At 38.6% G+C, this 129,046-nt stretch overlaps 14 protein-coding genes and 2 long non-coding RNA genes across 29 annotated transcripts; 7 read left to right on the top strand and 9 right to left on the bottom strand.

The window, feature by feature from the left end:
• The first annotated feature begins 1,052 nt into the window (after positions 1-1,052).
• On the top strand, positions 1,053-4,352 carry LOC131331070 (hydroquinone glucosyltransferase-like). Its single transcript, XM_058364893.1, has 2 exons — positions 1,053-1,683; positions 3,315-4,352. Exons 1-2 carry the CDS (start codon positions 1,120-1,122, stop codon positions 4,191-4,193), a joined length of 1,443 nt encoding a protein of 480 aa, XP_058220876.1. The 5' UTR covers positions 1,053-1,119; the 3' UTR covers positions 4,194-4,352.
• Positions 4,353-9,502: 5,150 nt separating this feature from the next.
• LOC131331069 (uncharacterized) lies at positions 9,503-10,832 on the bottom strand. The gene is made up of 3 exons (XR_009201307.1): positions 10,762-10,832; positions 10,425-10,730; positions 9,503-9,981 (listed from the first exon to the last, which is right to left on the bottom strand). It is a non-coding gene; the product is annotated as an uncharacterized LOC131331069 (long non-coding RNA).
• A 4,049-nt stretch (positions 10,833-14,881) lies between these two features.
• Positions 14,882-17,262, bottom strand: LOC131331067 (uncharacterized). Its single transcript, XR_009201306.1, has 2 exons — positions 17,092-17,262; positions 14,882-15,568 (listed from the first exon to the last, which is right to left on the bottom strand). It is a non-coding gene; the product is annotated as an uncharacterized LOC131331067 (long non-coding RNA).
• A 1,433-nt stretch (positions 17,263-18,695) lies between these two features.
• On the top strand, positions 18,696-21,924 carry LOC131328285 (protein FAR1-RELATED SEQUENCE 5-like). Its single transcript, XM_058361250.1, has 6 exons — positions 18,696-18,835; positions 19,308-21,044; positions 21,153-21,462; positions 21,564-21,623; positions 21,705-21,806; positions 21,910-21,924. Exons 1-6 carry the CDS (start codon positions 18,696-18,698, stop codon positions 21,922-21,924), a joined length of 2,364 nt encoding a protein of 787 aa, XP_058217233.1.
• Positions 21,925-23,283: 1,359 nt separating this feature from the next.
• Positions 23,284-25,556, top strand: LOC131331066 (peroxisomal membrane protein 11A). 2 transcript variants are annotated; one of them, XM_058364892.1, is made up of 2 exons: positions 23,284-24,129; positions 25,035-25,556. In XM_058364892.1, the coding sequence occupies exon 1, from the start codon at positions 23,330-23,332 to the stop codon at positions 24,113-24,115; it is 786 nt and encodes a 261-aa protein (XP_058220875.1). In that variant the 5' UTR covers positions 23,284-23,329; the 3' UTR covers positions 24,116-24,129; positions 25,035-25,556. The 2 variants fall into 2 exon arrangements, with proteins under 2 accessions (XP_058220875.1, XP_058220874.1); XM_058364891.1 differs by lacking the exon at positions 25,035-25,556 and adding an exon at positions 24,571-25,021.
• Positions 25,557-27,059: 1,503 nt separating this feature from the next.
• On the top strand, positions 27,060-34,877 carry LOC131331064 (lysophospholipid acyltransferase LPEAT1). Of its 3 annotated transcripts, none has more exons than XM_058364888.1 (9): positions 27,060-27,782; positions 29,567-29,686; positions 29,837-29,874; positions 30,282-30,346; positions 31,313-31,381; positions 32,274-32,407; positions 32,651-32,791; positions 33,936-33,999; positions 34,361-34,877. In XM_058364888.1, exons 1-9 carry the CDS (start codon positions 27,279-27,281, stop codon positions 34,378-34,380), a joined length of 1,155 nt encoding a protein of 384 aa, XP_058220871.1. In that variant the 5' UTR covers positions 27,060-27,278; the 3' UTR covers positions 34,381-34,877. The 3 variants fall into 3 exon arrangements, with proteins under 3 accessions (XP_058220871.1, XP_058220869.1, XP_058220870.1); XM_058364887.1 differs by having other exon boundaries at positions 27,070-27,782; positions 34,548-34,877; XM_058364886.1 differs by lacking the exon at positions 34,361-34,877 and having other exon boundaries at positions 33,936-34,245.
• LOC131331065 (deSI-like protein At4g17486) lies at positions 33,757-40,670 on the bottom strand. 2 transcript variants are annotated; one of them, XM_058364889.1, is made up of 6 exons: positions 40,391-40,670; positions 38,427-38,560; positions 37,073-37,291; positions 36,462-36,749; positions 35,260-35,503; positions 33,757-33,781 (listed from the first exon to the last, which is right to left on the bottom strand). In XM_058364889.1, exons 3-6 carry the CDS (start codon positions 37,242-37,244, stop codon positions 33,772-33,774), a joined length of 714 nt encoding a protein of 237 aa, XP_058220872.1. In that variant the 5' UTR covers positions 37,245-37,291; positions 38,427-38,560; positions 40,391-40,670; the 3' UTR covers positions 33,757-33,771. The 2 variants fall into 2 exon arrangements, with proteins under 2 accessions (XP_058220872.1, XP_058220873.1); XM_058364890.1 differs by having other exon boundaries at positions 38,427-38,542.
• Positions 40,671-44,925: 4,255 nt separating this feature from the next.
• LOC131331063 (J domain-containing protein required for chloroplast accumulation response 1) lies at positions 44,926-53,118 on the bottom strand. 4 transcript variants are annotated; one of them, XM_058364883.1, is made up of 9 exons: positions 52,260-53,118; positions 50,484-51,217; positions 49,986-50,407; positions 49,619-49,730; positions 47,133-47,200; positions 46,685-46,738; positions 46,518-46,595; positions 46,073-46,249; positions 44,926-45,287 (listed from the first exon to the last, which is right to left on the bottom strand). In XM_058364883.1, exons 1-9 carry the CDS (start codon positions 52,697-52,699, stop codon positions 45,249-45,251), a joined length of 2,124 nt encoding a protein of 707 aa, XP_058220866.1. In that variant the 5' UTR covers positions 52,700-53,118; the 3' UTR covers positions 44,926-45,248. The 4 variants fall into 4 exon arrangements, 2 of the variants coding, with proteins under 2 accessions (XP_058220866.1, XP_058220867.1); XM_058364884.1 differs by lacking the exon at positions 46,685-46,738; XR_009201304.1 differs by lacking the exons at positions 44,926-45,287; positions 46,073-46,249 and adding an exon at positions 46,921-47,037.
• A 1,488-nt stretch (positions 53,119-54,606) lies between these two features.
• LOC131331062 (arabinosyltransferase RRA2-like) lies at positions 54,607-58,639 on the bottom strand. The gene is made up of 3 exons (XM_058364882.1): positions 58,269-58,639; positions 57,821-58,049; positions 54,607-55,948 (listed from the first exon to the last, which is right to left on the bottom strand). Exons 2-3 carry the CDS (start codon positions 58,010-58,012, stop codon positions 54,830-54,832), a joined length of 1,311 nt encoding a protein of 436 aa, XP_058220865.1. The 5' UTR covers positions 58,013-58,049; positions 58,269-58,639; the 3' UTR covers positions 54,607-54,829.
• A 3,982-nt stretch (positions 58,640-62,621) lies between these two features.
• On the bottom strand, positions 62,622-69,532 carry LOC131331060 (probable protein phosphatase 2C 55). Of its 2 annotated transcripts, none has more exons than XM_058364880.1 (6): positions 69,250-69,532; positions 66,686-67,575; positions 65,712-66,036; positions 64,897-65,046; positions 63,736-64,026; positions 62,622-63,040 (listed from the first exon to the last, which is right to left on the bottom strand). In XM_058364880.1, the coding sequence occupies exons 2-6, from the start codon at positions 67,423-67,425 to the stop codon at positions 63,005-63,007; spliced, it is 1,542 nt and encodes a 513-aa protein (XP_058220863.1). In that variant the 5' UTR covers positions 67,426-67,575; positions 69,250-69,532; the 3' UTR covers positions 62,622-63,004. The 2 variants fall into 2 exon arrangements, with proteins under 2 accessions (XP_058220863.1, XP_058220864.1); XM_058364881.1 differs by lacking the exon at positions 69,250-69,532 and adding an exon at positions 68,585-68,771.
• A 3,353-nt stretch (positions 69,533-72,885) lies between these two features.
• Positions 72,886-86,107, bottom strand: LOC131331059 (uncharacterized). Of its 2 annotated transcripts, XM_058364878.1 has the most exons (16): positions 85,841-86,107; positions 84,358-84,575; positions 82,673-82,809; positions 82,474-82,584; positions 82,277-82,378; positions 81,986-82,094; positions 81,642-81,842; positions 80,552-80,720; positions 80,316-80,397; positions 80,125-80,218; positions 79,890-79,986; positions 77,649-77,742; positions 76,504-76,576; positions 73,833-74,006; positions 73,622-73,744; positions 72,886-73,249 (listed from the first exon to the last, which is right to left on the bottom strand). In XM_058364878.1, the coding sequence occupies exons 1-16, from the start codon at positions 85,851-85,853 to the stop codon at positions 73,088-73,090; spliced, it is 1,959 nt and encodes a 652-aa protein (XP_058220861.1). In that variant the 5' UTR covers positions 85,854-86,107; the 3' UTR covers positions 72,886-73,087. The 2 variants fall into 2 exon arrangements, with proteins under 2 accessions (XP_058220861.1, XP_058220862.1); XM_058364879.1 differs by lacking the exon at positions 85,841-86,107 and having other exon boundaries at positions 82,673-82,882; positions 84,358-84,495.
• A 2,669-nt stretch (positions 86,108-88,776) lies between these two features.
• Positions 88,777-94,118, top strand: LOC131331058 (uncharacterized). Of its 4 annotated transcripts, none has more exons than XM_058364876.1 (5): positions 88,777-89,056; positions 91,132-91,450; positions 92,920-92,999; positions 93,080-93,138; positions 93,502-94,118. In XM_058364876.1, the coding sequence occupies exons 2-5, from the start codon at positions 91,142-91,144 to the stop codon at positions 93,801-93,803; spliced, it is 750 nt and encodes a 249-aa protein (XP_058220859.1). In that variant the 5' UTR covers positions 88,777-89,056; positions 91,132-91,141; the 3' UTR covers positions 93,804-94,118. The 4 variants fall into 4 exon arrangements, with proteins under 4 accessions (XP_058220859.1, XP_058220857.1, XP_058220860.1 ...); XM_058364874.1 differs by having other exon boundaries at positions 88,890-89,056; positions 91,141-91,450; XM_058364877.1 differs by having other exon boundaries at positions 88,890-89,056; positions 91,056-91,450.
• Positions 94,119-97,285: 3,167 nt separating this feature from the next.
• On the top strand, positions 97,286-101,226 carry LOC131328284 (uncharacterized). The gene is made up of 4 exons (XM_058361249.1): positions 97,286-98,375; positions 98,819-99,655; positions 100,978-101,107; positions 101,160-101,226. The coding sequence occupies exons 1-4, from the start codon at positions 97,286-97,288 to the stop codon at positions 101,224-101,226; spliced, it is 2,124 nt and encodes a 707-aa protein (XP_058217232.1).
• A 354-nt stretch (positions 101,227-101,580) lies between these two features.
• On the bottom strand, positions 101,581-107,080 carry LOC131328283 (uncharacterized). The gene is made up of 14 exons (XM_058361248.1): positions 107,011-107,080; positions 106,726-106,733; positions 106,400-106,492; positions 105,623-106,311; positions 104,741-105,371; positions 103,846-104,514; positions 103,319-103,671; positions 103,067-103,157; positions 102,929-102,981; positions 102,696-102,843; positions 102,485-102,577; positions 102,121-102,387; positions 101,884-102,038; positions 101,581-101,776 (listed from the first exon to the last, which is right to left on the bottom strand). Exons 1-14 carry the CDS (start codon positions 107,078-107,080, stop codon positions 101,581-101,583), a joined length of 3,516 nt encoding a protein of 1,171 aa, XP_058217231.1.
• Positions 107,081-107,724: 644 nt separating this feature from the next.
• Positions 107,725-114,567, top strand: LOC131331057 (COP9 signalosome complex subunit 4). Its single transcript, XM_058364873.1, has 14 exons — positions 107,725-107,973; positions 108,079-108,230; positions 108,902-109,005; positions 109,111-109,171; positions 109,934-110,026; positions 110,113-110,213; positions 111,415-111,523; positions 112,153-112,197; positions 112,340-112,408; positions 112,536-112,627; positions 112,708-112,750; positions 113,226-113,285; positions 113,723-113,782; positions 114,169-114,567. Exons 1-14 carry the CDS (start codon positions 107,844-107,846, stop codon positions 114,241-114,243), a joined length of 1,194 nt encoding a protein of 397 aa, XP_058220856.1. The 5' UTR covers positions 107,725-107,843; the 3' UTR covers positions 114,244-114,567.
• Positions 114,568-115,098: 531 nt separating this feature from the next.
• Positions 115,099-128,298, bottom strand: LOC131331056 (probable serine/threonine protein kinase IRE4). Of its 2 annotated transcripts, none has more exons than XM_058364870.1 (17): positions 127,747-128,298; positions 125,821-125,915; positions 125,493-125,705; positions 124,133-125,341; positions 123,087-123,259; positions 122,753-122,999; positions 122,360-122,452; positions 121,811-121,951; positions 121,640-121,732; positions 120,638-120,830; positions 120,469-120,554; positions 119,726-119,814; positions 118,481-118,532; positions 118,287-118,343; positions 118,051-118,197; positions 116,397-116,471; positions 115,099-115,664 (listed from the first exon to the last, which is right to left on the bottom strand). In XM_058364870.1, exons 1-17 carry the CDS (start codon positions 127,976-127,978, stop codon positions 115,566-115,568), a joined length of 3,294 nt encoding a protein of 1,097 aa, XP_058220853.1. In that variant the 5' UTR covers positions 127,979-128,298; the 3' UTR covers positions 115,099-115,565. The 2 variants fall into 2 exon arrangements, with proteins under 2 accessions (XP_058220853.1, XP_058220854.1); XM_058364871.1 differs by having other exon boundaries at positions 125,493-125,700; positions 127,747-127,888.
• Positions 128,299-129,046: the final 748 nt, after the last annotated feature.

Here is a 129,046-nt window from a genome sequence, read left to right as displayed (position 1 = left end):
TTTTCATCGGTTCGGGTCCGTCGGGTCCGTCGATTAAAGGCAGAACGAAATGCAGAATCGAAGAAAAAAATGCAGATCAAAGGATAGAGTCAAGAAAATGCAGAAAATATACGGATTGCGAGGTGGGAGTAGTCGTGGACGCCTGGAGTAGTATGGACTCTGGACGATGACTTCCGGCCTCGATCTCTTCCGTCTCACTGGTTGTGGAAGCTGGGTGAGATGTGAGAGAGAGGGAGTCTGAGTTTGAGAGAGTAAGGTTTTTTGGCTGTTGATTATCGCCGTCATCGGATAGAAATTACAGAGGAGAAGAACGAGAAGGAGAGAGAAGGAGTCATTTGCACCGTTTGACTTGTTTCAAACTCGAATTGCAGAGGAGAGAGGGAGAGAGAGAGAGAGAGAGAGAGAGAAGTAAGTATCCCAAACCCAGATCCACTTTTCACGCTGCAACAATCTGAAAAGGCATGTGATATGAGAGAGAATTGATAATTAAGGTGTGTCATCCTTTGGGATTATGCCACGTGTAGATCCTTTTAATCGGATGGTTCGGGTCCGACGGGTAGAGATTCTCTACATCTGAAGGCCGAACCGAAAATCAAAGATTTTACATCTAGCAAACCGAGGGCCGACCGATTCCTTGATCAGAACCGCCCGCATGGCTTCGGGTCGGTTCGGGTCAGCTGATTTTTTGCACAGGCCTAATATACACACACACACACACAAGGACGATGTCTCCATCTTCGTAAGTTACTTATTTTTTGAATTAAAAGTGATGTATTATGAGAGAATAAGTTGTCTCGTAAAACGAAAAATATTTAAAAAATAGTAAGAACTTCAGCGGAACGGACTTCAACCTTGCAAGATAATGATAAATAATTTTACAACCACAAACAAACACACAAACACTTACACATACACACTCACAAAGAGAGGGACCCCACATACACTGCACACATTTAGTGTGTGGGGCCCACCCCGTCTAGGACCCACATCTTTTATGAATGTGCGTGGTTGTAGCATTGTTGGGATAGTAATTGCACCGTCTATCCCTTCCTATATATACAGACAAGAGTGGAGTGAAGTGATTTCAAAATTCAAATCCTTCGTCACAAAAGGAAAACCATGGAAGTCGGCCAACCCACAGAACCCCACATCGCCATCCTCCCAAGCCCGGGCATGGGCCACATAATCCCCCTCTTCCAGCTCGCGAAACGCCTCGTCACCCACCATCGCATCCGTGTCACCTTCCTCGTCATCACCACCACCAACCCCGCACCCACTGCCCAAAACAACCTCCTCCGCTCCGACGCCGTCCCATCCGGCCTCCGCGTCGTCGACCTCCCTCCCGTCGACGTGTACGAGCTCCTCTCTGGCGTCCCGCCTGGACTCACGCCCCTCTGTGTCATGGTCGAACTTTCGCTCCGGAGCCACCTCCGACCAGTTCTCCTCGAGCTGGACGGAGTCACTGCCGTCATTATTGACCTGTTTTGTACTCAGGCTTTCGAAATCTGTGGTGAGCTTTCGATTCCGGTTTACACATTTTTCACGGGGTCCACGGCATTGTTGGCGTTTTCTCTGTATCTTCCGACGTTGGACCGGGAAACGGAGGGCGAGTTCGTGGATCTGCCCGAACCAATTCAAATACCTGGTTGCAGGCCCGTACGCACTGAAGATTTGTTGGATCAGGTTTGATTTGGCCGAGGCTATAAAGTGTGTGATTTCCACACTTCACTTCCTAAATTGCATAGTAATTTATGGAGTGCGAAAATTATTTAATTTTTTAAATTATTTTTTTAGAAAATGAATTTTACACTTCTTTGTTATCCACATTCTATCTATTTTTGTCTTTATTTATATGAAATTATATACCTATAATTTTAATTGATCTCTTCACTCATGAAAAAATGAATAGTGCATGTGGACAAATGTGAGGTATGAAAATCACTTTCTTGGTGACCACATTTGAGTACGTATCATGTGATGTGCATGTCATCAATGCATAGGTAGAATGTGCTTTATTTATCATGTATTAAAACTTATTTTACAAATACATCGGTGACACATCACATGATACCCTAAATATGATACTTAAATGTGGTCACAATAACATTGCTCTTCTTTTAAGTACTCCTTCTATCTCCATTTTTTAGTCCAAGTTAACGCTTTTTGTTGTTCCGAAAATATTGTCCAAAACTTCAGAACCAAAACGGTAATAGGTAATAGAGTTTTTATTTTACTCTTCTACGGAGTACTTTCAAAGTATTAGTACTAAAAAATTTAAAAAAACGCAAAAGGACAAATAGTACATGCAATGATTGAAAGGCGAAATGGAAAAATATGTTAATCAAATAGAGTTGTGCTACCTCCACACACACTTGCATACCCATATACACACCCATACACACAAGTGTGTGAGCCCCACACACACTGCAGTGTATTAGTACTAAAAAATTTAAAAAAACGCATAAGGACAAATAGTACATGCAATGATTGAAAGGCGAAATGGAAAAATATGTTAATCAAATAGAGTTGTGCTACCTCCACACACACTTGCACACTCATATACACACCCACACACACAAGTGTGTGAGCCCCACACACACTGCACACTGCAGTGTGTGTGGGGCTCACACACTTGTGTGTGTGGGTGTGTATATGGGTGTGCAAGTGTGTGTGGTCCTAGAATTTCCGAATCAAATATGCAATGATTTTGTTCTTTTATTAGAACAAAAAAGAAGCCCATTCCAGAACAACTTCTTAAAAAATAAGTACTTATTTCATATTTTTAAACTCAAAAATAATACAAACAAAAAATAATTTTAAATTTTTTTTTCACCATATTAAAAATCTCAATAAAATCTTTTAAACAATATTCATATTGCATATTTTTAAATTTCAATAAATCCATCATTTTTAAGCTTCAAATTGCCTTCTTAAAAAATAAGTACTTATTTAGCGTTGCGTAACGGGCTAAAAAAAATGGGAACTGGGGAGTATCCTCCAAAAGTAAAGTGAAATGACTTATCCCTTGAAATTTTTAGTTTGCAGTTTCTAAAGTTGAGAGCATTAAATCAATTATCTAAAGTTTTTAAATAATAAAACTCGTCGAGATAAGTAGCAAAATTAGTACTCCAAAATAGCAAGTACTTACTGAAAGTATGAGAATTAATTTTCATACTTCCTTTTTTAATATTCACATTCTTTTTTTTTTTTGTCTTTTAACCAAAAAAAAATGTGAATATCAAAAAAGAAGCCTAGATATCAATCTTTTTATTTTCAGACTAATAAGTTTTATTTTCTCATTCTTTTTACAACAGGTTCGGGTTCGAAAAAGCGACGAGTACAAGTGGTTCTTTCTCCACGTGAGCCGCTTGCACAAGGCTGCCGGTATCTTCGCAAATACCTGGAACGATCTTGAACCGATCTCGCTTCTCGCTTTGAAAGAAAACCCTTTCTTCCTGAACATACCCACCCCGCCGGTTCACCCGATCGGCCCGATGGTCAAGGAGGAAGAACCGTACACTGAATCAGACAAAGAGGTATTAACATGGCTAGACAAGCAAAAACCCGATTCAGTGCTATTTGTTGCTCTGGGGAGTGGAGGAACCTTGTCAAGCAAGCAACTCACTGAGTTGGCTTTCGGGTTGGAACTCAGCCAGCAATGCTTCATCTTGGTGGCACGTACGCCGAACGACGCGACTGCCATGGGGGCGTTTTACAGCGCGGGTGGCAGCGAGGACGACCCGATAGCCTATTTGCCGGAAGGGTTTGTGAAGAGGACGGAAGGGGTTGGCCTGGTGGTGAAGTTTTGGGCCCCGCAGGTGGCGGTGCTCCGGCACGCGTCCACGGGGGGTTTGCTGTCGCACTGTGGGTGGAACTCGACGCTGGAGAGCATCCTCCACGGGGTGCCGATGATCACGTGGCCGTTGTACGCCGAGCAGAGGATGAACGCGACGCAGCTTGCGGCGGAAGCGAAGGTGGCGGCGAAGCCGACTGTGGAGCCATGGAGGGAGGTGGTGGGGAGGGAGGAGATCGAGAGGGTGGTGAGGGCGGTGATGGAAGGCGAAGAAGGCAAGGTTATCAGGCAAAGGGCCAAGGAGCTCCGAGATGGTGCACGGGTTGCTTTGGATTCGGGCGGGTCGCCTTGTGATTCACTTGCCCGTGTCGTGAAGGCTTGGAAATTAAATTCAGCATAACGCCACATAGGAATTATCATGATACTTCCAACGTGTTGTTTCCTGGTAATAAAATTCCTGGCTCTGTTACTGCCCAATGTATTGCCCCTGCATTTGCCAGGCTTTGAGCCCTTCATGTATTCAAACATTAAGCCGTTTTATGAATTTTCAATAATCCCCCCTCTCCCTCCCTCCCTATTTTGGGTCTCGGACTAGACATAAGAAAATTCTTTGAATATGATGTTGTCTCTTTATTTCTATTAATCTTTGCAACAATTTCAAAAATTAATAAAATAAAACTATTTTTGCCGTTCGATGGAGAGATTGATTACAAGAATTTTGATTTGTAATTGAGTTGGTGGTGTTTTGTCTTGGACACGAGAAACAGAGAAATAATTGCTTATGAGGAATAATTCTGGCCCAATAAGAACCGAATAATAATCTAGTGGTCAACAGAAAAAGTTAATTGTTTTTTTTTTTTCAGGAAGAACCTTGAGAAAGTTTTCTTTTTGATTTGGATTCCTCCATTTATTGTTATGTATTAATGTATAGCTTCACTAATTAACTATCCGGATAATTACCGTAGTCTGTGGATGATTTCTTTCTATTTTAATAACAGAAGATGAAATCATCATCCAACGGATTAGAAAAAAGCTGGAAGTTTTTTTTTTTTTTTTATGTTCGGGCTTTAGACGACTCTTTTTTTTTCAAATTGGGTTTTTTTTTTTTTACCATTTGTTAATCCTAATCTAAACTATCCTAGGGGAATTGGGGGAGGGGATGGGGCTTACGGAGATCGAACCTTACCCATGTGAATGCGAGTATGTAAGGGAAGCCAATTGCACTCTACCCCACTTGCAAATTGGGTTTATTTCCTATTTCCATTCTTTTCAGTGATGCATATCGAAAAAGTTGAACAATTTGACCAGAAGATGAAACAACAGTCACCAAAGATGCCGATCAAAAAAAAAAAAAGTCACCAAAGATGAAAAAATACGGAATTTTTTTTCCTGAGTTTTTTGCTCCAGCTCTGAATGTAGGACGTGTTCTCATTGAATCGGATGCAAAGTCGATTGTCCGAAGCTGTTCCATGTCAAAAGATCCACCCTCTGATATCGCAATTTTGGTACAAGATTGTATAGCATTGAATGCTTCGTTTCAGTTGTGTGAATTTAATTTTGTCAAACATGATTGAAATAGAACTGCACATACTTGTGCAAAGAAAGGTCTTTCTTGTAGTTTGTCCGCTCTGTGGACAACTACCTTGCCCCCATTTTTTGCTTCTCAGATTAATAAAATCTTCACTCTTTTGCAAAAAAAACTACAGCCTTGGTAGATACCAGTTCAAGTAAATTGTTGCAGCCTAAAATAAATATCATGGGAGAACCTAATTCTTCTACCTGTTCCATATTTTCATTCCATTAAATCACCAATATGTATCAAATTATTTATTGGTCAAGAAAAATGATATACAATTAAGTCGGGCAACATATATAATTAGAAAACCATTTTGAAATTTTCCTCCAAACCACGAGGACCACGTTATATATTACTATATTTTTGTTTGAGGATGATGTTATATTAATTCGTTCTTGCTATTGTCAGCCCACTGAACTGATGATAATCACACTAAAAGACAAGAAAATCACGTATTTCTGTGCACTTTTTACATCCTTTAATATACATTCACACACCTACTATCGTCAGCCCAATGGGCTGATTTTAGAATTTTCCAATTAATTATCCAACAAGCAAGTTTCAGTCAACTCTTAATTAATTTCCTCACCAAACTCGCTTATATAATATAACTAATTACAAGTGAAAGTGTCGTGCGCAAGGCACGTAAAATTAGGCCCAGTACACTCTAAATTTAATTTTGAGGTGCAAAATAAAAATATTAAAAAATTAAAGTATTTGGCATCTCATATAAAAAAATTTGCATCATAACACGAAAAACTAATGCTCTGTTTGATAAAGTTGCCAGTTTTTTGTTTTTCGTTTATGAAAAACAAGAAATAAGTTTTTGTTTATTTATTAAAAAATAAAAATAAAAAGCATGTTCGGTGACCATAACAGTTTTAGGATATTTATTTTTTGGGCTGCCGAAAGTGTTTTCAAAACATTTAACAATGCAATTTTTGTGTTTTTAAAATTTTCGTAAATTAGTGGAATTGATTATGTATTTTGTAAACAAAAATAACAAACAGATATGTTTATGGAGCCTGTTTCAAAAAACATCGAAAACAAAACAAAAAAATTGAAAAAATAAAAACTTTTCCGACCAGAGCCTAAAAAAACGTGGTTATAAAAATGAGTTGCGCGAGAATATAGTCCTTTCCAACATTTTAGGTATTTTTGTTCAATGTTTTTGGAGTTTTTAGTTTGGGAGACATCATTTTTGGTCTGTAGCGTAACTTACCTTTTGGATTTTACATAAAGACAAATACTAGAAGATATACTTGGGCCCTATTATTGTCTTGCTAGCTTGCAACCATACCATCTTCCAGACCCTACAATCGGGAATAGCTCCAAGTCTATTTTTTCGTTTTGGAGGTCGGCTTTTTCCTCGTCCAAGCAGATGGAGTTCACGACTATTGTCGGTCCCGGTCTTTATCGAGCGAAGAATTAATCTAGAAAATTAAATTAAAATATAGTATTTATTTAGATAAAATCTTGAAAAATAGTGATCCTTTTTTTTTGGTCACTTGATGGATGTCTAGCCTACTTCTAAGGAGATAGGGAAGGAATACTATAAGCGGCATACAGGTGGAGCAAGCCCAAATGACATCAACCATCACAATAAGCACTCGTGCTCTTGGTGAGAATCGAACCCTCACCTTCTATGTGAAAGAGGCAAGAAAGTGTCATTAGACTACAAGTCCGTTGGCCAAAGTAGTGATCATTACAAGGAGGCTTGGGTTCCGATTTAGGAAAACAAAATATGGAAGGATTTGTTATTTGGAGAGGTGCTGATCATGGAGGATTGGGGTTTCCATACCAGGGTTAGGGCTTAGTCAGCAAGAGAAGAGAGAAGGGAAAGTGAGAAAAATAAAAAAAGGAAAGTAGAATCACAAAAAAATATTTTCAGTGTATTCTGATTTTGAATTTTTTTTTTAAAGCAGTTAATTAAAACCTTCCATTATGAACTGTATGAGTGAAAAAGACACTAGTAGCTTATGACGAAATGCAGATGGGCAAACTGACTGATTGCAATAGAATCAAAAGAAATCGACCCAACCAAGGATCAACTAACCGACTGAATTGTGCTTCCATTAATTCAAAAGAGAACCAAGATTGAGGCTGGACATGCTCTTGAACCAAAGTTTGTGTATGCAATTTTTTTTGGTTATTATAACTGGATGTTTGAACCAGGTTGCGTGCGAGCTAGAGATTTACGTCTCCTAGAGCAACTATCATGATTATATAAACCAAGTGGTGTATGCGATTTTTTTTGTTTTGTTATTATAACTGGATGTCTGGATCACGTTGCATGCATTTCGATTAATTTCGGGGGTTAGCGATTGGACAACTCTTGCAATAACCAAGGTTAATTTGGAAGGTTTCGCCTTCATGGGAATCGGACAAGTGTACAACCTTATGAAAAGCAAACAAGAATACTTCTGACCCCAAAGAATTGCTCTTGGCGGCAAAGAATTACTCATGACCGCAAGTAATTCTTTGCGGCCAAGAGTAATTCTTCGCGGCTAGGAGTAATTCTTTGCGGCCATGAGTAATTCTTCGCGACTAGGAGTAATTCTTTTGCGGCCATGAATAATCTTCGCGGCCAAGAGTAATTCCTTGCTACCATGATATTAGAGTTTGGCCTCGTTGAATGTCTTGGTTTACTTCGAAAGCATGAGCCTATTAAATTTAGGGTCCATGAAAGTGTAATGGACGGTCTGGATTCACTTGGACGGTACAAGTGAAATCGGACCGTCCATTACACTTTTTCGAACACTTTCATGTTTTGTTTTCATTGACTCCACCGAATCCCGAGCCTACTCATAAAAAGTTTTTCCGTATACCTCTTATGGAACTCTTCAGAATTCGAAAACTCAACAGTTTGTAACAAAGAAATTTAGAGATTCAAAGCTCAGTCTCACTTGACTCTTCTCATTTTGATTTCTCACATGCATGAAATTTTGATAGTTATAATCAAATTTTACTATTTTGACCCCACAAAATTTTCTTAAACTGCTCAACCTGCTTCCATCTCTGCCTCCTACAAGCATCACATCACGTGCATTACACGGGGGTTCCACTTATACGTGTGTGTAATCCTTTACGTCAATTCTCTCCCTCCTCCCTAGCCATCTCCTCTTTTCGCTCCACTATATTTGTCTCCCTGTTTCTCGAGAATTTTTTTGGTGCCAAGTGGGTACCCGTCGGCAATTCCAGCAGACACGTTTGGACGGTCCGGATTTTAGAAAGAGAAAAAGAGGAGGGAGATCGAGAGAGTGGTCTGGTGAGGGGAGAGAAGGGATCGCTGACGGGGTATCACGTGTGTTGTACTGCCCAGCACCCAAAAACTTCTCCAAGATCATGTATTTTAAAAAAGAAAAGAAAAGAAAAGAAAAGCAATTAAAATTTTCAAAGAAAAATGTCAAGAGATGTACACGTATTCCATTATTGTCACACAACATACACCTTTTCCATCCAAGAGAAAAGAGCGTGTTGATTTTTCGGAAACAAAATGCAGAAGGCGAAAGAAAGTGACATGCCGGGAGCTTAGGCCCGTTCTGCTAAGGTTTCTATTTTTAAGTATTTACTTTCCGTTTTGTCAGACATATCATTCTCTCACAATACGTTACCTTTAATTTTAAAAATAAGTACTTATTTTAGTTAGTAAAAAACACTAGTCAAACGCAATATTCATCAATTTGAATTATTCGCAGCTTAAAAAACGCACTCCAGCAACCTCAACAAATTTCCTCTCTGATAATGAATAACACCCGCAAGTGGTTAAGAAGTTTACAACAATCGCACAAGCCAAGACTCTGATTTTGGACCTAACGATCCCTTTGATTAATTCCACAAGCCAAGAAATTTAATCTATAGGATTTCTCTTTCAAGCCTTCTATCCTTCCATGGCTGATTTTCATGAACAAACTTACTGTACAAACTGGCCCCGAAGAGAAAATAAGATGGTCCAATCCTCACGCAATAATCTCATGTGATCTTTATACACGAGGAGATAAATAAGACACGGATGGTCACATTATCATGATCGAAAGTATTTGTGAAATTTCAATTCGTAAGTCGTCCATGCGAAAAAATTAAAGGTGATTAGATAGCAGAAAGTATCTAATTGCATCAAATTTGTGTCAAGAGTCAAGAGAAAAGAACGAAAATGTACATTGACAAATCCTAACCGTCCTCCTTTCTCGAGAGTCAAGATCAATATGACTTGTTGAGTCCAGTTAATTAACTTGATTTAATTTTCACTAAATGTTCTACACATCAATTCCTTCAAAATAAACAACTCAAAAAAAAAAAAAAAAAAAGAAGAAGAAGAAGAAGACCATAACCTGTTTCATTCTACTGTTATAATGACCACATCCACATGAGAGGTTCAGACGATGGATCAATGACAAGTCCAATCTCAAAGCCGAAGACAAGCTCATCATAGTGATCAGAATGAGCCTCTCTCTCCATCAGCCCAAAAGAGAATCTGGCCGTCAATCTTGCAGACGTGAAAACCTCCACTGCATCGCGAAAGAAGTCCAGAATCCCCTTGTTCTCCATTGCTTCGCTAGACGACTTTACAAGAGAGAAGTCTAGGATCCCCCCCTTGTTCTCCATTGCTTCGCTAGATGTAAGAGAGAGAGAGAGAGAGAGAGAGAGAGAGAGAGAGAGAGAGAGAAGAGAGAGATGAGGATGAGATCAGAGCTGAAAGTTTTGAACCGAATATCGAAACATGTACAAAACTGAGAGAAATAGAACAAGAAATTGGAAGCTTAAAAACAAAGTCCCTCGAGGTTATGATTTGGATGGAGGGTTTTCATGAGAAAAGAAAGAAAAAAGTTATGGTCTCTTGTGAAATATCTCATTTGAATTGATCATTTTAGTGATAAATGAAAAAAAAAAAAAAACAAAAAAAAATATTTTAATTGACTTTTCCCCTTCCTTATATCTACCTTTCTCACAATCCAAACAAGCCGTTAATTACCAAAAAAAGAGGGGGGAAAGAAGTGAAATAGCGCAGAGATCTAGTGATTCACAGGTACACCGGCCATGTAACAAGATTCTTACATGTTAGAAAAACGAGAAAGAACAACGGAGATCAGATGGCCGGCAGGCGTCAATGTCCCTCGATCGGCGCTGTATTTTCGGCCTTCTTCTTTGCATCCGCCGGCTGCTCTTGTAGATTGTATCTGGGAACTGTGTTTGGTTTTGGGACCTTCGGTTATCTGAGAAGTCGTTTTTGTGTAACGGTTCAATTATCAGTGGTTGGTCAAAGTATATGATATAACACGATCGAGGAGGAGCACATATGCTATTGAAAGAAAACCGGATCGATACTGGATTTAAATATATTTATCTCGAAATAGAGACCACCTTTTTTTTTTAATCAGCAAATAGAGACCACCTTGACCTGCCCATATCAACCGCTAATGTCACTCAACCGGATCGATGTGAGTTTATAACCTCCCTCTCCCTTTAGTAATGTAAGGTGTCTCGGGTCAGCTTACGCATACTTCGGACTGATTCCTACAACCCCTCCCCTAACAGTTTCACAAACTTATGCGTGACGATGAGACGACCCCAAGAGTTGCGTGCAAAGAGAATCGAACCTAAAACCTTAGAATAAAACAAATACCCATGGAGGATCGATCCTTGATTTAGATATATTTACCTTAAAATAGATGTCGTAACTTAATGATTGTTAATTATAGCGTTTTTTTGCAGGTAAACATGATCAAGTATAGTTCGCATTTCAGCATCATGGAGTAATTTCTTAGACACTTCGTTGCGTTTGGTTGTTTTTTTGGAGATGAGTTTTTTAGATTTAAAAAATATATAACATGACCCTACAATTGGGAGAATTCACCCCTGATAAATTGGAAAACTGAGACCACCTGGCCATATCAACCGCTAATGTCCGCTAGTTGGAAAAACGGACTGTCCAAACTCCGGATGATCACTACAGCCCTGTAGCGACTTACTCACTACAAGGTCCCCGGGTTGCCCTAAGGGGTGAGTCGTTGACATGAGAAAGGAATAAATGATTAATCATAAGGTTGCACGTTTGAATCTCACGGACGCCAGCCCATCCCAAACCGTAGAGGCCATTGAAGGTTATGCCCGATCGTTACCTTCAGGATTTCAAAATTAATTAAAATCCGCGTAAATTGCCCCAAAATTCCGGTTATAAAAATATATATATTCTACGGGAGAAAATTGAAGTCAATGAGGCAGGAAAGTTGGCATGACGTGGATAAACAGCGAAATTGCGCATGTGCTTACGCCAGTTATGGAGCTGCGGTATATTATATGGATTTTGGAATTCGATTATCGGATTCTCTTGGGATTTTGTAGAAGTTACAAAAAAAAGTACTTATTTAGTGTTTTGTTTTCTCCTTTCAAAAAATAAGTACTTATTTATTATTTTTAATTTTAAAAATAATAGGCTTATTAAAATCAAAAAATATGTAATATAGATCTTGTTTAATAAATTTCGATAAGATCTATCAAACCCTATAAAAAAAATTAAAAAATTATTTTCGTAAGCTTATTATTTTTAAATTTGAAAATATGTCCTTATTTTTTAAGTACTTATTTGATAATCTAGAACGGGGCCATGCTTCTTGGGGATTTGGAGTAGTTGATCTATCATACTATCTCGTAATTACAAAAAAGGGTATTCATGTAATTTCACAAGAATTTATACGAACAAAAAGAGAAGTCCATTTGACTATAAAAGGAAAGTGTAAAAATCTTTGATTCCAACTCCACCGGGGAGGGGGGGCGTGCTGCACACCTAGTGCACAGCACGGTACTGTACGATTTCAACCTTCCAAAATTGTTATGAATGGTCCAGATTTTAAAAAACTTTTCCGAAGAAAAGTTTCATTTTAATCCGGACCATTAATTACCGAGACGGATGGTCCAGACGGTGCACAACACATGCTGCAAAGCACAGTCCCCGCTTTCACTCCAACTGCTCTTTGATTCCCACTCCAACTCGAATTGGCCAGACCCTACCTCAGTTGCTTTGGAATGGTACTTTTTGGTGCAACAACGACCTATGGGAGCCCGAGGGGCGTTTTGACGGATAAAAAAACCCACAAAAATGATGTTCTTCTGGGTTGGGTACCTCTAAAGGAGAATTATGTTAACAAAAATGCTAGCGGCACATCGGGTGTGACTGAGGTGTGCCACACCCGATGTGTCCCTAACACCTCTCTTATGTTAAAACTGAATACAGATGGAGCTTTTAACCCATCATTGGGTACGACAGATACTAGTGGTCTTCTACGTGATCACCATGGTGGATGGTTAGGGCCAGGGGGTTTTCACGGCACCATAACCGCAAATTCAAGCTTTGATGGCGGAAGTTTTGGCTTTGCGTGATGGCCGGGCTTGTGCTTGCAAAATTAAGCAGAGGGTGTGAGGAAATTGGAAATGGAGACTGATGCTTTAGGAGTTCTCCAACTCATGAATGACCATCAAATGACAAACCACCCACTTGCTAACATCTTACTTGATTGCAGGTCACTAACAGAGGAGCTTTGAAGCATTGTCGATAAAGTATATCTATCATCAAGCAAATCATTGGACGGATGCGTTGATAAATGACGCACAGATTGCGGTGAGAGATTTATATATCTACTCTTATATTCCTAATTGTATTGCTAATCTCTACTTTATACGGATTTGATAGGGGTTGTATACCTCCGGATTGTAAACTCTTTCTAGTTTAATTATGTGGCTAGTTTGTTGGGGGCGTCTTTCGACAAAGGATAGACTTCTCTCTTGGGGAACGATGGTGGATCCCCTATGTGTCCTATGTTCTAATGTGCATGAGTCCCATAAGCATATTTTTTTTATTGTTCTTTCTCAGCATGCATTTGGGGTAAAGTTCTTCATATGTTTAGCATTTCTAGAAGTCCAACAAAATGGGGGAAAGAAATAGGTTGGGTTATTCAGCACCTCAAGAAGAAATGTCTTTTCTCTGCCCTCTACAAGTTAGCCATGGCGGGTACAGTGTACTACAGTTGGAAGGTGCGGAATGACATTGTTTTTGGCAACAAGCAGTACACTTCAGATGCCATCTATGATATTATTGTCAAGGATGTGAGGGATAGAGCATCTTCTTGGCGGAATTATGGTCGTAGCACTATTAATAGAGCTTTGTGTATAGCTTGGAACATCTCAGAACATATTTTGTAACTAATTGTAGTTAGGCTCTTGTTTTTTTAGTTTGGTGTTCCTGTCTAGTTTTCCAGTAGGTTGCTGGTTTTTCCGGGTTATGCCTTTTGTTTCTTGTATTCTTGTCTCTTTTTTGGTAATAAAATATCTCTTTACCCAAAAAACAAAACATTCATTATTTACAAAAAAAAGAAAAAGAGTGTGTCAAGCCTATCAAAAAAAGAGTGTGTCGAAGTTTGGTCATCCCACAAACTAGCTAGCTAGCTATCACTTTGTTGGGCAATCTTATTTAAACAATGGTCCGGTTAACAAATGCCTTGGGTGCACCGATGCAATAAATATACCTACACATCTGCCAATCAAAAAAATTAAATATATCTACACATTTATTGATGTTATTAATGGAAAGCACAATTTTTTTTATTCTTGTTGTAGATGTACATATGTAGTACTTTCTTTAATGACAATATCACCTTCATTCTCTTTCTAAAATCGAAGTAGGTGAGATCATAATGAGATGAATCTATCTTCATTATTATTTGAAGATTTTATTACTTTTTTTTTCCTTTTAAATTCAAAAGGCTAGCTAGAATGAGAGGAATTAATGTTTCAACTGAGATTTTGGTTTCCCATAATTTGGCCCTGTTGAGGTCGACGGAGGTAAAAAAATTTATTCAGAAATTTTGACAAAAGGTACATCAAGATAGGGAAGGAGAATCCATCCAAGGATTGGATGAAAAGAGAGAGAAAAAAAAAATTGTTTGGACGAAGCCCAAACACTCCCAAAACGGGCCAGTAGTGAACAACTCCAATAACTGGGGAAAACCAAATATAGAATAAAATTCAAAGTGAGCATGAGAAATCAATAAATGTTTGTTATCCATGAGTTCACACATTCGAATTCTACAAAAGCCAAATATTTCAAATCTTGGGGCCATTAGAGGATTTATTCGGTCGTTAACTTTAGGACTTTAGAATTAGTCGAGGTGCGTGCACGTATGCTAGCCCGGACATCCGAATAGAATATACTACTCCAAAAGTAAACCATACGACAATACAACATCCGAACTGTTCATGATAGGGGTACCGAAAGAAAAATATACAGCGGCATGTGGGTCCCACGCAAAGAATTCAAACTGTCATTATTTTTAAAATATTTTTTCGAGTGCTCCTGCAAAAAATCAGCCTAATTGAATATGTGTAAATGATTAGATCCAATCTTTTAAGTTTCTTTCAAAATTTGAATCTTGAGTTCTGCATGAACGTTACGAAACAAAAAAGCAAGAAAGAAACTCAAACTAGGCAGCAAAATCCTAGATCAAGATATAAATACCACATGATCAAGATTCTTAATTTTGATAAACGCTTGTGTAATTTAATCACTCGATGGAATACATTTTGAATTTGGGACAACCATCCTAATAGTACTTAATATAAGAAAGATTGTGTACATAGGCATTGGTGCATGAATCGGAACAAATGTTACCCATGAATCGTCCAATATATGCACTTGGAGTCCACAAAATGATGAGAGTTATATGTGCATCACATGATTCTAGAAACATCTGTGTTTTCGAATACAGGCACCAATACCTATGCACGTAACATTGGTCCACGGTAAATAACACAAGCAAGTGATCAAGAAATTTACAACATTGTCACGAACCAAGACTAGGGTTTCGAGCTACGGTATCGATCCCTTAGTGTTTTTTTTTTCTTCTTCTTTTGGAGAAGGAGCTAGGGTACCCTTGAATGATCCATATATAGGGTTTGGTTTTTAATCCTCCTGTCGTTGAGCTTCATGAAAAAAATTACAAAGGACCAAATGGCCCTAAGAAAAAAGAAGATGATCGGAAATAGGTAAAGGGTAAGAATTATCCAATCATAGTTAGAATTATCCACTCTCTCTAGAAGCCCAAGAGAGACTATAACACCAAATGTTGTCGAAATGAAAGCCATACTTGCTTCCCGAACGAGGTCGGAAATCCCCTTGTACTCCATCGTTACCATCATCAACTGTAGATCTAGAGAGAAGATAGAGAAGATTAGGTTTCGAACCAAGAGGATACCGGAAGGGACTAGACCATCAAGAAGTAGTTTACGTACATTCCTACCGCGCGACCACATCTCTCCCACATATGTGTGGGGCCGACTTCACAAGTAAATGTGTGAGACCGACACATAGGTGAGAGAAGTGTGGTCGATAGAAATGTACGTAACATTGTTGATTTTGTCAAGGCATTTGTAACATCATGTCTAATTCTTGTTAATTACAGTAGGTATGATGATTCCAGACCACGTTTATCTTAAAGAAACTTCTTTGTCACATTGGATCAAACTTGTTTATGTCAAGATAATTGGGTATAGATCGTATGTTGATTGATATTCGATCAATATAAGTTTTGACAAGGTTTGAAGGTTTCACTTTCAACGACCTCTAACAAATAAGCAGTTTCGATCATCAAAGTCAGCTCGGAAAGAGTTGAAGAATCGGCAAAACCAGAAATTAAAGTCGTGTAGGCATATTCCAGAGCATATTTGGGCAACCCATTGTGCAATATACATCAATGCACATATAATTGAACATGACTGGAAGAACCTAGAATTCTAATCTCATAGGAGTATATTTTTTACAGATTTTCATTATAACATCAAAACCTGTAAACTATGACTTAGTATTGAGGATCTAAAAAACCAAAGGAAACGGCTTCTGTGTAGTCCGGCTAGTTCCGTCCCTATTTCATCCGTGACTTATACATACGTCTATAGTTAGATATCATGATTACGAAGCACATTTAACTTGAAGAAACTTCTTTGTCACATTATCTATAAACTACGATTAGGGCCGGGCCTGGGCTACGGCCCAAAATGTCGTCGCTTTAAGCCCCCAAAAAATGTGTGAAAACTAAGGCCCTTAATTACTTTTAGTACCCAACAAATAAGTCTAATTTTCTTATTTTTGGATAACATCACTAAGGGCTCCCTTTTAAAACCCAAACAACCCATTTTTCCAGGGCTATCAGTCTTGGGTAGTTCGCCGATCTTCCTATTTTCAAAAAAGCTTAAGGGCCACCGGCCTAACTTCACATATTAAATCAGAGGGGGAAATCAAAAAAGTAATACGGAGACGGGCAAACTATCCAAGACTCATGGGCCCTTGAAAAATGATCAGACGTGGTGGGTGCATCAATGTGTTTGATGCATCCTTTCCGATTCCTTAACAGAACGTGGTTTACAAACCCTCATCTTTTTATTTTTTTGACAAACAAGAAAGAAACGTGAAGAGCACATAAAAAAAATGGAGATGAATAGAGACTCAAGTAGAGGAGAAGAAATATTAGAGATCAAGACAATGAAGAAATTAGAGATTCAAGAGGTACTCAATGCTTGAGCTTTATTAAGGGCCCATTTCGAAGTTTGTCTTCAAAAATGTCAAAGCCGGCCCTGACTACAATTTAGAATTCAAGATCTAAAAACAAATTTGACTCCCAACTATGCCCGTATATATGTTTCACATAACTGCCAAGAAACTATATAACACTCTTACTTTTTACGAACGAGGAAGAAGGAGGAGATGGCCGCCGCCAACGCCGCTTCACTTGGCCGTTTCCTTTTCGCCTTCGCGGGGAGGAGAGGAGAGGAGAGAGATGCGTAGACTGCCGTGGATGAATTGTTGATATTGGCCGGAGCCACCAAGTCGTGTTTATAGGCTCTGTTTGGATCAAACTATCTTTTGAAGTAAAGTATTAGTGTTGTACTTACAAAGTTTTACTAAAGAAACGAAGTCAATGGCGTACTGGCATGATTGAGATGGGGGAAGCAAGATTGCATAGGTTACGCCATACTTGTTTTCTCATTGGATTTCAATGTCTCCTGGGAATCTTTTTAACAATTTAGATTAGATGCTCTGACTACCTCCCTTAGTTAATCTATCAATTTTATCTAGGGTAGTTGTTAGTCCCAGTCGCACGCTTCGTATTCCGCCCGTCTTGTACAAGGCAAGTTCAGTTGACAGAGCTCTTACTGAGTCATATGAGTTCAATCGTTACAATGCCTCCTGAAGTTGCACGGCCGCTTTGGCTATTGGCAAGACATATCTACGGATCAAATGATTGGTTGAGCGAATAAGTCAACTTCAAAATGGATTTTTTGTGCAAAGAATGCATTATGAGTCGGGAGACTTAAAGAATCATCCTCAGAACCCACCCCTCGTAGATTTTCATTCTGCCCAATTTTGGCATTTATGTTTTCATCCTCACTATTTTTTAATCTCAAAAGTACCCTTACATGCAAATATATATATATTTTCATCCTGCCCAAATATTTTAAAAAGTCCTTAATTATAGATAACAATGAATCCCATTAATTTAGGAACTATTGAAATGGTTGAATCTCATTAAATTAGGAAATGGTTGAATTTCACTAATTTAAGAAGACAATATACACATACATATGAATATTTTATTAAAAATGATAAGATAGGTAATTCACCATTTGAAAGGATGAAAACATAATCATTCAAAATGACCGGGATGAATACTTACATGAGATAAGGTCTAAGGATGAATATTTAAAAACTCCTTATTCTACTGTACTACTCTTTTTTTTTTCCTTCGGAAAACAATTCTATTCTAATACGACTCCCTAACCGACTTCTTTTTTCTTTTCTTTTTTATGCTTTCCCCTCCTTCATCCTCTACTTATCCTTCGACTTTCTAATATAGTACTTCCTCCTAAATTCAGTACAAAAAATTAACAAAAATTGAGAATAAATCACAAAATTTTCCATCAATACGTCGTATCCATTTTCCATTTTGGAGTTTTAGAGATGAGTTGGAAATGCTCTAAGCGATCGATCGGAAGTCCTTTTTCTTGATGGTGTTCCGAAAGCCAACCACTTACTCAAGAGGGTAATTCAATTTGGATCCGGGGATCTAGCAGCTGGGCAGAACTGCAGGAACTGCAGGGCACCAAAACGACGTCGTTTTGGTGCCAAATGGGAATGCCACTAAAGCCATCAAAACTACGTCGTTTTGAACCAAGGAAATAAACAAAACCCTTATTCCGCTCATTCGCGCTCAAACGACGAAACGATTCAAACGATTAGGGCTGAGGGCTTCACAAGTTGAGATGAACTTTGAAGGTACATCCATGGCTCATCTTCCTCCATCCCCTGTAGATCTCGTTGATCATCCACCATCGGAATCGCCGGAATCATCATCTCCTCTATCCCCTCTAGGTCTCGCCGATCATCCGCCTTCGGAATTGTCGAAATCATCATCTCCCACCAGGTATTGCATCCATCTCTATTTGGCTGTAGAATATTGTTGTTCTTTGAAAAAGAAAAACGATTGTTTTATTGACCAAGAACATGTAACAGGAGTTCTAAACAGAGCAGAACAAAAACATTGTTTTGTTGTTTTAAACAGAGCCGAGTGATAAGTGTGCTTCGGTTTCATAGATTTTTATTTCAATCTTTCTGTTCTTTTGTGCCATTAGACAATATAATCAAAGATTTCGTGTTTTGCATTTAAGTATTTCAAGCTGTCAGAACTTGGATGAATGATTATTACTAAGATATTGTGTTCTATTGGGAAAATGTGACAATGACTTCTTAAATGGTTTGAGAAAAAGTATTTAACTTGTTTCCACTCAACTTAGAACTCTTTGAATCATTACTGACTTTTTAATTCATTCAATTTGTTATTTATTTATCATGTTAGTGCTACTTTTGATAAATATATTATATATTCTGGATGTTAGAATGGAGGATGATGGGCTTGAGGAGAATGTCAAAGAAAGTGAGGAATTGATCAAAAAGTACCTTCCATGTCTTAAGATGGAGTTTGAATCGGTGAAAGCGGCGTTTGAGTTTTACAATGAATATGCAAGGATTACCGGTTTCAGTGTTAAAATATGTTACAGTAATTTAAGCAAGCGAGATGGTGTTATGATTAGTCGAAAATTTGCATGTAATAAGGAAGGACAAAAGGCAAAAGATAAACGGAACTTAGTTGTAGAACGACCTCACAAAGACACCAGAACTAATTGTCTTGCATCCCTGTTTGTATCATTGGACCGAGGAACTTCGAAATGGGTTGTGAAAAGTTTTGAAGAAAACCACAACCATCTTTTACATATTCTCGAACATTCCCATTTGCTGAAATCCCACAGAATGGTAAGCGAGGCTCAGGCTATAAATATTGATATAGCTGCTGATATTGGTTTATCGCTTAAGGCATCGCACGATCTCTTAAGTGCCCAAGCAGGGGGGAAGGAATGCTTAGGGTTCACGCGGGAGGACCAAAAAAATTATTTGCGTTCGAGAAGACAAAGGAGCTTAAAGTATGGTGAATCGGGGGCTTTGTTGGGATATTTTCGTAATCAATCTGCTCAAAATCCATATTTCTACTATGCGGTTCAATTGGATGTTGATGAGAAGATAACCAATATTTTTTGGGCTGACCATGAGATGATTACAGATTATGGGCTTTTCGGAGATGCTGTATCCTTTGACACAACATTTCGCACAAACAAAGAGTGCCGACCCTTTGCTCTTTTCACTGGCTTTAACCATTTCAGAATGACAACAATTTTTGGTGCGGCACTATTATATGATGAAACGGCAGATTCCTTTGAGTGGTTATTTAAGACCTTTTTGCATGCTATGTCCGGAAAAAAGCCTACTACCATTTTCACAGACCAAGATGCCGCAATGGCTAAGGCAATTTCCAATGTCATGCCCGATGTAAGTCATGGATTGTGTACGTTTCACCTTAATCAAAATGCTTTGAAGCATTTGGGTTACTTGTTACATGCTGATTCAAACTTTGGTAAAGAGCTCAATGCTTGCATTTTTGGGTATGAGGAGATAAATGAGTTAGAGAAAGCTTGGCATACTTTGATTAAGAAATACAATTTACAAGATAATTCTTGGATGGCTAAAACTTGGGAAATTAGAGAGAAATGGGCGCATGTATACATGAAATGGTCATACATTGCGGGAATGTGGAGCACCCAACTTAGTGAGAGCCTTAATGCAAAACTAAAGAGGTGTTTAAAATCGGATCTCAACATTGTTCAATTCTTGACTCAATTTGACATAATTGTTGTGGAGAAGAGGTATGAGGAATCTAAAGCCATATACAATTCTAGAGAAAAGTTGCAGAGATTGTTGCTGAAAAAATCTCCTATGTTAATTCAAGTTGCACAATTGTACTCCCCTCCTCTGTTTGACTTGTTCCATGATGAGCTTGACACCTCACTTCGTTGTAAGGTGAAGCAATGTCATGAGTTGGAAGGACAATTTAGTTGTGTGATTACCATGCGTGGACAGAATGTGGAGTATGTGGTGAAGGGTAATGTTGAAATAGATGAGACTGACGAAACTATTTGTCGAGATGTTTGTTGTACATGTCGAAAATTTGAAAGTTTCAGAATTTTATGTAGCCATGCAATTAAGGGGCTTGATCGAATGAGTGTTATGGAAATTCCTGAAAGGTATGTATTAGGGCGATGATGATTAAATGCAAAGGAGTGTGAATTGGAGAAGGGCAAAAGTAGAGTGGATGAGAATAATCCTAAATTACTAAAAGCAGCTTGTTTTAGGATTATTTGTCCAAAGATGGTAAAGTTAGCTACTCAGTCATGTGAACTTGAAGAAACATATGAATTTGTGGAAGAGACGTTGGAATACATGTGTGCAAAAGTTGCCGATACGCTTCTTGGAGCGGGAGAGGGAGCCCCCATTGAAGTGGAGAAAGAATTGGAGGTTGATCCTCAATTCGCACGAGTCAAAGGTTTGAAGAAGAAAAACGGCATTCAAATTAAGGGTACGAGAAGATTGAAACCTTGGCATGAGCTCAAGTCTAGAAAGAGGAAGAAAGTTGTTTCACACTCTACGACACAGCTTAGTGAGGTATAAATCCTACGCAACTAGTTTATTATAAATGTGTAGACTTTTTTTTTTTTTTTTTAACTTTATGCGTTGCACTTCTAACTATTTTACAATTTCCATAGCATGTTGATCATGTTGCCACTACTAAAATTGTGCATGGTTCGGTTTTGAAGCAACCATCGGTTAGTTATTTTTATTTGTGCTTAAGTTATAACGTGATATGATATGTTGCATTTACTTGTGAATACATTTTTTTGTTTCAGGATGTTGGAATCCCATATGTTCCACAAATGATAAGTTATGAAGATAGTGGTCAATCAATTCCATCATCTTCACAAGCGTCATGTAATCCACAAACTTTGAAGGTGTGTTTACATTGTTACTATCAATTCCGGAAATTAAAATGGAAAACTAACGGCATTCATCTTATTTGCTTTTAACTTATCCTTTGTAATTTTTTTTCCTCAGGAGATAGCCATTTGATGCAACAAGTTACTCTTCATGGGCTGGCGACTCAATCTTGCATGATGCTTCTTTTATGAAAATATTGGCTTATTCGGGATACCCCGCAAAAAATTGAAGTGTAATGTAAGGATAATGAGGGGTTAAATTTTAGATATCAATGACTCTCTTTTTGGTGAGATATTTATTGTTTAATTAACACATTCTATTAAGGTTATGGAGGATGGTGATGCCGTTTTGGTGGTTTGAGACTTCGGTGTTATGGTTTTTGATTTTAGATTTTGGCGTTGTGAATAATGGTTTTAATTTAAATATGCATAAGTTCTTCACTTTATTTTTCTAGTTGATAATTTGATAGGGAGGACTTTGGATGTTGCTTCTTAAGTGGCCTTATTTTAACGTCTATAATCTTTAATGGGGAATTATTGTCCAATTTTTTTTGTGCAAACTGCAAAATGACATAGTTTTAAGTGCGTAATATCCCCATTTGGCACCAAAACGACGTCGTTTTGGTGCCCTATAATTCCTATACTGCAGCTGCATTGAGGTATCCAGTTGGTTTATTTCCTTGTCTCAAAACGACGTAGTTTTGATGGCTTTAGTGGCATTCCCATTTGACATCAAAACGACGTAGTTTTGGTGCCCTGTAGTTCTAGCAGTTCTGCCTAGCTGCTGGATCCCCGGATCCATTGAATTTTACTAGTAACAATAATTCTAGTACCACATCCATTTGCATACCCAAACAAGAGAAATTTTTTAGTGCTAGGTGGGTATATCCCATGTGGTGCCCGCTCGGCACATCCGGACCATCCTTTGCGGTTTTGGACAGCTCGGATTTGGAGAGAGAGAGAGAGAGAGTAGCAGGGTGAGAGAAGAGAGAGGGTTTCAATCGGAGCCATCCAAAAATGTATTGGACTGTCCGGATGTACCGAGCGGGCACCACATGAAATATACCCACCCAACACCGAAAAATTTCTCCCTAAACACACACCCACACGTGTGTTGCTAGCAAAGTTGGTTGCAAATACTCCTATCATTTTCGGAAATTTTTTCAGTGCTGAGCGGGTACCACGTGGTGCCCGCTCGCGCATCCAAGCAATCCATTGCGTGTTTGAACGGTTCAAATTTGAAGAGACAAAGTGTTGGATGAGAGGAGAGAGAGAGTTTTAATCCAAACCATCAAAAATGTATTGAACAGTTCTGATGCGCCGAACGTATACCACGTAAGATATACCCGCTTGGAATTGAAAAATAAATCATTTTCCATGCACATGGCACACAAATCAAAGTAAGCAACAAATACGTGTGTTTCCTTAATAACGAGCGATAAATACGATGCCGTTTCACTTCCTCAATGACGTAATTCCCTCTCCCTCTCCCTCTCCCTCTCTGTCTCTCATCTCTCCCTCTCTCCCTCTCCCTCTCCATGGATCCACCCAAACCTTCGTCAAACCCCACTCCTCCTCGTCAAAACCCCAGATCACCGCCACCCAACACCCAAGACTTCCTAACCCACCTCGAAACCTACCTCGCGAAACGCGACGGCGTCGACAAGCTCCTCAAAATCTCACGCTACGCCGCGAAGATCATCCTCGCCTCCTCCTTCCTCCCCTCCGCCCATCCCCTCCACCCCCGCCTCAAGAATTTCGAATCCAGCGTCGGCCTCAGCCGGAAAGCCTTCCGCCTCGGCAAATTCGTCCAAGACCTCAATGCTCTGCGAAACAAGAACTTCTGTTTCGACTCGAAACAAGAACTCGTACTCTCGCTCGTCGCCTACGGCGGTGAGGGCGTGTACTACTTCGTCGAGCAATTCGTCTGGCTAGCCAAATCTGGGTTGATCGACAACACCCACTTGCAGAAGTTGCAAAAGATCAGCGCGTGGGCGGAGCTGGTAGGGTACTTCGGGAGCGTGGCGTTGAAGGTTGGGGATTTGAGGAGGATTGACAAGGAAGAAGCGTGTCTGAGGTCGAGCGTGGAGGTTTTGAGGTTGAGAGGGGAGGGGGCCGGGGAGGAGGAGGAGAGGAAGATTGGGAAGTTGAGGGAGAAGAGGGTTATGAAGAGGCTTTCGGTCGTGCAGGATTTGGCTGATGGGTTGATGGCGTTGGGGGACGTGAGGGACGGGAAGGGAAGGTTTTCTGGGCCGGCGTTGATGTCGTCGGCTGGGCTTTTGTCGGCGGTGATTAGTACTCATAAGAATTGGGTTTCTTGCTGATTGGAGGGGATAAGGTATGAATGTGGTTGTTGAAACCTGCTGGTTGTAGTAGTAATAATTTGGGACTTATGTTTGTTTAAGTTGGGTTATACTATCTTATGACGATTGTTTTTCCAATGTTTTAAAAGTCATGCTAGTCGGTCAGCCACCTTCGAGCTTCGGGGCCTAGTAATCGGCGATTAATCGGCGCATAGCAATTCTTGTAGTTTCACTTCAAGGGAGATAATGTAGATCCACGAAGCTCCTGGATTCTTTTGTTACTACATTTCTGATCAATAATATTGGTATGCCTCTTGGGGATGGAAAGGATTGAATTATACACTGTTTTCCTTTATGTCATTATCATTGTTCATTTTCCTTAGAGATTATGCTAGCAAGTGAATTCAAGAAAATTTGGATTTTGATAAATATATTTAGAATTGATAATGTCCCTGTGATCCGTCGGGCGATTGAAGGAACAGGATTTGGGAACTGCATACTCCATGACCCGTTGTTACTCTTCTGTACTTTTTGGTGTTGGAGGAATCAAGAATCCATAATCGATGCTGATCTTTTTGGATTCTGGAGCAAGACAGCATAATAGGTGTCTGCTCTCTATGATTTCGGGCATTGGTTTTTATTTATTTATTTATTGGATTGGGTCATTCCCGGTCCATGTTAAGAATCGAAGATTTACAAACTATATCCTGCTCTGTTACCTTGGTTTATGCACTTCGGCTTCGGGTCATTAGGTGGGGCAAATCTGTTCTTGATAGCAGCTATCTGCACTTGATGATTTAGCATCACTTGCTAATTAATCATGCACTCTTGAGATCATCCCAGTTTAAAGAAGGTTAGAGCTTTATAGCGAATCCGGGATAGTAGTAAGGTTAGTCTATAAGGATGTGGAGGTTATAGCCGGAGTATGTTTTACTTTCAGATGTCTTACACCATTGATGAAGATGCCACAGAATGAGGACAACTGAAAACCATGGGTTAAAAATGATATGTGCACTGAGAAAAGCGATGTTGCAAGTGGTCAAGTGAGTACATGAACAAGGAAATATGGTTGTTGCTCAAGGAGAGAAGTTTAATGCTAGATGCAATATCCAGAACATGTTAAACCATTCATCTAGGAGGAGTCATGCATACCAACCGTAATTTCAGCTTCATGACGAGGATTACAGGCACATACAGTGATTGTTGGACAAGCTGCCCTTTCTGCTCGTAGGTTTTCTTTAAATTAACGGCATCCATTGCCCCTTTTTTTTTTCTTTTTCCCGGGACCGATCTGTCTTCTCTGATATGCTGTGTGGATGATGCTAGTTATGCTATCAAGTTCTGCTTCTTGTTCTGGGGATATTCATCATGTGGAATTCGTTGGCATTTGGTTTGCCTTGTTTACTTTAGGTTGCATAAGGTCTATCGCAGGTTTAAAATTTATACAAATGTTGTTTTTCTTCTTGTGTTGGGAAGAACCCTATTCAATGGTTGAATGTGCATGTGTTGATAGAGCTCTCAACCAAAAGGTTATAAAACCTTTCTACCAATGCCTACTAGCTGCTGCAGGCATGTGTTCAAACCATTGCAACAACGGTAAAACATTCAGTGGCGGACGGAGGATTTGTATAGGTCATAAAACCATTCTATCCTCCTAGATCTTCGACCCGCTCTCGACTTCCGCCTTCTCTCAACTCAGACTAACAATGTCGATCGAATTCCACAAAACCCCCGATCTAGCCCCCCCGATTTTTTGGCAATTGAATCTTTTCATTCCAAGAACCCGTCTTTAAGCATAACTGGAAGTTTCGATTCTACCAGTCTGTAAGCTTAATTGGAATTTGCCCTTGGATGTAGACTTCTGGCATTTCATTGCAAGGTAAATCCAGCTTGTGTCCAAATAGTAGTTCATGAGAAACTCTGTACATTAGAAAATGTAGCTGTCTTGTTTGTTCCATGAGTGGTTCGATCAGACCCAAAAACGGAGATTCATTTAAGAGACATCTCCTTCAACTGCATCTAGTCTTCCTTCCACCTTGAAATGGCGGAGTCATCTCCTTCCACCAAATTGGTCGCCATCTTCAACCAAATCAAGTCATCTCCTTCGACGAAATCGAGTCGCTGATGGTGGCGATGGTTTGGGTCGGTGGACGGTGGTAGTATCGGACTCCATGAGAGAGAGAGAGAGGAGTTGGGTTTCAAAATTTCCCTGGACATGTATGGGCAATTGCCATCCGGGCAAGTGACATGTATTGGCAGCTTAGATGGCAGGATGTGATTGTTAGGGAGTACCACATGGGAAAATTGAGCCGGTAGTTCGGGACTGCTGAATAATTTCCCTCCCTCGCACTTCCCATCACCAATGGAGTCCGAACTCACTGACCTAAATTCCAAGTCCATCATCAAATCCCATCCCAAACCCCGTCTCGATCAACGAGGACGGTCTCCTTTTTGGAACCATTTAACGGTTCAGATATGGTTCAGAGATTGTATACATCGAATGCTAACCAAAAACTCGTCAATTTTTTAAAAAGTGGCCCCGTTTCGCTAAATTTTTTTTAAAAATGTAATTTCAAACTCAAATATAATAAAAACAAAAAATAATTTTTTAATTTTTTTTATATTATTTAAAAGATTTTAATGATATCTATCAAATAAGAATAGAAAAATTATTTATGTAAACACATAATTTTTATAAATTTTAAATTACCTTCTTTCTAATTAACAAAGAAACTGGACCGGCAGGCGGCACCTGATACCAAAAGTGATACCGCAATTAAAAGAATTGAATAAACCCGGCCCGATCAGTACGGAACAGATGAATATTTTAATGTTCAGATATTCATCCGTTCGGACGAGATTGTCATCTCTTACGTCAGTGTTACGTGTTACAAATCCAACAGTTAACAGACGAGAGACCCCACAAATCTTATTACACTAAAATGAATCCGCACACCTATCCAACGGCGGGCGTACTTCCCAACGCTTCACGGTCTCCATCCTCCACAGCGACCTCATCCTTGACACCGACACGCCACCGAACCAAATACTACGGAGTATATTCCTTCTTCTCTCTCTCTCTCTCTCTAAACTCGATCGACGAGAATCACCGCAACAACAATGGCGATCGAACTCCACAAACCCCCAATCTAGTCTCCTGTAATCCCACTATACTCATCAACCAATGGAGTCCGAACTCAAAGACCTGAATCCCAAATCCCACCAACCCGACCCGATCGACGATGGCTCCTCCGCCAAGGACGACCGCCCCCTCCTCAAGCCCGACGCAGCCGCCGCCGTCATCCCCCCGCCGCCCGTCTCCGCCGCGACCATCGAGGAGCTGGAGAAGAAGTTCGCCGCGTACGTCCGCAGCGACGTGTACGGCACCATGGGCTGCGGGGAGCTGCCGTGGACGGAGAAGTTGCTGCTCGGAATCGCGTTTTTCACTTTGCTGCCGGTTCGGGTGGCGGTGGTGATGACGATAATGGTGGTGTATTACTTGGTGTGTAGGGTTTGCACGATGTGTCTGGCGCCGAACAGGGAGGACGGCGCCGGGCAGGAGGATTATGCGCACATGAGGGGGTGGAGGAGGGCCGTGATTGTTCGGGCGGGGAAGTTTTTTTCCAGGGCGATTCTTTTCGTTCTAGGGTTTTATTGGATAAATGAAACGCATCAGTTCAATGATCAGGTACATAGATTGATGTTTACATTAACTCCTTTAATCTAATTAAGGAAGACCAATTGAACTTCAGAAAAATCAATTACGGCTCCAAATGAATCAGATAAGGGCAAAACCAAGATAAAGAGCAAATTTGTGAGAGAAGCCTTATTTGCTACATTTGGAGATGTAATTGATCTTTCTGAAAGTGAATGGGTCTTCATTAATGAGATGAAAGCAGTTGGAAAATTATGCTTTTAGCTTGTGTTCATTACTTGTGATGTGTATGATTAAGGTAATACTTCCTAGATTGGTAATTTTCCCTAGTTAGGATAAGGGAATTACTTTGACAGTGTAAGTGTCCTTGTTGTTCCTTCATTGGTCCCTTTTGGTTGGATTTCGGTATACTAGTAGTTTTATGATCAGTTTGATATGGTTATTACTAGGGATGAGCACGGGTCGGGTTTGCTGCCCACCCACCTCTGACCCAATCCACTTCTGGTTTGGAAGATGAGCACCAAATTTCGATCTGTGTACTGTCAAAACCCGATATGAATCGGGTATTTGGATTCGGTCGGATTAGTCAGGTTGACAGATTCCTCTTCCTTTCTCTCCGACGACCAAAAATTACAGAGCTGTAGCAGTCTACTCCCAGAAAACAAAAACAAAATCACACTGCAAAGAAATGGAAAGCAAGGGGGATTTGTTTCCACGATGGAAGGAGAATATAAAAGTGATGGAAGGAGAAGGTAAAAGTGATAAAGGGGAAGGATTCTGTGGTGAGCCGCCCCACTTCATTTTGCGATTTAGGGTTTCTGTGAGGTTCAAGGTGAGAAGCTTTGATATGTTTTGTTTTCTTATTTATCGAGTGAGTGAGAGAGAGGGAAGGAGAGTTAAGAGGTTACCTGTACGTTGAAAGTCCTAGGTAAGGCCTGCTGTATGCCAAAGAGATGAGGGTAATCCCTGTAGCAAATAGAACCACACCACAAGGAAGGGAAAATACACATGGAGTATAAAACACTGTTGGTCGGTTTGGGTGAATGCAGATTTGTTTGGCTACAACCCGCCACCTGTCCAAAAACCGAAAAAACTCTGAAAATACAACCTGTACTCAATTGCTGAAGCTTTCTAAACCGTCTGACAACCTTCGGTATGCATCGGATTGGTCGGTTTCATCGGGTTACTCGGTTCCTTGCTCACCCCTAGTTATTACACCTCTCTGTGCGTTTTTTTTTTTTGCCAGTATAAAAAGGGTGGAGGAGGGCCCCTAGGCATAATCATAGAGACTCTGGACCCGCGGTGGGCCCAAGAAGGGACCAAAGAGCTATACTGCTATAGCTTCTACCGCCCCACCAAGAGCTAGTTGAAAACACAGACGCACTTCACAAGAGGTCAAAGTACGAGGGGGCATTGATAGCACGACTCGAACCTTAGACCTCTTGACCACCCAAACCACTTGGGAGTGAGCCTTGAACCACTAAACTACCACCACCCTTGGTGGTATCTATGCGGGTTGTACTGCTTTATTTTCGATTAGTTACTTTTTTCCTTCTTTTCTTTTTTTCTGTATTATCTTTTCCATTTCCAGGGTATGCCCCTTATAATTATTCATATTCGCTTAACCTCTTTTTGTATATTTCATGCTTAATACTCTAAGAAAAGTATGACGTGACATGCAGATTTTACCAGAGGTGGTGTCGTGAGATGATTTTTCTTTGGTTAATGCTATGTCTTCTCTATGGCAGTTACGGCAAAAATGCTGAATTTTGACTCCTTTTTTTGTGTCTGGCTCTTTCTTCTTTTCAATTGATCAGGCTGAGTGCAAAGATATATCTGAAGAACCTGAAAGGCCTGGAGTTATCGTATCTAATCATGTCTCGTATTTGGATATATTATACCATATGTCTTCCTCCTTTCCAAGCTTTGTTGCTAAGGTGCTGATTCACCTTGCTGGATTAGATAATCTGTTCTCATATGATTTTGCTTGCTCAAGAACTGTTTGAATTTATTTCAAACCTTCAGTTCTGGCACTGACACATTTCTCTGATGGTTCTGTGGTCTTAACCCTGGATTTTTCGCTGAAGAGATCAGTGGCTAGACTTCCTATAGTTGGTCTCATCAGGTTGGTTAACCCAATATCATTTAATCAGTAGTTCCTTTTAGCACATTGCATTATGCTAAATATATCAGTTTTCCAAATCCTGGTTCATTAGCTACTTCCACTTAATTGAATGAGGGGTCTGTGCGTTATAATTTGTACAAGTTCATTTTTTCAGTTGGATGAGACTTGAGAGTGCAATATCACAGACTAAAGATGTTTTTCGTGAATGTGAATAGATGTTAAATTCAATTGTTAAGAGCGTAAATTCCAGCCAAGCTGTCCTTTGTTTTTTTGCTTTTGCAAGAATGATATGTCTTGATAAGAGTCTGTAGAACAATTTATGCTATGTTATCATGGCTTAAGTTTCTCTTCATCATGTGATTTGTTAAACATTTATTCCTTACATCCTCCTTTATTGCTTTCTGCAGCAAGTGCCTCGGTTGTGTTTATGTCCAGCGTGAGTCGAAGTCATCCGATTTCAAGGGCGTTTCTGGTACTTAGATCTTTTATGTCTATGGGTAGCTAGAATGTTGACGACGGATAGAACAAATAGAGTACCTTCCTGCAATTTATTTTTATGTTTCTTTCTATATTGCTATCTGCAAGAATTGTTTCAAGCCTGAGTGGACATACCAAAGAAGAATAGGATTAAAGCCAAAGTTCACCTACGCTACTCTTACCTCGCTCACTGTATTAGTTAATAGAGAAATTGCATTTTATTCCACTTTCAGAACTATAAACCTATTGTTTTCTTAAATGAAGATATTGTGCAAGTTGAAGTAAATGACCATTCTTTGGCTTCAGTTCCTGGGTATGATATGGGACATTGGACAGCGATGCTGGCATGATTTTCATGATAGGAGATATGATGCAGCTAAGATGCGACTTTGCTTGATTCATGTTAACACCTGTAGAAGTTACGAGTAAATAATGTTAGTTGTCCTGTTCGGTTGATCATTATTGAGATGCATTGTGAAAACATATTGGGGCATCTTATTGTTCATTCCGATTTTTGTTCCTTTTCCTGCCATTGACATTGAGATGAATGAGTTATGTAAATTTACGGAGCGGCTCAGGGGTGGTGTGGCCATGTCTAAATTGGACAAGGGGCTTTTGCGGTTCTTGCCTTCATCATATATGGGGGAGAAAATATGAGAACATAAAACTGCTTTTGATTCCATTGTATTGAGATTTTGTATGGTCGTAATGAAGCAATTAGGACACATTTTCTACTTACAAAGCATTTTATACAGTCTTTTACCTTCTTTGTCCCCCCCTTTTTGGTGCGACTTAAGGCATGTCTTTTACTTCTTATGACGGGGATGGATCCAAATATGCAGATATTGCCTTGTAATGAACTTCTGCTTTCTGTTCTTGCTTAACAACCACCGAATCAGTTATTTCATTTTATTGCAAGAGGAGTGTAGCTGATGCTTTGATTCCATGGCGTTGCTTGCAGGCATTGTGAACGAAAGAATTAGAGAAGCTCATCAGGATAAGTCCGCTCCAATGATGATGCTTTTCCCAGGTTACTCTCCAATTCAATCAGTAAACTGGTGTCTCCATAATGCCTTTTTTTTATTTTCTCCTGGTAACTTTATTTGTTTTGCTAACGCGACTGCTCTGACTATTTTTTTGAGGACATCACAATTATTTACAGATACTATTCACGACAAATTGCAAGGAATATGTTCATATACTATGAAGAAATTAAATATATTGAAGAATTTCATAGTTAACTCATATCTGGTTGGTAGAAAGAGGGCCCTTACTGTGACTTGTTTCCCTGGTGGTACATAGAAGCTATAAATTGCCACACCGGTCAAATTCCCAAAGTATTGACCATGTAGTACTAGTAGTATTGTTAGACCAATCTAGTTCCTGATTTATCCAGTAGTTATTGTTAAATTGATCTTGTTCCCTTTGTTGTTCGGTATTACTTGTGAGTCTTATGGGAGTTAAATCTATTAATTTTGCCCACTGTGTCGTTGAATTTATCCAAGTGAATGAGACTTCTGTTGTTGAACACTAGTTATAGCTTTTACCTGGTTTCTCTCATCCGCATTAATTTGTGGAAGGTCCATCTTAGTACTTGTAATGAAAATTTTGGAAAGGAAAGGAGCAATGCACTCTTGTTCTATATAATCTGTAAAGTTTATGTACATGCGCATTCGTTGTCATCTTTGTAAATATCCAGCGATTAGTTTGTTTGTTTAAGTAAGATTTAGCTATTTACTCTCTCATATTTTTCCATATGAGAAGCACAAAACCTATTTAAAGCAATGGATAGAATTCTTTTTTTGCTGTTTTTATCATACTCTGGAATTCAGTAGTTGCAGCTTAATTAGATCCATGTATCTTTCACATACTTTTGCAAAGTGCTGCTGTTTTAGTTGTATAATTGCTTCTGGTTTCCATAGAGGGCACAACAACGAATGGCGACTTCATCCTTCCCTTTAAGACTGGTGCATTTCTTGCTAAAGCTCCAGTGCTTCCAGTGATTTTAAGATATCCATACCAGAGATTTAGTCCTGCCTGGGACACCATATCTGGGGTGAGTATTTCGTTAGCAGTACAAGGTAGTTTGAACTCTGTGAAATCCAGACAATGGAAGCTGAGTTTATTTATTTTGCATTAAGCTTTCTATCTGAAATGAAGTCAGAAGTCTGTTGGTCATCACATGATCATGCTTCTGTTTGCGCTTGAATTTAACCCCAAATCAATTATGTAAATTATAGGACTTCGTCATTTTATCCTTGGATTTCTCTTACAGTTTCAATATGTATCTCTTATGTAGGTGCGCCATGTAATTCTTCTTTTCTGTCAATTTGTAAACTATCTCGAGGTTACGTGGTTACCTATCTACTACCCTTCGCAGCAAGAAAAGGACGATCCAAAACTTTATGCTGACAATGTTCGAAGGTTGATGGCTAGTGAGGTATGCCTTTCCCTTGAGTTTATTGTTATGACTTGTGAGAGTCGATCAAATGAATATAGTCACGTTACCTTCCTACTTCGCTAGCATTTATGCCCGTTCGATGCACAGGATGAAAAAAAACTACATTGGTTTTTTCGGCCCCGTGCATCGAACAGGCACAACGCTAGTTGATAAAAAGATAGTTAAACATTTTCTTTAATCCTATGTTCGATGCACGCTAGCATTGGTCTTATTATATGCACCAAAAGACGTGTGAAAATTAAATTTGGAGTACCATGTGATCATGTCCCATGGGCATAGGATAATTCTTCCTACATATCCAACCCCCCACATCTCTCTCCCTCCCTCTCCCACGTTTCCCTCTCTAGTTACTCTCTGTAAAAAAATCAAAAATCAAAAATCTAGAAAATTAGGAAAGAGGGTTTGGATGGATTTAAAGGCAAAACACATTTGCTTAGTATATAGTATAGATAGATAGATACTGTGTCTGAGTTATGGCATTGAAAACTAGAATTACTTGTTTATTTGAACGTTGATGGAGCATCTGAGTACCAGATTTGAAATCCATAAATGTAGGCGTAACTTCAGGTTAAAGTTTGTAAGCCACTCTTTACTGTATAGAGTCCTCTTTTAAATTTATCTACCTTATCCAAATGCCAAGCTGATGAAACGATCAACATCCAATAGAGAAATTCTCAAATTTTCACAACATACATCTTAGGAGCCATTCAATGAAAGACTACAAGGAAATATGAGCACACGAGTCACTGACGCGCATCCATGTGTTCCTCCTAGAAGATTGGATAGTGATGGACAAGGCAACCTCATGGTGCCCTTACCTCTGGTAGAAGGCCAAGGCATTTAGGCATCCTCCAGTCCACTCGTGGCACCCCTTGGCTCGTCTATAGAATCTCTGCTTGAGCTGTTTGGTTGACCATCAGTCCTTCAAATTGCAAGGGAGGCACTCGCCCACAAGCAATCTATTCCAACCTGAAGCAAAGTTTTGCCTCATGTAAAATCTCGATTGAATGTCAATTAAGGCAGAAATGAAAAACTACTGATTTTGAGTTTCTGTTTGAAAAACCTGCTGTCAGATTTAATAGTCAGGGCAACTAGTTTCATATGCCGGTCTATTTTTTTGCAGGGTAATCTTACAATGTCAGATATTGGTTTGGCAGAGAAACGAATATACCATGCGGCTCTCAACGGTAATAATCGCCTGCCTACTGTTTTGCATCGGAAAGACGAGTGATAATTTCGTGGCCTCGCTCTCAAAAGATATCTAGATCCAGTTTGGTTTCTTAGTGCCCTTGGTATTTTCTTTTGAATATACAGAGAGGGTTGGTTATCCCCATTATGTTCTGAAACAACATTGGTGTGCTGTTAACACACTTGTAATGTTATAAACTTTAGTACCATGCCATTTAGTGGAGTGCTGCCTCTCTATTCTTGAATTGTGTGTTTTGATGTTTTATGCATGCGCGCTATTCTTGATTTACGTGCACTAGAACCCATTTAGGAGGAATGTGCATGTGTTAATCTGAAAATCTCTCTTTCGTGTTCATGCAGGTTTCTTTTGCCAACAGTAATTCAGATTCGGCATATGTATAGTCTGTCTAATTTTATTATTTCCGAACAGAAATGTTGAATTGTTCTATATAGAAATTTCTCTTGATCGCGCACTACTCTTGTTATATCATGTTGTCTAGACTTTTGATTGCTTCGGAGGTTGGTCTCGACTTTTGATTACCTTCAGAGGCTGGTCGCATTTTCTCAAAGCTGGACTGTTTCTGCATTTGATTTTGGGGTGACGGAGATCCAGAAAGTACTATTCGGGAGGAAGTGACTCGGGTAACTGCACGAGCTGCTCCAGCAGTTCAACAATAGATGTGTTGTAGGATGCATACTTAAGGGTTATCTCATGACTTCGTTCCTCGACGAGATATACATTTGTTTGCATATGCTCTCAGTTGAATTTCTCTGAGGCTGTGTTTTTTCCATTTTTGCAAAGTCAAAAGCTACTTACGGTGTAGAAAAGCGAGGGGATTATTGGTGAAATTCAGTATCACTTTTCCTTGTAATCAAACCAGAGCTCTCTCTCTCTCTCTCTCTCTCTCTCTCTCTCTCTCTCTCATATTTTCTTGTAGGACTGTTTTTGATATCTTTCATTGCTCCGGAAATCTGCAGAGAATCAAGAGACCAGTACCCTCATTAGGTTGTGTACTTGCCATCTTTTGATTTCTCTTTCTGCGAGGTTTTCCTTTTCTTCATATTTTTCCCAAATACATAATTTCATCATATTTTTCCCAAATACATAAATGCATCCCATCTCCCGTCAAACAAGTAAGAACAAGGGCTTCGGCATTTACACACTTCTCCCAATACAAAGAGAAACCTTCAAGTTTTCTCATTTGAGAAATTTCACAAACACACACACACACACATAACTGTTATCTTCATCCTCTTACCTTCCGTTTAGTAAACCATTTTTAGACTTTATTTTTTCCCATAGAGGTGAGCAGCCTTTTAAGGGTGACCGCAGAAATAAGGAAGACCTCGACAACTGCATTTGCCGGATTGATACAGAAGACAGACTGCTGAAGGAACTTTTTAGCTTTCTCTTGTCGCTGGAACATTCTTCATCAGAACTTGGATTGTGTTGCAAAACAGAATCGTTGAATGATTCAGGTAGTACACAGTGGAAGCTTGAACCTAGCAGGATACAAAACAGGAAGGAAAGACACTTAAAATACATTAACTCAATGTAATATCATGTTACATGATGGATATGAATTTTTGATAGATCGTCCCACCCGCCAAGGGAATCATCCGTCATTGCAAGGGCAAAAATGAATTAAGCAACGATTTTGTTTACTCAACAAAATGTCATTTCTTGTTATCATTTTTTAATGAGTCATTCTCATTCAACTGGATTTCATAATCCGAAACAAAATATGCATTCTCTAAACAAATTACAAATTAGCGGAAGATTTGCTTGAGTCCCCATCCAACAGATATTCTTAGTCAATACGAGATTCTCGGCAGATATAGAAAGAGATACGCTATATCTACGGTTTCTATATTGCTTGTTGTGTATTTTGATTTGACACTGATTCTGTAATCCCAACGAAAAAGACCTTCAGCCACATCCCCACCAAAGTACCTAACACATAAAGAAGAAAGGAAGGGGCCTACAAATAGAGTTATGAAATACATCCAAGGGCAAACAAAAACATTACTATCCAGAAAAAAAAGGTCAAAGACAAATTAAAATTTCCTAACCCTGGTTTCTCGAATCCAAGTCTACACTCACTGACGGACAGATGAAAACATTGCAAAGAATAAATAAGGGAAAAGGAAAAAGGGTTCTTTCAGATAAATGCAGCTGCGAAATCACATACAGATTTTGGTTTACACGGTAGAACAAGTGCTCATGAAATTAGCTACCACTTTTGAGTACAAATAAATAGCAAATCTAGTTAACATACTTTGAACTTTGTAGTCTGTCTCCAAGTTACTATCTTATCAGGGCTAGAAATGGATTGTGCAAGATGCTATTCCGAAAGTCAAAATGAATAACTTTTTTGGAAGTCGACAAAAATCCATTAGGGATGCGTTTGTTCATGTACACCAACAAAAATCCTTCCGTGGATTGATAAAGAAAGCGTACCTATTTCAGCCAGGCGATTTACCCATTTTGGAATCGGTTTCTTAGTCAGCCTGTAACAAACGTCCTTGCAAAAATGGTTGCAGTTCTTGGCAATCAAACTATACGTATTGCCATAGTAGTTTGAAGAGTGGTACTCCATGAACTCCCTAACCTCAGGTGCATCCAAGCATGTAGTGCCAATAAGTACAGACTTCCTAAACTTGAAGCCTGGACATTGCCGAGGTTCAACTTCAAAAACGCCACTGGATGGAGAGTCATGAGCTCCAAAGGCATATTCTGCTCCGTGAACTGAAATATGCACGAATGGAAGTAGCGGGAAAACATTTAATTCCTCTGAATATTAAGGAAAATCTTTGAAAGAAACACTATCAGTCTATAGCAATGATATTCTGATGTGTGAATCAATCAAATCTTAATGCAAAGAGGACTTCCTATCTAACTTTTGCAAGGGGACACAACTTTGTACATCTTTCTAGATTTCTGGAGTAAATTATCTGATGCCCAGCTGTCATACCACTTGATAATAGAAGGGCCACGAGACGCACCAGAGCACATAAGCTAGAAAATAAAACCCAAACCACAGGAAAACAAAAGTTCAAAGGCGACTTTACCTTCCACGCCAGAGTGAAAGATGCCAAATCCAGCCCAATATATGTAGCCATTCACGGGTGTTAAATCATAGACATTGAGATATACTGGTGTATCGCCTGCAACATCAGTATCTGGTTTGACTCTTGGAAATATGCAGAAATGGAGCCATCCTTTCTTTGGCCCAAATCTCATGTTTTGTCAAATCGTGAGACCACCAGTCACTCAAGGCTAATCGTAACCTGTTACACATTGGAAAATCCAAGTGCGTCATAGCGTACAACGTAAAACAATCACAGTGAAGGAGGACAGAAAATAAAGATGAGAGAGCAAGAGAGGTTAACTCTCCCCTTACATAGTAGCTATTAATACTAGGTCTCTGCTGTATATACAACACCAATATAATGCCAAGGATAACTTAAGTAAAAAAAACTAACCATAATAATAATATTTGTAGGCTTTCGCTTCTCTACATAGATGTGTATCACAACAAGCATATATAAACTTTCACCCGGAAAATATACAAACTCTTAGCACGTGAGTATTAGGTATATGCTACATCCTCCGCACAGGAATTAGTCTTGCTCGAAAGGCAATGGACGCACCAAGATCCCCGTGCTAGAGAAAAGAAAAATATAAAGGTAACTGCACAATTTTTCTTGAGTGATTCCAAATCAAGGAGCATAAGCAAAAATCTGACTAGATTCCTCTGGAGAAACGTTGGTAACTAAACAAACACCATACTTTGCAGGGTTTTCTATGCATTAGGACAGATTATTATTTCGTGTCTTTTTGATGTCAATCTATGCTTCTAATCTCATATTGAAGGCTTTGAGTTCGCTGTGTTAACTCCCTATCGGACAACGATGGCTTTAGGGGAGTTCTCCTAAGGAGATAATAGGGTGAGAGAGCTGACAATTCCAATATATAATAGTCAAGCTTGAGAGTAGCCTCTTTGTGGAGTGCAATTGGTGCCTCCTGTATACTCCCATACACATGGGCAGGGTTCGATTCCCGTAAGCACCCATCCCCTCCCCAAGTCCCCTAGGTTACGAATGACAAAAACTAAAAATAAAATAAAATAGTAGCCTCTTTGTACATTAAGCTAAAAGGTTAGGTTGGTCTGCAGTCTACCCCTCCCAACGCTATTGACTATTAAGGTTCAGCACTGGAAAATGCCAAAGTGTCTGCTTGGCCATTATCTCATCGATACTCCCGAATTATCTAAACAAGACAAAAAATAAAGAGCTCAAAATTATCTAAACAAGTTTCCGACTGAGGAAGGTTGGATAGCGTCAATAGCTGTACCAAAAATTTTGTTTCTAAACAAAGAAATAACAAATGCAGAAGACGTTAAACATATCTACCATTACTTACCTGATACAAGTTGACCTCTGCTTACTCACATGGTCACAGGTTAATTCCAACTGAGGAAGGTAGCATACAATAAGTCAATTCCAACAATGCCCTTACTCTGGGCATTCTTCAGTCACCTCCAGTCACCTTAAAGGCTAAAAGAGATAACTAAGTTAAGTAACTGAAGTAAGTTGGCACTGACAACATATATGCAGCGAAAAAAGTGTAAAAACTTCTAGGAAAGATCCTGAAGATTCTCTGTTTTCTCCATCTTAGGAGACAGCACAACATTATCTTTTCAGTATTCTACTTCAGCACGAATTTTTCATCTTGTACACAGAGGGAAATTCAGGTTTTTATCATGTTGCAACTCTGAAATTTATTCAAAACTCAAGATGTAGTTAAGGAAGCAACACATTCCTCCAGTAGTTCAGTGATTTGTCTACTATAAATGCAGTTTGTTACCTCGATGACTTAGACTATACATCTCGTTCTTCCTATTCAGTGGGAAGGACAAACTCAAAAAGACAAAAACGAATTAGTTTCATGCATGTCATCTCTTCAAAATTTCTAAATTTAATACACAAAAGGCCTGCAATGAGAGTAGATAGCCTTTGGGAGGTACTGGATATAAAACTAGAGGCTGTTTAAACAGTGTATCCTTCTGAATAGTTGTTGGAAAAAACAGACCAAATACTTACTTTTAAAGCTGGGGCAGGAGAGAAATAGAGAAAGAGACCCAAAGTCAAAACCTCAAAACAAATCCTTATTCCAACTATTTGGAGTTGGCAAACAGATACATTTGGAACAATATACTCAACCATATCGAAATAACTAAGAATCTTGAGAATTGAAAAGATCTTGGGGCTATCCTCTGCACCCAACTTCATCTATACCAGTATTCTGATGCATCTTCGGCCACTAGATCGTGTGGAAATCTTGAGAAACGAAAATATTTCCATGTGATCAAATGGCCGGAAATGCACTGAGATACGGATACATGCAAGATTGGATGAGGATTTGAGCTCCATCCCTACCCCTCAAATCTGCACCCAACTTTGCATACACTGGTATTCAATGCATTTTTGGCCATTAGATCACATGAAAATCTTGCGAAATGTAAAAATTCCGACATGATCCAATGACCAGAAATGCATCAGAATCCCCGTGTCGAACAGAGGATTGAGCTCCATCCCTACATGCAAGGTACACCGAGTCACTGACCCTCAGGCCACAATACCCTCTATGTTTATTTGTTTGAATTGAAGCAGAGAACCATTAAAACTAATATTATGTCCTCATAGGCAAAAGTCATCAGGGATAGATTGGCAAAGCAGCTTCAAACTCGAACAAAAGTTCAAGATCTATTAACTCAACATGTAGTACCACTAAAACCCCAATCCCAAGGGATTGTTGCAGTGGTTAATCAACTCGCCTCGGCGGGGCTTACCACGCCAAGGTCGCAGGGTCGGTTCCCCTCAGCAGTGATTTGTCCTTGGGGCCACCTCACGTCACGAAAACGTGTGGAAAGGGCTGTGGTAGGGACTGGAGAGATTAGTCCGGTTCATCAGGACAGTCTTCATCACCGGGGAAAAAAAACACGTAATACCCTAAACCAAGAATTTTGCTAATCCATGACAAAAAGAAAAAAGGATTTCCAGCAATTTGCCAGGATATGAAAGAAGCTGCAACGTACGATAGGCCAAGAAAAAAGGATTAGCTTCAGATGCTTGGAGAATTCAGAATTAGAACACAAATTGTGAAGTTATTTGCAACAAGAGGCCGGAAAACCCAAGAAAACAAAACATCGGAACAAAACTATCAAAAGACTGTTCATAATCGGAGATCAAAAACTTCAATTGCAAAACCCATAAAGTGGACAGGTTCCTGACCCTTCTCAAGTAGTAAATAGGGGACACCCAGATCATAAAAGAACAAGGGAAGTGTGTGTGCGTGGGAGAGAGAGAGAGAGAGAGAGTACTCACGGAAGCTAAGAGGATTGCCATTGAGAGGACGTCCGGCGGAAAATTTAAGCCTGCTTCTCCATAAGAAATAAAAACTGCTCTGTTTCTAAGATAGCGAACACAAGCTTCCCAGATTAACAACTCTGCTAATTTTGAAGCCCACGCGTGCTCTGATGCTCTCTATAGAAAGGATGATATATATTAAAGAAAAAGAAAACTTAGTTTCAGAGAGTTGAAACGATATTTGCTCTCACTCTCTCTCTCTCTCTCTCACTCTCTCCCTCTCTCTCTGCTTTTATCCGCTTCATCCTGTCCGAGCTCTGAAATTCTTGTTTTACTGTATTTCCTTATTTGTTAGTGACGACGATGGCGTTTTAGGAATTTAAAATCGGGTTTAGCGCAGTTATTGTAAAAAAAAAATGGTGGAACCGCTTAGGAAAAAAAAAAACGGTGGAAGCCGACCACATCGCTTACTTGTCTTTTTTGGAAAATCGTGCATTTTGTACGCAAAACAAAAATGTATAAGCATGATTTTTTTGTTTTCAAAAATTTTCACTGAGTTAAAAGATTTCATTGAGAAGAAAGAATTGGTGTAAATATTTTTAAAAAGACTTCTCATAAACACGTTATTTTTTGGGTGGAAAATGAATGATTTTTTAAAATGGACAAGAAATTTGGACAGATGTTAGATAGTGAAACACATTTACGTTGAGAAAAATACGTTTCAATACTTGGTCAGAACTAATTTTCTACATACAATTGTGTTTCGAATTCATTTCTAACGATAATCAATTAACATGCTTTTGGTGAGACTGGTATTTTTTAGAAGGTTTTAAAAAATGACGGATCTTAATGTTCATAGAGTCTTGTTGTTTAGGTGCATGTAGTCCGCATCTTAAAAGACATGTCTATTCCACGAACTCCTCCGAAAGAGTGTCCAGATCGTTATATTTTTCGTGTAGGTATCCAACATGGAATTTCACTACCTTAAGACCGTTATAATTACGGCTGCCATTTTTCTGAGGGCTTTGATCACCGGCTCCTCTATCAACTTTCTTGACCGACGGTGCTAGGAAGCTTTCATAGCGACTAAATTCGCATACTATCAATTTATTTTGTAATCCGCATCTTAATTAATTTTGGGATTACATCCTGATCAGCCAACCAAGGGTGAAGGGTTCAATTAAATCGAAATAAATGCCCATATTAAACGGACTCGGTAATAATTAATAAAATACGTAGCACCCAAGAAAACCAACAACACCTTTGGCTTTGTTTTACAGTTTCATTAATCAATACTTACATTATATTAACTGGAGTAAGGCCGATATTGTCCCTGACCAACCTAGCTAAAGTAATCCATGGAGTCTCATCATTTAGATTTTTCTTATTAGTTAATGATATCATGCACAATAGGAGTAGTATCACTTTTATATTATTTTTTTTGACGGTCGGGGTATTCGCACCGGTCGGGATATTCGGACCAGTTTACATGCACCTCAACTAATTCCATCTCCGGTCCGGTCAAAGGCAAGGATAAAGTCATCCACACTAGGACTACAGACTAATTTCTTCTCCAGTCCAGTCAAAGGTCATCCATGCTGAGATTAGAAAATTCACGAGAAATTACTTTCTTTCAACATGAGGTCAAGAATCGAACCCTAATTAATTATGTAATGAGCAAACCTAAAAAACTTCACGAGAAATTACTTTCTTTCAACATGAGGTCAAGAATCGAACCCTAATTAATTGTGTAATAAGCAAACCTAAAAAACTTCACGAGAAATTACTTTCTTTCAACATGAGGTCAAGAATCGAACCCTAATTAATTGTGTAGAGAGCAAACCTAAAACCTAGCGGAATAACCCTTTGGGGCTCGTTGTTATATCCACTATCGATTCCAACTAAGGCCTCATTCCGTTAAGATATTTTTTTTAATACTTATTTAACATATCATTCTCTCTTAATATATAATTTTTTATTTAAAAAAATACTTATTTAAAATACAAGTATTTATTTCACTCAGCGCAACAGGAAAATCTCCACAAAGGCACCACAAACAAGAATCACTAGACAGCCTGCCTGCACGATGATGTATCTGGCCCGAATTGAATCATACGCTGGAACTTGCAAAATACAGGTTGGAAACACTCGCACACTGAAGAATCGAATCGAGTTCTGTCCAGCTTTTCCAATGACTTAAAAAATGAGTTCAAAGTGGAGGATTTTTATTGCAGAACCCAAGGGCAACGTTAAGGCACGGGATTCAGGGTTTTGCTCTCTTTTAATCCTACTAAGGTCTTAGGTTTGAAACTTCTTAGACGTGATCAATTTCACTGAGGCTATGCTCCGGCTTCAAGTGGGACCTTAGCTAGTGGGCGGTGGGTTTATTGTCTTCAGGGTTAGTCGAAGTCTGTGCGCATAAGCTGCCTTGGTGTTATGGAAAAAAGTGTTTCATTGCCGTTTTTGGCCTTGATCTCTGAAAAACTACGGCCACCGACAGTTACACATGGCCCACTCTGAGTCCCGCACGAAAAATCCGAGCCATTCAATAATTTTAAAAAAAAATATCAAAGTGGGCCCTAGCAAAATCAGCTTGATCCGATATGTGTGTGTGCTCCATCCAATCTTTCTATTTTTCATTAAAATTAATTTCCGTGCGGAACCCAAAGTGGGTCCCATGTGGCCGTCCATCCGTGAACAATCGCTACTCAACTGGTCGGTGATTGTAGAAGGATTCCTTAATCTCAGCTGCTGCAACATCTTCTTCAGACAAAAAATCTGAGAACATAATATCAAACACAATCCTTCGCTTACATGTGTGACCCACACGCACTAGTTGTGTATGTAACATTTCTCTGGGATCCCATGGGCTCGTCGTCCCCATCATTGATAATATATTGCGGTTTTCTAATGCTGCAGTGTTATTATAATGCAGAAGTCCAGTGATAGTCGTGTATGTCAGTCCGTGCGTACAAAATTCGCCAGCTTCGTCATGAAGAGGGTACAGCTACTGGTGTCTAGTGGCCGGTGCTTTTGAAAATGCTTCCACGAAGATCAAGTTGTTTGTTCTTCTTTTTTCTTAATTCGGTGTCCGGTATCATGTACCACCGAGAACCCCAAATAAAGTCGGAATGAAACTCCGTATAAATGAGAGTAGAATTCTTGACCAAAAGCTTTCCGAGGCTCCTGATTGTCAAACGACTACCATTGTGCCGATACTAGAGTAATCGTGCTGCTATATCTTTATCACAAATGACTTCTTTAATTTGCAAGAGTTGATCCGTGGATATTTTTCACATTTGTAGCTGTATTTTGCTTACTTTTTGATATATTCTGACCAAAAAAAAATGTAGAAATTGAGACAGACAACAATTGTTCAATCATGCCAGACCAAATTAGAAAAAGGTCTACCATAGTACCATGTCATCTCCTGGAAGAAGAAAAAAACTATGTAGCAAATACTCCCATAAAAGTATTGTGACAAAAATACCACAAGAATCTTCAGTTTCACCAACTAAATTGAGAACAATTGTCCCCCCAGTTAAGAGTGTGAGAACAGTTGATGTCACCCCTTATATTACTAGTATCATTCACAAATCATGAGAACAGTTCCAATATTTAATGGAACAATGCAATCAGGTGGTTAGAAATGGGGGAAAAGAAAAGTTAAGGTATTGAGAGATAAGCTCATACTAGCACTCATATCTTCACCAAGACTATTTCAAGTTGACCAAAGTATGAAGCACGAATACTTCTACACGAGTCGTATTTGTGTCGTTTCTATGTCAGATATGGATGTTCCTTAGATACTCGCTGAGGCATCCATTATTAAATTTTGATTTTTTTTTTCTTTGTTTTTGGTGTATCATATACGTTTTGGATACCCTACGTCACGTAGAACTATTGTTACACAGATATGCACATTAGCACAGGATCACACAAGATGATTCAATCCTACCTTATCTTATGGATCTTGAGAACACTTATTTTGGCTCTGCACTGCAGTTCCTATGTTATGTAAATACATTGTACACAAACAAGTCTATGAAATATGCTTCTCTATGCAATCAGATTAATCAAGGGGTGCAATACAATTTCTCTCCGTTTGATATTTCTATGTGGTATCCAGTAAAACTATTGCTATACATAACTAAAGATTTCTAACTTTCGTTTTAGAAAGGAAGATATAGATTATAGAGAGATGAAAATATTATTACACTGTTATTTTGTACCACACATGTTTTATGAAATTGGATTGCGACAAGTAATGAAGCAAACTTGTGTACAATACTTTTGCATACGAAAAAGAAAAAAAAAACGTATCTTGCCATCCGCAGAATACTTGTAATACAAAGCTAAAACGTCGTCATCATAAATATATTAAGAAGTCTAATGTATCCTAACCGTACAAGTATCCTATTATTTCACACTTGCTCATATCTAATCCACTTCTGTAGTCGTCGCATACTGCATCTGATCCCATACAGGGATCCACGCTTCATACACCAACATATAGTTATCCAAAATGCCAAAGTCCGCGAATGCTCTCCACAGAAAATTAAAAAGATCTATCGATGATTTTGCTCTTAATAGTGTATCAAGTTCTGTCCATTGTGACCAAAAAGCATAAGTTCGGTGGAAGAGTTTTCCTCAGTTACTTTCCTAGTTTACAAAACACTACATATAAACGCATATGGGGTAAAACACTTATACCACAACAAAATGATATTTACACATTTACTTGCCACTACACATATAAACGCATGGTAAAACACGTATACTGCAACAAAATGATATTTACACATTTACTTGACAATAACAGCGCAGACGACTCCTATTCCCCTTTTGTGCCATCTTGCACCAGAGCATTGAACATTCATGTTGCGCCAAGTGAATTGAAATGCTCCCACGCTTCCTGTATTGAGCAAAAAAAGGAAATTAAAAGGAAAAAAAAAAACCTTGTGAAAACTTAAAGAAGAAATATGCTGTTATTATTATATATGCAAGAAGATGTTGCAAGTTTCTGAAAAAACAATCTCATTGGTGGGAGCTAAGACAACTTGAGAGGGATGACCATATTACTGCTACTTTTAATGAGCTTCGCTGACCAATTTAACATGGCTATTGCTGACTGCACGAAGTTCTCGGACAAACAATGTGGGCATCAACTTTTGGCCTTGCAATTCATGTGAAGTCTCCATGCAATGAGTATTGATTACACACTACAGACGGATGAATTATGTTAAGGGCGGAGCAAGCATCTTCTAAAGATAACTTATAACTCTAAAGTAGAATTGCAACTGTGAAAGGTCTATATGACTAACCAGTACTGTGGATGGAAGACTAACCAGTTATATTCAGAACATTTATTAACAAATCAGTTCATCTATGGCAGTTCCTCAAAGTCAAAGGTAAACAGCTACCAGTAACAAACTGTAAATGAATACAATTCACACATCTAAGCATCACATACCTGCAAAACATCATCTTCTAAAGATAACTTATAACTCTAAAGTAGAATTGCAACTGTGAAAGGTCTATATGACTAACCAGTAATGTGGATGGAAGACTAACCAGTTATATTCAGAACATTTATTAACAAATCAGTTCATCTATGGCAGTTCCTCAAAGTCAAAGGTAAACAGCTACCAGTAACAAATCTGTAAATGAATACAATTCACACATCTAAGCATCACATACCTGCAAAACATCAAAAACTCTTTCTGCAACATGTTTTTGGTGAGAAGCAGCACCCTTCTGCTGTAGCTTATCTGGGTGTAGACATAGTAAAGCCTTTTGATATGCTCTCTTCACCGCACTTCCTTCAATTATGTCCATAAGAGGCACAGGCTTCCAACCACTCCCAGGCCAAAGAACCTGTTTATGAGTTCCAAACATTACAAGTTGAAGAGATGAAAGAAAGGGCTTTACAGAATCTTTACTGTAAAAAGTTATCAATAGTAAAAGAAATGGGCTTTAAAGAAGAAGTTTTTTTTTTATAACTCAAGTGTCCGGGCCGGCTTAAGTGCACCTCAACTAATCCTGGGGACCAATCCCACCATCCACTAGCGTTGGCTTTAAAGTTGTTGAATAAGAGAAACCGCAGGGAAGAAAAGAGGCATATCAAAGTAAAAGAAATGCTTACATATTGTAAAGTCGACAGCAGAGAGCGAATGTTGCCTTCCTTCCCATTCAACCATTTCCTAATTTTAGCATCTGAAATCTGCATTAGATTCACAAGTATCATTATTACTTCTTTCTGCTGAGATTGAAAGCATGTTGCATGCAACGGGGAAAAAATGTCTACATTACTTTGATATCGTCGAGAATATCCCCAGTCTCTGGGTCATCATATAATTCTTCTACCTGTGCACAAAGCAAAGCAAACTAGCTCTTTAGAAATACTATTGCACCCAAAGAATCAAATGGAACTGTAGCTCTGACTCTTTTATGGTCATTCATGTACGGATGGTGCACTAAAGTACTCAGTTTCTATGGTTACATATGTCAACGTGTAAATCCCATAGGCCATAGATATAGAATTCAACCTCAAATAACATGCTATGTGTCACGAACACGAAGCACTTCAGACGACCAAGAAAATATAGATTCCCTCCATCTCATACTTTTAGTTCATTACAAAAAGTCCCATCATTCTTCAAGCACTTCCTTGCATAATTTTTTAAGTTACTATTTCGCAGCAAATGAGTAAACAGGAGGCAACAACTTAAACGAAATTTGCAATAGAGGAACCACATACCACGAAGTTCTCTTGGAAGAGGTCATCTATGTTTACATCTGTAACCTTAGGACCATCATGAAATGATTCTGTTAAGAAGACCCAAACAGTTGCATGATAAATCTTGAAAAATAACTAAAACCATTAAGAACAGTATCTCATCAATTATCTACTTATGAGAAGAAGAAATCTAATATAAACTGCTTAAAAAATTGACAATGAAAGAACTACTATAGCTTTTCTTAGAATTCTCTTGCGCGCCAGCATCTAAATGTGACTATTACATCTTTTAGAAGTTCTCACAAAAAGTATCAAAGAGGATGAAAACCAGAGCTACCCAAACGCCCTACTAAAACTATGCGGAGTGAAAAGGCTTAGACACAGAGAAGAAGCCGATAAACATCACCTATGCAAAGAATCTATTAAAGCCACAATTTGGTCCAAGCCGGGCATAAATAACTATCCCCAAATTTCCAGCAGTTCAAAATAGAAAAATAAGTATTCTCAGCCCACAAACAGGCTTCTCAAGGCCCTGGAAACTGGAAAGCCCTCTGTGGTCTTGATAAGCACCCAATATCATTTGTATTTGGTGCGCTAAGTCCCGGTTTTGTTGGTTAATTCGTGTTAATTAGTAGCTTGTATATAAGTTTCCTCGTAAGGTGTTTTCTTAAGCATTTCAGGTAGTCCGGCATGTTTTGCTGCGTTTTGATGCCATTTTGAAGCCATGAATTTTCCCAAGCAGTGGATGCGGCGCTGGGCAAGGCTGGCGTTGTTTAGAAGGCATCCGGAGGGCCGTCATTGTAAGTGGATTGTCGGGTGCCAAGCCAAGTCCACAACTTGGGATGCTGGCAGAAAAGCAGTCGGTATCGATACGGGAAAAGTAGCAGTATCGATACATAATTGGATCAGAGCAAGGGGATTCCGTGAAGAACTGGTATCGATACAGGTGTTTCTGCCGTATCGATACGGGTGTTGTTCTGAAGATATTTTCTGCTTTTTGGACTTTCTACTTTTGGGATATTTCCTACCTTCAGGATATTTTCCGGATTTCTGGAAGAGAGGCAGGGGTCTTCTTGTATAAATAGCTCCTCCCTCTCTCTTCTTTACTCTCTTGTCATTTTTCACTTTAAGGCTTTTATTTTTCATGAAACTCCATTAAAGACTCTCAAGCTTTTGTATTAATTTCCTAAAGAACTACTCAAGGTATTTATCGTTTGTTCTTTTCTCGTTTATTAAAGTTGTTAGTACGGACTAGATCCTTTATAAAATCCAGTTTGTTTTCGATTCTATCGGTTAGAAAATCATGTCACATTCTTATGCTTTCTTTTGTGTTTTAGCTATGAGTGAATAGTTACCTGGTTAAGTCTCGGGATACTCTTTCCCGAGGACTAGGGTCATTATTTGGTTCTCAAATCATCGAACTTAAAAGCATGATTTTCGGAATAGAGCTTAACTTGCATTTTTGGTCTAAACAAGGGGTGTTTAACTCCTTGGTAAGATGTTTAGTCAAGCGGTCTTGGCAAGCAGTTTACCGAGGACTCGTGGCCTCCTATGTGTTCGATAAATGTTAAAAACAAGTTGGTTCGCCTCTGTTTAATCACATCTTTCAATAAACGTAGTCTTTAAAGCTAAATTCTCCAGGCGTGAACACGCGGTCGTGATTCTCGCCTGAGTTATACTGAGAACCGGTAACGGCCTCAGTCAAGGGTTAGACGATCCCTAGACTTGCCTCTTTTAGTTTATAAAGTTCATTTCTAGTCTTCGCTTTATCTTTTCCACCGTTTAAAGGAAAACCAAGTTGGCCGTCTTAAACGCCGAAACCACCATATAAAACCTACAATCCGATTAAGTTATATTCGAATTCCTTGTGGTACGATCCCGGTCTTACCGGTTTATTATGCAACCGACGATCTAGCCCTACGTTTGGGGTTTTTCTCAACCTTATTTGAAGGCAAGGTTCGAAGGCTAAGCAGGTCTCCCTAGATTAGCGCCAAGCATAAAGGAGCCGACCATCATGCTTTCTGCCTTTTGTTTCCCCACCATACCCACCACCAGCCGAAAAAGAGACACACCACATCCTGCTAAATAACCCAGTGCACCCCAAAGCAGGTAAACCAACCTCATGGCTCAAAGAGCCACCTACAATATCTAGAGAGAGGTATTCAAGGAAGGTGGTTTAAGAAAACCGTAAAATAAATGCCCTAGTTTATGAAGGGAGAATTTCAAACGGGTCCAGATTCCAGAATAACACGTAGAATTAGCCCACCCTAATTAAGTATGTTCTACCAGATGAAAGAATTATGCATATTGTAAATAAGTTGTGCAGCTACATCTCAAAAATAAATATGATAGAAAAGAATGCTTTATTCATCCACTTTTCGTTTATTTTGAACTTCTCTTAGTCATTTGGCCAATTCACATTTCTAGTTTTCTTGTTTTTACCGTGTTGTGTTTGTTTGTTTGAGCAACATGGATTCCACATCTGGTAGGAAATTGAAATTACTAACCGGTACTTGTTGTGGAGGTATCTTTCTGACCAAAAGAATTTTCACTGGAATTAAAGACTCTGGTCTTTAATGGTGACTGCTGTTTCTCTGACTCCACGATATTTTTGTCTACCTGAAAAATTACCAATTTTTAAGAAATTCAATTATAACAATGTTATGAATGGAAGGATTAACGTGCACCTAGAAGACTCAAATGGTATTCGTCGGTATCTGATGCAGAGAAATCTTTTTTTGAATACCATGAATCTATGAGTGGAAAGCCTATAGGCGGTATAGCCATAAGTCAAATTGTATATCCCTTTGTTGGCTGGCAGAAAAAGGGGTAAAAGTGAAAAAGAAGGAAAAACTAAGTCAAAAGAAAAATTACCATGACTGCAACATTCGGTGGAGTTTTCATCTTGTTCACGTGAACATAATTTGTTTCTTTAGTTTGGGTTGGGAAGGCACATTCTTTGTCATCTGCTGGGAAAGCTCCTTTGCTTTTCCATCGAGAGCTCTGACTTCGAGTTTCATTATCAATTTTGGGTTTCAAAACAGCTTCTTGGTTAAAAATCTTAACAAAATCTTTAACCTTTCCTTTAGCTCCATTTTGCCCAAGATTGTCTTCAGATGTTTTTTGTGAATCTGGTGAGTGAAGCTCATTCACATGAGTCACTTTTGTTCTATTTGATTTATTTCTTTTCTCATCATGTTTCTTTTCATCGTTACCCACAGAAGCATTTGAATCAGATACAGTGGTCTTTTCCAGTTGCTCTTTCCCTTCACACTTTCTACTTATCTCATCATTGCCTGCAGATAGAAAAATGCGTTAACTATTTAGAGGTAATGCAGATGATCGACAACTCTGGCTTAGAACTTAAAGTACCTTTCTCCTGAACAGTGTCAGAAAGCATAGAATGCAGAGGCTTCAACTCAGGCTTCTTAGCTTCTTCCTTACTCATAGGAATTCCTTTTTCTGTACTTCCACGTAAACCTGTCTCCGAAAGAGAATAACGTTCTATTTCTTCGCTTCTATCACTCAAGATGGTTTCACCAGGTAAATTTCCGACAATATTGGCAATCTTGTTGATGGATTTTGATTCTGGCATAGAAAGAACTACTTCCTCAACAACAGCCGAAGGTTCAATCCTATCTTCATTCCTTCCGTTAGAGCTTGAGCATCGCCCAACCCTCTCTTTTGATTTTGTGCTGTTGCCTCCCCTTAGAGGCATAAAAAACGGTACCCCTTTGCTTGCCCATTTGTATATAGAGAAGTGGAACTGACCATTCGTATTTGGAGCTTCTGCAACTTTCAGTTCTTTTTTCAAGTTGCTTCCTATGTCTGTTGACTCCAATTCACCAGATTTCTTCTCATGTAATGACTCCTTGCTCATAACAGAAACTTCATGTGACAAAGGGCTTGGGCGATAAGACTGGCGAATCTCATTTTTCAAATCATCCTCTTCCTGGGAAGCTTCACTTGAAAGTCTAGATAGTGGAGGGCTTGGAGTGTATAGACTGCTTATAGCATTTAAAGTGGGATCCTTGTATCTATGTGGACTGCGACTGCTTGAAGCAGATACTGGAAAGTCTATTGCTTTGGTCAGCTTGGCAGGAAGGCTGGAAATTCGGAAAGCAGTTCACGTGAGGATTGTAAAAGGGGTAATCGCTAGAATTTAGAGATACATTGTGGAACCAAACTGTTGCCAGTCTGAAGAAAGCTGCGGTCACTATGGTACTTGGGAGTGATCAATTAGCAACTAATGGAATTAAGGGGCAAAAAATGTGGAAGTTTTGTGTAATGGATAGAACTTTGGAGAAAACACAAGAATTTTATGATCTAAATGTAAAAGAAAAGTAAGTGAAATCATAATTTTTGTTGAACTAAGGGGACAACTAAACCAAAAAAAAACTAGGAGACAAAACAACAGCACAAATTACTATGTAGTGAACATCATGTCAAATCTGCAAAAGATTATTGTTTCAATACCTAGAGTAATACTGCATGCACGTTAGATACTTGAGAAGCCCTAGCACCCCACGTATTTGATACTAATAATGCAGTAAATAAAGCACGCTAGAAAACTAGTTCTACAACCCCGCAGTGGGTAATCACCAAGCAACCAGGGAGCTCAGGAAGTCTTTGGTCTAGGTTCGACTCCACCCGCTTGCTATCGATTTCCATGTAGGTCCAGTCCATAAGAGGCATTGCCCCAGCTAAATTGGGCCCCCCAGAGGAGGACGGTGGGATTAGTCTCCGGATTAGTGGGAGGATACCAAGTTATCAAGAAAAAAGGACAACACTAGATCTACTGATTCACCCACTGTGGACACAGCCCACAAATGGCTGCAGTGTTTCACCATGTTGAAGAAGATCCTACAACATATAGTTATGTGCCGAATTCGATAAATTTGGAATTTAATGAGAATCTATCATAGCAATACTAGCAAAGAAAACATAGAAAGAACACAGGGTTCTGCTTATAGAGAAGCTCCAAAGTAATTCTCTGAGGATGATGTTTTGCCAATTTTGTTGGGATGATGTTTTTCCCATCAATTGTCAATTCAAATTTATCTATCTATCTAGTCTGCAATTAGCTCCCATATAAACCCATCACATGCACAAAACATGAATGTAAATGCAAACAACAAAGCCCAAAACCTGAATTGGAATTGAGCAGAAAGTGAACGGCTAAAATACTCAGCTCTCGGCGGCAGTGGACGTGCAGGGCTCATGACTCTCGAACCGGGGGTCGAGCCAATAGGATCCTGATTAGACCTTCTAGATGAACCCACTGACTCATCTCCCCTAAAAATATCATCGAAAAAGTCGTCGCTAGGATACCGCCGGCGGGTCAAAGTATCTTCCCCAAACACCGGCATCTCATTCAGACCAACAGACCGCGGTCTCAGAGACAACGCCGGATCCTCCTCTCCTTGAGACGAACGATTCGTGGAGTTCAAACTGTATCGCATCTCCTGCATCGACGACCGCTGCGGTGGGCCCCCAAACACGTCGTGAAAATCGATATCTGTGGATTCTAATGGCGTTTTGGGGCTGTAACCGTGTAGAACGTTTTCCCCCTGCGAAAGCCTATCCATGTTGATCGAACCAACCGATTAGTTCGATAAATTACCACTTCCTCTGCTCAACAATTGACCAGATTACTCGCAGAGGTGCGTGTAAGCCGGTCCGGACGCTTAAGAACCATTTCTGATTCAAACATCGGGAAACAACAGATAAGACCGATAAATGACCACTTCCCGCTACTCAACAATCAACGAAGAGCCGTATCCGATTCAAACATCGAAAAATGGCGGGAAAATATTTTCCCGAAATTTCTTTACGGAAACCCGAAAACTCGTTTTCAATATCCAACTGAATAAATCATGGGAATTCATGCGCTCATGAAAATTGAAGCTGTTGGTATCATTAATGGAAGTAGTTGGGTTTGAGATTTTGGAGTAAGAGACAAAAATGAGTAGGGCGATAAGAGTGGTGGGGGGATTAGTGCGAGAATTAAAGGCAGGGGATTGTTGTGAGCCACAAGATCGGTTAGAGAGAATCCCCACTCTATGGTATTACTCTACTTGTTTGGATAAGAGGAAAATTCCAAACGCCAGAATTGGGACTTGGGAACTAGTGCAGTATTTGATTTTCTTGACACCTATTTTTACCGGAATGTTTGTGACCAGCTCGCTGTCCGGTGTGACAGCGTCTCTTGTCCTTTGCACCACGTGGAAATCCACGTCGGGCTGGATTGGGAGATGCTGCCGAGCGAGCGGAGTGCTTGGCAACGGTGCTGAGTGGCCGATCCGGTCATTGATCTTAGCACGGACGGCTCGGATCATATCCGAGCACGTAAAAATTTGAACTTTTGCTTGCTCAAATTAAAATCCGAGCCGTCGATTGCCGAGATGAACGGCCGGATCGACTGCATCTGTGAGTCCCGTTGGACCACCACGCGGAAATGAGGAGAATTTTTTTCCCCTAATAATCTGCAACCACACCAATTTGGCAATTTTCACGAAAAATTATTGAGCCTCCCTCCTCTTGCCACGCATTGTGACATGACCTAAGGCAAAGTGTGTGAATCTCACCGCAATGTATAGTCAAGAAGGGGCCTGGGCACTAAATAATTATTCGATTTTTACACGCACACTTATTTAAGTTATGGGACTCACGCATACTGTGCTACTAACGTGCATGTGTAAAAATGAGTATGGTCGTAGATTGACTCAAAAAAAATAGTATAGCGAGTTGGATTGGTCCACATTTTTCTATAAATTTGAAGTGTTTATTTGCACTCAAACTCGAACCCCTCTTTTCCACACCAGACAGACATTATTTTCAGTGTATATCATAATCAAACCGTGCAAACTTTAATTTTTATCCAAATCGCATCGTATAATCGGCACAAGTGTAAGAGGAATTTTGTGCTTGTTTGATGTTTATATATATTAGCAACCAATCCGATTTCAAGTTTTCATATCATACAATTTCTACAACGTAATCCCCACAACTTGCATCCTGTAGGCATTTTGGTAGGCGACCTCAATGCCCTTATTGCCAAAAAAAAAAAAACTCCCAAAAAAGTGTGTACAGTGACATTCTTGTAAATGTGATTTGAGATGACTGAATATTACCCAATTCCTAACCATCCTAAAATAAAGTTCAGTTATTTTTCTCTCAGTCATCTCAGATGCCTTTTATGCCTCGATGCACTAAAACTAAAAGTTCACTGGGAAAAGAAACCATAGAATACTTACATTTTTACTAAAGGGAATTTGAGCATGTTAACTGGAAAAAGGAACCCATCTTCTTGAGTATTATCATATCACAGACATTCTTTTGGAACTTCAAACACCGACATATAGAAAATTGAAAATTATCCGCTTTCATGTTCATATGATTCATAGCATAGTCCCTATTGAATCCCCAAGCTGATCAACATCCTGGTGCATCTTAGATTCAACATACATGCAAGCAGAAACAACACAAATAAGCATCAAGGAAACAGTAAGTCTTTCATAAACAACTGTATACAATACATAGCACATCTGTTTACCAATAACAAGGTGTTCAAGATAAAGAAAATTGGATGGTTGCAAAATTCGGAAATAGAGAACATGGGAAAGGATAGAGGTTTATATGTTACACATTGCTCCAATAAAATTGTAATCAGTTTTAGACTACCTATATCCACCAAACATTACGTGGATCAAAGATCTCTACCAATCAGAACCATCAGGGAAGGGATCCAACGCATCTTTCTTGCCATTAACATAGAACTCAACAACTGCTTTCATTCTCAGAAGCTTATCAGGATGATAATTCACATGCACAATTACCGGCATCAGCTTTTTAAGCTTAGCGTCTTTTCGTACAGTCTTGAATAGAACCTTACTATTCATAAAGAGATACATATCCAATGTCCTCTTAGCAGCATGAAGTCCAATGTACCCAGGATGTGAAGGGAAAAAGAGCTCCTCGTTGAAGACAGCCTGGTCCCATGCAGGAGGTGGACGGGAAAGCCGCTCTGCCACACGATCTAAAAGCTCAATCGAAGGAATTGTGGGCCTTATATAAAAGAAACCAGAATTGTAAACCCATATCCGCATCGTGTGAGCATATCTAGCCCAACCCATAGCAGGTTCATCAAAGACATCGTTGTATCCATAAGCAGTCACGTTATTGTGGCCATCAGACATGGACTCTACATCTGAATCGCGATGTAGGTGGTCAAATGGATTTTGCAAGTACACTATATCGACATCAGACAAAAGAACACTGTAACCCAACTGTAGAAACTCTCTTAATATTCGAAACTTTAATCCTGAAACGGCATGGTTAGTTCCCGTTTTTGCAACACTGTCAATGCCCTCATCTGGATCTCTCTTATAAAATGGAACACTGTTTGATTGACATAAATTAGCAATTCCATCGTCCAACGCCACCACAAGGTAATTAGGTATACCCACTTTTTTTATACTAGTGTACCATACCTCTAACATTGATTGCACATTAGAATTAGCAAGCGCAACTATGAGTTCCTTTCTCACAGCAACTTTCTCCAAAAGTTTTGCCAATCTAGGGTTCACTGATTCATCAGGAAGTACAGTAGGGAGGGTTCTCAAACTCTTGACTGTACCAAAAGGCCCAGCTTTGGGCTGTTCGCCAGACACCACATATTGTTCCTGAGCATGACCTTTTCCCTGTTCAACGAGCCTTAACTTCTCTGTTAGGTCTCTTACTTGCTTCTTCAACTCAGCATTCTTCCCTGTTAGCCTCATCATATCTGTCTTTAACATGCTAATCTTTTCCGAGGATTCACACGACAACGAACCAATCTAAGAAAGAAATTCATAAATAAAAAATAATAATAAGGTGTGCATACCATTGAAAACTTTACTTACAAAAGCCAATCTAAGCATGCGTTAACAATCTCATTTAAAAGCGATAATAGAACCTTGACATAAAACATAAGTGAAATCGTACGTATTTGTCCATGTGAAATAAGAATCTACAAAAACAAAGAACTCAAACATCCGAACGTAAAGCATCGCTAAATTCCAAGGGTGATCACCGTGAAGAAATCAACTCTAATTAACCTATGCAAGGGCACGCGTGCTAGGAATGGCTATGAATCCAAAGTGTTGGATTCATCTAATTAACGGGTCAAGACACAACGTCTAAAGTATTTGGACATCTAGTTCATTTATCTCTCAATATAAATTGTAGTTGTAATGTATCACAGATTGTTTCATGCATAGTTTACATAGTAAACACAAGTCCAAATATGTTTCCTACATGAATGTCCAACTAATTTAGAAAAAGATATCGAGACACGTGACGGTAACAGTCGCGATGCAATGGTATCGGGTATATATTGAACGAGTTTGTCACAAATGAGAATTTTTAAAACTTAAAATCAAGTAAAGAGAACTTCATCGATTACAAACACTTTGTACACTGAATGTGTGTACAAAACAACTCACTAATTTACTCACAAATTATGATCATTTTCAGTCGTTTGATGGTTACTGCTGGTGCCAGCTAAGTCAGTTAAGATTCTGTTAGTGTAGTGCTTCAGTTAGTGGGATATATAAGCAATGAAATTAGTGTTTGTGATCAATCAAGAAAGCAATAACAGAACTTTTTCCCACTATAATCTTCCAGCATTTTCTTCAATTTTCCTTGTAGTTTTTCGTCTGTTTTGAGAATTTCGACACGAGTGAGTACACTATTCAATTTAGGAAGACACTTTTTTACACTAACTCTCTCTATGGACACTTCACACTCTTTATACTAGGAGCCTCACTATCTTGCTTAGAGTCTTTCTTGCATACACTCTTTCTTGCACTTTCTTCTTGCATTGCATTCCTAGGAGATCCCTCCCTTTTATAGACACCAATGAATGTTTCTAGATACAACTCTAGAACAAGGGTTATAGATGTTTCTAGTGAGGCCCAGAAATGCCCGGATGTTCCCAGAGAAATCTGGAGGACTCCTGAAAACTCAAGAGAGGTGGTGATGATCTTTAACACCTAAATCACCTATAACGCTCGACTACTTGAGTATTGACGTAACGGTCGGCTGGTCGAGTATCGGCCGTGAATCAGAAACAGTCTGTTACGTAATGGAACCATCTGATACGCATGCAATTTTCCATCTCACCAGTATATTGGGCTGTAACCGTATTCGAAGGTTCAAACGCCATTACGTGTCAGCCAATACGATACATAACGGCCCATATTTTAAACCTTAAGCACTCTCATAACCTTACCCACAAATCGAGCCTCCGAAACTGGTACATTTTCAAGACTCTATGTAGCACAGACTGTAACTATCTCAGAACCAAAGAACAGAGTTTTCCCCTAATTCAAATTTCAAACTAAGCAGTCTTAAATCCAAGACTAAGACTCATAGGCAAAATAGTAACATCGAATGTGAAGACTAAGACTCATAGGAGTTAATTCAGCCAAAGTAAGGGGCAGATGAGCCCGCGCGACCGCCCTACCCATAGTCTCCAATTTTCGTTGTAATTGTAGTGTCGCTGAAGGTTTTGTTTTAGATTAAAACTTACGATGTTCGCCCACCCTAAGCTAAGATCCTGCGTCCGTCCCTGCAGGTAACACACAATTCAAGCATATACACTTAACATTGAACTCGACAAGAGAGAAAAGAAAAAAAAGCGCGAAATGAGGGAAGAACATAAGGACCTCAAGATCTGATTTGGAGATTCGGCGATTCCGCATCGAGGGAGCAGGGGAGAAGAATCCGTTGGGGAACGCGAAGGCGCAGACGCAGCCAAGTAATACTCCGATCGCAACAGCGGCGGCAATTCGAGACCCGCGGAAAGAATGACCGCCTTTCTCCCTCATCAGCGATCCGTCTCTGCGAACGCCGGCCATGGGAGATTCGCAGATCCAAAAAAAGACTTTTCAATCACTGCATGAACAGAGCATGTACGCCAACACTAGGTAAATTACCTACTCAAAAAGGTATGATTTCTACTTTACCTATCCATTTTTCCCTTCCACACACAGCAGCTTCTTTATAATTTTCCCTCTATCAATTAAATATTACTAGAAAATAATACAAACACAGTATATATATGTATATATATTATACGTTCATATATATTATATATACTGCAATTCTGCAAACCTGAGATCGCGATCGAGGTCGCCGGAACCGGACGGTCCGTACCCAAGCCTTTCTCCGTTGAATGCTTGATTCCGGCGAACAGCAGAGACAGAGACCCAGCCTTTCTTCGTTCGAGAGAAACCCAAATCGCCGGACCTAGCTTTTCTTCGTTTTTTCTCAGATGTATTTTACGTTGGAGTTTACCGAGACTGGTGCAGAGCAGTTTTGTCCCTTATCCTAGTTAAAATAGCTAAAATTACATGTTTACCTAGGTGTACATGCTCTCAGATGCAGGTTTTATGGAGAGAGAGAGAGAGAGAGTCTTCGGTCACAGCAGAAAAGGGAGAGTGAAATCTACTCCTAGCAGCCAGAAAAGTACAAAAAGATGAGGTTAGTTAGCTGGAAATAGAAGTTTAAGACATTAAAAAGTAGGACTTGGGGAAATGGGGTACTGCTTGTGTCTATCCCGACACGGACGGCTTAGATTAAATTCGAACTCCTACAAATTTGAACCGTTTATTATTTGAATTAAAATTTGAACTGTTCATTGCAGAGATAGATGGCCGAATCGGCTCCATTACACCGTTTAGTGCAGCGGTGCACTACAGCACCCCTGGATCCTTGCGATGCTGTTGTGCAAGGGTGCACCACAACTTGTAGTGCGGTCAGTTTGACAGTTCATTTTGACACGAAACGACTCAAATTTTTATTCGAACAATAGACTATTTAGATCAATTAAATCTAAGCGGTGCATTGTCAAAGTAAACGAACAAATTAACCGCACTGCACGCTGTAGTGTGCAGGATTTATCAAGTTGGTATAAACATTTGATAGTGGTGGCTAGTGGGCTGAGTGTGGATTGACTATTAGTTCCGGTTGACTTTTGAGTTTTTTATGTTGTTTTATTGGTCAAGACAGTCATAAATCAGATAAATAATAATTTCCAGGATATCACTGTCATAAAAATACGATGATTTCTACCCAAAAAATATCAAATGCACGAAATCAAATCTTCAAGTTTTCATGTACCCAAATTAATATGCACCGATGCAATGCTTGAGAATTGAGATTGAAATTATAAATATAAGATGATTTCTACCAGAAGAAAAAAAAAGGATCAAATACACGAAATCGAACTCCTTAAGTTTTACAACTCAAATTTGTATGTATATACATTTTGACGTATTTTTTGTTATTGGATCATGTGAATCTTGAAAAAAAGAAGATTATCACATGATTCAAGAAGAAATTAAATAGGCATCCTATTTAGAAGACTTATTTAGGAGAAAAAAAAGAAAGATAGGAGAAAGAATGAGATAAATTAGGAAAGATAAGGAGAGTGAAAGATTATAAAAATTAGGAGAGAGAAAGGGTAGTATAGGATTTATTTGAATTTGAGGATGGAAAGATAAGTTTTTAAACTCACTAGGATGAAGACTTAAATATTTATATAGGAAAGGACCCCTATTTAAGTTCCCCATGATTCAATGGGCAAAATGAATCGAAATAATGAGAGCTAAAATTTGAAAACAGCCCATGCGAAAATTCACTACATCACTCAGTCCTAGACCATTTTGGTGTTTAGTCTTAGTTTTATATCCCCAAAATGATTCCACTCAACTCTAATCCACTGGAATGGTACTGTTGGACTCTTTGTGGGACGTTTTAAGACCACCAGGATGATCGAATCCATTTAATTTTTGAAATTTTGTAAAGAATTTTGATATTCACGCTCCACTTTTTATTAATGGCGCTCCACTTTGTTCATGAAGTTATTAGTAATTTCACGTTAAAAGTTGAGCGCAATCAGTAAAAAATGAAGCGCGAAAATCAGTTTATTTTTGTAAATAATGTTATTGGATCATGTTTTCGAAATACATCAATATTGACAAAAAGGTTCCGATCCGGTAAGTATTCGATCATTTAAAATGAGCCCAACTACTTACAAATGGTCCAACTGGACCGTCTATTTTTGCGAGGACCGAAGAGGGTTTTATTCGAATTTGGGAACGTTGACTTCTCTCTGAGACGGTCTTGTTGGACTCGTTGTAAGTACTTACAAGTCGTCTCAAATGGACAGTAGCCACTGCCAACCCATGAAGCATCGGCGTTTCATGAGTTTGAGAGGCTCGCTTCTTTTTGTTTGCCAAGGCCTGTTTCATCACTCGACAAGGTCTTTGTTGTTACAAATTGTGAAAAAGTTTTATCAATATCATATTGAACTTTTTTTTTTTTTTTTGCTGGAACCTGTAAAAAATATTTTCAGAATACGGAGTGATTTAAATAATCTTTGTAGGGACCCAAAATAAGCTCACAAAAAATCAATTAATAAGTAATCGAATTGAGCTATCCCAACCGGACCTTGGCAAAAAGGAGTGAGCCCCTCAAACCCATAAAACAAAGCTGTTTCATGGATTGGCAGCGTCTGCTGTCCCAAAGTGACCGCAGCGTTGCCGAATCCATCTTAGGCTTCGTTCCGGAAACCTTCTTAAAAAATAAGTACTTATTTTGCCACTTTTCATTCAAAAATAAGAAGGGTCATTCCACAAAATCCAAATAAAAAAATTCCTTTCACATTTTCAAACTCAAAAATAATGTAAATGAAAAAAATGATTCATTTTTTTTTCTGCACCGTATTAAAGATCTCAATGAGATCTATCAAACAAGATCCATAGTGGTACGAAAATTATTTGCGTAAAAACATGATTTTTGAGCTTGAAGTTGCCTTGTACAAAAAATAAGACTGTTGCTATGATAATGGGCGCCAGCAGAGGGAAATTATACCGGCGGCCGCACCGGGCCATCTCCGGCCACCGTACGGCCGATCCGAGCCGTCCAAAAATTCTATAAAAAAAATGAGGGGTCCGTGAGGGATTCAACGGCATCCGAGGTGTGTAAAGTGCTTGATCCGAGCACCCATTTTCCGTGTATATATGATCAAGCACCCTACACGGAAAAGGGGTGCTCGGATCAATCACCCTACACACCTCGGATGCCGTTGATTCCCGCGAAGGCCCCCTCGGTTTTTTTTTATAGAATTTTTTGACAGCTCGGATCGGCCGTCCGGTGGCCAAAGACGGCCCAATCACGGAACAAAAGTCAACTCAAAAGTCTATGACTTGGGACTCATAGTCCTATGATCCTATCCAACAAGTTACAGGGGTCAGTCATCTCATGGAATTTTGATAACTAATGTCGCTACCATCAATTGATTGGTTTAATGGGTAATTATCCCTTTAATTTGAACGGTGGGAAAAAAACTTCATTAGTCACAATGAGCTAATAGGTAATTATTTCAAGTCCACACTTAATAGTTTTAACTGCGACTCCCTCCGTCCCATAGTCTGCAAAACGATGATATAAAAATAATACAAATTTTGTAAGAAATTTTTTAAAAAATAATACAATTTTTACAAAAAAAAAAAATTCAACAATTCATTAAATATCAACGAGTTCTTTTAATTTATGGAAAAAGTTTAAATTTTTTCTTGAAATGAATGCATTATTTTTGAGTCCTCATTTTGCAGACTGAACAAACATTTTAGGACAGAGATAGTATTAAACATGCTCTTTAGTGCTCGTAACACGCGGTGAGACATTTGACCATGTATTGAGAATTTCTGCAAATTGTTCACAGTAAGGGTAACATTCACCGACACATACATGGAATGACTTATTTGCATATCTATTTTTGTACCCCAAAAAAAGACACCTAAATGCTCGGGTCATTTTGCGGACACCTTATCTACTGAAAGATGCACACACATACATGGGAGGCTATATATCCGTTACTCCAACAATGGGTACAGTACCACAAAAACATTTCCACACACAAATGCAGTGTACTATCAGAAGCAGAAAGTTTACTGGTTGGGTACAAATCCCTTTTTGTCTCATTTTGGGTCTCAAAAAAATGATCGGAATCGCTCATTTTGTTTAAAATACTTTGCTTATGGTCTCTACAAAAAATAAGATTAATCCGGTATCATTAAGAGTACTTACGAAATATCCAAGCTTTGCTCTAGAATTCAGTAGAGCAAAGTTTGGATGTTTCGTAAATACTCTTACCGATACCAGATTACGCTTATTTTTGTAAGAACCATAAGCAAAGTATTTTAAACAAAATGAGCGACTCCGATCATTTTTTTGAGACCCAAAATGGGACAAAAAAGGGGTTTGTACCCACTGGTACAGATTTTTTGTCTGTACCAGTAGCACAGTTCATCAGAAGGGACCTTCTTTTTTTTTTTGATCAGAGAAGAAGGGACCTTTGCAAATCCTCATTCTTACCCTTGTACCTCTAAAAATTGCACCCTCGACATAAATGTTTTAACTAAGCATACTTGGATAAGACAAAAGGAACTCATCACGATATATAGCACAAGTCACCTTATATAACTTGGAAAAGCCCAAAGATGTCCCCTTACAAGTAACAAGTGTTCCAAATAATCATCGAAACACACAATTTGGGCTCTCCCTTCCCTTTCAAAGTTTCTTAACTATGCCTGTCCAATTAGCTGATACCGCGAACCCAACTCCATACCCAAAACCTTACCTCCATCCCAACAAAAATGCAGAGAACGTGAAACATCTAATATGTACATCAGCAGCGGTTCAAGAACAAGATCATTTGCCAAGGAGAGTGAATAGACGGGGTGTGCTTGCTGGTTGAACACCAAGACGAGCATCAAATGCCCAACGTCCAAACTTGCAACTCGATTGTAATGTTTCAAACCAAGAAACCCAGCACAAAGTCTCTAACCAGAGTCGCTGGTTGAAGGAGAAGAGGACTCCTGCATAACAAGTACAAATGAGCGTTAGGACCAATTTCTATAAGATGGATCTGATACATTAATCTTTTCCTGCTTTCCCAGATTGGTAAGCTGCAGAGCCCTGCTCGAGCACAGAAAAATGATGGTTTTTGGTTTTGGAATTTTGGAGCAAGAGAGTTTAGGCTAAAAATTGGGACAAAACAGTGGCTTTTGATCAAGCTGGCAGGCATAGGGAAGACGGAGCAGCAGTTCAATACAAGGTCTTATGATCAAAAACGCTCTTACGGGAGATAGAGTAGCATACTAGCATGTGGGCCTTAAGTGTCAAGGTGGAGTTTCACTAAAACATAACAACTGAAGCATGTATGAACACACGCATGTGGAGCAGAATCACTGAGGAGATACACACACACAAACGCATGAAGCAGCGACACAGATCACTGAGGAGTGAGGAGATACACACACACAAACGCATGGAGCAGCGACACAGAGGAAACCAACATAGCATCATGTATACACATCAGAATCATCAAATTATTTTTGACTAGGACATCATTTCTGAAACCAATTAGTGGCTCTGTCATTGATGAAACACCCAGTATGGAGAGAACGCGACATACTTAATATACACTGTGATGCAACATTAATATCATCCTCATTGGATGCTAGGGTTGCTTTCAGGTATATATGTGACATGATGAGAGAGAGAGTCATACATTGCTCGTGCTGGTAATATAGGAGACAACAACAGTTATGTCATCAAGCTTCCCACCATAATAACGGAATCCAGCATCTTGTGCAGCAGTTGAGAATGGTGTTTGTCGATTCTTATCCTGTGCTCGTTGACGTGCCAGTGCTGCTATCTTCTGAGCTGTAACTTGAGGCCCCAAGCCAGCTCTCACGGCATGAACCACCACTGCAGTAACCTCATTGTTGTACAAATTATCAAATAGTCCATCGGTGCCAGCAATGACAACATCTCCTGGAGCAACAGGTATTGTAAAAACCTGCACAAAAAAACCGATCACACACAGGCTTATCAATTCCATATTCAATCAGGTAAATTTGAATAATCCGATAAAAATCACAGGTTTTGGTCGTCAATTTTCATGCTCATAGGATTTGTCTGGTTGACATCATTCACTCAGTCACATTCTTTCTGAAAACAAAATCGCAGATTGAGCATGATCCCATGATTCAATTAGGTGAATACATAGCAAAACTACTTGTCAGCCACCAGACAGTGCCAGACAAAAATAAAGCAATGCATTAGAGTGGGAAAGTAACTTTTTTTATCACAAGTACTAATGAAATTTTATCAAGGAAGCATCAAGGGGATGCCACCCATGTACAAAAGAAAGCAAGGATAGAGTGGGAAAGTAACAGATGTGTCAATAAATAACTAAAAACAAATAAAGCAATGATATTTGGTATTTTAGAGGATCATGGTATCCAGGTTTTCAAGAGCATACTGAAGACACACAAAGTGCTTCTCATCTTTAGTCATCCCTTCCATTTATCACCTCATGCCCAACCAATAACAGCAGGTAAGTCGATATCAAGATTCTCTTTTTTAACCTCACTTCTAAACTCCATGAAAATAAAAACCCACATGTTTCACCACTTCTTCTGGCACAAAAAGCATCAATTTCACTTACCAGAAAAAAAAAAGCATCAATTTCAGCTATACCCTGAAATCCATCCTACATCAGGGGGTTATGGGCAAGAGAAGTCATAAGTTCATTCCATTAGCGACTATAGAGGAATTGAAGACATGATAATAACCAAACCTGTATAAAACCAAAGCGACAACATCACGGTGATCCAACAAAACAGAAGCTGTGTGAAGCGAGCAGCATGAGAAGGAAGTAACTAACCTGGCCAGAGCTAGGCAAATCACCACCAGTTCCACTCTCCAGTTGATATGTGAAATTGAAATCATGCTGCTGTACAGGGGATCGGAAAATGGTGCATCCATCTCTAACCACAATGAACCCACTGTCTCCTAAATTAATAGCATGTAAACCCTACAAAGCAAAGCATAATTGTACGTTCAGTTGTGCAAATATGTAAAATAGATCATCCAGTTATCTTGTCCCAAAGAAGAAACTGATCAAAACCTGATCAGATGACAAACTCAAGACACACACTTCATCAAGAAAACAACCTACGAGATTCAACTCTTTTCACCCGGGAAACTGAGTAAAGCATATTACAAATATCTGAGAGATGAGCACTGAAAATGGACCAAAATCATTTTCAAGTAAGCTTTGACAAAGCGTCACCATCCAAAATGCTAGGTTTAGTAACTTTCAACCTCCTCTCAGTAGTGCTTACGACCGCTGCTTTATTGAACTCAATGTCATACCTTATAGCTCATGAAATGTAAGGTTCCACTTAAAAACTTGAGAAAGTGATATTTTTATGGGGATACATAAAGTAGGAAAAGAGGTATCGATAAGAAACTTCGAATCTACAAGGAAAATGACTGCCTAGGAGTCAAACTTATCTCCAGAACGACTGGGATACGTAAATTTCCAATAAGGCAACAAGCGTATCATCCATAACCGGACTGTAAAACCACATGAAATTTCTGCGTTTAATAGCACCATAAACCCCAAACAAAAATTTCAGAAGCAATTTATATAAACATTTTAATAGAAGCAGGCACCTAAAACTTGAATCGGCATACCTGATCGGTGAGGGCTATGATACAAGCAGTTGAGGATCCTTTGGCTTTTGTGCTTGAGTGAGCCTTCTCCAAGACCCTGGCTGGGTCAATAGAACCCTTAGGCTCCTCCCTAACTGCAGCTACTGAATGAGACATGAGTTCGCGAGCAAATTGCCCTGCATCAACACCCAGATCAGCCCAACCACCAACACCATCCGCCACACCAATTGCTTGTTCATCCTCACAAATAAAGTGAGCATCCTCCCCACCAGTTTCTTCTTTTTCTGGATGAGGCAAGTAGCATGAACCTGAAACTAGCTTCAGTGTTCTCCCTGCTAGATCCTTCCTGCGGTCAACAAGCAGTTTAATAAGGGAAAAGATAACCCTTCAGTAGAACTAAAAGATTTTTGTTTTTAGTCTTGAATAGCCAAATCGAGTACTAAGGAAATAACTTTTACAAAGGACCTATACCAATAGAGTTCATATAACAGGAGAAACCACCTCGAACTTATAGAATCTTTTGTGTTTCTGCAATGTTACTCTTGCTTTGGCCAGTTGATGTTCTATATTTGATCCTGACATATGCCAAGTGTAATTTGCATAGCACTACAGATTTTCTTTGGTCTTAACGGTTTTAGATAACAAAGAGAAAAAAGAAGTCGTCAATAACTAAACAGCAGAACCACTAGGTCCCATTCCGCTAAGGTTCTTATTTTTAAGTACTTATTTATTGCTTTACGAGACAGGTCATTCTCTCACAAAACATCACCTTTAATTCAAAAATAAGTACTTATTTTAGTTAAGGGAACACACCCTAAAACAGCGGCAAATTTTTACTTCCTATGATTTTTATATATAGAATGGCTAGGCTAAAGCAATTTTTGGTTTATTGATAAAAAGGAGACCGATAAAGTCAAAAGTTTAAAACTGCAATCAATGTATTCCTCGCTTCAATTTGTGGATTGGAAAATAAATATTTCATGTAGAAAACATACTGTTCCGCACGTCCAGAGTTATCAAAGGACACATCAGGAGCAGTCTCAGCAGAAGAACATGCAGGTGACGAGCTGTGAAAGCACTTTAACTCAAACCTCAAGCACGGAATTGAGTTGCCACTCCTTTTCGTACCAGTGTGTATGACGTATCCGTTAACAAAACAGTTGTTGAGTAGTCCTGTATTCTCCAGACCCATTCTGACGTTTGTGCACCTGTGAACACTTCTGTTGCTGTAAAAAATAGCAGCATTATTTGTTGAAACTGTGAGCTGCCCAAGCTTTGAAGTTAAATTGTTTACGGAACAGTCACCAAATGCAGCTCTAGAACCACAAAAAGCCATGCGTGTCTTCTGCGACTGTATGCCCGAAGAAAATTGGCTGGGTTGAGATAGTAGGCAATCAACATGATAACCACAAATCTGAAATGCAGGTCCTGAAATAGACGGAATAGAAAATGTACGAGAAAGTGCTCCAACAACTGAGAGATTCCTTCTTTGGTTTACCAAATGCAAATTCGATTGTGCAGCAACAAGAGTTCCTGGATGTACAAGCACATGAAGATCAGCATGAGTTGCAAACGCTGCTCTGGAATGGAACCATCTAGTGCTGCCAAACAACAATTTCCCCTGGCCAACAAATACACCCAATGAGTCTTGGAGGGCAACTTCTTTCCCTGATATTGATCTCTGGATTTCCCGCTTGAAGGCAGCACCAAGACTGGAGAAATAATTAGATGGCATTTTACCCTCTAAAACAAAGCAATTTGTCTTGTAACCAGTAATTACAGATACCAAAACCACTAGCACGCTGGGCAACGGATCTCATAACTCCATACATCTAACAAGTAGCATACCCCTCCACTCGACAATGTCTAACATAAAATTAATAACCTGAAACGAAGAAACAAAATAGCTTAATAAATACCACACCCATTGCAGAGAAATATACCCTAAGAAAATTAATAGATAACATGTGATGGGTGCACACGCAAATGCGTGTGCTTCTGCCTTTTCTTTTTCTTTTTTTATCCGCAAAAATGCCTGAAAGGCAGCTTTTGCCCAGAAACTACAATTTTTTTGAGCCCTAAGAATTAGGAAACTGCAATAGAGTGGGTGGTTATGTGAATCATGTGTTCACATTTTTGTCCTTAGGGTTATTTAGGGCATAGGTAAAACCGACTGTAAATTTTTGTCTTTTCTATGTCCAATTAGGGAAATTATGTGTGAGCCAGCATCATTTTTTTTGTCCATACCCAATAGGGCTCTCCCTTTACATATTAGAATAGATTAGCATCCACTACGAACACCATACAAAAGCTACATAGAAAGCTGAAAACATCCCCGATGACTATAGTCTCAAATATCATTCAGCCCAACAATCTTGGACAGGGCCAATAATATGGAACAAAATCACTCCATTAAATGTAGGATTCATACCCGATACTGTAGTTCCTACATTGATAACAATACCTGATGCAGTGATCTGAACACCAAACAAAAGTGGTTCTTATACAAGAAAATCTGCTTGGAATGTCGCCAATAGTGTGCATTATCCAGGTTCCTTCACAAAATCTAGTTCAGTACTTCAGTCCGAACAAAATACCTCCAAATGTGCTTCATTTGTGGCAACTATGTCGTGGAAGAAGCGGCAGTGAAATACACACTTAGAGAACTGGAAATGAATATCCTATGGGCCTATGGCTCTAAAAGGGATACTCATAAGCTTTGCGAGCATTTTCTATTAGACTATTAGTTACTACATGTCACATGTTTAGTAGGTGCATGAGCAACGCCAACTAGGTTGTCGGAACATCTAACATATAGAATCCACCAGAGATACATTTGCCATAGGTTTAGAACCTCAAGCCCCTTTGTGCTCTGTCTATCTATCAGACTTTACCAGTATTTATTTTTGCACGAGTCCTTGCATTGCCACTGTGCCACCGTCTTGGAGGGGAGTTTGAGAAATACTGAAATTATCAGTCACTCAGCATTCAAATTGGAAAATCCATGGCGCTTCATATAGTTGCAGGAACAAGACTCTCAAAAATTCCATTAGCAAGATATCCGTGATATTCTCCATACTTGATCATCCCAAGAAAGAAATAAAGGCATTTTAACTAAAAGAAATAGAAGAGAAATTAAAAAACTTCTCCAAACAACTGGAGCATGTCAGACCATACTCAGATTAATTGCCATGGATCATCGCAATTTCTTCCTTTTTGAATGAAATAAGTTCTTAACCCCCCCAAAAGGGAATTCTCTCAACCTACAGGCTATAACCCAGTAACGACCGTAGTTATTATCGTCAATTATTTCATTTTGATAGTATGAGTGATTATATGGATTACAATTATTTACACAATTACCTCAACGATTCCCACTCGATAAAAATATACGCAATTTTAACATGCGCAAATTGACATTTCTATCCAGATGGGTAGTCAAACACGGTACCCATAAACGAAAAAGATAAATCCGAAAAACGAAATCCAAAGCTTGAAATTAAAGTCACCCAAATAGTCAAACAAAACCAACAAAACATCAGAAACAGTTCAATCGCACCTTATCTCAATAAATCCGAAGCAGCAAAAAACCCCCGCCGGAGCTCAAACGACAAGCCCTAGAACTCGGGCAGCTGTCCGAAGCTGGTGATGAACATAAACCCTTGAAGATGAAGGTAGGTAGGCGCCACGAGGATATCTGTCTCTCCCTAATCCTCTCTCTCTCTCTCTCTCTCTCTCTCTCTGATCTGCGCCTGTCGGGAAGCTTCGTGCCAAACAAACCCTAGCCTTCCACTTGAAAGTGACAGATGAATGGATGGTTGGCACTTGGCACGAATATTTAGGGTTTGAAATTGAAATCGAGTCTGATGTCATCCGCGTAAATTGGAGTAAAATTAGGAACTCGTTGTTTGACTATATTGTCCCTGTCGTTTGGATTAAACTCGCGGTGTTCCGTGTGGGATTTTTTGGGTAAGATAGGGGTAAGTTGGTCATTTAAAGTCCGGGAGTCCGGACTGTAACTTTCCGTATGTCCAATTCAGCGGGAACGAACGCTTTGCTAACACACGCTGGGCGGCTGGGGCGTGCAGAATGACATCGAGGATGCCTCTTCGGTCTAATTTTTTGGGAGAAGTTCTTCAGTGCGGGGTGAGCATGGGCCACATGGTGCTGAGCACCATCTCGACCGTTCAAACGTGATTTGGACGGCCAAAATTTGTTTGGGTAATTTTTTAGTGTAAAATTATCAAAATACCCCCTTAAGTCCAAACAGATCTGGATCGTTCAAAACAAGTTTGAACGGTCAAGATGCATGCTCGGCACTACGTAGCCCGTGCCCACTTGACATTGAAAATATCTCATTTTTTGGTGACTCTTTTGGAGAGTTTTTTTTAAATACTCCGTTCGTTCCTAATTGAGAGTCCCTTATTCTATTTTGGGATATTTCAAAATGATTATCCCTTTTCAAAAATGGAAGCACAAATTGATAAAATTTTAAAAGTATCCCTCATATGTGAATACAAATTGTGCAAAATAGGTAGAATATAAGGGTAATGTTGAAAAATAGGTGTCATGATTATATGTCCCCTAAAAAAGTTAAAATTCATAAGAGGAACTCTAGGAACGGTGTGAGTACTATTTGTGGGATCTCGTTTAGATATTTTTAAAATAAACAATAGCACACTCTCTGTCTGCTCATTATTTAAAAAGCAAACAAATTTTTTTTAATCATGAATTTAAAAACCAACGTGGATGAGCAAGTTTCCAACCAAATTAATTAAATTATATTGTGCTTATTTAATGCTCAAATAAGCAACGCTCATAATCACGTCACCCCAATAGACAGACATTTGGCCAAAATTGTTTTTGTTGGTACCAAAATTTTAGCACATAAAAGTCTTGTACAATGCACATGATACAAGTTTTTTGTGCACTAGAGTTTTGGCACCAACAAAAACGATTTTGGTTATGAGCACCCTATTTTGATTCAGCTGCTTATTTCTTAGGAGGTGATGTTCGTTCTCCCTAAATTGTTAACTACACTCCTAAGAGATGTGCGAAAATAAACTCCATATTGATTTTCGCTCTCCCTAAAGCAATTTGGGAAGTGCGAAATCACTCCCCATTTTTTATTGTTCAAAGAAAAACAATAAGCAAAGAAACTCATTGGGAAATGATTTTCATTCTCCCTTTTTTACAATCCACACTCCATTCCCTTTTTTCTTTTGGAAAAATTTTAAAATGACACCTGAACTTTACACCAAATGTCACAGAGACACCTGAACTTAAGTTTATTTCAATTAAACACCTGTACTAACAAAATCCCCAAATTTAGACACCTGAACTTAAGTTTATTTCAATTAAACACCTGTACTAACAAAATCTCCAAATTTAGACACCTGAACTTAAGTTTATTTCAATTAAACACCTGCACTAACAAAATCTCCAAATTTAGACCCCCGCCGTTATACTCTGTCTCAAAAATTGCTGACATGGCATCTCCAACCCGTTTAAGTTGCCTCATAGCACATGTTTCTAACAAGGGACGATGCACCCAAGCGAAACTCATAGGCAGACTTCAGGTTTAGGGTTGAAGTAAGGGAGATGGTGGAACAATAGGCAGACTTCTGGAGAGAGAAATGGAGGGAAATCAATTAGGTTAGGGTCATTTTCCCTCCAAATCATGTTTTTTTGCCCAAACCCAGTTCTTCTTTCTGCTCAGCATACTTCTAATGATGGGTTTCGCTTGGGTGCATCGTCCCCTGTTGGAAACATGTGCAATAGGGCAACTTAAACGGGTTGGAGATGCCATATCAGCAATTTTTGGGACGGAGTATAACGGTAGGGGTCTAAATTTGGGGATTTTGTTAGTATAGGTGTTTAATTGAAATAAACTTAAGTTCAGGTGTCTAAATTTGAAATTTTTGTTAGTACATGTGTTTAATTGAAATAAACTTAAATTTTTCATGTGTCTCTGTGACATTTGGTACAAAATTCAGGTGCCATTTTGAAATTTTCCATTTTCTTTTTATCCACATGAATTTACATTGTTGAGCACGGATATGTGAAAAAGTGTATTAAAAAGGGCAAGATAGTAAATTCATGTGAATAAACGCAAAAAAAGAGTGTGAATTGTGAAAAGGATAGTGAAAATCAACTGAACAAATAAATGTATTTTTGTCACAAACTACAATTTTTTGCCGCTAATTACTAAGAGTACTTTGAATATATCAAAAATTGCATTTTTTTTGGCCAGCGATAATGCCACGAAGACCTTTTTTAGTGCCACAATGATGTCATGTTGAATTACATTTCTATCCCTAATCCTTCTCTCTCATCTCTCTCTCCCCGATGCCTCCCCTGCTTTTTTTCCCTCTCCCTCTCATTGCTCCTTTTTCTACTCTCCCATTCCAATTGCTACTAGTCGATTTTTGATGAAATCGTCAATGAATTTGTGATTAATCCCAATATCATGAAATGGGGAATAAGGGATCTGACCCACCATCAAATATGGAGAGAGAGAGAGAGAGAGAGAGAGAGAGAGAGAGAGAGAGAGCGCTAATTGGGTTTTAATTTGTTTTATGCAGGCACATGCATTGCTGCTCTCAGGAAATTCTCTACACGCATGCATCATTCATCGTTGTGGTTCGGTGAGGACGAATTGAATAATTTTAGGAGATTTAATAGAGCATGGATTTTACTTTTTCCTCAGCCAACATAAAGAGAGAAATGAATCGGACGATGATGGAAACTCAACCTTTGGCGGCAGTGCAGAGATGGATCTCTTGTGTCAACGCTAATGGTGATTGACGGCAAGGGAAGCAGGGATAAGATGACTGGGATGCTCTATAGACTTGGGAAAAGAAATAAGGAGACACAGAGAGAAGGAATGTGAGCAGATAAGACAAGAAACGTTTGCTTTGCTGCCAAGGGCATAACAGTCCGGGAACAAAACATGTCGTGGCACTAACAATAAGTGTCGTGGCATTATCGGCACCCTTTTTTTTTCTTGATAAAAATATTTTTTTTAAAGTTTTCTTGATAAAAATATATTTTTTAAAGTTATCGTTTTGCGGAGTGGACAATGTTTTTGGAACGGAGGGAGTGAAATTCAGAATGCATAACAAATATACGTAAAAAGCAAACAAATAACATCAAGCCAGTAATATACGTACAATCTCATATGGAAACAAACCACTATAAGAACTAATCAACTTTGTATTGCAGCCATAGTACCTACAGCGCTCAGAACAAAAATATGACCTTTTTTCATACAACTGCATGCACATTGCTACTAGTAAAGTGTGTGTAATGCACGTCGAGAATACAAAAGCCAGCTTTGGATATCAATCGAAATTACAAAAACATGGACTGAAATTACAAGAAGTCCCAAAAAAATATTAGGATCGGCATGTCCTGAATATCTCGCTCCGCATCATGTCTATCGGCATATGTTCATGAGTGTAACGCTCAGGACCCAGATACATGCCGGTTTTTTCTAAAAGAGAGAGACTTTCATCCCGGCCAAATCTGGATGCATAAAGTTGGAGATATTCGATGTCCTGATCATCAAAAGAAAAAAACATGGTATCAGAACATTTAAATATAGGTTAGAATATTACACTAGCTACAACCCTTCATATGCAGCAGTATAAATCATGGAATAAGTCTTAGATTCTAAATTTCACCAAACAAGCAAATTATTATAAATTTAGTCAAGGAAACAGGGTTGCGACTTGCAACAGCAGGCGGACAATGTTTATGAACACAGATTTGAGAAAACCTAGAACTAACGAACCAACAGGTAAATTGGAAAGTAAAATGCAGGTCAGAGAATAACTTGAACTGCTGAATTAAGGGAAATCACTTGCATCTATGCTTATCAGATATATTTTGCGACCCGGAGCTGAGAAAATAAGTACAAGTATGAATACCTGAAGGCCACTGAGAAGTCTCTCCAGTCTAAGGGAAGCAACTGGTTCATGCGAAGATGAGAAAGCCTCACCAGGGTAAAATAAGACTCCGTCACCTGGGGGAAGACCACGCCTGAATCTAATCTGCTCCAAAAAAAAAAACATTGCTAAATAAATTGCAATTGTTGGGGAACAAAACTGATTCCAGAGAAGTTAGAGAAACAGGCCAAACCTCTGCACTGGCAACTGTTGCTTTTTCATAGCAATTTGCTCCCCAGTACAAAAATCCTGTTCCCCCTTCTTTCCACACTCGCCACATCACTGCACGGTGTTGTGTACCTCTCATTCCAAGGTGCCAGTTAGGAAGAGGATCAGATGGTCCCAAGCACACATATGTCCACCATTCCTACAAGAACAATGTAACAGTTCCATGAGGAGTACTAAAACCAAGAAAAGAAACACACTTTCTAGTCACACTTAAGAGAAGGGCCTTGTAGCTCAACTAGTATTATTGACCCCCAGGGAAGAAAATGAAAGAATCGCTTGCTCAGTGTTGGGAAAGGATTACACTATTTCATGCCGTACTTAATGAATATAGAATATGCAACATCTCACACATTCACAAGTAGAATGCGGACAAAAAGATCAGACGGTGATTTCAATCTTTGGAAGACTGGAAGCGTACCCAATTAACATAACCAGAATGTTTCAGAGATTTATCCCCATCACGCATTGAACATGGTACACACCTCAAAATGCATAATGCAGGCCACTTTAAAACAAGAGGTTTCAATTGCCAACTAATTAATTTACTGGCAAGTGCAAAAATATATAAGCCCCAAAAACACTCTTTCTTGTTCTTCTTCTCCTTTGACTGATTAGCCCCAACATTACTCTTCTCCTGTAGTATACTGAATTATTTCATTGCAGTTTTTTGCAATCCCGTAATTATTTATAGGAAGGACTGATTCGAGTTTACCATACTAAGCAAAGATGTGTAGTTTAGTGGTGTTTTTGTTATGAACGGGACAGGGACGAGTGCTATCAAAACTGAAGGAAGCATCCCAGTCGATACCCAAAAAGAAAGAAAAAGAAAGGATGATTCCTCAGATGACACCACGAAAGGGGAGTCATAATCTACATTGTTAGCCCTATTTCCTAATAGCTTATGCTTTGTTTGTTCCCTTCTTGGAAAAAACACTCATTATACCCCTACTTCCAATCATTACTCTTAGTTCTCTCTCCACTCTTCAATCATTGTTCTCATTTCTCTCTCTATCTCTCTCCACTCATTACCTCTATCTCTAATCATTACTCTATTTCTCTCTCCACTCATTATAAAACAGGGGCACAAGGATTTGACCGGGGATATGGCAGGTCAGGGAAGCTAAAATCACAACAAATGCGAACTAAAGATGTTACATGGAAAGCAAATTGTTGTTTCAAGAACTAAAATAAGATTTCAACTACTCAATAATTGAATTAACTGTATCATACTAATCTGTACAATTGCTAGAGGAAATTTCTTTTTTTTTTTTTTTGATAAGTAAATATTTATATTAAAGAAGGCATTAAGGGAATGCCACCTGTATACAAAAAAAGGCCATCAAGACAAAAAGGCCCTATACACCACCAATCGAAAAGAACAATTCAAACCACTCTAGAAAATGATCAAGGGAGGGATTACAATCTCCCTTGTCCCAACTATACAAACTACTAACCACAAAACTTTTAATTTTAAATAAAGGCTTCTCGACCCCTTCGAAACATCTCGAATTCCTCTCACGCCAAATAGTCCACATCAAACAAAGAGGGATCATAGCCCATAAGCGCTTTCTCTGCTTGCCCACTCTAGCACCCCTCCAAGCTATTAAAAGCTAGAGGAAATTTCTTATATCAAGTAAAAAATAGGGTGATAAAAAAGAAGAAGTAAAACTACCATTAGTGGTACTTATGTCAACATTGGCTTGTCTTGAACAACTGTATTATGAAACACAAGGAAAGAAAAACAATTTTCCAGAGTAGGAACTTCCTCCAACCCAGTTGGAAGCTGACTTTCCAATCATAAATTGGCTACATAATTACTTCTTCTTTTTTCAGGAATTGGTGAAGACGATGTTCAAAACTCAGGAGACTCAACTGGAACTCAAGCTCATTTTGTTTATGAACACAAGTCCATAAACAAAATAGCCTTCCATGTTGGACCACAACGATGGTGATACCTTTTTCAATATACTCCCTCCATCCCACTTTGTTGTGCCCTTATTCCTTTTGGGGATGTCCCAAAATGATGTGCTTGTTTCAAAACTTTCCAATTTTGGATGTCCATATTACCATATTATCCCTCATTTGTCCCTCCCAAATTCAAATTTTGAACTTGATTTGAAAGAAAAGTGGAGCAAATTAATGACATGACAAGAAAGTTGACAAAAAAGTCATAAGTTACAAAGGGGTAAAATGGTAAAATTGACACAAAGTCAATGCAATTATGATCTTTTCTTAAATTACGTGAAAGTCAAAATAGGCGCAACAAATTGGGGCGGAGGGAGTATTACAGTATAAGACATCACGCAAACACAATTTTTTTCATACACTAGACGGGTAGTGGAAATAAAAATATTGCAAATTGATTCCCTTATTTAATTATTAACACTTCCCTGAAACTCACACAAAAAAGTTCAATGATCAAATTGGTTACCAAAAGTTCCTACATTCTAAAGCATTAGTAGATTACTAATTAATAATGCTCCAATCCTACACCAGAAACACTAATTTAGTTACATAATGAGACAACGGAAAGGATCTTTAGGACCATAAAATCTGTTCTTGCATTAAAATAAGATATGAAATAAACATATAAGAATCAAGAAATTCCCTAAACATGTACCAAAATTACAATTTACCTCACCGCTTTCTGGTTGTAGTTCAGCAATAATATCCTTTGCAAGATCCTCTCGGTTACCAAGCACCCATTCACTGCAAAAAGGGTAAAAGGAAACAAAGAAAAAGTTGGTTCCAGCAAGGTAGAGCATCTTCTCAAGTGTAGTCAGCTTATCCACATGACTTGCAGCATGAGCAAGCCAATAGTATTTCAGATCGCAAAAGTATTAAGTAAACCAATTCTGACTTGTAGGGGAAATGATTACCAAGGGGTAACCAACTCCCACTGTTGGTCCAATTTGGCTAGAATCAGAAATCACATGACCCGGTCATTCTGATATGCTCTGGAATGAGAGCAATGCCCCTTTGAAGACAAAATGGCATGCCCGCATTGCGCTACTGATTAGAACATTTGCTTTAACCACAATAATTGGCCAGAGTTGAATAATCCCCCAGTTTCTCAAGGACTCAAATACGACGAGTTACCAAGGGCACACTCAAGGCAGCGCGTGATAGTTTTTTAATACTACCTCTCACTCCCCTTGTTCCCTGATATGGAGAACAGAGATTTTGTTGGAAGCATGGGAAGAAGGGGTGGAATCTCATAAGAATGATTCCAACAGTAAATGAAAGTAACTGGAAATTTAATTAGTCCCATCAGTCTCAATCAAAAGTAAAAAACAAGCCTAACTACAAGAACACACTAAGATGCCAAAATACCTCCAAGGTTGAACAAAAATGTCACTCTTATCTATTTGGCATGGAACCTCTATTGTCCATATCTAGATGCATTTGCACAACCCATATGGCTCCCTAATATGTGCAACTTACTAAACAAACTTCGGATGGTCACAATTGTACCACTAATTCTCTAGGGCACGCTTTGGTCAAACTAGAAATGTTAGTGCTTAACAACTGAAGCACCAAGATGAGCAAGCTCAGGAATTTCTGTCCACATATAAACTTTGAGGGGATTTATCAAAGAGACACAGTTTAATGACAATGCGAAAAGCTATCAGCTTGCACTAAAAGGTCATTTCCTCATTCCTTTATAGGCAGCAAAAGTCTCGAGGCTTTTTTATTTACCACTTTCTTCTTGCCACATGCAAAAGGATATGCAGTTCTGGAGTCTCTGCATCTTTCGTGAAAAAACAGTCGACATCAATACCTTGTGCAATATATTTGAGTATGCGGCCTTAGGTACTCTGGAACTTTCAAAAAAGCTTCTAAATTATTAGGAGCAAGGGGTGCATCACTTGGACCTGTGTAAAATTACCAAAATAAGACAACAAATGAGAAGTAGGATACTTATTAGATGGAAATATTAAATTTTCCTTAAGTACAATAAACATCAAATTAACCAAGCAAAGAAGGGCATTACGCCACCACATTTGAGGACTAAAGCAAACAGGTTTAAATTGAAGGTTCAAGGGCTATTAAAGAGTTGGTCCTGCTCATGAGAACAGAGGATCAAATACAGACCGAAACTTTGGCTATACTTGCACAATCTGACTACTCTGATACTTCAAATCAAAACCGTACAGGACACTTCCTACTATGCCTTTGACCATCACTGCAAAGCAATGGCCTCCTGAAGCTTCAAGTAACAAAACATAGAGGATAATTCAATTTCGAGGTCATGCGCTATTCCTTGGTCCATCACACTACGTTTAAGAGGCATCATTCTGGTGTTTAAACTCTTAAGTAGCAACTTTGCATGCAATGATTAAGAGGATAGGATCACAACAAGAGTAGTAGTTACTATTTCTACAGCTTTTCACCTTTTTCACATATCATTATCCTCTTCTCTTTCATATTTCACGTGCAAAAATCTGTACTACTTTTGAATGTTATCTTCCTCCGACAGAAGCAAACAAAATTTTGGGGAATATAATATCTTTCAATAGCAGGATAACACTGCTATTCAGATCAGAGCGATTCTCTGCTACACTTTCCATCAATGATAAACTTAGAGATAAACATGAGGACAAAGGTTGCAGAATTGTAGGCTGTTATGATTCCATATTCTTTCCGACAATATTGCCTATCATTGTGTTTAAATCCGAACAACTACATATTTTTGTCGATCTCAAATGTTCAACCAGAGACAGAAATATCCACAAGCCCCAACAAATTTGAATGTCTTCCAGTAATACGTAAACAGTACTAAATACTTACTGGGGTGGGGGGCACTCCACATAACTTAAGAGATTCATAGACTGTGGTGTCACTTATCACTTATCAGCATCTGTTGTCTGTAGAAGGCATCTTCCTCAGTGTATGGTGTTACATATAAGTTATGAGAAAACATCTTTACGGAGCAACCCGTAAATAAAGTTTATGGCACTCAATCGCGCGTGTCCAAAAGTGTTTTGGACGGTCCGGATTTTAAAAATACTATTTGCTAGAATAGTTGAACTATTCGCACGAATAGTTTTTTTAAAATCCAGACAATTGATTGCCGAAACGGACAGCTGAGATTGCGCGGAACCGTGAATAAGTTATTCATGGCAGAAATTTCTCTCATAAGTTATAGCTGCAATGTCAGAGTTTACAGTGCATACCAAAGGAATGTATAGACCAATCAACTAAATTGGGCCCTTAACTTACTGGGTCAAAAACTGTGAGCCAAGGGCGTGAGATTCAGGTCATTAATGAACCATTTGCTGATCTAGTAATCCCCACAAAAACTTATTTATTGTGTCTCCAACTTCTGATCGTAGACTGCGAATCCTAGACTCCCAATACCTATAATCGACAATCTCCAAACCCAAATCATGAAATTTTCATAGTCACTCACTACAAGCAGGCAAAACCAACGGGTCGGCCTAGAGATTGAGGCGCCCCCTTACCAGGCATCAGCCGTATCACACCTGGGTTCGAATATGTTACCGAAAAGCTCTAATACCCTAGAGATATATGAATGGGAATGCACGTTCTGAAAAATAGTACAGTTCCGTTCTGAGATGATGAATTTAGCAATCTCAAGCGATCCTAAAATTTGTCCTTTATATTTCAAAGAAAGCATAGAGTTGTAAGAGAAAATGTAAAAAAAAAAATGGTCAAAATACTCCTACGACATGATATCAGAATTAAGATGCTGCTCTATGAGATATTTATGGTTTGAATAATGTATTAGACTACCCCTATCTTACCATCACTTAGGGCATGGGTTGCACCATATGGATTCACTTAGGGCAACGGGTGTACCACGCTTCGTACCCTTTCCTCCTACCGGAATGATTTGCGTTCCAAGTAAACTAATTCGAGTCCTAATGCTGTGAACTGCAGCTTTCCTTCCCTCATCCCCCTCCAATTGATTGCAAAAAAAAAAAACCACAAGCTGGCAAGAAAAACAAACGGAACATAAAACACGTGCATATACAAGAAAGGGATCGCAAATTCGCACCACAGTAATAGGTGGTAAGAACACGAGCATCAGGAGCATACACGTGAATTTCAGCGGCCATGCTACGAAGAGAATCATAATGTTCCACATTCAGCGGCTGGGCAACAAGAGAAATTACTGAGTGGTCATGCACTGACAGATACAAAGAAAGAGTTTTCCACAGAGAATGAAAATCAAATCTCTTTTAGACTACATGAAGTCAATTTTACCACCAAATGCAACATTCTGTTGGTACCTCATCCCACAGGTAGAAATAAGCTTTTTTCCAGTGACTCTTTGTTTTCAAGATCTCTACTTCCCTTTGCAAGTAGTCCTCTGCTGTATCACCGCTTTTGCACATCAAAGACAGCAGAAGGGCATCAGTGGATAACGTACATGATTGTAGTGAGTACTTGACAGAATTGGTGCACGCAATTGACTGCATACCAAGATACTACCCGACTGTGTGGTACAGCATATGCGGCAAGTCGTGGGTCTGAAAGATATTCATCTGATTTTGGATGATCAGCTAGACGAGAGAGAGAGAGAGAGAGAGAAGTTAGATATGCTAATATAGTAACCAATGAAATTGCTTCAAACCAGGTAACTATACATTCCAAGCATACAAGTGTAGTTGTTCGGATAACCAGTTTTCCAGACCAATAAATTACTTGCTTCTTTACCTGGCCATGGACTGGTATATGTCAAAACACGCATGCTGTCACCCCATCTGCAAAAGTATGGGCTGATTTTATATTGAAGCAGCCACTTAAAATGCTGATCCAATGCCTCGTACCACTCAGTGCTCCCATGTTCAACCCCAAAACGATCCTCAATTACAGTATCAGATATCTAAATACGATTAAGGAAGTCTGCATTCATCTCTACTTATAAGGACGGAAAACACCCTCAAGCTAAAATTTTATACAGAGTCCCATCAGCATGAGCTCCTGAAGCGTGTCTTAACTAATTCTCCATCGGTCTATTCGAGGATGAAGCAGTCAAGCCCAGGTCAATGAAGATTGCCAGTAGAACAAATCCTTATTTGCAACATCATGACAGCACCATAAATTCACTTTTCAGACAACTTTAACTCATATTTTTTGTGGATTCTAGAACATTATGCCACATGATTTGTTTATCTAAAAATGATCTCATGGATGTCCATAATCAAGTACAAGACTAAAAGGTCTTTCTAGCCACTATTTAACACACACTCACTTCATCCCATTTTATGTGCCTTTGAAAAATAGCCATCACCTTTCCATATCAGTCTTTGAATTAATGCTTAAATGCATTTCCAATTCCAGAAGATTAATGCAAAAAACAAGATACAACAACAACAACAACAGAACCCATGTAGTCCCCAATCATTGGGGGTATGGGCGGGGGAGGATTGGAGACAGACCTAACCTTTGGCAATATACACAAAGTAGCTGCTCTCAGAATACCAATGCAAAAAACAAGACAAAAGCTTATAGTTGTGTGAAAGGTCAGCTGAGGCATATGAAATGGGAAGCACAGGGAGTATCATCAGTTGACCAGAAATTTCAGTACATGAGTGAATTTGTCACCATGCTATTTCCCACAAAACATCAAAAAGTTAATGCTTACTCGCTGAAAATTGTACGGAGCTCAGATTTGAAGGCCTAATTCAACAGCACGAAAGTTGCGACTTACAGAGGACAAATTGAGAATCTCCATCAAATCTTTCTAGTTGATTTTCAGAAAGAACAAAAAAGTCAACATCAACGTCGATAAAAAGCAGGATACACCAATAACAGCGGGAAGCGAAGGTGTAACAGGGAGAACAAAATCCCAGACTGTCAAGCTCAGCTTCAAGTGTATCGAAAGGTTTGAAATAGCATCCTCATCCATCATATCGACCAGTCCATTTTCTGAAAAGAAATCAGCAAATGATGGCGACAAAAGAACTCTTCTTAAAGATGTAGCGGCAGATTTCACTCTTTCTACCTAAAAAATAAAACAAACCAAAAGCACGTATGAACAGCTTTAACAAACCCAGAATGGGCAGAAAGTACAGGGTAAGTATAATATATTTCTTTTCAAACTCGTCTTTCTTTTTTTCTTTTTTTTGATGATCTCGTGAAACTCACCACTTCATCCATTGGTTTTCCATCAACAGGCTCCACAATCTCAAGACAATTTCTAAGTTCTCTATACAGATTATGCTTCTCAGCTTTTCCCAAGCATTGTGCTGCAGATCTGTGATGAGTCAGAATGAATAAACGTAGAAAACTACTCAAGTCAAAAATTTCATCCAGAAACATGAACATTTTACAAATCCAACACCACATATAAGACTGAAATCCACATCAACAATCAAAAGACTAAATCCCACATTACAAGAGTAATATTCAACTGAAATTAAAGAGAATTGTTATTACCCTGCATCTGCCTTTGTAGCAGTAATAATGAGCTCGCCTTCATATTGACCTGGGGGCTGCGCACTAGGGACATCTATGGAAACCCAAATAGTTGTTGTTTCACTGCAGCAAAAGAATCATCTCAATGCAAATTAATAAAAAACACTCTAGTAATTCTTCATCTTGACACCAGATGCATTATTCATGTAAACCAATACCCTGGAGATAGACTAATCAGCGAGACTGGCATATCAAGGGGTACAAGTGCATCTGGAACACCCAAGACAGGTACCACGCGCCGCAATGTCAGTGACTGACCGACTACCAACCTGCCACAGCAAGTATTAACTGTAATGTACTTACTTAGAGAATCAATAGAACTGCAGCACTAAAATGACAAGCCTCCAAGGAATTAACCTGTCACCAGCAGGGGAGCATAGGTCAGTGCACTGAACTTGTACAGCCCCTGCAACACCTGAACCACCCCAATACACTTTTGGACGTATAGCAATTTGAATGCTTTCCCTCTCGTTTCTTGCTGCCAGAAGTGATACCTTCAAGGTAAACCATTTTCCCATGGCAAGACATTACCACCACTCAAAACCATCATGTCATATTTCAGATGACCTGTTTTAACTTTTACTGTGATGGCTACTAATAACATGTGTACTAAAGTACTGATATGAAAGTAGATACACCTATTGCCAACCGAAGAGTAGTTAAGGATTCCCCAATGACCATGGCCAATTATCCAAACAGAAGGCTAACACAAAAGTGAACAGACAAAAGGTAATAGTCAGATGGAAATTCTTTATTCAATTTTACATGCGAGAGAAACAAGTATACAACTGATCTTTTAGATCAACTATTCAAGTTTACATGCCCATAAAACATGAACTTTGAGACCTTTCTTTATTCCATTCAGTGAAAAAGAGAGTGAGAACAAGAAAGAAAGCACGCAAGGTACATAATATCTTATTGAATAAAGCAGCTGATGAACTAACACGAGAAAATGAAATGTCTGGGATTGGGTTGATTTCCGAAGAGTCGGGCATTAGTGCAAAGCCCTTTCTCAACATTTTCACAAGCTAATGAAAAGGAGAAGGAAGAAATGTCTTCAGAAAGTTCAACCAGATCTCATTCCATGCATAGGGAAGTATATGTTGAAGTTTGAACCTACATAGCTTCATGATAGATAGTGGTTTACCCGGCAGCTGGATGTCAGCGGTTCAAGTCGCCACCCAATATTTCAGATTTATCATAGATATTCAAGAAATATGTTTTACCGACATTACCCGCATAACTTCTTTGCTTAAGGTATTTTCAAGAAGCATAAAAAAAAAATGGAAAGAATCCACCGAAAATTTACGCAGAAGCACAGCTAGAATATTTACAAACAAGGAAACCTACCCAAGAGTACAGCATAGACTGCAACGACAGTTTGCTCAAAAATATGATGTACTTTGACAAAGAAGCTAACCCACTCTTATGCTAATCAGTCTTTGTGCACGAGAACCAGCCATATTTCTCTTTCTACCCATTTTACATCCAGTTCCCTTAATAACCTTCAATAGGATTTCTCACAATTCCAATCTTAACACTCAGTGAGAGTGAAAAAATGAGCCACTCTGCAGATTTGAAGAAGGATAAATCCACAGCAATAAATGTGGTTGTGTATGTGCAAGTGGTGTTGGGTCCTCATTCATTCTTCTCATGCTTATTCAAAAGCACCCATACAGCCAAAAAATCCAAGTACTTATTTTGTGTCAACAGTTCAGTGTTCAAACTCACACAGAAAAATTGCAGTCATATGCCAATTCTACTAACAATGGGTTCAATGAGTATTTGTTAGTTGACCAGCAAACTGGAGTGTGAGGGTAAATTAATGAATGAAATCCTCATGCTGGCAAATGGACCGTAGCATGAACAAATAGTCCAACATCTGTAGGCATGTGATGATGTATTTCCTATTCAAGTGAATCACAAATAACCACCAAGAGCACTACAATTCGACCTTACAGCAAAAAACAACACAGAGAAGAAGGAAATCAGCACCAGCACCAAGCAAGAAAAACAAGAAATGATATTCTAGACACACTTACAGGTTCCAAAGGTCGAGGCATGTCATGTGGTCCAACTGTTGCTGTACTCGGCATGCACCAAACATGCACTAAATCCGTAGATGGAACTTTGGTAGGATCAATTGTTCCCCTGAGAGTACTAGAATCATGAATGCCACTATCACCCCACCCGTATGCTGTTCCCCCTCCAGCAACACCTTCAGCTGGTGGCACTATCACTTCCTGAGGGTTTCCTGGTACTACATTGAACATAAAAGAAAGGCATAGCTTAACAACCTTTATAGCCATCTTTTACTCCAGTAGACAACTATGACACAAAGAATTTGGCCATCCAAAATACTGGCAAATTATTGCGTGGCGCAACTTTTATTGCAGACTGTGCAAACTGCAAACCAAAATCATATTTGAACTACCTGAGACGTAAAGTCCTAATGAATTAAACGCAGGGGATCCAAACTAAAAAGCAATCAAAGCATGGCTAAAATCCATTTTAATGGACAGATCAATGGTAGTAATTGCTGCAATTTCAGAGAAAAAGATAACATAGAATTCCAAAAACTAACATAAACATACTTCCATGGACTCAGGGGGGAGGTATCGTGGGGCTAGAGCCTAGAGGGGGCCCCAGACTGGACCCCAATCAAAAAAATCCCTAGTATATTTATTTTATTATTTTGTCACATACTGAGAAGAATTATGTAGACTTTCACAAATAAACAAAATATATAGAAAAAAATTACCCTCAACATACCAAGTTTTGTGGGGTGTAGTATGAGCATATGTGGGTTATCATTGCATTCTGATACCACATGTAATTGATAGTACCGTGTATCAACAGTATCTCCAGATTTAATCTCTTAATCTATCACAAACGTTGCATAGACATTAGAGAAGAACCAGATTTAATTTTCAGAAACTTTATTACAGGCCCCCATAGAGTCGAAATACTACCAGAGTCACAGACCACAGTATATTATCCACATTTTGCGCAATTATTCAAAATGAATTGACGTAAATTAATCAATCTCAGGTTGAGTTTTCTGCTTTCCTATACGCCACCAACCACAACATTCCTTGGGTGTTGTTCGGTTACATCATAAGTTTAATTGTTCAAAACAATCAATAAACTCCGTCAAGTTTGTACAGATCATTGGAATTCTTTTTTTCTTATTTTTTGGTAAGTGTACCAAAAAAATAATAATAAAACACTAGAACGGAAAACGTACTACATACTTGAAACGGAAAATCAGGAGCCTCTAGAAACCACTGCACCGACTATCTTATTAACTAATAATGAAGACACTTCCAAAACCCACTCGAACTCGATAAAACAGATGATAAAACAACATCTACATTAACAACGAAAGACAAAACCCTAAAAACATCGAAACAACCATCGACTCTCTGTATTTGCTTAGCGAACTAATCGTACAACAAACAGTATGATTGAAACAAGCGAAACAAATGCCAAATGAACGTGAAGAGGAGAGCGAGAGGTACTGACCGGAGTTGTCCATTGTGTGTTCGTGATTCCTCGTGCGCTTGTATCGGTGTCTGTGAGTTTTGGCAATCGAAATACCTTGCGTTATGGTTTTCAGGTGATGACGATTACAGGTTCACGCTTTCTGTGCATAGAAACCGGCGTATGCGCGGGCCCTTCTATGATTGGGGGCGACAAATAACCACCGCCCGGTGGGTAAATACTTATGGCCTGTTTGGATGGGGCATTATAAAGGGGTGTTGTATTCTCCCCCTTTTAACACCTAAGCCCAGCCCAATACCTCTTTTTGGCAGTAAAAATGGAGGGGTATTCTCTTTAGCTCGGCTTCTACAACACCTCCTAATACCCCCTGAGGGGATGTTAGTCATGGGCAGGGTTCAACCTGGTTCAACCTGGTATTGTGGAAACCCCCTAATCCCCTCTATTTTGGACAATTGTACCTCTGGTAATTTTCCTTCCCAACCTAGGTATCCCATTTCTTGTGCAAAAGCAAAAAAATTGAATGTTTCAAATTTCAATCTGTTTGAATGGATGAGAAGATTTTATTTTTCTGATCATTTAATTCTAAAGGGTCGTAATTAAATTTTGACTATAGGGCTTTTGTTGATTAGCCCTAAGAAAGTTGTAGAACCAAATATCTCTTAAGGCTAACAAACGAGAGCCCTATAGTCAAAATTTAGTTATGACCATTTAGGATAAAATGATCATAAACTAAAATCTTTCTATCGGTTAAAATGGATTGAAATTTGGAACACTTAATTTTTCAACATGCAGTTTATATATTAAAAAATATGATTAAAAAATTAAGTGCTCCAAAATTCAATCCGTTTGAATGGGTGGGAAGATTTTATTTTTCTAATCAGTTAATTCTAAATGGTCATAATTAAATTTTGACTCTAGGATTCTCGTTGATTAGCCTTAAGAAAGTCGTACAACCAAATATTTTAGGACTAACCAACGAGAGTCCTAGAGTCAAAATTTAATTATGACCCTTTAGAATTAAATGATCTGAAAAATAAAATCTTTTCACCTATTCAAATGAATTGAAATTCGGAACACTTAATTTTTTTCCTGAGCTTGCCCCGTAATCAAGCCTTGCACTTTGTCCTTTTTTTCCTGCTCAAAAAAACAAGTATTTATTCTAATTATAATGAAACTAACAAATCTATATTATAAACTCATTGTGAAATTAGGAAGTTCGGAATAGTTGCAAACTCATTGTTACATTGTGTCATGCCTTTAGGCACGGGTTCATTTAGGCTTGGGTGGAATTGGGGTGCAAAACAATACTTTATTTCAGAAATAGATGTAGCGTTCTATAAATGCTTGGGTTATTATTTTTTGCGTAGTTGGATTCGTTGGGTAAGAGTTGACATATTGCACGCACTGTACAAGATTTTGTGTTGAAGTGGCGTTGTGCTTTAGACAATGTTTATTTATGTATGCACAAGTTGTTGTGTAGTTCGAATTGTGCGAATGGGGTCTTGGCCTTCAAAAGGTTAGAGGGACAAAACTGAATAATTTGTTGAATACGAAATTCGACCCGTGCCTTTGGGCACGGGCATGCACTAGTTTTGTCATAAAACACTGCATAAAGGCAAAAAAGTCGTTTAACAGCTTTTTACATCAATCTCACTTCTTTATACCCCTAATTAATCCTCCATCCAAACCAATGACTATTTTATCCCCCATTTTTAATACCTCATCCAAATCAAGTACTATATTAACCAATACCTCCTACTATATAATCCCCCCTTTTTACATGATACTTCCAAAACCGAAACGTAAAATAATGAGTTTATTGAAATCTAAAAGTATGCAATATGAATCTTGTTTGAAATATCTAAAAAATACAGTGCAAAAAAATCAAAAAATTATTTTTTATTTACACTATTTTTGAGTCTGAAAATGTGAAATAAGTATTTATTTTTTAAGAATGTGCTCTAGAACGCGTGCAAGGAGTTGAATACTCACCCCTTCTTTTTAGTTATAATAAAAATCTGAATCGTCCATTGTTGTAATTATTAATTCGGTTTCAGTAGGAGCTAATTTTTTGAATGGAGTGATTTCAAGAGAAGAAAAAAAAAGAATTTTGGTTTCTAGTCAAATTACTCATTTGAATTGACTATTTTGGTGAGAATGAAGAGAAAAATACATAAATAAAATATTTTGATTGGCTTCTCCCATTTCTTACAAAATCTCACAAGAAATATGAGATTTTGTGAGAAATGACTCCTCTTTCTTATCTCACCATACAAAGGGACTGTTAGAGCAAATCTAAATCATTGATATACTCCATATAAGTGGTACGGATTTGGAGTGTTTCATTCAGTAAAAACATTATTTTGTTTTTGGCTTTCTGTTTTTACTTTCAAAATTTTCAAAAAATTGACATGAAAGTATGTTTGGTGCACTACTTCTGCTTCCAAATAATGTAAGTATTTTTCACTGTTTTGATAATTTGAGTTTTCGCTAGCGAATAAATTATGGGCAATTTTTTGTTGTTAAAAAATGTCAAAAATTTTTCATTAACCTATAAGTTATATATGGTGTATGGGTGAGTGAAAGGAAAAATAGAGGGAAAAGATTATAAGGGAAAATGAAGAGGAAAAAATTACGGGTTAGTATAAACATTATGGGAAAATGTACTAATAACTTGTAGTTCAAATTTTTTAGTAGAAGGGCCACCTGATGAAGCAATAAAACCCCACTTTTTTGTCAGAATCACAAAAATCCTGCCAAAAAGCTCTGCTACAGTGCCTTGAAGAAATGTAGATGGATAATTTCACGTACCAACTCACTAAGCAATTGCTGCTATGCTACAGTGCCAAGGCACTTAAACAGACGCTCGTTTGAGTCTTCAGAGGCCTCTCTTTGTTTCTTTTTTTTTAGTCAACCATTGAAACATTCAATTCTAATAGGAGTATCAGAGGTGACAATTTGGACCCAACTTCAAGGACCCGCTCAAATCTATCCATTTATAATCACGCCAAATTCACCCCATATTCAAATATTGTTTTCTCTAATTGGTCCAACTCAATAAATCTATTGATTTTGTGAATTTATTTAGAACTGGGTAAAAAAAAAAAAACCGCCCATGGGCCTTTTCACAGTCGATGATTCCCCTCTCTCTCTCTCTCTCTCTCGATCGTCTGAAGGCTGAGGATCAACAGTGAACCCTGAAAGCTGGCTCAGTGAGCTTCCTTTACTCCGTATCAGGTAAGATTGCGAACCCTAGGCTTCCATTTGAAACTGAAAAACCCTAAACCTAAATCAATTAGGGCAAAATTGCTGATTTCTTGATTTTGACATTTTGTGTATGGAATTGTAGTACAAAACCTGGATAACTTGGATTTTTCATTGACAAGTTAAAGTTGATTGCATTACAGGTGTGTTTTTTTTTGGATTCTCAGCTTGGATTTTGCATTGACAAGTTAAAGTTTATTGTCATTCGAAGAGTTAAGAACTTATAAAAGTGTCCTGGAATGAATTGTCTTAATGTTATGCATGATTATGCTTTGAATAATCCTGCTGCTAATTTGGGCTTCTTGGGTATTTTGATCCTAGTAGTGTGATTTGATGAATCAAGTCTATAACATCTATTTAACGCAAAAACATGTAATTTTTACATTTGTAATCTGCAAGTGACTGATTTACTGAGCAATGGGATGTACAAATTACTCATTAACACAATTGAATCCAAAGATCAACATACATGTCGTACCATGGATAGTTTGGTGTCAACAACTGCATTATTTTGCGAATATTTCAGGAGATTTGAGGTCAGTCTGTCAAGAGAACCAAAGTAATCATTAAGGAACAGCGCCACAATAGGGTCTTGGGAGGGGATCAGTGGATGTGGGAGGCTTTTAGCATGCGCATGAGATTTGTTGCTGAATAGGGAAGCAGAATAAACTTTTGAAAAGATGTATGGTGTCAGATGTGGCGATACTTTTCAATATGAGGAGCTTTCCAAGACTTCAATGCATTCCATGGGATCCGAATATATGAATGCTTAGGTCTTAGACTTACTATTTGGCAATGGCAAGCGGTGGATTCGGTGGAATGACTCGAATGGTTTGGGAGCAGAGGTTTGTTGGGCCCTGTCCGAGGTTAGGAGTTACAGTCTGTTGATAAGCTTCCCCAAGTTCTTCAAAGTTTACAGATCGATTGGCAGGGGATGGCTCAGATTAGGTGGAGTAATTTATCAAAAGGTCAAAAGGGAAAGCCTTCCATTCCAATTTTACTAGGGAGCATCAGCATTTTCCCTTGAAAGGTGTTGTCCTTTGTCTGGATAACTGCTTTCAATTCTATTCTTACCCTTACTCTTGGAAGTAGGAGCTTCCTGCTTCCGAACTAGTGTTGCATGTCGCAGAAAGCTGAATCATCTGGTGGCTACTTTATCATCCTTTCAGTGGTGGAAATAGAGCTTTGGATTTGTTTGCTGCCTATTTTGCAGTTACCTTGTCGTCCCGGCCTTTGTCAGCACGTTCTAACAGTCTTGGAGGGGGATTGCTCGTCTTATGGATCTCTAAAGGCTTTAACACAGCACTTTTTCAGATATCAGATTTCCATTGCATAGATTGAAAGCTACCATGATTCCTAGTTTCCAGAGTAGATAATTTAGGGATGGTGGTACATAACTCGTAGAGTTAGAAAATCTTATATTTCCCTATAAGAAGGGTTAACATTGTTATTGACCTGATTTACAAATTTGAGAAATCATAGTACTTTAGGCTCAAATAGGAGGTTGGATTGAAGTGGTGTGCAACAGCTGTCATCGTCAACAACCTATATTTGTTTTCCACCCCTAGATTAAAATATTGTCTGTGTCCCTACTTAGAGAAATCCCTCTATTATGTACCCACTCGGCCTTTCAACCTGTTCTATAGCTTGGATGTGCCATTTTGGGGTCAATCTTCTATGAATAGGGCTACATAGTGAGGTTCATTTACATTTACGTCTAATTGAATTCAGTGACGTCTCTAACAAATACTAGTAAAAAGACATATATGAAAAGCCTTCATCTTACTTTGTGAGAACCGCATGAATTTGTACACTAAGTGATTCAAATGGTTCCTACCAAAGCCAGGTTAGATATTTGCGAGGATTTTGACATGTGTGGATATAGGATTAAGTTGAATTTATGTTTCTTTTCATGTCAATCAGTTAAGATCTTTCATGAAACATGACTTTTTCCTTGCTTCTTTGAGAATAGGAGGAGTTTTGATTGGGTGAAGTTGGGTAATTGGCTTGCTTTGCAAAAGTCCGATTTTTCTTATCCTTGTTTGTAGATCATACAGAATGCAGCAAACAACGAGAGTCTCCTCAAGGAGGGTATTGTCTTCTGTGGCAACTTTGTTAGGCAATGCTTTGTTTCCTTGTAATGTCCCAAGAAAGTCTTTCACTACCTACTCACTGCAAGAACTCCAGAAATCACGAAAGCATTCTGTTCCTGGTGATTTAGTTACATGGGGTTCGCTCGGTTTCTGTAGAACATCGAGATTTGCTGCCGGTTTCACGCCGTTGCAACATAAGCCACTGAATTCGATTATCGACCTTGAGAGGACGAAGGATCGACCAGTTGAGGACCTCATTGCCATTTGGGATGATGTAATTTCTCATAACTTTGCTTGTGATTCTCATTCAATTGACCCAGTTAAATTGTGTTGTACTTAGTGGTTTAGAGGACTGGTTTTGCATAGTGCATGTGTTGCATAGATTTATGTTTCCCTAATAGGTGCATCGAAAGAACAGAGTGGTTTTCACAAGTATTACCAGGGGACAAGAGATTAGGTGATCTGACGAGAGTGAGTGTTGTGTAGACTTATGTTTGATACATAGGTGCATCAAAAGACTAGAAAAAGTGTTTTCTCAATTATCAACAGTTATAGGAATTGAAGATGGTAGATAGCAAGTCAGCTAGTGTGCTGGCATGGGACCAAAGGAGGTTGAAGAAAAAGGATGCAGTTATTCCTCAAATGGAGTTTGTGGGTGAGAGCATAAATAACAAACTTCTCGGGCAATATTACCTTTTTCAAAGCAATGGCTATGATCTGTGCTTTCTGTAACTACTTCACCTCATGCCCAGAGGCAATTAAGAAAAATCTGCTAAGGAATGATTAAAAGCTGAAGTTTTCATCACTGCTTTAGTTGGAAATGATGTATGTTAGTACTTGTTTGAGAGATGCTAGGATTTCTTAAACGCATTGGAAGTTGGAACATGCTGAAAACCGGATATCCTGAATGGAAGTACCTTTTTACAAGTAGTTGTCAATACCATCGACAAATGAGATTACACACTTCTGATCATAAGGTGCCTATTTCGTTCTGTGAAGAGAGAGTAGTTGACGAAGTTGAACAGGCACAAAGAAATGGTGCTTATATTTTGAAATCATTTCATCATCCTTTGACTACATCTACGGAATCTACCCTTTAACGCCTCTGAAATTTTCTCCGCGATTAATCTATGTTGTAAAAACTTCCATCCCTTTACCATGATGAAATGGTTTTGGTTGATAAAAAGAATGAGCTGAAAACTATTTGGCAGTTCTTCATTTCTACTTTGAAGTTTGAACATGCAAGTGACGTAGAAGTTTCCTTGAAATTGTAGGCCTTTTCTGCTTAATCTCAGATGTTTATTTTTATGGATCTTTCCCGGGTGTCATTGCTACTGTTTCATCTGTGCAATGTTGAGAAGTAATTGCCTACAAGAAACAATTGTAGGTCTTGTTTTAGACATGGTGTTACACTAGACTTCTAGTTTTACTTATTAAAAAAAACTGGACTTCTAGTTTGCAGGCTGAACTGAAAGCATATTTTTCAAAATCAGCCAAACCTCGTGATTTTATCACTGAATTGCTTAATAGCTGTTGTATTTAGTATGACTTCATATAAACCGGAAAGTGCTCTACTTTTCATCATTGCACATTCATGTTAATCTTATCACCGTCAATGGATCAAATAGCTTCTTTTTTGGAAGTGGTTCCATTTAAATATATTTTACAACTGGGGTTTATCATTACCTTGGTTGATCAACTCATTCATATGTCTATTCTTTTGGGCGGCATTTGCCACATCAGTATCACTTGGGAAGAGGTCACATTGGCACTTCCATGAAAGCGAAATTGTATCATCTGCTGGAGCAACGAGCGGCAAATTGGTATGCCATTACCTGAATTTGCTTTTAGATAAGTGTTTTTTCCTCGTTTTTTCTTGTTCTAACTTCTCTTCTTCTTATAGCCGGTACTTTGTCATTCCTTTGTGGAGAGGAAGTGGTTATACAACAATGTTTGCTCAAGGTTGGTCTCTAACGACTTTGTGTCTTCAACTATACAGTTAATTGTTGGAAGTTGATACACAATACTGGATCAATTGTCATATGGAAACCTTCCAGCCTTTCTAAAAGAGAAACCCTTCACTCAATAGTGTAATACTTGTTTTCTTCAATATTCCATAGTTCCACTTTCTTTTTCTTTTGTTTGTTGATTTCTAGATTCACACTTGATTTGCTTGGCAATACAGAAAGTAGAGATATTTGTCGATTCAAGAGACGACTTATTTATCTTTATTCACGCTCCTTGTAATTTATTTGAGTACATGTTCATTTGAAAAACTCCTATAACTATTCTGTATTCCGTCATTTATAATGTGCTTTTCTGCAGTGCAGATGCCACACATACTTTTCACTGGTCTTGAAGATTACAAAGCAAGAGGGACCCAAGCTGCTCCCTATTTCACTGTTTCTTACTACACAGAATTTGCAGAAAAGGACTTGGTGCTTATTCGGGGGGATGTCGTGTTCACAAGCAAGATCAGTGACTCGGAGGCAAAATGGCTTTCGGAGACCCTGCAATCTTTCTACTTGAATGATAACAGGTACAAACTGGTTGAGCGGTTCAACAGAGAGACTCGGGACTTTGAGTTCAAGGATGTTTTAAAAGCACTTGATATGCCCATCTTGTAGATTTTCCCGAGTGAATAAACTTCTGGCCGTATCTCAGTTAAGTAGAATTACGAAGCACTAATACTCCAATACAAGAGTGAAGATTGATTTTTTTCATTCTATGGGATTTATGTGCTGCCTTCGTGGGAGCGAATTGAAGGTACTTGTCTCCTTTTTTCTTGTTTTCCTGAGAGCAAGGTTGTGTTTTTCTGCTTGGTTTTATTTCTTGCAATTTCGAAAAAGCTGATTGTATGGCTACAGTTCCTTACTACTTATGAGAATAGTGGAATCTCCGTGGGGAGAAGTGAAATGGAATTTTTGTCGTTTAGAGCCTAATTATGCACAAACTAGCTCTTTCATTAACTTGGTGAGTGGTTTGATTGTTTATATTTTGGGCGTTTTCATGCCGACACAACTTTAATGTCAACATTTCACATTATCTTGCAATTCGTGCTCATATGTTCCGTTAGGATCTGCATTGTGGAGGTTATATGTCTGTGCCGGTTGCCTAGTGACCTTATCTCAGCAAAGGAGAACAACAGGTCCACAAGCACTAGAATTATAATTCAAGACTGAAGATTGATTTCCTCAAGTTCTTTGGGATTTTTGCGCTATATCCCCTCGGATTGTGTTGAAAAGGAATTTAAATGTTCTAGTTTTCTGCTTGGTTTGTTTTGCTGGAATTTTGAAACCTGCTTGCAATGCTATATGAAATACATTATCAGGATTGTGGAACTTTCATCATGGGAAGTTAAAATTGTATTCGTAATTGTTTAGAGCCAAATGGTGCACAAACCAGTTCTTCCATTGGCATGCTGATTCTATTTGTGGTTGAGCTTCGGGAATCTCCTATGGTGAAACTTGAGTTTAGAAAAAAGTTCGCGTATCTTGAGCATTTGTGCTTCTTCTATGTTCAAGTGATAATGCTCTGAGGGGATAATAGGGTTCTAATTTCTTGTTGGATTCAGTTTCTCTTTGAGTCACCGGTTGGTCCAATTTTGTGGTTTCTGTTACAAGGAGTTTCGCAGACTCGCATATAATGTGGCACGCGTTGTGGGACCAATCTCTGTGGAGAAACCATTGGACTGGACCATCCAGTAATGGGAGATAGGCGTAAGCTCTCTCTCTCTCTTAAATGGAGGGTGAACAAAATTCAACTCCTCTCTCTCTCTCAATTTTAAGCAAGCTCAGAATTACCAGCTCATAGCAACCCGGAAAATCTGGTTTTGTAAATGGTGTTCCTTTCTGAAACTTGTCTTGTCCAGTTGTCCCATTGAGTTTGCGCGCCGATGAGACTCTTTTCCACTGTGAATAGGGCTGCAAACGAATAGAGCCGCTTGAGACTCGGCTCGATAAATGCTCGTTCAAGCTCGACTCGACACATAAATAAACAAGCTCAAGCTCAAATTCTAGGCTCGTTTCATTATCAAGCTGAACACAACCAATAGAGGCTCGGCTCGAGTTGGCTTGCAAGCCAAGACTTATTAGACTTTTTACGTTAATTACTACAACTAACATCAGCATTTTGATACCCTGATGCAGAATCCTTACAAAAACATTGAGATTATTATTATTCTAAAATTGAGATTATTTTCTTGTAGAGTATAAGAAAATGAAAGATATTACATTCACAATCAAAATATTTTTGGTTGCCTATGCGAGGATATATATACATTTTTCATTGGTCCTTTGACGTTCATGAACAAGCTCGAGCTCGAGTCAAGCCAAGGCTCGCTCGGCTTGAGCTCAACTTGTTAAGTTTTCACTGAGCTCGAGCTCGGGTTCATTAAAAACTTAACAAACAAGCTTGAGCACGGTAAAGCTCGGCTCGGCTCGTTTGCGACTCTAATTGTGAAGCAAGTAATTTGAGAACTGTGGTGTGTACCGTGTGTTGTCAATACTCCGAGCATCTATTAGAGCATGTGTGAATGTTAAGTTTCATATTGAATAAATGTCAAGTCTCGTATGGGATAAATTTTTAAGTCTCGTATCAAAATAAAGGAAGCTTTCAAGTGGTTTTGAGTTAACCTTAGAGAATGCGAGGACGGATCACTTAATAGTTCCATGTGATGTAATGTGATTTGAACTTTAATAGATACTCCCTAATGGATTTAATCTTGAGCAGACAAGGACGGATCGATGTTTCATTCAAACTACCAACAATACTATCTCTAACAAAATCATGCCAGATTTTCGCTAATAGTAGCGGAGTGGTACATTTATAAAAGTTTCCTCGAGTAATAGAAAATTTTAAGAAAACAAATACTTGTTGGATTTTTTTTTTTGAAAGAGAAAATTATTCACCAAGGAATTACAAAAATGCAACCTTCAAGAAGCTGATTCATAATATTGGGTTGCATCAACTTGAAAAATCTACTCTATCATGCAATGTTGAAAGGCTTCTTTTTTATTCATGTCAAATCATATTTACGTATTTTTTTTCCCTTTTCTTTTTTGAAAATAGGTTACACAAACATGTTTTCGCTTTCACTTTTTTTGAGAAAAAAAAGTAGAAATTGATTTCAGCAATATACTAAAAAATAAAAAAATGGCAGTGTTACCAAACAAAGCCTCAACAACCGAATACTAAAGAGAAAGGTACCGGCCAAGTTCCAGTTTACCAATCCTTTGGATAGTGAGGAAGGGAGCCATTTTTTTCCAAATCTCACACGCGAGAAGAAAGAAGGGTCAATTAACCATACTTCAGCAAATTGGTCTACAGTCCATTTTGGACCAGCCCATTTGGATTCTAGCCCAGCTTCTTTTACCTTGCTGGACTTGGTCCATTACATTGTTTAATTTGAAGTCTAAGGTCCTTGAATTTACTATTTTAGCCTTTTGTATTTAAAACTGGGGCCAATTTACATTCCAATCGCCCGCTGTTTTTCAAATGGCGCGTTGAACGCTAGGGCTGGCGATCGTCTCTCTCTCTCTCTGGATCTCTCTCTCGATCTCTCTCTCGATCTCTCTGTCGTTCTTTCTGGATCTCTCTCTGGATCTCTCTCTCTTGATCTCTATCAGGTACGTCTCTCTCTCTCTCTCTCTCTCTCTCTCTCTCTCTCTCGTTGATTTTTTTGCAAGTTATGGTTTAGTTTTGAGTTCGTGCGATTTTGACTCTGTTTTGAGTTTGTGCGTTTTGTAATTGTACTATTTTTTGGAGTTTTGCAAGCTGTCATTGTTCGTTAATGCTGTTTGTTGATTTAGTGGCACAATGATCATTTGTGCATTGGCATATTTGTATCTGTTAGTCTTTCTGTGTATCTGTCATGTTGTTTTTTGTTCGTATGCTGTATTTGTATCTGTATCTATCAGCGTGATTTTGTTGGCATGTTTGTATCTGTTAGTCTCTCTGTGTTTCTGCATGTTTATTTTCTGCATCTGTCAGCATGTTCATGTATCTGTGTCCCTTTGTCTTTCTGTTTTGTTTGGTATATGCGTTTATATTTGTCCTGTTATACCTTTGTTTTCTATTTGTTTTTGCAGAGTAGGATTACTCTATTTCAATGGCTTCTTCGGTTATATTGATGTGCAAATATGGTGAAGTTACTCTAGTTGTCATGGCTACAAGAGGTTTTGGTTTCAATGATCTGGTGGAAAGCATTCATAAAAAGTGGCAGAATTTGGGTAGTTTTGAGCTTTTTTATGCTGTCGCTGACCATCATAATTGCAGTCTGGACAATGATGAAGACTTTTGTAACATGATTGCATTAGCTGCTGCGTTTGGTGTGACTTGTGTTGATGTATCTGTTGGGGTTATTTCTTCTTCTACCATTGAATGCGGTAAAAGTTTGGGTGAATGTGTTAGGAGTTTTGAATATGGTGAGTGTAGTACTTTTCAAGGAGAGGAAGAAGATCCGCTTGATAAATTTTGTCCTCATCATGAGACAGTGCGTCTTTCAGCCGATTGGGTTAATTTGCTTAAGTGTGTTGGTCAAGAGTTCAGAGATGGTGTAGATGATTTTAAGGCTTGTTTGTCCAAATATGCCGTTGAAATTGGTTTCAAGTATAAATATCTGAAAAATGACAGATCAAGAGTAACGGCCGAGTGCTGTAAGAAGCTGGATGGTTGTACATGGTTTATTCACGCAACTTTAGAAAGATCGAATAATTTTTTTGTTATTAGGGAGTTTCACAAAGAGCACAACTGTATTGGTACGTTTTTTAGTTCAAAAAATCCTCGGATGACCTCAATAATTATTGCCAAAGAAATTGTTGAGGAGGTTCGTTCGAAGCCATCTTATACACCGATAGAGTGTTTGAAACATTTTGAGGGGCGATATGGTTGTTTGATTGGTTATTACCATGCATGGTTAGCAGTTGAGAAAGCAAATAAGGAGCTATTTGGTGATTTTCAATTATCTTTTGACAAACTCCGCTGGTATGCTGAGGAATTAAAGGAGAAAAACCCGGGGACTGTTATGGATGTGGAATATTGCAATGAGACTAATCGGTTTATAAGGTTTTTCCTGGCGTTTGATGCATGCATTAAAGGCTTCAACTATTGTCGTCCTATTTTGGCTGTTGATGGTACCTTTTTGAAGGGGAGATACAAAGGAACGCTTCTCTCAGCTATAGGAAAGGATGCTGATCAAGGTTAGTTACTATTTTTTGTTACTTGTTGTATCTGTTAGTCTCTTAGTATCTCTGTCAGCATGTTCGTGTATCTGTTGACATGTTGGTTTTATTGGTATATCTGTGTATCTGTTTCTTTGTTTTGGTATATCTGTTGTTGATGCAGTTGATAATGTATTTTGTTGTTTGCTTTTGTTGAAGGATTAGGTTTTGTTGGTATATCTGTCTCTTTGTTTTGGTATATCTGTTGTTCAAACAGTTGATAATCTTTTTTTTGTTGTTGCTTGTTTTATCTCTTAGTCTCTTGGTATCTCTGTCAGCATGTTCGTGTATCTTTTGTTGATTTTGTTGTATCTCTTAGTCTTTTGACATATTGGTTTTGTTGATATATCTGTGTATCTGTCTTTTTGTTTGGTATATCTGTTGTTGATATTGTTTTTTGTTGTTGCCTTTTGTTGGAGTAGGATTATTTCCTCTTGCTATCGGTGTTGTTGACTCTGCGACAGAGGCAAATTGGCAATGGTTTTTGGAGAAGCTGTCGACAGTTATTATGTGTTCTCGGCCTCTTACGTTCTTTACGGATCGTCACTCTGGTCTTGTAAAGTACGTGCCTACAGTTTTCCCAACTGGTTATCACTCCTACTGCTTGCAGCATTTGAAGGGAAACCTTAGGGATAAGCTTTCAGGTCGACTCTCGAATGGGATTAGGAAGAAAGTAGTCAATCTTTTCAATGATTGCGCACATGCTCCTACTGTGATAACTTTTGCCAAGGCTCTTGAAGAGCTATGTACTGTTGGTGGAGCGAGTGCAAAGAATTTTGTTGAGTCATTTCCGCTTGAGAGATGGGCAAACGTGTACTTTGAAGGTAGACGATATGGTGAAATGACTTCAAATGCAGCTGAGTCATTTAACAACCAGATTCTTAAATTCCGTCATTTGCCAATATGTGAGTTGGTTGATAAGGTAAGGGTGCTCATCATGGAGCAGATGTGTAACAGGAGACTACTATCAAACAAGTGGAGCAGCTACGTTTGTCCTGTAATGGAGAAAAAGTTGATTGACCGTTTCAATAAAGGTCGAACTTGGCATGTGGCAGCAGCAAACGATGATATTTTTGAGGTTTTTTCTCAGCCAACTGTTGTGGTTGATCTTAAGAAAAGGACATGCACGTGCTGTCGTTGGCAACTTCATCTTTTTCCATGTGTGCATGCTGTTACAGTTATTCAAAAGACAGAAAAGCAAATGTACGATTATATTGATCCCTATTATACCATCGAGGCTTTCCAATTGTTGTATGAAGGTACTATAAACCTAGGGATGGCAATTTGAACCGAACCGATGGGTACCCGAACCGATAACCGAAATTTTCCCCGAATCATAACCGAAATTTTCCCCGTGGGTACGGGTATGGTTGGCACACAGAATAACCGAACGGGTTTCGGTTCGGTTCTGGTTCAGCTGATACCCGAACCGAACCGAACCGAACCGAACCGAACTGAACCAAACTGAACCGAAATAGTAAATTACAAAATTACCCCTGCCTATATATATACACATATGTTTAGGGTTTTCCAGTCTCAACTTCATTTCTCATTTCTCAGTAAGGGTCCTGAGGGAGAGGCGGTGATTTTTAGATCCTCCTTCTCTCTCTCTCTCTCTCTCTCTCTCAGAGCCGTAAGTCTCTCACTCTCTCATCTTCGGCAAAACAGCAACCCCCGCCTCTTCTCCGTTCGACATCTATCTCTCTCATCTCCGGCGACGAGGTGCTCTCTCTCATCTCCGGCTCTCTCTCATCTCCGGCTCTCTTCTCAATCCCCAAGTCGTCGATCTTTGCAATGTCGTTTTGAAGTGAAGAACAACCGTTTCGAAGATGAATCGGTTTATTTGATTATTTTTCCCTTGATTACTGATCGTTAGTTGTTTTATTCAATCAGATTTGTTACTAGTTTATTACTCCTGTATATTCAATCAGATCGTTAGTGGTTTTTGGTTTATATTCAGATCTGTTTTTGTACTTCAATATGCCTGCTATGAAGGTCTGCAATTTACCATTTGATTTTTCGTCTGTGGTTCGATCAAAAATTGAGTGATATTCATCGGTTTTGACTTTTTTTTTTTTTTTGTTTGGATTAGAATACTGATCGGGTATCCGTTCGGTTCGGGGATTACCCGAAAACCGAATGGCTCGGAAATGGTTTCATTCTTCCCTCCCCGTTCGGGGATCGGGGACGGAAAACCCAATTTCCGCCCCGAATGCCCCGAATGCCATCCCTATATAAACCCGGTCCCCACTCTTGGAGCTCCAGTGATCACGAAAGAATCTGCCATCATTCTTCCTCCTAAAACGAGGAGGCCACGTGGGAGGCCAAAAGTTGGGAGAATCCGATCAAAGGGTGAGAAAGTAAGGCAAATGTTGTGCGGGAGGTGTGGGAAGTTAGGCAAACACAACAGAAGGACTTGCAAAGAGGCCGTTGATTGATGATTCTTTAATTGCTATTCTTACGTTTTATAGATATACTTTGTAATTGACTTCCATTTGGATATAAATTGAGGTGGTTCATTTACTGCAGTCATTTTGTGTATCTAATTGAATGTTGGTATAACCGTATCTGTTTTAAAAAGGTATATTGGTATATGTGTATCTTTTTTATGTTGGTGTATCTGTTTGTCTTTATGTTGGTATATTGGTGTATCTATATGTGTATGTCGGTATATCTGTTGGTGGTATGTCTGTATCTGTTGGTGCATTAGTGTATCTGAAAGATTTCCCTCAAACCATACATATGATTTTCATCATTGTCCAGAATGCACTTTGTAATTGACTTTCATTTGGGTATATCTGTTGGTGGTATGTCTTCCTTGGATGCCTAGTGAGAATAATTGTACAAATGAAAAACGAGAGATATAAATCTACTTCAGTAAAGATCATAACCATTGTGGTCCAATTGTTTGGACAACAAAAAATATGTACAACCATTGGTATGGAAAATTCCAATTGTTTGGAGCCGAGTATATGCCTAAATTGCCAATCCATGCATTAGCTGCTTGCTTTTCCATTCTTCTGTTGACCATGTTCTGGGCTTGTCATTACATGTACAGACTAATTCTACTTCATAACCCTTGTCGTCCGGTTTGAGGATAACAGTTTACCACCGGACACCAAAAAAATATGTACAACCCTTGGTATGGACAAAAAAACTTTAATTCTTGAGCAAAAGTATATTCCTAATCTGCCATTCCTTGCATTAGCTGGTTGCTTTTCCATTCTTCTATTGACCATGTTCTGGGCTTGTCATTCAAGAATATATGGACCAATTCAGCTCTGAATTTTTTCAGATTTTCCACAGTGAGATACGTTGGGACGGGCTTCTGTTCTTCAAGTTGTTTAATGATATAGCACACAATTATTCCACAATCAACCCTGTAGAATTCATAGAAAGCAGGTCGAAGAAGAGAAGAGTTTAGAAACACGATAACGGTGACAGATACAGGGACAGATACACCAACATAAAAATAACAGAAGCTTACGATCCAGGTTGTTGCTGAGGTGCATCATCAATGGAGCTTATTGGAGCACTGAGTGTGTTGGTTGGAAACAGTGTTGGTTTAGGTGTAGAAATGAGTTCAAAGCTTGGTGGTTTACTAAGAGTCAACTTCCTCATTTGCTCTTCCACGTACTCTTTCTACAATTTGTAAAAAACAGCAATTTTTTTTAACTGTTATGATTGAGGGATGGACTACCAAATTAAAGGTAAAGTTATGTACCACAATGGAGGCATCTGTCAAGTAAGGATCCTTCTTTTTCTTGGGCTTTGTCAAAGAATTGTAGTGCATCCATTGTTGCTTGGAAGTATCGTAGACCAGAAGAGTCCAATGGTCAGGAGCTTTCACTTTTCTGCCTCCCATTGAATTCATCGGGAATATGAGATATTTGTAGAATGCAACACCATTTATGTCGATAACTTTGTCCAGTTCTTTCAGCTTTTCGTTGATCAAGTTTGTTCTTGCATCAGCTTTTTCTTTGATTAGTGTCTGTCAAAAAAGAATGTATTTCACATATTATCAGATATTGGGATAACATATATCTGTTCTCAGTTGACAAAGATGGAATACTAAACAGTTTGCATACCCAACAGGTGGATGTAATGTAGAAGCAGTTCCCCTGTGTTTTTGCTGTCTTTTCTTCTTGTCTTTCCAAAATGTAAGTGAGCCCATCAATGCACTGCAATAGTTATGTCTTGATGTTAAATTTGAAGTTGATAAAAAATAGATGTACCCATAGACCTACATGGTTCCAAAGTACTAAACATATGTACCAAATATGCTTAAAACAGATATACCAAGTGTACTAACAGATACGTTGTTCCAAACAGACCTGTATTGTTCCAAATTACAAAAACTACCAAATAGATGTACCAAACATGCTTAAAAACAGATATACCAAGTGTACTAACAGATACAAACCTATATTGTTGCAAACTACAAAAACTATCAAACAGATGTAACAAACATGCTTAAAAGAGATATACCAAGTGTACTAAAAGATACAGATATACTAACAGACCAGCATTACTTCAAACTACAACAATCGAACTGATTTACCAACATGCAGATATACAAAACCAACTTAGAAACCAGCCGATATACAAACGTATTAACAGACACACTCACATAAATCAGATACAAGTAAAAATAGTTTCTTTCGTGTTACCGTGTTTTCAATATCATCCTCGTTCAACAGATTCAGGACGTCTTCGATTGTAACTGTATCATTGTTGACTGGGTTGTGCCAGACGAAAGATCTGCGATTGCCAGAAGAAAAGATGTATTAAATGGAATGAAATTTGTGAATTTTACTCGATACAAATCTAGCTTTGCTGATTTCACTTACTTTTTGTCTTATTTCTCAAATTCATAAATTGTATTTAGTAGATCCATATCTTCCTCCGAAATGTAATTGAACAGCTTTGTCATTTCAAATGCAGAATTGCTTTTCTTTCTTTCCTTCTGGTTCCTATTATAGTAGATGAACCGTTCCTCCATCTTCACTGTTCTGTCATCTTTGCCCTTCAGATCTTTTACCATTGACGACGGGTCAATATCATCTTGTTCTCTCTTCCTTTTCTTTTCTTCTTTCCTTTCTCCTTCCTGAGTGTCTTTGAAGATTTGGGAGATTGTTTTGTCAATGACTTCGTCAGACAAAATTTCATCATGCAATCCAGTTGCTATCTCAACTCTTTCGCTGATAGTTTGATCAACTTCTCCTTTCTTGCTCTGCTCCTCTTCTTGCCTTTTCTCTTTGTCTTCTTCTTTGTCCTGACAAAGTGAATTAGGCAATTATGATTTATGTGTGTAACTAATGTACAGATACATATATGACAAGGCATACAGATATACCAAAACACTAACAGATACAGATAAAACTAAACAAATACCAACAGATATACAAACAGATATAGCAACATACTTATGAAGAGATGTTTTTCTTACGTGGTATTCTTGTGTAACCATATGGGTTACCATGTCATCTAGGCCATCTTCGACACTTGCTTTGTCTTTTTCAGATTTTTCAAGTTTTTCCTCTAATAAGTCATTGCTGACGTACAAACCTCCTATCTCAACCTCCTTTTGCACAATTTCTTCCTGCAGGATACCCTTTTCAACGTGTACCGTCCCGACTTCTGTTTCATAGTCAAACATTTGCTCAGCGGCGTCTTCATACGGAACATGGTCCCTTTCAAGTTCAGCTATTTTTTGTTGCAAAGTTTGAATTACTCTGTCCTTTTCCTTCGATTCTTCCTTCAACCTGTCAATTTCTTTGAGTAGGTCAGAAATTAGGTTGTTGGTATCATTGTTAGTCTCCTCAACCCCCTCGTCCTTCTCAGATTTCGATCCATCGTCGTCCAAGCTGCACTCCCGAGCATCATCATCCTTCACATCACTCTTATTTTCAATTTGTTCAAGAAAATGCAACAACTTTTTCTCTTTCTCGTTGATGGGCTCCAGTTCTGCATCCTTTACCATTTCTGGATTAAGGGATTCCAATGGTGTTCGTGCCAATGCTTCTGGTAAATCACTCATATCCCACTTCATAAACCTTGGACAATTGTCTTTTGATTGTTGCACATTCATTATGCTTGTATGCTCGCAGAGCCAATACTGCATTCAAGCAAAGTAGCTATCACCATAGAATTCTAATATAAAGCAGATACAGGTATAGAAAACAGATACACATATAAAACAGATACAAATACAGATACCAATATAAAACAGATACAGATACACAGATAAAACGGATACACATATACGGATATGCCAATATAAAATAGATACAGATATAGCAACAAACATGACATTAAACTACAAAAATAGAAGAGATATTCACCAGTAGTCCAAGTACACATCCACCAACAGTTGTTGGATTTGTATGCTTTGTATCAAGCTCTTTGACCAAGTGCTCTATAATGAATGTTGACCATGCATACGTTGTGGATGTGTTGAGATCGTCAATGAATGGATAGTAAGCCCAGCTTAATTTTGGTTGTGAGAGTGGGACAAAGATTGTCGCGAGAACCAACATCATTAGCACACGTGCGATGTCCTGCGCACTTTGAGTAGAATCTTTTGTAAAAGCTTTTCTCAAGAATATCTTCATCCTTGAAACTAACATTTCCTTTTGTTTTTTGAAGACTCTGTCGAGAAAATCTGAATTTGGCCTTCTCGGGTTCCCCTGGAGGTGTATTTTGATTGGTCCAGATTTGATTCCAAAGATAAGTGTCAAATCCTTGACACTTATCTTAACTAATTTGCCACCAAGATCAAAGTATCCCTCCCCTTTGTACTTTTCGACCAACTTCAATGTAATTTCATCGCTTTTCTTCACGAAAAGTTCATTAATTTCCGGTTTGGTCATTGCAAACAAGAGATTTGCAAAAGGGGTTTTTTTGATCTCACGAACTTGGAGAGGAGTGAATTTTCTGCGTTTCAGAAGCCGTACAAGGCTGACGAGATTAGACCTGCAGGAGATTTTATACAGATGAGATAATGTTATACAGATAAACCAACATAAAACAGATACACCAGTAATGTAACAGAGAAACCAACATAAAACAGATTCATCAATATAAAAACAGATACACCAATAATGGAATAGATACAGAGAAACCAATATAAAACAGATGAACCAATATAAAAACAGATACACCAGTAATGTAACAGATACATATAAACTAACATAAAACAGATGCACCAATATAAAAACAGATACCTGTATTGGCAGCTCTCTTTTTTGATCTCAACAACATCTTCGTTCTCCTTTTTCTCCTTTTTCCTTTCTTGTTTTTTTACCCTTTTGTTAGGAAGACGTGGGCTAGACTTCTTCCTTTTTCCCTTGACCTTGACGAACTTGACGTCCTCCTCATCTTCCTCAACATATTCCTTGTCTTCCTCCTTGTCTTCCTCTTTTTCTTTCTCATCTTCCTCCTCGTCTTCCTCAACACCTTCCTCGTCTTCCTCATTTTCCTCCTTGTCTTCCTCAACATCTTCCTGCTCGTCTTCTTCATCATCTTCCTCTAAGACTACCACATCATCTTCTTCCTTGTTTCTAGTCTTCTTGTTTCTGTTTGATTTTCGAACATGCTTCTTTTTTATTTCAATCGTCGGTTCAATTTTTTTTGACATCCTTGTCGTTCTTATTTCTCTTTTGGTAAGAGATCTTGTTATTCTCCTCGATTGAGTACCTTTAACAGGTGATTTCTGTGAAGCCCTCTTTTTATGCGGCGATTCAATGTCATTCTTCTCGTGTTCAGTTTCCTTTATCTGTGTTTCATCATCATCATCATCTTCCTTTTGATCTGTTGTTTTCTTTACAGCATTTGAAGGTGAGTTCTTTCTTGCTCGCATCTTAAATCTTACTTTTTTTGCCTCTAACAGTCTAGTCTGTTCTACTACATCTTCCTGTTCAGAATAAAAAACACAAATCCAAAATAAATATACCAACACAAAACAACAGATATACAAAGTGTACTAACAGATACAGAGATACCAACACATGGATCCAAACAACCAAACAGATATACCAAATATGCTTAAAAAGAGATATACCAACTGTACTAACAGATATAGACCTAAAACAGACCTACATTGTTCCAAACTACAAAAACTACAGAACAGATGTACAAAACATGCTTAACACAGATATACCAAGTGTACAAACAGATACAGACCTACAAACAGACCTACATTGTTCCAAACTACAGGGTAATAAGTAGGATATCGAAGACATATTAGTTTGCACTTCGTTCTTTAGGATCCATGACTTTGTGAACATAAACTCTGAAAGAAGGTTCTCAAAAGAAACTAAAAACTTACAAAATACGCTAATACAGGCACAACGATATACATAGAAGACAGTTAGTATACCAAACAACAACAACAGATGTACCAAGTGTACTAACAGATACAGACCTACAAACAGACCTACATTGTTCGAAACTACAGAATAGATGTACCAAAATAATGTCAAAAAGCAAACAGATACCAGCACAAAACAAACAGATGTACCAACTCGTTCATAATGAACTCAACAATAACGATGATGAACTCAACAAACAGATGTACCAAATCGAACAGATTTACCAATATGCATTCAGATACAGACATGAAACCCTAAGTTAGAAGAGAAGACAATAATGAACTTAACAACAACGATGATGAACTCAACCATGACCATAAGAAATGAAAACGAGAAAATGCGATACAGACATGAAACCCTAAGATGAAGAAGACAATGATGAACTCGATCAAGAGGATGAGAAGTAAAAACAAGGTCGATTAACTCACCGGACGTTCCATTAGTGATCGATCGATCGAAATGAAAACGATCTGCTGATTCTTTGTCGATTCTCTCTTTGCCTTCTCGTTTCCACAGACGTTTGGCGTACAGTGAGCTCACGTGTTTGTTTTTTGTAATTTTTGGGCTCGCGTGAGGGCTCGCGTGACGTAAGGGTTTTTTTTGTAAATTCTGGACACAATGTCCTTTAAACTCTAAGAGTAAATATTTATGTCCTTATTATAGTTAAAAACCTTATAGTATGTCCTCCTACTCAATTTACCCTTTATACTTTTACTAATTTTTTTTTAATTTTTCTCTTAATTTCTCACAAAAAATTTCAATCCACAATAAAAAGGAAAATGACGGCCCATGACTTGTTTTGATAATTAATATCCGCAAAAAATCCTTAGTTTGATAATTATCACTCACCAAGGACTTGACGGATATTAATTATCAAAACACGTCATTAGCATCATTTTCCCAAAAAAAAAACTCTTTGCCGTTCTCTTCCCATAAAACCCCTCCATCCCGTAAACACAGTAACGTCTACTGGAACTAGTAACCAATACTCAGAAACAGAAGATTAGGGTTTTGATTCAAACCATAAAACCCTCTCTCTCTCTCTCTCTCTCTCTCTCTCTCTACGATTCTCACAATGGAGACTGCCTTCGCGAGTGCCTCCGCGATAACCGACCAGCGGCAAAAGATCGAACAGTACAAGCTCATCCTCTCCACCGTCATCGCCTCCAACGACGTCACACAAGCCAAGAAATTCATCGACCACAGTATTACTTCACTTCACACAACCCTAACTCTCCATTCCTTTTTTATTTTCTTTGAATATTTTCAATTCGTCTCTTAACGTTTCGTCGTTTTTTTTTGTTCCACAGTATTATCCGATGACGTTCCATTGGTGGTATCGCGACAGCTCTTACAGACGTTCGCTCAGGAACTCGGGAGGCTCGAGCCGGAATCGCAGAAGGAAATCGGGCATTACATTCTTAACCAGATTCAGCCTAGGGTTGTCTCGTTTGAAGAACAGGTGAGTGGCAGTTAACGAAGCTTGTTCGTGGTGCATTGGCATTCGATTTACCATCTTGTTTTAACTGATACATTGATTAAATTTAGTGAAATTGGTGTATTCCTTGTAGGGCTGCAAATGAACCCTGCTCGTGGCTCGGCTCCTTTAGTAATCGAGCCGAGCTACTGCTCGAATTTTAGGCTCGTTTAGTAAACGAGCCAAGCTCGAACACTACAAAGCTTGGCTTGGCTCGTTTACACCCTAAAATTGCCTTGGATTGTTGTGCATTTGATGGCAACGCTCCCTGCTCTATATTCATTCTCGGTCAATGAGATTGACCAATTGTTTGTATGACAATAACTATCCTAGTATACAGCTGTGGTTTGATTGCTGTCAGCTAGTTGTTTTAATGTGGGTAGACTAGGGATGTATTTGTCTCACAAGCTTTAACATGGAAGCATTGAGGGGAAGAATGATATACAGTTTATGGCACTGACGCTGATGACATTTTAAGTTATTGTTGCTTTTATTGTCAACCTTTGTGTTGGTACTTCCGTACATGTGGGTATCATTAAAATTAAGATTAATTTAGTACGTAGTAGTTATTACAGGGCAGAATATTTTGTATGTAATTTTGTTGAGTGGGGTCGTGTTTATTGTTAGAACTTAGTTGCTATCTGGATGAGTTGCAGGTATTGATTATCAGGGAGAAACTTGCTGATTTGTACGAGGCGGAACAGCAGTGGTCAAAAGCAGCTCAAATACTCAGCGGCATTGATTTGGATTCGGCCATGAGGTCTGAGAGTAAGCTTTTTTTGTTTCTTTATTTTATTAACCAAATACAGTTTTGTATGTCTACAACCTTGTATTGTAACTCATTTGGTTGTGTTATCTTTATCAGAGTGATTGATGATGCGTTCAGATTGTCAAAATGTGTGAAGATTGCTAGCCTATATCTCGAGGTACATGTCTCTAAAACTGGCAAGGTGTCACCTAATTCTTTCCTTATGCCATCACAGGTGTCTGAAAAGTACGAGCTGTAGAATGTTACTCCCTCCGTCCCATAAAGTTTGGCATTTTCAGGAATGCGTGCCATTTTTAAATTGCATATATCTTTCAATCCATAATGTTTTAGGCGATTTTTTGAACTTTATCTATTAAACAAGATTCATATTGCTTATAAAAAATATTACGGATTAAAAGATATAGTTAATTTTTTCATAGGGTTGGAATAGTGAAAGTGCCAAACTTTATGGGATGGAGGGAGTAGGATTTTTCTGCTTAGGGAGCAGTTTATTTTTTTATTTTGGTGGGGGGGGGGTTGTGTTGGGGATCGAATAGTCAAATACATTTTCACATTTTAAGAGAATAACGGTCTTCTACTTGCGTGAGTAAAGGGCTTCTGTATTCCGCCATTGTCTAAAGTAACGTATCTCGTGTTATTAAGGTCATTTGACATCGCACACTTGTTGTGCGTAGAGTACACGTCTTGGTTGTCAAGATGTAGAGCTTTCCTTTTTATCAACCAAAACTCAGGCTATCGCGCTTCAAATCAAAAGAAAGTTTTGGTAGTCATAATTAGGGAAGTACATTTCGTCTGTCTGGTTCTGTGTAATATTGTTGGGTGAGGCTATTCACACATTCAAGCTGAAGCAGTCGGTCTTCTTTGCTTTTTTGTATTTAGTAAGACTCAGGAATTCTTACTCTGATTGCTTATTTTGCAGGATGATGATGCTATTAATGCGGAAGCTTTCATTAATAAAGCTTCATTCTTGGTTAGCAATAGTCAGAATGAAGTATTGAATTGGACATACAAGGTTAACATTTTGCTATGGGGCTGTGTTGAAGTTTGGAAGTTTAGTATTTGTGCTGAACATTTTGTTTTCTGCATCCTTACTGTCAGGTCTGTTATGCAAGGATTCTTGATTTAAAGAGGAAGTTCTTGGAAGCTGCACTACGTTACTATGACATTTCTCAAATTCAGAAACGTCAAATCGGAGATGAGTACGTGCCTGAATAGAGATTGAATTTTCTTGGAGAACTGCTTATGAAAGTTATTTTTTATTTTTCATGTTTTCCTACTTGTAAGGCGAAGTGTCTCTGTACTTTTATAAGATCTTTAAAATCATGTTTCACTATGCTTGGGGGAAATCTTGGTTTTGTCCTTTCGGCTTTATCTCTTGGCATGTGCAGTGTCCATATCACTGTCACACATTGCGTGTTATTATAGCCGTATTTTTTCTGCTGGACTACTTTTTCTTAGTCAATTTGATGGGGTACACAGACTTTATGTGCACCTGTTTGGTTGATTTTGTTGTACGCTTTGGGTCGTTGACAGTGTTAAAATTTGAATGTATACCATTTGAAACTTGCATTGGTCAATACTTCTGTGAGACGTTATTAGTAGAATGTTTTGTGATTATTGATATAGTTTATCGCACAATATGCCAGGGCTTTCTAACAAACTCAAAGGCTGGTCAATTTTGCATGCTCATAAGAATCTTCTTCGTTATTGTAATATTGTTACAGAAAGACGATATTTAGAATAGCTCAGACTCTCAGAACTTTTTGACTAAAGTGACTTTGCCCGGTTACTAGACTATAGGTAATGATCGGTACATTTAGTCATCATCTAGTTGTAATGTAAGCACTACGTAGTCATAGATTGATTTCCCCACAATGTTGAATAAGTCTTTTCCCTTTCCAACATTTCAAGCAATTTGATCATGCTGCGACATAAGTTACAGTGCTCTAGCCTACAAAAGATGTCAGCAAAAGGGTTAAAATTGGAACAAATGGATGGTCCTATTCGAAGTTATTAAAAGTCTTCAGATGACACCCCCCATGTAATTCCCCTCGTCAGCTGGTTACTATATTTTGTCGAGGCATATGCATCAGCTATGCGATATACTTGTATCCTAAAGGAATGTTTCTGAAACCTGCTCTACATTTTTTGGGTCCTACATCTATTATATATATACTAACTCATTGAATCTAGGCATTCAATTTTTTGAGGCACAAGGTTTTAGTTTCATCATTGTGTGATGGTGGCCTTGGATCATGCTTCAATTATTTTAGGTTGGCTTCATGGATTCGCTCTCTTTTGGACATCGTCAGAAATGGAAACTTTGTTTCTCTACTGCTTGCCCTCATTTCAAATGTGTGTTAACATGTAACCATAGCTCCTTTACTTCTTCTATTGCAGAGTTATCAATGAAGAAGCACTGGAGCAAGCCCTATCTGCTGCCGTCACCTGTACAATTTTGGCTGCTGCGGGTCCTCAACGTTCTCGTGTTCTTGCGACCTTATACAAAGTAAAGATTTTCACTTGTTGATAATTGTGAGAAAATTATTCTGCATTATAACTGTTCATTTTCTGTAACTGAGTGTCGGTTTGTATTTTAAGCCAATGTATGCTTGTACATCATTCGCACTCCAAAGGAATGCGATAGTGACAATTTAGTGGTTCTGTTTAGTGTGCAAGCTAATTAATCTTGTCAGGGCCATGGCACCTGTTTGCTAAGTGGGTTTCCTTTCTGGTTGGAACACAGTTCTGTGGTGCACTAATCCAAAACAAAAGGAAATATAGTTAAGTGCAGTAAGTATGCCTTTCTTTAGGAGTCAATTCGAGGAGAATGACATAATCAAAAGTTCTCAATCAATAAGCTTGTCCTATCAAAAGATGGCTGTTGCTTCTGTCTTGGGATGTTTTTTATTGTGTCCTTTCTTGCCAGAACTTATAATCTGCTACAGCCACATCTATGACCTTCACTATTTGTTTTGATTGTCTACTTTGAGTAGCTTTTTGCTGGATACTTGCTCTGTGTTCAACATGACTAGAACACTACAGCCAAAATAATATTGGATGAAATATTTTGTCATACAATTGGGTTCTAGGGCTGAGATTAGTTCCTAGAACTGAATCATAGGGACTTTGTTTCAGGATGAACGGTGCTCCAAGTTGAAGATTTACCCAATCTTGCAGAAGGTTCTCTCTCTCTCTCTCTCTCTCTCTCTCTCTCTCATACACACACACTCTCACACAGATACACACACATGCACGAGGAGCAAACCTGTGCCTAATTTAACCGTTAAGTTTCTGTTTGATGTGAAGTTAACTATGTATTCAGGTGTATTTGGAGAGAATATTGAGGAAACCAGAGATTGATGCGTTTGCTGAAGAACTAAAAGCACATCAGGCATGTAAACTCTCTCTCTCTCTCTCTCTCTCACACACACACACACACACAAGTTTGGTTCATGTAGCATATGGTTCACTGTTCTGATTGCAATACTACATCTTTTGATCTTCTATGTTTGCAACAGAAAGCACTTTTGCCTGATAATTTTACTGTTTTGGATCGTGCTATGATTGAGCATAATCTCTCGAGTGCAAGCAAACTTTACACAAATATAAGGTCGGTGAATCACAAAGTTGCTTTTTATAATGCTATTTCAGACTTTCTAAAGCCTATCTAATTATTTTTTTGTTTTTCAGCTTTGATGAGTTAGGCACATTGCTGGGCATTGCTCCTCACAAGGTACAATTCTATGTCCACATTCTCCCAACACTCCTTTTTATCCTCCTGTGAAATCATTGGAATACTTTTTCCATGTCTTACTGTAGCATTTGTTCAGTAAGATTTCCTGGTAAATGATTGTTTGCATAGTGCACGCTTATAATGATGCATATAACTTGTTTATGCATATTGTTCGCCGAACATGTGGAAAAGGATTGCAATGCAAACATATAGATGTTAAAAGATGGATGCATCTTTTCTTAACTTTTGCAATGGCCATGTTAGACTTCTTGGTCTGTGGGAACATGCATGCACATGGAATTTTCATCACTAGTTGAAGTTTCTTCTACACTTTGTCACCGTTTTATTCTCTTTCGGCCCTCCACATTTGGTTTCAGTTGGGTGCACAGGCTAAGAGATTCATTCTTTTTTAAAATCCTTAGAGCTCAAACCTTCCTCCAGGTTCTTTAACACTTGGGCTTATTATGATTTCCAGGCTGAGAAAATAGCATCGAGAATGATCTATGAAGATAGAATGAGGGGTTCCATCGATCAGGTAAATGTCCATTTTGTTGAGTCACGAGTGCTGTGGATATTTCAATTCTGTTGAATTGTAGTGTCTGGGGATAGGGTTTGGTCCTCTTGTGCCTTTTTGTGCGGCTGGGTGCTATACATCTTATACATTGTTCGTCCATTGGATGCTCCAGTGAATGGGCCGACATGCCCTTTATATGTAGATTGTCGTAGGGTTTTAATGTCCTACGACTCGGACCAAACAAGAAATGAAAGGCACAGCTATTATATTCCCTGTTCTCCTTATCGGGAGTTCACTCTAAGTTCATTGGAAATTATGATGCAAACAAACGTAAATGAATTAAGAAGCCTGTTCTATCTGTAAGTAGAATATTAACTACTTCCAGCGAAAGGCTTGGTTTTTTGTTTTTTCAAGCAATTCATTTCGTGTTTCACATTATTTGATAATCTGATATACAGGTCGAAGCTGTCATACATTTTGAGGATGACACTGAAGAGTTGCAACAGTGGGATCAACAGGTGATATCTCATTTATTCATCTATTGCAGTCTGAGTTTATGTAAAAAAGCTGAGCCTGACCAAGTTTGAGTACTTTGGCACTCCCTTCCTTTTTTTTTGCAATGGCACTCCTTCCTTTGTTGTTTGTTAACTTGTAAATTTCCCTTCATGTGGTCAGAAGTGGATTGGTAAACCAAAGGGCATTTTTGTGATTTGACATAATATGGACAGAAAAGGTGTGCCATTGGACGAGAGGAGTGTCCAAGTCATTTTGTAACTTTAAAACTCGTAGAAGCGAAGTGTTGTCGTGAGGCGTGGGCTAAAGCATATTTCGAGTCCCATTACTGTCAGCTAATGTGGTCTAATTTGTTCTTGGCTCTTAATCTGTACTGGTTGTGATTTTTCAGATTGTTGGTCTCTGCCAAGCGCTGAACGACGTACTTGATAGCATGGCAAAGAAGGGATTGTCGATTCCAGTCTGATGTTCGGTTCTGTAATATGCTCAAATGACAGTTTATATCCATTAAGGCAGTTGTTTTCTTGGGTCCCTCTTTCCTCTTTCCTAATCTTCTTTTTGCTGCTGAATCTCTCTACTCTGGTAGAAGGGATTTACTTTGAGGTCGTATTTTTTGGTGGCTGGTTCCTCTAGTTATATTGATTGTCACATGAAATACCATAGCATCTTTTGGTAACGCGGGTCTTCCCTACCCAGTTTATGTACATCTTTCTGCAAAGCAAAATCCTTAATCTTGTGCTCTATAATTGTGCAGAAATCAACGATTCAATGTCTAAGGATTTTGACTCCATTGTTTGTGATGAGAGTAAAGGGTCGGGTCGTAGGGTTGTATGCCATTTTGGTTGTTGATCTTTTTTCTGCTTGATATTTGATTGCATCGCTGTTGGGGAAAAATGCACATTTATCTAGAGCTTCTTTTAGTGGCTCAAATATTCAAGAGTTTATTTTACAAATCGATTTTCAAACTCCAAAATTTATTATTAGTACTGCACAAGCTGATAGCAGATGGTAAATTTTGGAGTGTGAAAATCACTATCCTTTGGAAAGACAAATTTGCGTAGTAAGAGGACTCGGGCTTTCACCAAATCTCACCAGAGGAACAAAATACAACTGTATATTTTCACCATTTCTCTTTAGTATAACCTTTATATTTAATCTAAACAGCGGACAAGATTCTCATTTTCTCTCACCGAACCTCACTCCAAATGAAATATCAGGGCTGGTTATTTAAATTAAAAAGAAGATAAATTCGACAAATTTATAGCGCCCTCAAGAAAGCAACAGTGACAGGAGACTGCTACTAACATTTGCTCATACCGCATGACAAATCCATTTATTTTATTCAACGTGAACAATTTACTGAATGGGAACGTATATACATTTCAAAATCTTCGATGCAGAGGCCAGAGCCATCATCTAATACCTAGACCCATGGTGGGGGATTTTAAGGGTTACATCTGCTTCTATCCATTTCTTCTCCTTTGCTCTTCTTCTGTATGTATTTTACCCTTTATACTATCTATTTCTTTTCATTTTCTCTTGATCTCTGTACAAATGGAACAAAACATGATTATCTGTACAATAGCTTCCTCAATAAGACCACCCACGTTCTTGAACCATCCATTCGTTAACCGAGTCGTCGCTATGCTGAACTTCTTGTCAGCAATAGAAACTCTTTTCGTATTCCTTCTTCCCCAGCCTCCTGGTAAAACAATGGAAGCAGGAAAACTATGAGGTTTCGTAATCCTTCCTCCCCAACCTCCTGGTAAAACAATGGAAGCAGGACAACTATGAGTTTGAATCTTTGCACGGAGAAGAGCTTTTCGATGAATCCCTCCAACTTTGTAAGAGAACATCGCGGTTGATAGATGCCAACTGTGACAAATTCTGCAAACAAAAAATATTAGTCTGACAACAATACTTTTGGGGGCAGGGGCTTACTATACAGTAGTTAACTAGCAGGATAGACATGTGAAGGTGGTGGTGGTGGTGGTGGTGGTGATGGGAAGGTAATGCACAAAAGTTGATAACAGCAATGCTTCGGTAGTGTTTGGTCCAGTTGAATAGTTTTGGAAAGGAACGACGGTCGCTCAATGAAATAGTACTCACCTAAATTGGTGAATGATACTTCAATTGAGTGGCGTGTACATTCTGTCATTATTTAGGTAACCACTAACCATGCGTCCGAATGAACATTACATTCTAGAATTATTTCAGTGAACCAAACACCACTTCATAGTAATCACTGTGATTTCAAAGCTGAATAAAGCATTCATCAGGACATAGAAACACATGACTCCAATTATTTAGGGAAGGAAACAGAATGAAGTTTTGGTATGTGGCCATCAATACCATATTGTCATTAACATTGGAGCTACAGCTAGCAATAACCAGACTAAATTCTACTAAATAAACCTGCAATTAGCATACCTTTCTAAGGTCAGAAGGGACAGCTTTATTTAAAAACAAAAAACGCCAGGTTCACAGAGTGTATCAAGTGATTGAAGATCTAAAGAATGCAAAAATTAACACCAGCCTCTCAATTAGAGCTTAGACTAGTCTTTTGCCTGATGCATCCACAGTCAAGAAAGGACTCCAGTAGGGAACAAGTGAGTTTACCTTAAAGGAAAAATTTATCAAGGAGAGATCGAGAGTCGAGTCAAACTGTTCAAGATCACCACATTTGTCCATCTTCTGAACAAAAAAGAAAACATAGGTGTCCAAATGAGATATCTCCATAGAAACTGCACACGCACACAAGCGTGAGCACGCACCCCGAGAGAGAGAGAGAGAGGGCAGGGTTGTCAATTGAGTGACATGAATCACACTATGGTAAAACATAAGCTTTCCACATAGGTCATAAACATCAGTATCTCAGTTTAAATAATATTGCCACACGATCATATTCTATACTCAAATAAGGTGGCACTCCGAAAACAGTGCATTTACGTATTCAGGTCATTCCCCTGCACAATTCTGGAATACAGAGAATGCAAAAGTCGAATTTCTATGAATTTATCATACTATACCAATTAAATAACAGAGTTCATTAGCTGCAAGAAATTAGTTCATAGAGGGGTGTATAGGGCTTTTTATTTTTTTTCTCCTTTTCTTTTTTATTCCTTGCTTTCTTTTGTACATGGGTGGCATCCCCGTGATGCTTCTTCAATAAAAAAATTTTCTAATAAAAAAAAAAGTAGTTCATTATTAAACATTACAAAGTCCCTTTTCTGAGATCAAAAAGCCTATCCCCTCCTAAGTATGGGTAATGGGCCTATATGGCAAGGTCCTGAGGATGTATCAATGGTCTTCCTTTGCCAATGTCATTTAAGGCCTGCTAAGAAATCTAATGGTTCATTCTACTCCCAACTCCCAAGTGATGTACCACTAGATACCTTTCTATCAGTAGACAGATGTTTTGATTGGTGGTTTTGAAGTGCATATTTAGCATTCAACCTACTCCATTTAGAACTTTCCATCATGAGGGTTTTAGTTCCTTCACAAAGGAAACCTTAAACTTGGTCCATTGAGAATATCCTACAACAGGACAGTTGATTAGGGGCCTTAAGGCTGTTAATGATTAAAATACTTCTTTCCCAACTGACTAGAGGAAAGAGAATTCTTCAAGAATTACCTTTTGAAGTCTGAAGAAACCAACGACCAGAAAGATTTGAAGGTTTCTAGAAGAAAAACCTACAAGGTGCATGCCAAAAATGCCAACCCCTCAGTTAAATCTATTTGATGTTGTACCCTACATGGGTTGAAAATTGTGCCCACGAGATTAAGGCCCATTTTGGCTTTAAAATGCCGCATGATTATTTTTTGTCTTTATTCAAAAAAAAATCACCTTTGTTAGTATTGCGTCAATTTTTTTTGGATTATTTGTTCGTTCAACCAGAGAAATCTAAGTAAAAAATTATGGTCAAAATCTTTAAAAAGTTCACTAAAGATAAAAAAATAATTCAAAACAGAATAGACAAAAAAAAAAAAACATGGCTTAATTATTAACCCTAATTTTCTTCACCAACTATTACGCCCCTAGGGGACTATGGGTGACACAGGGTCTTCTCTTCTCTCATCATAAGCATCCTTTAATTCTTTTACTTGTCTTATTCTCTTTTGGTGAAATAAGAAGTGAAGCATGATGTGGCTGGGCTCCTATTCCAACCATAGTCCACGTTTCAACACCAGCAAGTGAGCCAGACAAGTTGATTCTACATTGAACATAACGCCTGGTGGATCAGCAAGTAAACAGAGGTGAAAGAAAATTTACCTCCTCTTCAGAATTTGAGGAGCCACTAACATCAGAGGCGGAATCAGAAGAGTCTGTATCATGCGGCACTCCAGCTGAAAATTGTGTGTACCGTGACACAAAATAGCTTGTGTCTTCTGCACTGTCCAGGTTTGGAACAAAGGCAGCCTACGAATTTTTCAAGTAACTAAAGTCAACAATGTGAATGGCACAACCATTTCAACAAGAAATTATTCACTGGACATGTGCAATCCTACCTTCTGTAAGGCAAGGGTGTCCCAATTAACTCCCTTGAAGAATGGGTGTGCTTTTACCTGTTGGAAAGTAGAAGGCGGTAACGAAAATCACTCTAGCATCAATCTTAGCCGTTATTCATATGACACCATCAATAGACTATCATTTCATAATCCAACGCTAAGAATTTTTAGTACAACACATCCAAGGAGAATACCTCTGAAGATCCTTTTGCACCAAAGCGCTGATCTGGATCATGAACAAGGCACCTACAGGTATGAAGATGATGCTTAAATGACGCTGTTCAACAGAAACCTTTATTGTCATATAGGGAAAACAAAACACAGAAGAAATCGTCGCTCGTTTAAGGATTATTATATGACCACCCTACATATTTTGAGCAAAGCAAATAAGATGATACACAATATCATCACCCTAAGTGCAATAATACGTGGCACAGTGGCAGTGTTGGATTAATGCAAGTAAAAGAGAACAATCTAATAAACAGAGTTCCCATAATTATATGTACAGTCATAAAGGACTCACAAATGCGGAATCTACAGGGCAGCCCATATAGTACGTGTTGGGATTTGTCCCACATCGGTTAATTATCTCCTCCAAAACTAGTATATGAGCATGGGAGGCCTCTCCACTCTTTGCCAATTGGTTTGGAGTTGGATGCTTTAACATGGTATCAAAGCTAGGGTTTCGGAGAATTTGTTCCCTTTGTGCCATAAGTGCACCGTTGTTTGTTGTGATCCAAGTGTTATGGATCCTTTGTTTACCTCTCCACGTGCGAGTTTGGGGTTGCACGTGCGGGGGAGTGTTGGGATTTGTCCCACATCGGTTAATTATCTCCTCCAAAACTAGTATATGAGCATGGGCAGCCTCTCCACTCTTTGCCAATTGGTTTGGAGTTGGATGCTTTAACAGTTTGTACCCATCAAACAAATATCATAATTTATCAATTTCATACTAGCATATTTGAGATACCAAAATACACCATTGAAGATCCATATTATTTACTAGAACCATTTATACATTTTTCTGAATTTGCACTATCCAGAATTTCTACCATCTCCGAAGGCCTACACTTCATCATCTTATCTGGTTCATGCTATTGCAAAGTGGTGATAATAGCAAAAACAACAACATTAACAATACCAGGCAATAGATTATTGATTTCCTCTTTGGAACTATTTACATTAAGGATTCAGTTTCTTCCAAATTATTTTCTTATGCAGGACTGCTACTGTTTGCATACCTATACTTTTTGTAAGTGCGTGTGAAGTATCATAAACAGAAACGCAAACCTCCAGACGTTGATGTTGGAACCATATCTCTAAGTGTCTAAGACACTACTTTCAACTCATTTGAAATGAGGGCACATAAAATTCAATATGATGAGCTAAATTGAAACCATGAAATAGAACCAAAAGGACTCCTTAAGTAGATGACCGACCTGTCAATAAAGTCCTGAGCTTCATAAGACATGTCACCAGGAACAGAAGGCCAGGGAATTTTCCTGTTGAGAATGTTGTCGAAGATTATCTGTATAGCCATAAAATGGAGCAATTGTCAAGAGGGCAAGAATTTCCTCTAGCATGGAAATAAGAATATCTATACCCGAACTTTGTGCCCTTAAGGCTAAGCAATCAGTAAATGGGGCAGTTCCACTAACATCTAAAATAACACTTTGTTTTTAAAGACCCAACGAATGATCGGGAGCCATTCAATTTGTTTAAAACATGTTTTTAAGAGCTCCCGTAAAAAATCAGCTCATTCTAATATCGGTAAGGCTTTGATCTACTCATTCATTTTATCCTGTTAAAATTAGGGGTAAATACCGATCAAGCCGGTACCAATATCGAAATGAGCTGATTTTTTACAGGAGCTCTTAAATACATGTTTTAAACAAATTGAATGGCTCTAATCATTTGCTAGGTCTCTAAAATACAAAAAAGTGTTATTTTAGGTGTTAGCGGAACCGCCCCCATCAGTAAATAATTAATAGTGAGGCAATGCTTCTATCAGAATTGTTTGAAGGCTCACCCAACCAAGACAATTAAAGAATCAAGTATGCAGATAAATATTCAATTGCGAGATATGAATATTGGAAGTATAATTGTCATCACGTTCTTTATCATGTCCTAGAAGTCTAGACGTCTAAAGTATCCTGAAAAAAATTGACAAAAGTACTGATACCTCGGGATGTTCAGCATTAAATGGTGGGATTCCAGTGATGAGTTCAAATAGGATAATCCCTACTGACCACCAGTCTGCAGCATAACCTGTGGAAAAGCTCAGAGGTCACTTCAACTCCTCACTACACTTAAAATGATACCTAAATGCAGATTCTGTGTAAAGTATAAACCATGCTCAGTTCCAAGAAAAATCTCAGGTGCCAAGTAGTCTGGCGTGCCAACAGCTGACCGCTGACTTCTATCCTCAAATTTCTGAGTGTCCTGACCATGTGCATCTAAAAGAGTCATCCCATCCGTCTCGGGTCCAGGTAAATCACCCGTACTGTTCATAAGGCCGATTTTGGACAAGCCAAAGTCTGTAAGCTGGTAGAATAAGCAGTGGTTAGCACATGACTGCTAGCATTACAAAGGCCAATGCAAATGTTAAATGGGAAAATGAATGGTATGGGCCCATACTTCGATTAAAAACACACAAATATGGATCCACGTTAGTACGGACGTATTAATAATTGTTCCAAGAGAATAAGATGCTAGGAAAAGGGCCAGGAAATGCATATCAAGCTATCTAACAACTTCCCTCACGTAACCTTGTATTGGATCTGGACATGCAGAAATGCATAATAGAGAAACGCACAATAGAGCAGAACAGAATAGCATAGGGAAGAACCATAAAGTAAACGGGGTGACAAATACAAACGGGGAGACTTGAATCAACCCAAGATCTCCTATAAACGAACAGTATGATTAGATTACCAATTCCCAAACGCTTAATCTTGTTAGGAAACGGATCCAACCATGCAAATCAAGCATTCAATAGGTACAAAGACTGATGACTCTTTTCCATGGTCTAGTATTAAATAACTTTCATGTATTCCGTCCATTAGACACAATGTCTTAAAAGCTACCTATAATCATCACAATGTTCAGATGCTGCAAACAACCTACAGTACTCAGGCCAATAGATGTAAAACGTTTACAGCAGGTCTGCCTTCAGAAGATGATCTAAAATGTAGTAATGTGTTAACAAGTGCTTGAAAAAAAGTCTCCGTCCTATTTAGCTGGTAATGGAGCCATCAACAGGAAACTATTGATGCAAACAAAATATGTCGATGCATTGAATATTGTACCTCAATCAAAGCTCAGTATGTAATATAGAGTTGATAAAATGGAACCTTGATATGCCCATCATGCGCAATCAATATGTTGTCTGGTTTCAAATCCCGGTGCACGATTCCAAGAGAATGCAAGTATTCTAAAGCAAGAACCTGAAATTTATGAAATCTTATTTGAGAAAAGTTATACAAGAAGTTTATAGCATATCCAGGGAATGAAGTTAAACAAACCAGTTCTGCTATATAGATACGAGCTACATCTTCCTCGAAACAACCAATGTTTCTGAGCAAAGAGTACAGATCACCACCGTTGAGATATTCCATTACCAAATAAAGGTTGTCTCTACTCGTGAATGAATAAAAGAAACGAACCTGCAAGTAGTGAGGTGACATCGTTAGACTCTATGAAAGCCAGTATAGAACAACTTGTATGTGGATGACAAGGCCAACAATCGTCCTAGAGAAACAAACTTTATATGTAATAAGTAGCTCTAATAAACAATGAAATCGTCGACCACTAGGGCCAGGGCCTAGGACTTTCCCTCAAGAGGTCTTAGATTCAAAACTCAAATGGGTGGATCAATGGTTATTTCCTCCTCACTACTCTTAACCCCTGGACACCTTTGTTGGCAATTTATAGACTGGAAGGTACTCCACCACTTATGCACATAAGCAGCATATGCAGGACCAGAATCATGAAGATAGACAATTTACCCCAAAAAAATGTCATTCAAAGAGGCAATTGTCATAGCTTAAAAGAGCAATCTATTTGAATGTTACCACAAAGGGGTTTCTGACTGTTATCAAGATGTTACGCTCCTCCAATATGCGCTCAATGTCATTTTTCCGTATCATGTCCAATTTTTTGAGCACCTGCAGCATAAGAAACTGATTACCATAAAAACCAGCAATAAAGTAAGCACATCCTGGAAATTGACTCATTTAAATAGCAAAACTATAGAGAACTATGATTAAATACTTTCTAGCAAAACATAGAAATTAATCTTTTCTGATTTCTCCTTGTTAATCTATTGTCTTCCAACACTACGTCACTTCCGATAAAAACAATAACCACCTTAGACCTCCATTATACATTTCACAGGTGAGTGTATGCATGAAGCAAATGCATTAGTTAATTTAATTCCACTTAAGATACTCTCCGTTAGTGATTACCTTTATTGCAAATAAATCCCCTGTTGCTCGCTTCCGTGCAAGAAAGACTTTACCAAAAGCACCTCGGCTTATTGGTTTTATAATCTCAAAGTCTTCAATGCTTGTCCGTTCTTTGGGATGCATGGGAGATGATGTTGAACTACTCTGAGATGCACTATCCAGAAAAAATTTAGTGTTTATGATGTGTCTACCGTTACTCTTCATGCTTTTCCCATCCAATAGATCACAAGCATGTATATACTTTTCTCTGCATTTGAATTTGACAGAATAGAGATTAAAATTCATCACTTCAGAGTTGCATATATACGGAAAAAAAATTGCATTTATACATTACCGCAGCAGATTCTCTATTCGGCCTCCAAATGTGTCTACTACAAGAGCTTTGATCTTGCTATGGTGTAAAACATCCCGTAAATCCTCGATACAAGCAAGTAAAAACTCATGGGATCCTTGCTCGGACAGATCTGTGCCAGCTACGCAGCGAGCAATGTCCACAAGTTCTCTCATCTGCAAAAGGAAACATAAATTGTTAAGTTTTAGCATATGTAAAATTCTTTTGCTGTTTTAGTTGCACATCACTTATGAGCAAAGTAAGAATAAAGGCGAAGGCAAATTCCTGAATGCCTAGTGAACATCACAAGGTATTGTCAAGATTACAGACAGAAGAAAGGGAGTGCCAGAGACTACAAGTGAGCAGATCGCGAAATAGGGACCACATAAATATGTGTTAATGTTCTTTCTTCTTCTCCTCTCCCCCATTTCTTCCCTGAAATCTTAGAACACTCAAACCCTAATAATTGGGAGCCTGGGGCCCTGAATTTCTTGATCTGAGTTCAATGGTATGCCTTGGACCTAGAAAACCTACATACAAACCAGAAATTGTTGGCATCTTTTGCCCAAAAGTAGATGAAGAAAGTCAACCTAGGAAAATACAGTGCTTCAGTGGCCCAAAGTCACCAAAAGACAAATTCATTTTTTCAGCACCTACTACCATATTGACAAAAACAAGCATCATATAGTCCTAGTTACATAAGCCACATTCTCTAGTTTGAAAGAATTTAGGGCCATACTGCTGTTGAGAAAATGTTTCTTGCAGAGAATTGCGAGTTTCTTCCTTGTTTGTGCTATCAGGATCGGGATGATGATGACTATAGACATCTGCGCTTCCATTGCCATGTCAATTGTCACCCACCCCCACACGCATACACACACATTTTGATTTGTCATCTGGTCTCCTAAACAATCATGGGACATAATGTGTACAATGCAACAAATCCATGTGTTTTTATCCCCCAAGATGAAAACCTCAGAAAAAATATACTTTAACAACAAAACCTTAAACATCCAATGGTACAAGTGCACCAAACCATGATGACTTACTTGTTGCACGTCCTCCAGCTCAGAAGGATTGTTATGTTCCATCCACAAGAAGTCAAAATTTCCTGCTCTAGGGGTATTTGTGGAAGATCCTGATGTTATGCTCCCTGCTGAGGAGGGTGGGCCACATTGGCCAAGCTTCATGCCCAAGTGGCCCCTCAAATTATTGATAATGTGATGAGAATCCTCTATAAAGGCGGTGTCCATCTCATGAAGATCCTCAAACATACCTTCCATGCCTTTACTTCTCCACTCACTTACATTTGGAGAATAACCTTCGGGTAGGGTTCCAGGATTTGGGATTTGAATTCTTGAACTTTCAGGGCTGTCAAAGGATGCATGAAAAGTCATGTTGAATGAGTCTATGATTAGTTCCAGCATCTCTGCTAGTTTCAACAGGCGGTCATCCAAATCAACACATTTTAGATCACATTTTTCTGCGTAAGCACATATATAGGAATGAGCTTCCAAATGTGAAGTAGGAACAACTTCCTCACATATCCTACAAATAACCGATTCGGATCCACCCAAATTTCTTTCTTGCTCATGAAGTGAACTACCAGCCTTATCTACTGAGTCTCCAAGATAATTGCCATCAGCTCTATGATATTCTTGAACACTAGGAAGCAAATCAAAGTGGGAATTTTGCGGAAATGAATCATTATTGATAGCCATGAAATCCATTGTGGAAGTTGCTTCAGATGAATTAGATGTCTTAATCTGCCCCTGCAATTCATGTTTGGCATCTCTTATCAGGTTCGAAGTATAAGCAGAACCAGCATTAGGAAGTAATGGATCAGAATCCCAGCTCATTTCAACGTAAGGAACACTGTCTAAGCATTCCTTGATTTTATGAAGAGAATTCTCATCAATGGACTCACTGCCTCTCTCAAAATGCAACAACCTTGTGCAACGGGTCAATATGAAAAGCAAGCGCGTCAACAACCACTTCAGCAATCCCGTCTGGCATAGCTTCCTTTTCTCAGTGAGATCTTGAACAACTGCTTCGCACTTAGCACGAAGTTCTGAGGAGGTCATTTCCAAACACTGTTGACAAAGAATCAGGAGATCCTCTACCAATTTCTGTGCTTCTGGGGATGAGAAGTCCTTTTTCTGCGAAAGTTCCATCAGCTCCCCAGCAAAACAAGCCAGCTCCATATTCACTACTTCTTTTGCAGCATCAAATCTTGAGCGCAATGATCCCAAAAGTTCCTGATTTTTTCATTCCCAGAAGGCAGAAACAGAAACGGTAAATAACCCAAGTAATAAGGAGAAAAAATTAATGTAAAATTGGTCCGCTGATCAAAGAGAGACCAATCTGAAAGGGGAAACTAAGTAACAGCAAAGCTCAAACTCATGATACCTTCAAATCATTAAAGCTGTGAGCTCGAGGACGCACAGGGTGAATCCTACCCTTGGGTCCAAGTTCATGCGAAAAACTTTTTATAACTTTCGGCACTTTACTGATACACATGTTTTCTGATGGAGATTGGTTTACAGTTGAATGCTTCCCCTCCAAGTGCAGTTTAGTTCTTGGACCCTCCTTGCCAAATCCCTTAACTTCTGAGCCACTATACTGCCAAAAAAATTAGTGACACAACTTATTGATTAAGAAGCACAAAATTTTAAAAAGTCATACTCCACACAAAAACGACATAACTCCATCACCACTTTGTTAGCCAAAACCTCACCTCAGAGTTTGGAGGACTATCATTGAAATCTTCACTGGAATCTTTGGAAAGATGCGATTTGAACCAGCGAACTATCCTCTTCCCTTTATGGCGTCCTAAGAAGCCATTGAATCGCATAAGTTCTCCACATTTTCTCCTCAATTATTGAGTTCAGTACTAACAAATAAGGATGCTTTGTTGGAACAAAAAAACACAGTAATGGCAATGAATTTGCAAAAAACAAAAGTTAAATGACCATATTTTCTAGTTACCATAGTAGCACACATCCAATACACAAAATAACACAGAAACGGATCAGAAATAATGCTCGGGCTAAATTCAAGATCCGCATACACAAAAACCCAATTACTCCAATAAATTTGAAATTGAACCTCTTCTTTCCAATTTACTAACTATTTGTAGTAGGCAGTCCAAAAATATATATATTTGTAGTAACACAATACATCAGCAAAATATACACACACAGAAGAGTCTGTGTTTTTGGCAAGAGATTACAGAATAATAGTGATGCTCCCTATTTTGAATGAAGGAAGCAAGATAATGAGCATAGAAATTGAATCAGGGCGCTAGACATGCCCTCTCTGATAGCTTTGATTCATGGCATAGTTCCACAGCCTAATGTCCCTTGAGTTCCTTATTTTACGAGGTATAGGGGGGCCCAATTTCAGCGGTAAAACTCTTTAGAGTAGCCACTTTGTGCATATCTATTACTATTATAAAGGGAACGCCCAAGTTGGTGTGAACAGTTTTTTGAGGTTGGCTCACACTTTTACATAAGAATTTCGACCATTGCTGTGGCCACACAAAATTGCCCTGTTAGTAACTGCTAGGGTAAATATGTTTAAAACCTCACTCCACATTCCACACAAAAACAAACCACTTCCTCTTTTGGACTCTATTGTTTCTCAGTCTCGAGTTCAATTCTCCACTATGAACTTTTCTCTCATTCAATCCTCCAATCGAAGTAACGAATGGTAGAACAAGAGAGAGGTTTAAACATGATCGCATTATGCCCTTTTCTTCTTCTTCTATCTTTTTTCCAGTTTACTGTGATGATATTTCCTCCCTCAACAAAAGAAGCTTGCATAACGAGATTAAGGCCTGTTTTGGCTGAATAATTTGGGAGGATTATTTTTGTCTTTATTTAAAAAATCGCATCTATTAGTTTTGCGTCATTTTTTTGTTTAGATTATTGGTTCGTCTCGACGCGAGGAATCGAAAAGGTAAAAAATTATATTCAAGACTAATTATTTTTTGAATAAAGACAAAAATAATCCAAAAGTCAGTTTGTTTTGGATTATTTTTGTCTTTATTTGAAAAAAGTTTTCATCTTGAAATTAATTTTTTCCTTTTTAGATTCCTTTCGTTAAGATAAACCAATATTCCACAAAACATTGCCGTGAAATTGACCCCAAAAAAAATTGAATAAAGACAACAAAATTATCCTAAAGGATTATTTAGCCAAAATACGCCTAAATAACTCGAGTCACACAGGCATCATGTAGGCACACGCCGCTAGTGTTATCAATTTTAAGTCAATCACCAATCCGCCCTGTCCATACCCCATTGAATGGGAATTACATGGCTCCTGTTATTTTCGTATAGTTGTATTACAGAATAATAGTAGGAGTATTATACAAGTGTATTCATAAAAATATACAGGCAAAGAACAAAAAGATGTGCAAATCTAAAGGGGTAGGCCTAGTGTTAAAGGCTTGAGACTAGGGGTTTGCTCTCTTCCAAGGTCTCAGGTTCGAAACCTCTCTCAGTTTTATCAACTCCTTTGGGTTGGGGCCATCATAAGGAGCTTTGCTCAGACTTTAATTGGGCTCTCCGCAAGTCGGTGATGGAATTAGGCACCCGGATTAGTAGTTAAGTTATTAAACAAAAAAGATGTGCATAAAACTATTGAATGCGTATACGAACCTTCTCTAGAACCACTGAATTTTCCACGTCCTGGAGCCACAAACCTTTGCTTCTGCTTCACATGAGGCCTCGAAACTCCGCGATTCCCAAAATCAGACGAACTGTCAGCGTCGTCATCCCTCGAGCTCGGTCCGCCCGTCAGCGAAACCCGGCGAGTCTTGATCGGGTTCAGCCCGGTCGGAATACCGGCCTCCGACGCCGACTCCCCGCCGGTCCGACTCGCTCCCGCCATCACGGAGACGCGGTTCTCGCATGCGACGTACGGAAACCCTAATCCTCCGATTCCAGTTGTGCCGACTCAAAACTCACTGGAGAACCACGGAAAACACAGAACTAGCGGTTGAGAGAGAGAGAGAGAGAGAGAGAGAGAGAGGGCGGAGGAGAAGCGAAGATGCAGAGATGGATCGGTGAGTGTATGTATTTTATGTACGTATATACGTGTACTAATATGAGAGAGAGAGAGAGAGAGAGAGAGAGAGAGAGAGAGAGATGATGATGATGAATTTTGGAGAGGAGGAGGCGGGCAAAGGAATGCGCGAAAGTGATATATTTGTATTGTTCATTTGGTTTTTCAAACTGATGGTAGGATATGGTGGGGGTGGAGGTGGTGGTGTTCCATTTACATTTATGGAAGGGAAACCTGGAAAAGAGGTAAACAAATACTGTACTACTAGTACTCCAACTAGGCTCTTTTCTTTTTCTTTTTCTTTTTTAATTCTCAAAACTGCCATAAAAGGCAGTAAGGGAAATCTTAAAAATGAACAGGGATTTGTTGTCTTATACAGTACTACTTTTATAGTATCCATGCATGATTCTTTGATTGAGTTCTGCTAAGATTTCTGGGCGGTTTTTTTTTTACTTTATCTCGGATATTTTTAAAAAAATATGTGAGGAAAAGTCATAATGAATTAATATTTCATAAAAGTTATGTGCAAAATTAAAAAACGCGAAAACAATTTGAATAAGGATAAAATAAGGAAAAATCAAATCCCAAAAAGCCCTTGGCGGAAGGCGTGATTCTTACATTTGGAATAGGGTGAAATAGAAATGTTAAAATGTATTTAAAACACTTACTAATTAATTGAGAATATGATCCCACTCTTACTCATAATATAATTGAAATTGCCGGATTCAATCCTTAGATTAAGGAAATATTGACTCTAATAAATTTTTTAAACAAGTATTTTTCGAATATGGTTACTGAATTAAACGAAAATATTCGATTTGACTCCACGTATTGAATTACTTGTTCGCAATCCTCGTCAAGAGTCTGGTCATCCAAACATGAAAGTTATTCAAG

The sequence above is a fragment of the Rhododendron vialii genome, chromosome 6a (assembly GCF_030253575.1).
Source record: "Rhododendron vialii isolate Sample 1 chromosome 6a, ASM3025357v1".
Classification (NCBI taxonomy): domain Eukaryota; kingdom Viridiplantae; phylum Streptophyta; class Magnoliopsida; order Ericales; family Ericaceae; genus Rhododendron; species Rhododendron vialii.
The sequence above is the reverse complement of the archived record's forward strand: the minus strand, read 5'-3'. Positions and strand labels throughout refer to the sequence as shown.

Bases quoted from the DNA above. Each gene is read 5' to 3' on its own strand.
- LOC131331060 (XM_058364880.1), bottom strand. From the start codon at position 67,425: ATGCCATCTAATTATTTCTCCAGTCTTGGTGCTGCCTTCAAGCGGGAA. The intron at 66,037-66,685 runs GTATGTTTTCTA...TGTTGACCGCAG, and splicing joins AACTCTGGACGTGCGGAACA to GAAGGATCTAGCAGGGAGAA. The intron at 65,047-65,711 runs GTATGCCGATTC...TTTGCTTTGTAG, and splicing joins TCATAGCCCTCACCGATCAG to GGTTTACATGCTATTAATTT.
- LOC131331070 (XM_058364893.1), top strand. From the start codon at position 1,120: ATGGAAGTCGGCCAACCCACAGAACCCCACATCGCCATCCTCCCAAGC. The intron at 1,684-3,314 runs GTTTGATTTGGC...TTTTTACAACAG, and splicing joins CTGAAGATTTGTTGGATCAG to GTTCGGGTTCGAAAAAGCGA.
- LOC131331058 (XM_058364876.1), top strand. From the start codon at position 91,142: ATGCAGCAAACAACGAGAGTCTCCTCAAGGAGGGTATTGTCTTCTGTG. The intron at 91,451-92,919 runs GTAATTTCTCAT...TTGCCACATCAG, and splicing joins TCATTGCCATTTGGGATGAT to TATCACTTGGGAAGAGGTCA. The intron at 93,000-93,079 runs GTATGCCATTAC...TTCTTCTTATAG, and splicing joins GAGCAACGAGCGGCAAATTG to CCGGTACTTTGTCATTCCTT.
- LOC131331062 (XM_058364882.1), bottom strand. From the start codon at position 58,012: ATGGCCGGCGTTCGCAGAGACGGATCGCTGATGAGGGAGAAAGGCGGT. The intron at 55,949-57,820 runs GTCCTTATGTTC...TTTCTTTCTTAG, and splicing joins TCTCCAAATCAGATCTTGAG to ATTGGTTCGTTGTCGTGTGA.
- LOC131331057 (XM_058364873.1), top strand. From the start codon at position 107,844: ATGGAGACTGCCTTCGCGAGTGCCTCCGCGATAACCGACCAGCGGCAA. The intron at 107,974-108,078 runs GTATTACTTCAC...TTTGTTCCACAG, and splicing joins CAAGAAATTCATCGACCACA to TATTATCCGATGACGTTCCA. The intron at 112,628-112,707 runs GTCGGTGAATCA...TTTGTTTTTCAG, and splicing joins AAACTTTACACAAATATAAG to CTTTGATGAGTTAGGCACAT.
- LOC131331064 (XM_058364887.1), top strand. From the start codon at position 27,279: ATGGAGTCCGAACTCAAAGACCTGAATCCCAAATCCCACCAACCCGAC. The intron at 27,783-29,566 runs GTACATAGATTG...TCAATTGATCAG, and splicing joins CGCATCAGTTCAATGATCAG to GCTGAGTGCAAAGATATATC. The intron at 34,000-34,547 runs GTAATAATCGCC...GATTACCTTCAG, and splicing joins ATACCATGCGGCTCTCAACG to AGGCTGGTCGCATTTTCTCA.
- LOC131331065 (XM_058364889.1), bottom strand. From the start codon at position 37,244: ATGAGATTTGGGCCAAAGAAAGGATGGCTCCATTTCTGCATATTTCCA. The intron at 36,750-37,072 runs GTAAAGTCGCCT...TGCATATTTCAG, and splicing joins CTTTCACTCTGGCGTGGAAG to TTCACGGAGCAGAATATGCC. The intron at 35,504-36,461 runs GTACGCTTTCTT...GTATCCTGCTAG, and splicing joins AAATCGCCTGGCTGAAATAG to GTTCAAGCTTCCACTGTGTA.
- LOC131331056 (XM_058364870.1), bottom strand. From the start codon at position 127,978: ATGGCGGGAGCGAGTCGGACCGGCGGGGAGTCGGCGTCGGAGGCCGGT. The intron at 125,342-125,492 runs GTATCATGAGTT...TGAAAAAATCAG, and splicing joins ACAGCTTTAATGATTTGAAG to GAACTTTTGGGATCATTGCG. The intron at 121,952-122,359 runs GTAACATTCAAA...CACTACTTGCAG, and splicing joins CAGTCAGAAACCCCTTTGTG to GTTCGTTTCTTTTATTCATT.
- LOC131331059 (XM_058364878.1), bottom strand. The intron at 82,379-82,473 runs GTATTGGTTTAC...CTTTTGCTGCAG, and splicing joins CTGATTAGTCTATCTCCAGG to TGAAACAACAACTATTTGGG. The intron at 73,250-73,621 runs GTATTCATACTT...TTTGATGATCAG, and splicing joins GACTTCTCAGTGGCCTTCAG to GACATCGAATATCTCCAACT.
- LOC131328284 (XM_058361249.1), top strand. From the start codon at position 97,286: ATGGCTTCTTCGGTTATATTGATGTGCAAATATGGTGAAGTTACTCTA. The intron at 98,376-98,818 runs GTTAGTTACTAT...TTGTTGGAGTAG, and splicing joins AGGAAAGGATGCTGATCAAG to GATTATTTCCTCTTGCTATC. The intron at 99,656-100,977 runs GTACTATAAACC...TGTTTTAAAAAG, and splicing joins TTTCCAATTGTTGTATGAAG to GTATATTGGTATATGTGTAT.
- LOC131331063 (XM_058364883.1), bottom strand. From the start codon at position 52,699: ATGGATAGGCTTTCGCAGGGGGAAAACGTTCTACACGGTTACAGCCCC. The intron at 50,408-50,483 runs GTACTTTAAGTT...TTCTATCTGCAG, and splicing joins TGACACTGTTCAGGAGAAAG to GCAATGATGAGATAAGTAGA. The intron at 46,596-46,684 runs GTAATGTAGACA...AATCTAATGCAG, and splicing joins ATATTCTCGACGATATCAAA to ATTTCAGATGCTAAAATTAG.
- LOC131331066 (XM_058364892.1), top strand. From the start codon at position 23,330: ATGGATCCACCCAAACCTTCGTCAAACCCCACTCCTCCTCGTCAAAAC.
- LOC131328283 (XM_058361248.1), bottom strand. From the start codon at position 107,080: ATGGTTGAGTTCATCATCGTTGTTGTTAAGTTCATTATTGTCTTCTCT. The intron at 105,372-105,622 runs GTATCTGTTTTT...AATCTCCTGCAG, and splicing joins AAAGAGAGCTGCCAATACAG to GTCTAATCTCGTCAGCCTTG. The intron at 103,158-103,318 runs GTTCAATTACAT...TGGCAATCGCAG, and splicing joins GCATTTGAAATGACAAAGCT to ATCTTTCGTCTGGCACAACC.
- LOC131328285 (XM_058361250.1), top strand. From the start codon at position 18,696: ATGGCTCATCTTCCTCCATCCCCTGTAGATCTCGTTGATCATCCACCA. The intron at 21,463-21,563 runs GTATAAATCCTA...CAATTTCCATAG, and splicing joins CTACGACACAGCTTAGTGAG to CATGTTGATCATGTTGCCAC. The intron at 21,624-21,704 runs GTTAGTTATTTT...TTTTTGTTTCAG, and splicing joins CGGTTTTGAAGCAACCATCG to GATGTTGGAATCCCATATGT.